Here is a 121896-nt window from a genome sequence, read left to right as displayed (position 1 = left end):
AATCTTCAGGTTATAAGCGAATTAGTAAAAAAAAAAACAAAAAAAAACAGAAGAACTAATCCGACATGAAGTGAGAGGCAGAAAAAAAATTGCAGCGAACCACTGGCCGCAGCGGCGGAAGTGGCGATAAAGCGGATACAGGAGGAGGGACGCAGGGCTAGAAGCCGACTTTTATGTATTAAACGTACGTCAATCAAATCAATCAAGAAATGGCAGTGGCTCAGTTCTTGTCGGTTGGTTGGTGGGTGGAGACGTTTGTTGTGGTCGTTTGCGGTTCTCAACCTCCCTCTTCTTGCGTGTGTCGCTACTGCAATGAACCCCATCGCTCATTTCTTGACCTGGCACCGCTGTGTCATGACGGGACGCCTGGACTTCAGACCACCGCACTGGTACTTTGCCTTTTCGGGGAGCTTCAGGATCTAGAAGCTGCGCGTGGGTCCCATCGACGGACTTCCTGCCTTTAGCGTTGTCGAACTTGCCGCAGTAGTTGGGTGCCGAGAACAGCGTGACCAGATGGAGTTTGGCGAAGAACTCGTAACTGACCTCCACAACATGGTGGGCTCTGCAGGGTAGGTCGAGGTTGTGCTTGCTGAGGAACTCGGGCACTACGTCTGTCCCAAAGGTGAATGCCACGCCACGGTCGTTCTCGCCGCAGTCTTGGTCGTTCTTGTGCAGACCCGACCGCAGGGGGATCACGCGGGAGTCCTGCGTCGGGGACTTCTGTGGGTCGCATGACGTGCTTGGTCTGCTCCATTGGCTGGGGATTGGGAGGCGGTCCCCCGTGGCAGCAGAAGATATCTTCCATGATGGCAGCAATGGGCAGGACGTGGAAGCACTCGGTAAACATCTTCCAGATCTTGATGTTCAAGCGGTGCTTGCACTCATGGTATCAGCCGTAGATGTGGTTGATGGAAGCGCACTCGGGGTTGCCGGAGGCGCAGGAAGTCCCCCTTCTGGGTACCTGATTTTGTAAGCTAGCAGGAGGCATATGGTCTCAAAGGACTGCCTGCCACCCTGCACGAAGTCCACGAGGGATATATCCTCCTGACGGCCAACCGCCGCACTCAGCCGGTGGGGGTCCGTGTACTGGCCGTGTATGTCGCCGCTGATCTTGAGCGGTTTTGGGACCCGCGGGTGGCGCGGATCTAGCGTGAAAGACAGGAGGGACCCCGACGTTCGGTTTTGGTGGCAATGGTGGAACACACAGAGCGCGTGGCAGTGAGCGCAGCTTCTTCTTCCACTATCCCCGCTATCGCCCCCTGCCGGCACCCGTCTTATTCTTTATTTGCAAAATACATTCCGACGTGTACCGCGTAGAAGAGGACCCGCGTGAGCTAGACGAATGAAATAATGAATCACACTGCACAACTAAATCTGAACTGCCTGCTCAGAAAGCTTCGCGTACTCTCTCCTTTAGTTTCCCGCTTTGGCAGCATGGTTCTTGCCACCTGGTCCATTTCAATTACGTCCTCACGAGAACTGGCAGTGTCCTCTGGAGCTTGGTCGACGGCACTCTTTTTCGGGGCTGGCGGGCACTGTAGGTCCGCAGCGGGGTCGCATGGTGCAGCAGGTGGAGGCTGTACCACCACCACCACCACCACCACCACCACCACCACCACCACCACCACCAACAACAACAACAACAACAACAACAACAACAACAACAACAACAACAACAACAACAAAAACAACAACAACAACCACAACAACAACGACAACAACAACAACTGGCTGTCAATGCGGCCAATGTCATGGCCCTTGTACAGCGGGGTTTGAACCGTCAAAGAACCGACCGACAACAGGCAACACCCAGCGCAAGCAAGCCCCCTCTGTCCTCCGTCAGAACACCAGACTCCAAAAAATGTGACAAACACTCCTAGCTAAGTGTCTATCCCAAATTTGGACCCTCTACACCAAGAGCCCCATGCGGGTCGCAAGATACACACGACATTAAATGATCTTAACGAAAGTTGATTACTTGAAATCACACGGTGTGGAAATAAATGAGGGCAATAATTTTGCTCCCATCTACGTGCTAAGCTAAAATCTGTTCAGGAAGAGACGAAACGAAAGACACGGGGAGGATGAAGGTAGCACTACTTAGAACGCACGGCTTAGCGCGTCTGCGTTAGCGTTACCGGCTACATAGCACGCAAACTTCTGCACTGCCCACACGACGCAGCCACATTTCTTTTCGAATGTACTGTAAGCCTCGTCCCTGCAAGCTCGCATCCTCTTGGCATAGTACAGCTCCCATGCCACGATCGCTCGCATCTCACTGAATAACGAACCTTTCGAAAAGTCAGGGGCCGCTAGAACCACCTCCTCGCTCAAGGCTCGTTTCAGTGTTTGAAACGCGTCCTCCTCCTTTCTGTCCTATTCCACCTTAACTGGCTCAATATTTCTGAGAACGTCAGTCAAAGGACTAGCAAGGGCGAAGTGATCTCTCCCGCGAGTCTGATAATATCCCGTCATACCTAAATAAACATCCTACCAAAAGTTGGTATGGGATTCTGCATACACTGGCTCACCCAAGTAAACAGTAGCAGCCATAATAGAGGGCCAACTTGTTTTAACTAAAATTATTCGGTATGTTATGGTAGCAATTAATTCACTTCCACGGCGTGATCATCAGTAGTTCCCCAAATGGGCAGGTTCCCAGATCATACGTGATAACCGCTCAGCAACGCCTCGGAGCCATCTCGCAGGCTGAAGTTTTAAACGCTAAATTTGAAATTGGCGTGGCAACTCATCACATTCTGGAGGCGATTGGTCACTTGGTCTATTGGCAACCATTATGTGGGTAGCGTGTGGTAGCACAATGAGAGCAAAAATTAAGCTTTGCACAATACAAATACAAATAATGGCATGAATAGAAACCCTTTCGAACTACAAAAAAAGACTACAAAATAGCAAATATGTTATGAGAAACTGCACAACTTAAAAAAATACTGTAAATGACATCACAGTTATGAATGATCACATATCGTCCCAAATATAATTCTCGGCTAACATGCATGCGCACGCAATAGTGAGGCTCCCATAAGCTTGCAAAGCGATGCTTAAAAAGAAAATTCAACTTCTGGGGTTTGATACGGTAAGGCTCGCACATAGACATGTGTTCCAATACAGCTCAAACCAACATCCTTATCCCATCCTAATGGAGTCATCAGTAGCTTTTCTTAGTGCACGAGGATTGCACGCAAGGCATGTCCTCTTGTCATATCGCAGAACAAATGACTGAGTGCGGGAAGTTTTTGTGAAAACTTTATTTCCGAGAACCTGATGCATAAAGTGTACAACGCTTTCAACAATAATAGTCAAAACAGTGAGCGGAGGAAAAAATCAATGCTTTTTTATAGTACAAGAAAAGTACAACAGTGATATGAATAACAGATATAAACTGTTTGCAAGCAACATCTTATATCAGTTCCTATTTCCCCGTTTATGATCACTGACCTACTTACGCAAAGAGCTTCGAACCTAGTAGGTCGGCATGCATTCAGTTTAGCTTGGGTAACTTGTAGCAAGTGCTTTGAATTAGTCTGTTTACATCTTTTTCCTTTTGTTGTTCCGAGATTTCCCAACTTATACATGTGCAAATGTTGAAAATTCGTTGCCTTATTTAAAAGAACGACTAATATGAAAATATTAATCTCCTATCCACACTGACATACAAAAATATTAAAAGTAGCATGCAATTGATTTCTGCTATATGACTTTTTGTAGATTGACAGCTTTTTTCAAATGGCCTTTCTCATGGTGCTTGGTGAATTTCAGTTTGCGGTTAATTGAGTACCGGCCTGTCGTATGCTCACGTCATTTGCGGTAAACTGTAATCATATTATGCATGATAACTTCATGTTAATGTTACAAATGTAACAAAAACCTGTACAGCAAGTTTCTAAGACATGCTTTCTCCTGATCACGAACGGATATTTGATAACAATCAATTTGAACATTATAATGTGGTACTTAAGTCAGGACCATATAGTAACCAACAGAATCTTATATGGCAGAATGGGCTGTACATCGTTTGGCACTAAAACGCAGGTTGCTTGCTAAACTAGCAAGCTACAACTTCACATACATACATCTCGTGAACAGTATGGAAACTCCGAAAGCCAGATATATGCGCCTTTCTCCGAATTCAATGTTAAAGGTACGGCCTATGCTGCATTTCATCACATAAAGGTTAGGAATAATGTTCCACTCCAGCGTGCGTTCAAGAAATGACCATGAAAATTGTATACACGGGCTTGTCCAACTTTGCCTACATTGACAATACCAGCAGACCAGCCATAATGTCGCTGTAGAGGGCCGGCATGTACCCTTCCATTGCAGATAAGTTATCTCTATCCCAAGCTTCATAGGCGAAGCTCACGTGGGCAGTGTTTGAACTGACGCTGTACGAATAAAACTTTTAACACGGCGGGGTAGGAAAAGGAAAAATTCCTCCAAATAAAACAAGCATTTTTTTTCTAAACCGCTAGGCGCGAAAGGTATAGAAGTGAGATATGAAGTCCGCAGCACGGGTGTTTAGTTTGCATAGGTCATGACTTCATGCTGATTAAGTACAGGAAAAAACGCAGCTAACAATATTAAACACCATTAGGGTATTTTAGCTTATAGTTGAGGTACAAAAGAAAGAAAAAAAACTTCCTTTCTTTTTAAAGTAATGCGAGCTTGGTTAAGTAGCAGAAAGAACAATGCTGAAACCACCATGACGTGCCTGTCTGATATTCTAATGCAACGTGAAAAAATTTATTATTGTTGCCGAAACGCCTGTTATCAAAACAAACCCTGCTCCATCCTAAGCTTAGCTGAATTCTTGAAGCAGACTCTACGGTTTTGCATAATCAGAACTTTTTGAAATGCAGGAGACCAACAACTGTGATTGTCATTTCTGTATGCTGTGAGCGCTTCCTTTGTCTCCGCTATAAAAGAAGTGATAGCGGAGTAGCGATTAAAAAAATAAGTAGGGCAGACACGGAGCTAAACGGGCTAGAGTCTGACTGTCTAGCCTGAGGAAGGTGCATTACAAAGAAATAATGAAGGAGTGACCCACGGTCACCTGACTGTCCTTCCAACGTGTGGACACTTCCGTTGTGCTACGTAGGTAGGGGTGTGAAACTTTTGAAAGAAAGGAATAAGCAGAAAAGGGAGAAACGGGAAATAGATAAATTGAAAAACGAGAACTGCGGTACGTCGAACCAAAGACAAAATACATCTTTTACTTGACAGGTCTCAGAGAGATGTAAAAGCTTCGCATAAGTTGAGGTATTTATTCAAAGCTTTCGCTATTCTCTCCAGTCAGTGAGAAGAATTGCAAACGATAAGTGTCGCATTTTTCTCACGGAAGGAGATGCATAGCAAACCACATGTATTAATATCTCAGTGAAGTTGACATCACACGATTAAAAAAAAAACTCATATTGACTAAACAGAACACAATGTCTATGAACACATCGAGTCAGAAACAACAACGAAAAAAATACTTCAGGCGTACAACAATCACGCTGCTGATGCATGCAGCGCAGATGCCTGAGGGCAAGGCAACGAGCAACAAGCAACGATAACGCAGGCCATGCGCGGGTTGCCAAATGTTCCATCATAATGAGCTCCACTTCCAAGTAAGCAGAATGACCAAGACTGATGCTGCAAGGGCACTGGCGGAGAAGTCGATCTTGTTGGCAAATGACGGCGAACCCATGTAGTCTTGAACTGCAGAGGAAAAGAAGAAATTATTCGCAGAATACATTATAAGAATTGCAAGAAAATATTCCGAAGTCATTTCACATTGACACTTGTCAGCTGTTGCCATAAACAGGTTCATTAGAAAAGTTTGTGGTAAATGAGGCTGTCATGGTAAATTGAAACACTACTGCTCCTGCAAATTTGCGGGAGTTGCAGTCACCACACGTTGGGCCCATTTAAGCGGCTCCCGTCGTTTTAATAAGCACTTATTTGATAGTGATTCCTAGCGTGCTAATAAGAGAGTCTTTATCAATAAATGTTTGGGCTCAATGATAACTAAACAAAAGTTTTGTTCGTTTGCAAAGCCCACCGTAGCACAATTACTGCGTCATATCGGGTGGGAATATGCCTCCATGCATAAAAAGAAAGAAGAAACAAAAAAAGACGACCGTGTTGGAAGCATTATCTGTACGAATGTGCAAATGACCAAGATGACTTGGCCTCGCGACAAATAAATTTAGGTAGAACGTCAACATGAATGCAAGGGATAAAAAGTCATAAGCCCTTCCCTCCAACAACGATGGTTGAAACTCGAAGCTTTCTTCCATGCAAAAATCAAATGGCGAGGTGCCAAAGTTAAAGTCGCTGCAATCAAAGTAAAAGGTTCAACTATCAAAGGGCAAACCACCTGAGGGCCAAATTCCAAGCGTCGACGATCAAAGTGCAAACTGCCGGCGAAAACTCAGATGACAGCAAACTAACCTTTCACAAGAAAGCTTAGCGCACCCATCATCGTAGCTAGCTTGACCATCATCATCGTCTCTAATCCGAGCTGCCAAGTCCAAAGCCAAAGTCTCCTTCAACTCAGCTAAAGTCTAAAGCAAGCGCCCGCTAAACAAAACGACCCCAGAGGAAATGCTTTACGCCCCGAATGCGATGCTAGCGCGATTGCATAGACACTGGTTTCATAACGCGATGGACCCAGGTTCGGTTCCGACAATGGGAAGCGTTTTTTTTCTTGTTTCATCATCATCATTATGTACCCCTCCATTGTGTAAAGTTGGGTTTCCTGCAGTGCATTTTCGCTACTGCACCGCAATCAGTGACACGTAATAACCTTCGCTTTAAAAGACCAGCTTGCCGCAGCAGCAACTGCAGCTGTGTGACATGGCAGTGCACATGCAGATCAGTAGCTCTACACTTGGGCATGACGTGGAGGTCCTATTTGGATAAATCGCCATATTGTACAGGTTTTTCAACGCTGACAAGATCAAGGACCTTGTTATTTGACGTGCTGGTGACTATTGTCTATACAACTGCGCAACAATCTGGTTTCCAGACTGTTGCCATAGGAAATAATCGCATAAAATGCAGGCACGGGTATGCCTGCTTTAGATTTACAAAAAAAATGGCAGCATCTCCACTCCGTGGATGATGGTGAGGGTGCGGAGTACGGGGACTCGAAATGGTATCCAAGTTGCACCCCGAGTGACATCCGATTTGCGCCCCGACCGTCATTCAATTTTAGTCGCTTTGCCTCCGCTTGCCGAGCTTTCGTATTCGGGGAAGCTCGTTGTCTTCGTAGACGTTGAGCAGCAGCGTGAAACATTTTACGTTCGTTTCCGTTCATGGCGGGAAGAGGGTGTGTGATTTCCGGAACCCGCTTATATAAGGCTCTGATACGGGGTGCACCGCGGTGCCATCTCGTGTTTAGGTGTAGCGCCATCTAGCGTAGTTCGATGCAGTCACTGTGTATTACAACTTGATCACAACCTGACTACACCGGTGTTTTTGCGAGTTTTCCGGTTGCTAGGTTATGTTTGTGCCTGTTTTCGAGTGTTTTGGAGTGTTCTTGTACCCTGTTAAGTAGTTTCCGCACATATTTTCGCTTGATGGTGGTGTGCGCACGGATGGACGCGGACGGACATTGGGAGGTCCTAATGTACTCCGCACCGTTTTAGGCGAGGGAGTAAGCCGTTTGACTCACGGGTACTAACTCACGGTCGTAGCCCAGTGGGTAAGACGAGTGACACTAACTCTGTGTGGTCTACCAGATACAGGCTCGAATCCTGCCGGGGCCTGTGTGATTTTTGGCGATTCTAAATGCTATGCGCACGGACGCGAACGGACATTGTTTGGTCCTACGCTGCTCCACCCCTACCTAATAAGCCGTGTTTTGCCCTATAGTTGTATAGTTGTGAAGTTTTCCCAGAAATGGTGGAAGGGGAGAATCGGGGAAGCACACCCTGACACTAAGAACCACGCATCCTACAACTTGGTGCTTGAAGCGAGTGGTTGGTGTTCCACAAGGAAGTCCAACAGATGATACAATAGTGGTGGCCAACCACGCGTACATTGTGAGCCCCCGCCTTCTTACCTTTAGCGTTATCCCATCCTGGCACTTCGTTTTTGTCCTTGAGGTGCTTGTCGAGCCACTGTTCCAGGGGTGCAAAGTAGTTCTTGACCGACGAGGCCGACATCTGCTTCGTGCCGGCCATGATTTCCAGCACTTCCGGCCACGGCTTGGAGCGGCCGAGTGACAACCCCTTCCTGAGCAGAAAAACGGGGTAGGAAGCAACGCAATGGCCACTGTACAAACGGTGATGCCAAAGTGAAGAAGTAAATTCGCTTCCTTTGGAATCGCAACCGGAGCTGGCGGACTTGACAGTGGCTAATAAACTAATGGGTGTAGAACTAGTAAGCAGAACAATGGTGTAAACGATGAGCGCAAAATGAGAAGGTATAAGAAAAGGGGGGAGGGACTAAAAACCGAAACAAGAAATTAAGGCAGGTGCCAGCCCCTCCAATGTTCCTTCAGCCGTTTCCTGCCTTGCTGTATTTAGCCCATTCGCTGAGTCCAATTTTTTATTTCATTCTTTCGTTGAGTTATTGGTCTTCCGCTATTTGTCACATCTCTCAGTAGCCACCCTGTTGCCCTGATTGTCGATCAGTTGTGCGTTCTCAGCATCACGTGTCTAACAAAAATTCCGTTCTTGGTCTTAAATTGCACTGATACGCCTTCACACGAGTTGTTCTCTAATACGGCATTCTCTTTCTTATGCTTAAGCGTTACTCATATCTTTCTTTCCATTGCTCGAAGTTTTCCTTCAAGGTGCATGAACACAAGCTTTTTGTAGTAGACAAATTATACTTGTATAGTTATTTTACTATAGTTGCTGCTTATTAGACAGCGGGTATATCTAGCCGCACGCAGTACTGATGGAAGAACTTTGAGATTTACCAACACACAACCCTTATAAAATCTGTCATCGGAAAGGAATATACTTCCCATTCTGGGATAAAAGGAACAGAGAAACTGAGTTATGAAGACAAGACAGGCAGAGAAGAAAAAAATAGAGTTCAAAGAATGACAGGAAGGCCGCACTAAACAGGATATTGGAAGAAATAATAAACGAGCGATGGAGCGAAGAGAGATAAAAAAATTTAGAGCCGTTCCATTCAATGTGAAAGCTGTCGGAAGTGCAGAGCAGGAAGTGCAGAGCACTGCTACCACCCCATGCAATCCACATTTCCCGCCTTCGCGGTGCTCTCTCGCAACCTGCCTGAAATTGCGCCAGCGGGAGTTCTGTTCTTTTTGCGCTTTCTTTAATTTCGTATGCTGGAGCTGTTTTGCATCATTTTGAACGTGTAATTCTTTTCTTGCGCGGCTGGAGCCTTTCTGAGTCATTTCGAACGCGCCATTTTTTTTCTTGCGCAGCCGCTTTTTTTCGCTTGCTATCGTAAAAGCCACCCCAACGAACGTTCCTAACTAAATGAACGCGAGCGCTGCCGGTTTATAACATATATTTTGCCTCAAATGTGCCTATAGTTTTCTTTGTGCTAAACAACGGGGAGATGTAGGACAAGCGCGAGCGGTTCCCGAGTTTCAAACGCTTATGACTATACAGGGTGTCCCAGCTATCATGCACCAAGACTTAAAAAAAGAGCAATTCCTTTATTTGAAGTAAACCTAGTGCATAATGTTTTTATTGCAGTGTACTAGTTGGCAGTAATTTTTTCGTTAATGAGATTTGGATAATCAATTTTAATTAATTATCTAACTCGACAAATACTGTCCTAATTTTCAAGGTGTCAATAAGGCACTTGTGGGTATGAACTAGAGGAATCTAACTGCGGTATTTTCAGCGAAGAACTAATTGCGTAGTCATTTATCCTGACTGATAAACAAACCCCACGAAATATGAAAAATACCACGTGATGGCGCTCCCACCTGCATCGTAAAGTAGCGCCCTCGAACTAGCTAATTGAAAGCAACTGCTTTGCCTGTCACATACCCGAAAAAACAGCGCATCCCCTTGATAGTGGCATGGAAGGTGTAGCAACACCAAGTTTTGTTTGTTTTTTCCTATCAATTATGCACCACTCTTCTCTTTCTTACGGCCCAGATCCTCTTGATAAAAAAAGGCCCTCGCTAAAGCAGTCGACGCGCTGCTGTAACCAAAGTGGAAACGCGAAAAGTAATGAAATAGACATACAATATTTATCCCGGCTGTGCTCCCACCACATAGAAAGAGTGCACGCGCGCTAATACTTCGTGGCAGTAGCATGCTTCAGCCCATAGCCAAATTAGAATGAGGGCCTTATTTTTCAGGTATGCGTGCTGTAACACACTTTTACCACAAAAATAAAACAAAATAAACAGACGGGGAATCCACCCACGTACACTCTAGAGAAAAGGCAGAAACATTGTGTTGAATGAATTTAATGCATACCACTTAAAAACGTGCCGATTTGGCCATAGGGAGGCCTGCACAAAACAAAGCAATACATCAGATTTTAGTGTTTCTTAATAACTGGTGCATTCGTTTGCACTGGTTGTCGTTCGCTACCTCCTAGAGGGCGTGTTCGAACAGGTCTCCTTCTGCAGCTACGCAGTACTGAGCAACGCTTAATCACATCTTCAGTGGCTTTCTTGATGATGGACGGAGGAATTGTGCTGCAGACATCCGTTATCTCGGCCTTGAGCTCATCAGATGTCTTCGTATCGGTCGTGTAAACACGATCTTTCACATAGCCCCAAAGAAAGAAATCCAGTGGAGAAAGATCGGGTGACCTAGCCGGCCAATTTACAGGCCCGTGCCGTCCAATCCATCGTGCTTGGAAAGTCGCATCAAGCCAGTTTCGTGCTCGACTGCTGCTGTGTGCTGGCGCCCTGTCTTGCTGATACCACATCAGTGTAAGACGTGACAGCGGGACTTCGCTGAGGCAGCGATCAACCGTTCCTTCCAGAATTTCGTTCACGTACCGCTTTCCAGTCAACGTCTGGTCGAAGAATATTGGGCCTATTATAGTACCGGCGTAAATTCCGCACCACACATTAAATGACCACTGGTACTGGCGCCGAGTGCGCTTTACCCAGTGTGGATTGGAGTCGCTCCAATTGTGTGCATTGTGCAGATTTACCTGGCCGTTTCTGCAAAAATGGACTTCATCTGTCCACATTACGTTGCTAAGAAAGTATGTTGACTCTTCAGATTTTGTGAGGATCCAATTTGAAAAATCCAGACGATTCTGAAAGTCCCTGTCTTCCAAGCATTGGTGCAGGCTAACGTGGTAAGGGTGAAAGTCCGAGTCCTTCAGAATCCTCCAGACTGTCGACTTGGAAATTGGTGCCTGGGCGGCCACGTCTCGCACGCTAGCTTGAGGGTTTGCAGCCATAAATGCAAGAACATCCGTGCGTAGGCTTGTACTCACAGACGGAGTCTTCTGCCGCTGTTGTTGAAAAGAGCCGGTTTGTCTCAAGATTGCATGATTTCTGATTATTTCGATGCGTTGGGTTTACCGCCAAACTTCCACGACTAATAAATCTTTGAGGCCTTTCTCTTATTGCCATTTGCCGCTCCCAAGGCAAGGATCATGTTGGCCTTCTGTTCATTAGAAAAACGCATTGCGACTGGGGCAATGCATAGCGCCCCTTTAATCTTTCGAGCTGATTTTGTCAATTCTTTTTTGTTGGGACAGGTTCTGAGGCGAAAAAATGAACCATCCGTGCACTCGACCTACGCTAAGATAACCGCTATCACACCTCATTTTGAAATAGCATTATACGCGACGCGTTGCTTCCGCTGGGGCAGATGAGGCAGATAAAGCAAACACTCGTTCGCGATTTTTTCCTTCTTTCTTTCTTTCATTTATTTCATTCTGGCTAACTAAGAGAAACGTTGTTTGAGGGCGCTACTTTACGATTCGGGTGGGAGCGCCGTCACGTGGTATTTTTCATATTTCGCGGGGTTTCTTTATCAGTCAGATTGATTTTGATTGATTGATTGTAGGGTTTAACGCGCCGACGCAACGCAGGCGATGAGGCGCGCCGTAGTGGAGGGCTCCGGATTAATTTTGACCACCTGGGATCTTTAACGTGCGCCGAAATCTCGTACACACGGGCGTTTTTGCTTTTCGCCTCCATCAGAAAAGCGGCCGCCGCGGCCGGGAGTCGAACCCGCGACCTCGTGCTCAGCAGCGCAACGCCTTAGCCACTGAGCCACCGCGGCGGGTTCTTTATCAGTCAGAATAAATGAGTACACAATTAGTTCTTCGCTGAAAATACCGCAGTTAGATTCCTCTCGTCCGTACCCACAAGTGCCTCATTGATACCTTGATGATTAGGACAGTATTTGTCGAGTTAGATAAATCTCATTAACGAAAACATTACTGCCCACTAGTACACTGCACTAGAAACATTATGCACTAGGTTTCCTTCGAGTAAGGCAATTGCTCTTTTTTAAATCTTGGTGCATGATAGCTGGGACACCCTTTCGAAGACTCACGGGTACGCCGTGATGACAGCGCTACAACGGAACGCCCTGTTGCTCTACTTGGGTACAGCGAGCGAGCTACGACGACGAGGCGAGCACCTAAAGTGCTCTGCACTTAAAAACGAGTGACAAAAGGAAGGGGTGAAATAGAAAGAAGAATGAAGACATGGGCAGGCAGGAAAGAAGCAGAAATAAGAAATAAAGAAATGCGCAAAGGAAAATAAGCGAGAAGGCAAAGAAGGTAGGGGGTAATGAAAGGGGGGAAAGGAACAAAGGAAGAATTAACGGAAGTAACAAAAAGAGCAAAAAGGAAAGGAGAAAAGGGAAAACAGAGGGATAACATTTTTTCGTGCTTTTCAGAGAAAGAATTGGCATGCCAAGTGGTGCAGTAGTTCTCACTTGAGGATTTCGCCAGCTTTTTTGTCCCCGTAGATGTCGCATTCGTGGAGAGGCTTGCCTGTGGCAAGTTTTCCAGATTCCTTGCAAAGGTGCTCGTGGAACTGGTACTGAAGAATGAAGGCCACAAAATACCTGCGACGCGGGAAAGGAGCAAATCAGCCTAACCCATTCTTCCCGAAGCTGTGGCACTATATAATCACGGAAACTTGCTTGGTAAGAAATGTTGGCTGTGCTAACATTTTACTGTTAGTACACTTATAAAAAGTTGAGTAATTCAACAATCTAGGATTCACTTAATTTTAAGAGGAAAATAGTACGGTAAATAAGAAATTCTTCACATATGACACTTTTGAAGGGACCATGGAGACTGGATGCAACTTCGCTTTATTAATCACGGAAATTTGGTTGCTATAATTAAGAAATACTGAGAAAAAACATTATCACTACACGTAGGAAAACATTTTATTGTTGCTACACATTTAAAATGTCGAGTAATCTAATAATTTATGTTCCAATTAACTTGCAGTGCAACGTTGAACGTTAAATAGAAAATTCCTCCGAGAGAGGCTTTTAAAGGGTCGCAGAGACTGGATGAAACTTTATTCAGAAGACGAGCAAGCCAGCCTGCTCACACATCACGGAAATTTTATTTGGCAGGAAGGAACGTTTCTATTACAGAGGAGTGTGTATTTAAAAGGGAATATTTCAGGTTACCCGCTCACAGGCTTTAATTTGATGCTATGTAACCTTTGCTTCATATCATGGCATTTTCTGAAAACTGAAGCGTTTGCAAAAGTGACCAAAACGTATTTGTTGAAGTCTTATTTGTGGCTGTATTGAGTAAGTTTAACCCATGTCATCCATTATTTAGCTCTGCAGCACGAGTCCACAGTTTTAGTTCAACTGTGATGACTGGCAGAACAGAAAATACTATGTGTTGCTTGCAGCCATGGCCATAAGTACAATAACGACGTCCCCTGGTTTGGAATAAGCTTTAACGCAATCGTGGCCTTCAAAATCTTGACTTTTACCAATTACATTATAAATGCTGACATTCTGCTTTTCCATGCACAAGTTATACAGGTTAAACATGCTAGAAATTTACTATTAGCCCTCCGGACTTAACCCATGTGCTGTCTTAGCCGACGTCAGGATGCGTGCAGTGAGGGTTGTGAGGAGAAACTTGTTTGGATACAGTGTTCTCGCTAAAACGCATGTAAATCACCCCCGCACCCCCCCCCCCCCGAAAAAAAAACGCTTAACGTGGTCTACGCAGTTCCCATGCTAATCTCGTAAGGTAATTATACAACAGCTACAACTCAATTCATTGCCCCTTTAAGAAATAGCCATCGTTAAAATGGCATTTCTTGCTCCTCAACACAAGAAAGTTGATAATCTGGTCAAATGTGCACTGGTATCTTTCAGTTAAAGCGACCGATTTACCCCTTTCTCATCAGTGACATTACTCCAGCAGATGCAAATTAGACAGGTGCTAACGTGCTTGGCAGTGACCCAGCACATTCCAGAGCACTGAAGGGTCCGTAATTCAAACCCAGTGACAGCTGTCACAATGTTTGAATCGCAGGTCCCCCATAATTCTTTTAAACTTCTTTTTCGACCATTGAAGCAAATTCAGCTTGAAAAAAGCGACAGGAAAGTGACAGGACACGAATTAATTTTTTTGGGTGGCTGGAATAAGGAATTATATGGTACGTTTTTCTTCACTTTGCCGTCGAAAATACCCCTTACTGTTTGTCGTCGCTTAGATACACAGTTAAACCTGGAGATAACGAAGTTGACAAGACCTCGCAAGTTTTCGTTGCATCCAGGTTTTCGTTACATGCAGGTTTCGACTTAAGGCTCACGTGAATGAAGCAAAAACGAAACCAGAATGCTAGACATCAGTGAAGGTAAACTCCTCCTTCAAGGACTTACTCCACAGTAGAGAACTGCATAATTTGCGCCTTCTGCTTTCATAAGAGCATAGGCACTACACGGCGCTCCAAATTGGCCAGGTAACTTCCAAGGTAACAAGCGTAACTTGCCTTTCGGAACATTTTGGTTCAGAACGCGTTTCAAGTACCAAACGTTTGCTGAAAAGGGGACCTTTTTCGAGCTTGATGCCCATTGCCACACTCAAAATTGTTGAGAGGGTGCTAGATGAAATACTGTGCCAGGCGGCGATGGTATTTACTTGCTTGTCTTGAAAAGAGAAAAGGTTTCGTTTTCTGGCAGCAGAACTCATCACCGACGAACCAACACCACAGATAGCAGTGGTGACACGCGACTACATGCCGACAGGCAGGCCTAGCACCTGAAAACTTATGCTGAACCGACACCGCACTCAGACGTGGGAACGCACGGTCGCTTGCGGTGCGGGCACGGGTGCTGGCGAAAAAAGTGAAGTTTAGCTACCCTTGCGACAAGTTTTGCTTTCAGCGATTCTGTAAGTTTTTAGATGCGACGCATCTCTTGCTCTGAGGCATGTCCCTCCTGCGTCGGCGGCGGCGGCGTCCGCACGCCACCTGCGCATGCGCGACTCTCCTCCGCTCTTCTCTCCGACAGCTGTGCGCAACCCTCTCATTCCGCCTCATTATCATAAACAACAGCTGCGTGCGCGCGCTTCGCTCCGCTCCCGTCGCGCAAGTGCGCGCAGGCGCGACTCTCCTCCGCTGTCTCCTCTCCTTCAGGCGCTGTGAATATAAAGCGGGTAGTGCGCAGCGGCGGTTCAGTCAGCGCTCGCTCTCGTTCGACTTCGCGTCACTTTGATTGACGACTGCGTGCTTGACTTGATTCTTGCGATGAAGACGTGATGGAAGCGACGGTTCATTCAGCGAATGCATCCGACGCGTTCACAACACGTTTCACGCGATTTAGAGAATCAACCCAATGGAAACACCAATTGAACCCCCCCGATGCGTCGCATCACATCAGGGTTCCCTTCGCGGGAAGATGGGCGTAATTTTTCAGCTGCTGGCTCCTTAATGTAGTACGAATATTCGGTAAGTTAGTGCGTTTCGCTAGCCGATTTTTCAGTAAAAGTTCAAAAAACGATGACTGATCAGCTTAGACAGTTTGTTACATCAAGATTAATTGCCGCAACGCCTTCGTTACATAGAGGCTGCAAACACATGGGCGTCAATAGGGGTGGAAATGGGGAATAGAAAAATTTGGTTAAATCCAGGAATTCATTATATAGATGTTCGTCACATCCAGGTTTAACTGTATACCAATTAATCTTCATGATTAATATTAGCTGGGATGACTGCGGGGCGGCTTTGTGCACCGTCTGACATTTCATTGTCACAGGCATCTCTATGGGACCTCCTAGCTGAGGGTATTTGCTTACGGATAACCCAGGACTGGCGAACAGAGCCAGCCCATTAGTATGCTTCCATCCGCGCTAACGCTTACCTGAGGTACGGCACATGGAGAGCTACGTGGTACTTGGCTCCTCCATCAAAGAAGGACTCATTGCGCTTGACCGGAGGGGAGAGGCCCTGGAACTTTATCCTGCACAAAATGGTCGAACAGACAAAGTTATCGTGAAGTCATCCTGTCGGTGGCCATTTCTCTCGAAAAACAAATCCTAAATGGCGAGTTAATGCAACTTTGTTACAGAAAATGCTTCCTGTCACTCTTGAAAATTGAAAATGGAGCGAGAAAAAAGCACAAAGTTTTGAAGTTTTCAAGAGGACATTCACATGCCTGCGAGCAAAAGGAAGCAAAAATTATGCAGGTCGAGGAACAAGCCATCCTGTCCAAGTGGTTTTTTTGTACATGCATCATTTTGTGCATCAGTAACATTTCCCCCTGCGAGAACATAGAGCTGCCCTAATGAGTGTTCGTGTGCAGAAAACACCGCGACTCCAGTATCCCCCTTTTATATTCATTAGAAAAGGCATGGAGTCCGAAATTTCAGTACGTAAACGCAATCAAAGCGTTCTGTATGTTAACAAACACTGCTGATCACCACTACACATTATATTTGGGGTTTGGTTAAATTTCTGCACTTTCCGTGTGTCAGGCTCTCTAATGACTCTCACAGTGCACAGAGACAACACACAAGGTTTTTTTTAAAACTAATTTCCGTCAGCGCATGTGGCTAAAAGCAGCAAGTGGAAAAATCGTTCACATAGCGGAGAGAACTTGCCTGTACTCCCAGAACTTCTCGTTCATCTTGTCAAAGGGCGTTTCCCCAGTGAAAATGGTCCAGCGCCACTTGTCCAGAAGGTAACCGAATGGCATAAAGGCAAGCTTCTCCAGTGCGGCGATGAGAAGAATATCGTTTGCGTCTGTGCAGCGAAGGAACAACAAAAACAATTAGAAAACAGTCTGCTAGCACAAACTCTCTCGTGGAAAGAGACCAATGGTTACAGAAAGTGTTGCATTTGTTGCTTTTAGCAGCAAAACTGAGCAGCACAAAAGCAGAAAAAAACCTGTCAATTTTGTTCCTCTTTCTGTAGTCCACATGGGTTTATCAAGTTCTAAAAACAAAAAATCAATCGCCTTTTAATCAAGAAACGGATAATCATCTATGAGAACTTTGACAATTTAGCATATCTTTGTGTGCCATTATTACTGATAGAATTGGGACAAATGATTACCGGTACCCTTTAGATAATTAGGATTGTGGGTTTCTAATTACTGGGTCATAAAGCTTCTAAAGAATTCAAATTGCAGTAGTCATCGTGAATGCTACATTAACTGTAAGTGATGGCAGAACTGTAGCTGAAATATTTGTTTAGCCCTTATCCAGCGTAATTAGGACAGTGCTATGGTGCACCCAGGACATGTCCTCTTCTGAGTCACTGCGTGCAAACTTTTTTTTTGCCTTACGTGGCACAAAACTAATGCTGTTGACGTGTTTTCAATGATGTTCTATATTTCCTCTAAAAAAACGGCTTATATCCCTTCCAGGTACATTTTTCACTGCTATTGCATTTACTTGATAGTTAACATCCCGCATGCATGGCCCTGTTAATTCGGGCTTCAAAAGAAAACCCTTCATCAAGGTATCTGTAATTGATCTTTTAATAATTAGTTACTGTAAGTAGCGATATGTGGCCGAATCTAGAAATATGTATTTGCTGAACATACTTGCACTCGCGCAATTCGTAACTCGTAGCTTCTCATGGTTGTCAGTACTACTTTCATAACTAAACTTAGCATCTAATATTCTTCCTATCACTGTTCATCGGTTTGCACGGTTGGAATAAATGCTCACCGTATTTCGTAGTAGCATTCATCAGTCCAAGCTTCTCAAAGTGAGTTTTCGTCATAACCGACAAGGAAATCAAATCACCAACAGCCTCGTGAAATCCTGCACGATAAACATTACCAGATTTCAAAATTGTCACTTCCGTAATGATTCAATTTAGGGGTAAGGCGGAGAGAAGTTCGTCAAAAAATTCAAAAGTAAAATTTCCAAAATAATAAAACTTCACCAGAATCTTTTTGTCTAAGAATTTTTACAATGTAATGACAACCTAAAATTGTGACAAACATAGTTAACTATTCTATAAAACTCGGTGATTAAGATTTCTAGTTGGGTGGTATATGAACCAAACTCAGGAGGCAAAAAAATAACACGCATGAATGCATGCGTGCATGAGAGAGTGAGAGAGAGCACTGGAGATACAATCAAGCTTAAGTTGTCTGTTCACATAAAAGAATGTGTTCAATACTTTAAGGGGTATGTGACATCTCGCCAATTAGGTGGTCACTTGTCACTTCTTTTAGATAGTTGCCTACGGCTCCCTTTATTTTTGTTGGTAACTAAAGAAACATTGGTAACTAAAGAAATGCATTCATAAATAAGTTGGTTTTGAAGGTGTGCTCTTTATGTTAGTTGTCATTTAAATTTCTTCGTATGGGTGTGTGATTATTCTAAACATCGAATGCTATTCGCAGCATTCTTTTTGCATTCAAAGCATTTCAAGAGTTCGAATTTTCGAAATTGACGAATAGTGGAGCAATAAATGTTGTCCCTGTCGCACTGAATGAAGTTTTTCAAGCATCACCGCATAGCATGCCCTTTTGGGTTGGCTTTTTTTGCGCGACGTCAAAGCTGTGCAAAAAGCCCAAAACATGTGAGCCCTCCACAAAATGAGTATTTTCAAATCCTGACTGTTGATGCAGTAATTGAACATGTAAATGTGAGACTGCTAGAGAAAAGAGGAGAGTGCCAGCATACAACCTTCGTTGGCTCCCTCGCGATGGAGTACGTGCAGGTTCTTATACTGCATGTAGTACTCGACGTGGCCCATCTCGTGGTGAACTGTTCGAAGGTCCTCGACACTGGGGTCGGTGCACATCTTGATCCTGGAACCACAGGTAGCGCATGTTGCCGTTACAATGCGGTAATTGAAAACTTATTCGCGCACAAACACACACACTTCTGCTCAATCTGACAGTCGCTCATGTAAAGAACTTATGACATGCCATTGTCCGTGTTGAGGAGAGGGCTCACAACCCCACTTCTCCTTTCTCTGAATCACACATCCTCGACCCCCAAAAGCATATAGCTAATGATTGCTCTCTTCAAAGAAGACAGTGGTCTGTCATTACATTCTACTTTTTACACGTTTGCCACTATCTTGAGGCAACTATACAGCTCTCCTTGCTATTTTCACTGATGTTAGAAGTGAGATGACCTTCGACCGTCTCTTATAGGGATCGGGATTGTATGCGATCTGCTTCAGTGACGATGATGACGACTGTATAGGATATGAAAAAATTAAACTACGTCGTATTTGTACATGTGGGGCAAAGGCACTGCATTACAGGGCGTGTTGACATCGGGTTTACCCTTCGTCGCCATCCTACATGGTTCTACATGAAGAAGCTCATTTGCTATCTGAGTTGCGCGCTAGTGGCCCTTTGGGCAACTTTTCACAAGTTGGTGAACATTGCAACGCAATTATAAATGCCTAACTCCATGTGGTATATAAAGCAGCAGCATAGCGCCAATGACGCTGGCAACAACTTCACGGTGAAGACAGAGAGCATTTAATGGCGTCGATAGTGGGAGGGGAACCCTAGTCCAGGATGCCTGTTTTGTCACGGGGACTAAGTACATGCCCAATAAATACCAGACTGAAATTTAAAATGTTACTTCTTTTCTGTTCCCTCGATAAAAAGAAGTCAATAGAGTGTTCAGGCCCCTACACTACTGTCCTCCTAACATCCACTAAATTGGCAGTTTCAAGGCTACTTTGTGGAAGCATCCTGCTTAATTCCCTAAGCACAAACCAACTACTCGCTTTCTTCAGAAAAAAGTGCACCCTGTGTCGGGTGCAGCAAGACATGGGGGAACACAGCATTGAATGCAAGCCACAAGCCCGAGATATTCTACAGAGTTGCTTGCGTTAGTGCAACCGATATCAATTAACTTATAGGTACGTTATACCTGAAGTCTTCACCGTCATTAAAGTCCCAAGCCGATGCATGGCACTGGATGGTTCGGTCGGTGGGCTTTGTAAGAATGGACTTTTTCCAGAAAGTCTGTGTCATCGGATCTAGTCCTAAGCTCTTAAAAAAATCCTCGGCGGCATTAAACATTTTCTGGGCATCCCATTTCTGAAAAACAGGAAAGACATCGCCATTTGAGCACTTTTGTTACTGGCCACAGCATTTGCATTGTGGGAGAAAGAAAAGAAAAGAAAATTAACAATGGCAATGACTGCGTACCTGTTCTTGGATCGCCTTCGAGATGTCGAGTGGTTCCTTTACCTCCGTGAGGTGTGTATACAGAGCGGCCCACTCTTGGGCCCACATGTTTCCTGCAACAAATGAAAAGATGGCACGAAGCCATTAGCAGGCACGCTTACGCATGATGTAGATCATACTCGTGCCCCAAACTATCATCTTCTATTTTCGTGAGATGATGAGATTAAAAAAAAGCTTAAAACGACTCGTACGTGACAATTGACTTGCAGCCAAATGTTACTCCTCTGCTACTTTTGCCGGAAGCCACCATGTTGTTTTGGCTTCCATCCAAACTGGATTGCCATGGAAGGATGCGTTCAGTAATAACCTTGCCTGATTTTCTGTTAAGAACGGGAATTATGTGCTTGACTAGGAATTCAATGCAGCATATAACCGATAACTAATTAACTAGCTTCGAAGCAGCTTTTTAATTTATAGAACCAAAAGAAGGGATGAGCAGCTGGAATCACAATTTTAAGTTTAATTTTATTTCAATTTTAATTTAACATGTTTTCATTTTGTTGAGAAAATCTAGACAGCGTACGAACTTTCCAAAACATATTACCACAACTGTGAAACGATGGTTTATAATTTCTGCATACATGAATTGGTGAGTTTAAATTAGACTACAGTTAACCCTTGCTGTGTATGATAACAAGGGTTTACTGTATTTGAATTTCTTTATAACTGAGTTATGATGGGCCTTGTTCGTATTTTTGTCCACATATCCTGGTTATAAGACTCTTGTTTATGTTCCACATAACTCTTGCTGAATAAAGAGCTCTTACAAACTAGTAAAGAGGGATTACAGATTGTAGAAGTGCAATTTTAAAACAGACTGCATCTTCTGCTGGTACATGTCGAAAACCACATTAACTAAAACACGCCATGTCATAACTAATGAGGTAGCATGTTATTAAATTTGAACAGAAGAATAAGTGTGTCTGAATGCAGCACCTGAATTTGCTGCATTCAGGTTAGCATTTTCAGCCTCCGCAACTATAAAACTCCATCCGTAAAGTGCACCACATCAGTCACCAATGACGATCATTTCAAACGCCCTATTCAAAATAGCTGAGGTTAACTTGATACCTGTATAATTTCGCTAGGTGCAGTACAGTGAGTTACTATGGCACAATACTCAAATATTATCAATTACTTTATAAAAGCTGAAGGCCTAAGTTAGAGCATTCATCGATCGCCATTCGTCGGGCCCGAAAATCTGCACCAACATTTTCCTTAGTAATTGTGTAATGATGAATTGCCGGGATAATATTGTTACTGTTTATAGATGTCTTCCCCTTGTATCTGAGTGTTTTATGTTGCTTTAAACACCGAAAAAAAACCCTGTGCGTTTGTAATAACTGTTTATTAGAAATGTGTATGACGTGTTTTATTGACTTTTGTGAGATGATTACCCAAACTTTATAATGTCTACTTGTTTGCTCTTCTTTTTCCCCACTATTTTGAATGCTCTTACAGAAATGTAACCCTCCTTCTTCAATGCTCTTCAGTGGTCTTAAAAGGTATAATAAATAACTGCGTAAAACTTCACGACTTTTGACACGAGAAGGGAGGTTCCCCAAGCCAGTACTCACCGAGTAAGTGGGCCGGAATGGTGCCGTCACCGGGGATCTTGCCGGGGTAGATCTCCCTAAGCTTCATTCGCACGTATGCATGCAGCTTCTTGTACAGAGGAGAAATCTCTTCCCACAGTTTGTCGACAATTTCCGTCATGTTTTCCGTTTCGTAGTCGTCTAGCCAGGCTTCCTTAAGGTTCTCAAAACCTGCAGAGATTGGTTACTTAAAAAGGGCAATGCCGTGCCCATCAACCACTTCAACTGTCTCTGCCTCATTTCAATATCGGCCTCCACCGCAGCCTGGAGCAATAAGTAACTGGTCTCTGCTATTTTCAAGGTATTGGTTTTGTTTCAACAAGTAATGCCCTTTATGCATGTGGAACGGCAATAACTACGTAGCATTCAATTACAACATTAAAATGATTCACAGTATATTTCCAAGCGTGTGAAGGTGTACGCAAGCAAGGGCGAGCTTGAAAGTAGGAAATTAATGAAAAAAAGAAAAACACACTAAACAACCAATCGGCTCGAAATTATAAATAAAATGCTTTAAGGTGCTTTGGGAAAGCTTTACAAGACTAAAGCGCTAAGTTGGCCGAGTTGGTTACTAAAAAATTTATCATACTAGCGAACATTAATAGAGGGACAAAGCTAAAGTGAAGGCGAAATACTCGCTCTTCTACTCTTTAACTTTGCCCTGTCTTAGTGTTCGCTAGTACGATGAATTGTTTACAAGACCTTGTATTTGTTTTTTCTTATTTGTTTTTCTTCGGGGAAATTGTAAACTGTCTCATGGGCCGGGTGCATGGCGAGAGCAGACATACAACCCGGGAAAGGTTGGTCTGTAGCTTGTAACAGCAATATAATTATCGGGATTTGTTATTTAATGACAGGCAATGCTGGTGGGTGCTTCGTATACCCAACCCTCCACCCCCTCCAAGCCTGAAGAATTACGTGACAAGATTGGGAAAGCTTGGGAAAGTCGCAGGTGAGTCACTGCTCTTCCACCTGCTCTCCTCAATCTCTAGTCTTCGTTAAAACTGGCACGTTCTTACCCTGACGTAGGATTATTTTCAAAGGAGCCAAACCGGTATTTTTATATATATATATATATATATATATATATATATATATATATGCGTATATATAAATGCGTTTCCTTGCAAACGAACACAAATAAGGTGAGTGACAGGTATAAAGGTATAAACTAGTACATTGCATTCAGGGGACCCATGTAAGGGGCTCATGGTCAATAAATGTATAGCCTGGATGTATAAATATTCATACACTAGTTGCAGAATTAACAGGAAATTTCTTTCAAAGGTATGTGTTGTTGCTTAATATGTGCAAAAAAATTCTTGAAGCATTAAAAAAACGGCCCGCGTGGAAACCTAGATAGGCACGCAGTTCTCGCCTCACACTTCAGCTTCAGCTAAGCTATACATTTGGGTTTGAACATGGTCGTGACGCTTTGCAGGTGAGCGTCGACCCCCTATGCTTGTGAAGATGCACCTGAGTTCTGCCTTTTTTACTGCAACACTTCAGTACACTTTCTCCAAACAACAGCCTTTGCGTTCTGTCACACCTTGCCTCCTTAGCTTCGATGTTGAAGGCTCGGCCTTTTTAAAAAAGCACACTTCGCGTCAACAATGTAGCAAGGTGTGGCTTCACTTACCATCCAGAGATGCTGCCTCGTTGGATAACATGACATGTGGGATGAAATTTTTCTTTATCTCTGGACCAACAGCATTGTGCCAGGCAAGCCAAATTTCCTGCAATTTATTGTAGTCGCCAACTTCCCTCATCATCCGGGTAAGATCTTAAAAACAAAACAAAAGGAAACATGCTAGAAGGCTGACAAAAAATGTTCCTGTTTTTTCGGGACCAAATCAAAACAGGCCCAAACTTGCTTTGACAAGCACACCAAAATTTTTTTTTGCGTGTACACATTTCGCAGGCACAGCTTTTTTTAATTAAACGTAAGTTGCAAATTGTGTTGAGTGTGGCCAGAGATAAAACAGTGGTTCGCCTTTCATTGTTTGCAGCGCTCTATTGAACACAAGTTTTTGGGTGCTGGCTCACAACGTGGAGTACCTACTGATTCCAACTGTTCAGATACCAGTGTGTACGTTAAATGATCACGGCTTCCTCCCTCAAAGCAGTTATAAAAATAAGTGGAACCTTGTCATCTGGTACGTGCGTTCTCATGGGAGCCTTGGAATGTGATTCTGGCACAGTTTGTAATGTAGCTGTATAGCTGTAGAAATACCGCCTCTACCTTTGAACTCCATCACAAACAGTTCACAATAGAATAACACACTGTCAACATCAATGAGTCCATCTAGAGACCGCGTTTGCTCCTTTTCAACCCTGCCGAGCACGGAAAATGTGCCGCAGTGCGAAAGTGTGTGAAAGTAGTTTTTAATTACAATTAAACCTATTTACATTAGCTTTGCTGCATCTAAGCAATCAAGTGAAGATGGGACGAATGTTAGTTTAAGGCTTTGTTAGTTGAACCCCATTGGCACATCATTAGCTAAGAAAGAGGGAAACAGTATTGTGGAATGCAAGCAGGAACCACTACCAAGCCCGTATTTTTACGTATGCCTGGCTAGTTAGCTTAGCATGCCCTAATATGCATGCACTCTGCCATATCATGCATACACTCATTGTAGCCAGCGCGGAATAATGGGGTCATAAAACGTTTCAGAAAAAGGTGGGAGGTGATAATGCTGGAGTAAGAGGGATTGAGAGAGACTAAAAATAGGGAAAGACAAAGGAAGATGAGAACATACATTTTGATAAGACATGTAGAAGTACAAGGGCCTCCCTTAAATAAGTAAGCAAGATGGCTGTTGAGCAATAAAGCCAGGGGTGGTTACAAGGGATCTGATAGAAACTCTTATGCACAGACAGAAACAGGAGATGATCAGCCGAAAGAACACGAGGTATTGGAAGGGCCCGAAAGAGATCATGGAAGAGCCCGAAAGAGATCTGTTAAATACACTGAATTTGTTAACAAAAGTTAGATGATCGGTGTGTTTGGTCGCCTGTTAGCGCAAGTGTCTGCACACGTGTGCCAGTATATGTCACGTGCTTAGATTGACGAAGTAGGCAGAGGGGATGCGATGGCTCACCTGGGTCTAAGGCAAGATTCTTCTGTCCGCCAACGGTCACTGTCGTCGAACCATAGGTGGCAGCCATCTTTGAGCTTAGACTGGTTGCCTAGGTGGATTTTGAATAAAAACGAGCATTAGGTTTGCAAGTATCTTAAATCCAACAATCGACGAATTCATTTATTGATTGTGACTTATTTGATTGATCCACCTAGTTGTAAATTGATGCTTGAATGGTTGGTTGAATAATTTATTGGTCAATTTGTTATTTGGGTGATTGTCAACTATTCAATTGTCTGATTGAACAATAAAACGATTGATCGATCGAGGGAAGTTAATTATTTGTTCTATATATTTTTTACCCAGCTGACATGCCTCGTGCAGGAACGACTGGGAGATCGAATTTGCACTTACGTTCTCAAGCTTGTCATCCGGAAGCGCAGCAATCCCAAGTGTGGCAACGTGTCTGAACATTCGTTTCAGGGTTTCGTTGCTGAAATGTTTCCAGTCGAAGCGCTTTGCTGTGTTGCCGAACTCCCGCTGAAGCTTCGACACTTCATTGGAGACGTTGTTCTAGATGCATTGGACAAGGAAGGAAAAAATGTTGGCCGCATTAACAAAACTGGCAAATTGCCTTAGCACAGTGATTTGATTGATTGTGGGGTTTAACGCGCCGACGCAACGCAGGCGATGAGGCGCGCCGTAGTGGAGGGCTCCGGATTAATTTTGACCACCTGGGGATCTTTAACGTGCGCCGAAATCTCGTACACACGGGCGTTTTTGCTTTTCGCCTCCATCAGAAAAGCGGCCGCCGCGGCCGGGAATCGAACCCGCGACCTTGTGCTCAGCAGCGCAACGCCTTAGCCACTGAGCCACCGCGGCGGGTCTGCCTTAGCACAGTCTGCCTTAGCACACGCTGACGGGGTGCAAAAGCGGTCAGCAGTGGATGCAGAGATAATAATAAAGAAGTGCAAGGATAAAACGAAAAACATATCAAACGAGGGACATGGCAGTATATGTGCATTTGAGGGGGCAATTTTTTAAAGCCAACATTCGCTCGCTTCTTCAAGCACAGATTTCGCACATACATTTGAATTAATTTAGGTTGCCTCAAGTGCTAAAACATAAGCAGAAATTTGGTGTGCACTGGTGCTTTTGTATCTCGACTCCACAATGTAGAAGAATAGCCGCTGTGGCCAGATTCCAAACTTTTGGCTTAGTGCTCAGCGGAAGAACGCCTTTGCCGCTGTCACTGAGGTGGGTACAAAGGCTTTCATTCGCGACCGCATTGTCCCGCTCTACTCGTGCAATCTTTCGTCTTACAACATAGCACCTCAGTTTACTTATAAAGCTCGAAATGAAAAATACGAACGCACCAGGCGGACTTTACTGCATCGTCAGGAGCTATTTCAATGACGTCACATGAATTTGCACTGTGGATTGGTGTTATCTGTCCCCGATTTCCAGGTTAACGTGAGCGTTTCGCCACAGATAACACCACCAAAATGTGAGAAGAGGATGGTGGTAGAGAGGCAGTGCATCTGAATTTGCTTTGCTGTTAAATAGATGTGCGGAAACCGACCCCCAAAAACTCAGAGCATGGGCTCCACGCACGGAACACCTAACCTAATTTAGGTGATTAGACACAGTTCACAACTCTATCTGTTCAGTGGCACTGCAAGGGAAAGTATAGCACCAACACTACAGAGTGTTTGAAGCATGAATAATGGTAATTGGCTGGTATGAGAAGTAAAACAATGTGCAGTTATGATGACTAGAGTGTAGGTATAGATCTATGTGCAAGAACACATGCCAAATAAGCCATGGCTACACCTTTTCCCTGCTTTTTCTTCATTTGGGGTGAAGATCACATTGTCTGACTTGTATCGCTGCAGCAACCATGCTTACTCAGATCTGTTTTGCCTGTACTTGTGATTATATTTATGCTTTAAAAGGACTTAACCATTTCTAAAACCAGTCCTGACAGGTAAAAAGCCTTAGATAATGCCTCTCACGCCGTATCAGTATTGATGTTACTGCTTTAATATCGGCTGCTTGTCTCGTATAACTTCTGATCAAATACTAACATATCTGGTACAGAGAGGGAAAAATTGTGTTTTATGTAACGAAAGTAATTCTTTTTACGTCTGTTTACTCTTTCAGCTCACCGTGTTGTTTTGATTGTAGTCGGTGATGTTTGTAGCGTAGTCCCATTGCGCCTCCGAGTCTATGCGGTTCATGGTGCTGTACGATTCATTCAGGTCTTCGATGAAGCCGACGGCCAGTGACTCGTCCTTTATCAGCGCTGAGATGTTTTGCAACGTCGCCAAGTACAGTTTCTTCAAAGAAAAAAGAAAGGCAAAATTTTGTTGCTGTGGTTATAGAGGCCTGCGTTTTGTATAGGGGTGACAGTTAAGAATCGGTGGGAATACAGAAAGTGGTGAAAGGTGTATGCATATAAACGTCCAGACACACCACACGCAACCCTGGGCAGGGCGGCCCTGAAGTTGGTAACAAGCGGGCCCCTTCTCAATGTCCCTGTTCTTCCCCAGCGGTTCAGTGGGATTCCTCAGGAGAGGAACTTTCGGAACGGGATGACCGCCGCTACCTCATCGTCATTCCGCACCTTCACCTTTCACTGACTTCACCCTTGTAAGGAGCGGGTCAGAGTGAACTAGACAGAGCGATTTAGATAGGTAGATAGAGATAACTCTAGCCAGGAGGAGGTCATGATGATGACCACGACGATGGGCCGTGTGGAACGTATGTGGTACCCGGCGTAGTAGTACACCAGTAGTACCCGGCGATGCCCGAATATGTTAATATTTATCAGCGGGTCTAAGCTATAATAAAACATCCGTAAAAAGTGTAATTTGCCCCCAAATCCAAGTTCACCTTAAAGGGACCATGAAGACAAAATACAAGTTCGTTTTATTAGAAAGACTGGGTGTTTTATGGTGCCCCCAGCGCTTGTCCGGAGACAAATGGTGCTTTATTCGCTGAGAAATTGTGCAATTTAAGCAAAAATTTTAATTCTCCCGCTAAATCTTGTGTTTCGTGACATCAGCGATGACGTATCCAGGGCAGGTATTTAAAATGAATTTAAGTATGTCGGCTGGGGTGGCAGCGGATGACAAAACGTCCTTTGTTGCTTCGTCTACCGTCCGTGCTCTAGATGGCGCCAAAATACTGCTCAGGCACACTGTTCACACTCAATTTGATTTTGGGCGGATTTGCACCTGGCATATTTTTGTTACGGTTGAAAGTAATCGTTTCGTGAAACATTGAGTATGCTCGACAAACAGGGTCACGCAAGACAATGTCGCTTATGCTAATTGGCCAGTGTCGCGTGGAACAACCCCATAGCGCCGGACGGCATATAGCGCACTCAAAACGCACTGGTGCTGCTATGTTTGTGTGCTTTCGTAACTTCCATTGTTTACGCCACGATTTTACTGCTATAAAAAGAACAATAATTAAATCTAAGCGCAAATAGCTCTTTACGCAAGCTTGTAAGCCCTGCCTAACTTGCGTTTGCTTTTGCCGACCTGAGCCAATCGTACAGCTGTGCACATGACGTCATAGGTTCTAGTGCAGGAAATAATCTAGTGGGTCGCATGGCTATTTTTTTTCCTAATTAAATATATTATTTAAAGGGACCCTGCAACACTCTTTGAGCAGTGCAAGTAAACCTGCGCGACGTTTAGATTACACTGCCAGGAATACCTGAGCCAAATATTACACGTGCACGTGAAGCGGTGAGCGCGTAAATCGATGTGAAAGACGCGAAAAAACCAACCGCTCTCTCTTCAGTTGTCCTCATTATGCAAGCCCTGGCATGCCCTAAGGGACGTAACATAGGCCATGGCTGCCCGATCGGCTGTCACTGGTCAACTTCGCGGCTAGATTCTCCCATTTCCGTTGTCGTCATCGCTTTGTACGAACCTCTTTTATGCCTGAACCTGTAGGCACAGCTTTGCCGTTTCTTTTGTGTTTTGAGTGCGCGCGGAGTTTGAGAGAGAGAGAGAACAAGACTTTATTATTACTATCCGGCATGTGAGGGAGTGGGTCATGCCGCGCAGGGCTTCGCCACCCCTCTGTCTCGCTAGACCTCTATGTTGCCTGACTCATCATTGGCTACTAGGAGGAGTCTCCGTTCGCCTCTGTCGGGCCAGCGCAGCATCGAGCCGCTGGATAGCTTGGGTTGCATCGCCTGATGGGGCGACGTGACGCACTGTGATGAGCTCAATACTTCCCTTTCAACGGGACCACTCGACTACAAACGTTTATTGCTTCAAAAACGCCCTAGCAGCCCGAGCGTGCACTTGCGAGCAGGCACCCATGCCTGCTTTTTTGTGGCACCAGACCGGAAATAGAATATGCCCCTCCGCGTTGCGGAGAAAAGGAGAAAACTACCCGGCATGTGATATATCAAAGGCCGCCGAAGAGAACGCCGCGATCCGCCCCCCTCTCCAGGAGAGAGCGCGCAGCTTTCGTCGCGTTTCCCGCGGTCGAGTTGAGAGGGAACGATTATGCGCGATTTCTCATCGCGCGTAGTTTCGTTAATTGTGAACGGATTTTCATAATTCTTGCGGGAGGAGATTTCTGGGACAATAGACTTTATCCCAAAATACATTACTAGTAGTTGATGGCAAGTGTTGCAGGGTCCCTTTAAGGGAAGACTGGGTTAAAAGTGGTGTCAGTATTATTCTAGCGAGGCAATCGTTCGAATGAACCATACTTGCACTTTGTCTTCATGGGCCATGGCCCCTCTAATGGGTGTTGTTTGGAAGTGAAATTAACAATCACGACAAACAAGCTTGATATGTGGCCAGACCAGCGAGATAATCAAGAATTTACGAAGGAAACGTTCTGGCTATTTTCTCTTCCTCAGTGGTGTAATAAAAATATTGACGGAGCTGCGCCATGGTAGAGACTTGAAACTTCTGGAGTACATCGACCCTAAGTTGGGCTGGGCGTTATATTACATTTCCACATCGTTAGAAGAGCTATGTCAAAAATCCCGCTCGCCATTTTACGTGTTTGTGAGTACAAACTCCTGAAATTTGTTTTTCGAGAATGCGTAACATTTGTGAGCAAAAACCATTGATTTTTATCAACGGGCTGAACACGTTATGAAGAATACGCAAAAACATGAATTTACCCCGAATACAGATTCGCCTTATATAAGCAAAACCAGAGATATAACCAGAGAAAGAGATAGAGACAGCAGGGTATATTCTCCTGAAATCTCAAGTGTTCAGGTCTAGCACGTAGGGCGGGGCGTTGATGTAACCTATTAGGTCTTGTCCATCCGTTAAATAGGTTTTCAGGTTTCAGGTTTTATTGAAAAATATTTGCATACAGGAGAAGAACAATGACAATTATTAATACAGAAGGAGGTCCCAGAGTTTACACTGTCGAGGGGACCTCCTGTGCTGAGTACAAAAGAAACGCGCACACAGGCAGGTAGAGCGTTACAGATCAGTGAAGCGATATTTGGTAAAGAACAAGAAAACATCAATAGAACATAATTAAACAGATATATTCAAAGAACGGGTTAGACATAATAAATCAAGGTTAATGGTCATTGATAGGACTTCTTAGGAGAAAAAATCTTAAATTTGTTTTTGTGCATTTGTATGGGTAACATTCAGTAAAAAACAAAATAAAGAACAATTGGATGCATGAAGGGGCCGGGCATATATATTCTGAAATCCCTAAAAATATGCAATTCACCTCCGAATCCCGCAGATTCCATCATTTGGTGTTGGTTAGGCCGAAAACCTGATGTTACTTTTTAGACGTTTGCACGGGTTAAGTTACACATACTAGCAAAAACCAGTTTGGTGCCCTAACGGTTCTGCCAGGTATATATATAATCAGAAATTATAGAAAGTTTGCAAAAGCGCAATTCAGCCAACTTTACTTCCTTAGGGGTGCAATTCCCAAAGATTCAGCCTTTGTGAGCCCCTACGCCATGATAGGAATGCACTCCCAAAATTTCAATACTTGCGTTGATGGTGCAGTCAGTCAGTCTGTCGGGCACAACTTTTTATCGATATCGACGTCTGAGAGTATGTCTTGACGGCGCTTGTTACTCAACTGTTGTCTGTATGCCTGCGTTGATGTGCATTCGAGTAACTCGAAATGTATTTTCCATTGGCTGGTTTCACTTACAGTTTATTCGATAATTCGATAACCTATGATAATTCATTTAGCAGTACTTTATCCTGAATTGAAATTGAAATAATTTTAATTTGAGCTCGTAGGTAAGCCCACATTTGTACCTATCAGGCCATTTTAATTATCGGAACACGAGCGAGTACACGACGACTTTGACGGGCGGCAACACAAAGCCCATTGCAATGATCGAAAATGTCAAGTTCTAGCTTCTGGGCACCGTGATTCGGAGAGCGCCACGCGAATCCGTTGTTTTCCTGGCGCCGCGCAGGGAATGAAAGCCATCAAGGTGAGGTAGTAGCGATTAGATTCCCACATCAGCGAGGTCGAAATGGATAACGCCACAATCAGCTCACAAACAGTGGCTGCAAACACAGTCCACTATCTTGAAAAGCTTCGATGTCTTGTCACTAGAGTTGAGTCAACGGCCGATAGCTAGTGTTGACCCAACTTGTAGCTGAGTGCGGGGCGAGCGAAGATCCAGAGCTGTTACAGGGCTTTCTCAATTCTAAATGCAGCATCCACCGGAGTCTCAATTATTTTTCATTCGATCGTTACCCTACGCGCGTAATTATGCAGCTGTATAAATATACGTTTTCTTTCATATCTGCTCAAATAAATCTTTCTTTTTTTCCAGCCGTGCATAGACCGAACATCAAGAACAACTCTCAATGTCGTTTTTATCAAGATAAATATTGTTATCTCATTTTCATCGCATTGAATTGAGTCTATTTGCGTCTTCAACGATTATTTAGCACATTGACTGGTGAAACTCCAAATGCTTGAAACAAGATAATTGCCTAGATTTCAATTAGTTCTGCGTTATATGATGATGACTGGTGTGGCCTACTAACGCAAGGCCAACTAAGAGCAAAGAGCGCCAAATAAAAGCTCTGCATTATAGGATGCCTCACAAAATTAACTGTGAAACCCCGGTCTTACGTGCACAAGTTTTCCAGAACAGACAGACCCAGAAAAGGACAGAGGTTCCGTGACTTACATAAACTTGAAACGAATATTGCAATTTGTCATTTAAAAGTTCTATACATTAAACACGTTACCATACATGTCGGAGTGCACAAGGTATAAGCAAGCTGAAATGTCGTTTTTAAAGGCGAAAGCCTTATATGGCCCATTCTGCGAAATTCCGGCGCCCGACGTGCCTACGATGGCGTAACGAATCGGTCATTGATCATTGCAACTGCAGTCCGAAGCCCACGGCCGATTCGCCAATGCCCATTTGGCAGCATCAGTGTACCCATTCCCGACAGAGAAGCGCGTCTCCTTCCACGGCTCAGTTAGCATTTCTGTGCGACGGGCTGTTGCGCGTCTACCTTAGCGGCACCTGGAAAACGTAGACGCCCGCGGAAGCATGACCCGAAAGAAGTGAGCGGACACAAAAATTCCGCAGAACGAGCAAAGATGCCAAAGGAACGCCACGAATGTTTTACGACGTGCACGGCGAAAAAGAGAACGCGAGGCTGAAGATAAACGTTGCACGTGTGCGTGAATAGGATGCAGAGCTAGGACAACACGATGGAGACGGGAGATAAACGTCGCGAGCGTCAACTAACTTATACGGCTTTCGCCTGTAACTCACATAATGAGGACTCTTAGGTGTCTCTCTGAATGTTTTGTCGTTAATACCGCCGGTGTGACCCTAACAAAATTAAAGATACTGAAAATAACAGTGCTTCTGAGTACAACGAATCTGCTTCAGCGGTAGTATAACTTACTGATGCCTAATCATGTCTAGTTTCTGAGCTAGACTGCCCGCACTATTTGTGACCGCTCAATTTGTATGACATGTTTACAGGCCCTAGCTGGCATGAACATTACTCGTCCAAACTACATTTCTGTCGAGGGATCTGTTTCTGTCCCTCAGCGGAAATGCCATTGAGGCGTTTAATTTTCCTGAATGGCGCCCATCATGTCCTGTTTCCAACAGCCGCTCAGTGCGTGCGTGTGTTTATGTAAAAAATAAGGGACGCATAGACTGCCTTGCTTTTACCTTGCGATGAATCCGCCTAATAACAAGTGATTTGTCATCTGTAAGAAGTTGCAGCAAAGCATGAAAGCTTTGAACTACTGGGAGATGACGGGGATTAGAAGTAAACGCCGTAGTCAGTTTAAGCGATTGTTTAAAGGCGCTTTAGCTTCCATATCGTGAATGTATACGTGCGCGCAGGAAAGTGCACATATATGGGATGATAGATTTCTTTTTAAAAAATTTGCGCTGCTTGCACTAGCGGTGCAAGTCTGGAAAAACAGCAGAGCTGGCAGCCCCTCTCCCTGCGTCAGAAGCCCGGCTGTTGCACCTCACATGGATATCCGAACTTGCCGCTGAAAGTTCTCCGTGACTGTAGGCCCGGATCGTTTTGTCCAACGCCTTTACCATATCTGCCAAAGTGGACCGCGTAAGCACGTGCTAGAACCCGCGGCAACCGTCTTGGCGAACTCGCCGTCGGCAGCGCGAACTCAGCGTCTGTGCTCCCCGCTTCAGGCGCGAACGCACGTGAACTGGTGAGGAGAACGGCCCGCGAGAGATCACGCCACGGATGCTGGGCAGAGTGTTTAGAAGGTCGAGCTGGCCGACGCCGGACGCCCCTCACGATGCGCATGCTCACATGCGCTCGGTATTTTTTCTTGGTATTTATTCTGGCAAAGCTGGATGGCGGAACAAAACTAATGATAGAAGAAAACAGGCGGAGCTTAAACAGCTCTGCTGTTAAAATTCTTTGACGTTAATAACAAAATATAGCTGCCTGCGTTTTAGCAGATTGGAGGATACACAGCACACCCTCGACTTTGGTGCACTGACAATTGTCTAAACAGATTGTGAGCGTACGTGTCAACGCTGTTCTTTGTTCGGCATTTGGGCAGATGTTCGCCGAGCGTCATCGAGTTTCGAAAGTATTTTGGAACGCTAGTCCATGGCCGCTGACCTCTCACGTTAACCTATGACTTATCGGAATGACTCCCAGCTCTTAAGAATACTTCAACGATATTGTACTCTAAAGATATTTTGTTTTCTCTAAAAGGTTCTTGCAGCTAGTATTGAAGCGAAAAAGTTTGTGTGCATAGAAATCATTGCACCGCGTTCCAAACTGATGGAACCTAGTAGGCACAACATTATGAAGAGCAGCTTTTCATGAGTCATTGCACAGAAAGTTCTTTTTTTGAGCAATTAGCGTTCGAGACAAGTGTTGCACTCATGCGAAATACCGTGTGCATGGAATTATTTGATAATTTCGCTCCGTAAAGCTCTTGTCTGAAGTTCAGGTTGTACGAAATTATTGCTTATAGTACCTTTCGTTCTAATGTCAGTAAACTAATCTTAATTTCAGGATGTGATCGGTTTCCGTCCAGCTAATATGAAGTCACACTGATCTCTCCGCCAAATCCATGGGGTAGAAATAAATTATTAGCGTTGACTAAATTCACAATTTGAAATAAACCTCGAATTAAATTAAAGGTAACATAAAGACTCACAAAAAACCGGTAACTGCGAAAGTTGTGGCTACTATGGTTGCAAACGATCCCACACGTTCCCAGAAACCCATTTCCGGTCGGTTCCTAGTACGTACAGTGTAAACAGGAAGTGACATAGGTCGTATGGAGAGAAGGTGCTTATCGCGTCCAAATAAGGCTGCGTCAGAGCTCATTAACTCGGCAGTGGTCCTTCGGTGCTCCTATGCCTAGCGATGGCGATGCGAAACTACAGTCGCACTGGGAATAGGCAGCAAGCAGGCAACCGCGTACGATGATTGTTATAAACAAGTGGGTAATAAGTGGCACCAAACCCTTATAATATCTACGAGGTTGATCCGTGGATCAGCAGCACAGCCAGTAGCGGACACATTTTCTGAAACATTCGCCTTCGGAAGAACAGTCTAAAAAGAAGCACAAGATTTTCTTGCGTACGCTCCAGAAATATTTCTTGTCTGGTAATTGACCCCGCAATGCCGTCGTGGCACGTGCGACACAAATAAATAATTTGCAGAGCATAGCAAATACTTGAGCTATTTCTAGAGCTGGGAGCAATTTAGGCCTAAAGCTCGACTTTCAGTGGCATGCAGCGGCGGCTGGATATGAACAGGCAAGTTCGAGCGACAAACAAACATTTTTGATCCCATGACCGCCGTTCCAGTTCCAACCACTGAATCATCAGCATCTGCCTACGAATTCTCCGTACATACATTGCACTTGAATCCGTAGCCTTCCACATACGGCACGCGTCATGGCCCACGTGTGGCTTCGGCGCGTTAGACTCGCGAAATTTTTGACGTTGCACTCAACGCTCGTTAACGTCGAAAGACATTCAACAACAGCTACAAAACTATAGTCGAAGCACATCAACCCAAGGCGGCATGAACGCTGGGTCCCAGCATCGTGCAGCGTTTGTCTGCTGAGCGATGACGTCACCGCGCGCGTCGGCACTGCTTATCCGCTCGCCGTAATCAGGTTTTGCTGTCGTAAAATTGCTGCATCTCCGCGCAGTATCAGCAAAGTTCACTCACGCAAGTGTAATTTCATAAATATCGACAGACATAGAGGAGGCTAGCTGGTACTTATCGCGCACGCGTATCAGGGGATGTGAACGTTACGCACAGACTTCCAAACAAAAGACAGAGACGGTAAGAAGGACGCCTTTTTCTGGACACTGCTTGCAGCACTTTGGTGCTTCTGCTGCATCTGCCTGCGCGTCTTTCTTGCGAATGAAAAGCCTGTTATGGTCCCCGTCCTCAGTCGGCTGCTAACATTAGCGAAGAGTTTACTTGCGAGTTAGGGAATCGTTCCAATTATTCAGGACTAATTGTGAGCTGGATGCTGTTGGAGATTTCAAGTTAAGATTCCAGATTCCAATCGGAGGCATGGGGCACAATATTTCTATATTGCATTTTCGCACACTCGCAGTGCTCTTTATTTTATTTCTTCATATTTCAGGAAAATGGAAACACCACTTGAGAAAACTACTTCTCGTGAGTCGCACGATCACCCATTGAGAAGGGCTCAAGACATGCACGCATTACTTCGGCCTTTGCTTTATGCTATACAGGCGAATACGTAAGGGTGGCTCAGGCTGGTACACAACTCCATACAGAGAAAAAAAAACAATAACCTTAGTTTCCAGGCTGCGCCCATTAAGGGGGGCGGGGGAGGGGGGAAGTACGGCAATTTTTAATATAATATCAGCACCACAGAGAAAAAAATATACGCTCACTTGGCGCCGATAAGGCTGTAGAGGCGTCAACTATGCTGCCTCATTATCGAATCGGTGTTGCTCTGCAACAATGCGCACCCGCTCTTACTTGCACGGATATTGGCGCTTCGATTAGGGACCCGCGGTGGTCCTGGTTATCGCGGGAATGTCTCGAGACGCCGTGGCGCGACGTGCATCATTACGCTGCGCGCTCGTTCGACGCGACTCCAGAAAAAGCAACTCCACGCGGCCGCCTTGCATGCGCCGATAAAACTAATAGGAAATAAAACTATATAAAGCCCTCACTGGTGTTTAAAGCGTTTTCGAAACTCTTCTACGAGGAAAAAAAACGAGAATTAAGGGGTCAATATACAAAAAAAGAAGAAAAGAAACCTCGGTTAGACACCCTAATTAAATTAAAAAGCCAAGATACGCGCGTAAGACCTACACAGGTCAGCTCAGCTCAGTTCAGCTATAAAGCAACAATTCACGAGGTTATTTTTCCTTCCAGAGGCGAAATGGTTTATTGGGTGATTCGAGCGCAGCAGAAAAATACACTAAACGTAAAGAGCTAGAAAATAGCTTTATGTTGTGTGACTTCTTTGTAAAAAGATTGCAACTTCCGCTACCCAGACAGCAATAAATCGACGCAGCCGCTGACATTCAGCGCCATATTAATCGGTAAGCGGCGAATGATCATGCGTGAAAGTACGAGTGCACACAAGATCGGCAATGAGGTGAACTTTCATGTGCAGCTTGCGGAGATTTAACAGCGATTATGTTTAAGCTGGTGGTTCGGCCGGCGAACATTCGCTGGAAAACCTTGCCGAACGATGACGTCAAAGCGTGCGCCGTCACCACGTAACCGTAGTTCAGCAAGATTTGTTGACGGGCTAGTTGGGCTGATACTTGAAACGCCGTGAGGATTGCGCGGAACGACGACACTAAGAGGAGACAACAGGACGAGCGCAGTTGCGCTCGTCCTGGCGTTTCAACTTAACCGTAGCTTTGCCTCGCCGCGCTCGGGCGGGACGCGTGTCGCCACCTGACGGAGGAGCGATAAAACTGGTACAAGCGGGGCTTTGGAAACGCGCCGCGGGGTGGCTGCTCGCTCTATCGCTTGTTACGACTAGTGGGGCAGAAGAAAATTAATGCCAAAATGAAAGAAGCCAAAAGGCAGAGACGCGAAACCGTTAATCCACTTGGTAATTAGCGTCCCTCTCGCCAGACCACACAAACCGAACGGTGGCCACCGAACCAGTTCAAAAATTTTGAGCAAATGCTCGTCCCGCTGCGCCCTCCACTACTCTTGGAGCTTCAACTTGGAGCTTCACATCACGCAGAAAACTTGACCGAGTCTCCAAGCATAACCAGGCATAAACTCAGCCGAACCAGAAATAAGCTACAGGTGGGGCAGCCAGCTTAGGTGCGTACCTAGTCTTCGCGCCACTAGTGCGATGCTGCCCCAATTTATTTTTTACTAGCTGAAACCGTGCACGCGATGACAGTGGCTGTCATGTGTCTGAGCTATGCCGCTGTTCCGCTGACTCGAAATAGAACAAAACATAAAACACCACATGCGCGCAAGTCAAACAGCAGTAAACCCGCTTTCGCCTACAACGGCGTGCTGAATTCTGGAGCGGTTCGCTACTTCCGACGCAAGAAAAGTGTGCGTGCGTGCGTGTGCGTGTGCGCGTGTGCGTGCGCGTGTGCGTGTGTGTGTGTGGAGAGAGAGAGAGAGAGAGAGAGAGAGAGAGAGAGAGAGAGAGAGAGAGAGAGAGAGAGAGAGAGAGAGAGAGAGAGAGAGAGAGAGAGAGAAAGTTGCCAGCTCGGCTAGATCCTTCCTGCTACGAGCTCAATAAGCGTCCGCGGAGCTGATCTTTCCCTTTGTTCTGCTTGCTCCTAAAAGGGCGTGTTGATTATCGCAGATGTTCCAAGCAGGAAGCGCGTATGGAGAGACTGGATTTCGACGCGACTTCGTCTCTGGCACATGCGAATGATTGATGATTGATTGTAGGGTTTAACGCGCCGACGCAACGCAGGCGATGAGGGGCGCCGTAGTGGAGGGCTCCGGATTAATTTTAACCACCTGGGGATCTTTAACGTGCGCCGAAATTTTGCTTTTCGCCTCCGTCAGAAAAGCGGCCACTGCGGCCGGGAACCGAACCCGCGTCCTCGTGCTCAGCAGCACAACGTCTTAGCCACTGAGCCACCGCGGAGGGTTACGCACATGCGAATAAGCCGAGGGCACTTGTTATACGGAAAGTTGCGTTGGGCGGAACTGTGCTTTTGTTTTAGGCGAATTAATTGCGGTAGGTATCTCATAAAAAAGAAGAAACGGACTTCGGAAATTACAGCGGAACATAAAAAATGTACACGCAACAACGTGGGTACTTAAAGGCAACGACAGGACTCCCTTTTTTTACTGTGTGAATTGTAGCGTATACTGTAAACAGGGTCATTTCGGTATTGCGGGCTTTTATTTTACAATGGAACCGAGAAAAGCCCCGTTCCCTGCATTTACACGCGTTCCTGCACCGCGACTACGGTGAGATAATCGATTATCGCGATGAACTAATAGACTTGCACGGGAGGGGTAGCCAGAAATAACTCCGAATTCGCTTTCTGAAGCGCGTGCCTCAAAAAAAAAAAAATCATTTATGCGACACTATAACCCATCCGAATCGAGATTTCTTCATTGCAATAGGTAATTAACAGTCACTGTTTGAAAACAAATTTACCTCCTCCACTGCGTTTGCAGCCGTTTGCGTGACTTTGTTAAATCTGAATATAAAATGGCTATAAAACGAATTTTAATTTGATTATCTGAAAGAAAATTACAGCATGTTTGTCCATTAGTATAGAACATAATCCCCCCGGGTTTCCTATTCTAATTAATTCAAGTGTACGCTAAACCTCAATTCGACAAATTATTGTTATTAGTATGCCGCTCCTTTGAAGAAAACAGCGGGCAAATGACGTATACAGAGGGGATACAGAAAAAATTAAAGCGGTTCCACTCAGTGTGAAAGCTTTCGGAAGTGCAGAGCAGTGATTCGCCATAGTGGGCTGTACCGCCGTTATCCGCTTACTGCTACCACCCCATGCAATTCAAATTTCCCGCCTTCGCAGTGCTCGCGCGTTCCCTGCCTGAAACTGCGCCAGCGGGAGTTCTGTTCTCTTTATGCTTTTCTCCCCGCACTTGCCGGCGTTGCACTGCGACATTTTGCGTTTACTATCGTAAAAAACAACTTAACGGGTGTCCTTAACTAACGGAACGAGGGCGCTGCAGGTTAATTACGTATATTTATGTACCTACAGTTTTCTTTGCGCTAAACAACGGGAAGATGTATGAAAAGCGCCAGCGTTTCAGGAGTTTCGAACGCTTATGACTATATAAACCGCTTGGCTTTCGAAGCCTCTGGGGTACACCGAGAACAACAGCGTTACCCCGGGACGCCGCCTTACTTGGGTCGAGCGAGCGAGCGAGCTAGGACGACAAGGCGAGCGCCTAAAGTGCTCCGCACTTAAAATGACACAGGCGCTTTCAACTGCGTTTACTAGATCTCAGGAAATTACTACACCTCTCCTCTATCCCCATGATGAACTGACAACAACCGCATACGAGCACCCCTCTCATGCACAGCACTACAGTGCGTCTTAGCGACGTCGTGGCATTTAATAATGACCGCGTATCAAGGACAAAGACAAAGGAACGACATGCATCAGAAGCGAAAAATGAACAGCCCGGTGAAGACGAGGCAAAAAGTAAGAGACCACACACGACGACGGCTGGACCTTATCAACTGGAATCGTTTATTGACACAAAACGAGAAGGCAATAGTGAGAGCGGAAAATTGGGGGAAAATAATCAGTGGGAAGACTAAGTTTTTATCCCATGGTATATCACGTGGTTACGTGGCACCTATAACGTGGTAAGGTATATCACGTGGTAAGTTTATATCACACTGCAATCTGTTTGTCCGACGGCGTCGTTGATGCGCTGCTGACACAGTTATCGCCTGTACGGAAGATACATCCAGCCTCAAACAATCCACGAGTGTCTTGGTCCTTAAAACAGACTACTATGCACGTATCTCGTCCAAAAGTGGAGCACACAAGCCGCGGCGATTATCAGCTATGGCCCCTCGGCAGACAGCGACTGCACAGCTGGGCGCGTGCTCTCGGGGCTTGTCACTGACGCACCATGTGGCATTTTCTGCAGGCAAGTGGCGCCTTGTACACAACGCCCACTTCGCACACACCTGACTCTGGGGCGTTCCTCATGGCGCAGTGGTTGTTTTTCCGACCGATCGCTGCTGAGAGCATCCGACGTGGGCACTATAACATCGTTACATAAAGTGTTACATCAGTCATACAGGTAGGTTCGTCTATTAAGACAATCCCTGCGAGCACCACGCAACTGTATACAAGCGCAAGTTGCGGGCGGAGGCATTTACCTAATTATCAGCGGCACCGAAGAAAGAAACAGACTGCCACGTGCTCAAGCTCAGGACAACTTTACCATGATTACCTTGTCTGAATTTCGGGCTCGCGCCCTTGCCTTCTATACTTGCGTGATTAAAAATTTCTAGCTGATGTCCAGCGCTCGACCTGTGGGGTATATATCTTTTTAAAGCGAGGCTTTATAGGGATAGGATTCCGCTACATTTGCTCAAAATTCCGTGTCACCTATGTGTCGTCTGTTAAACAGCTTCATTCGTCATCCACCTTCACAGCGTTTAACGGCTCATGATTTTTTTTTTCTTTGGCCTGCTTTTCGCCGTGCTGCTTAAACATGTCTAACTGCTAGTGACCATCCCGCCCGCCTTAGTCCATTGAAATATATGAGTGGTGACGTCCAACTGAGGTTTACTGCGAAAATAATGCAATCCAATACAGGCGGTTTCATAATCGACAAGTTGCACGAGAATCGACACAATGTGCTCCAGGAAATAAAGGAAACGTGAGTCTGCGCTCTAGCGGGTGCGTGCCTTTCCTGGAAGAACGCACTACCATCAGCAGTCGATATAATCAGCAGACGCGCGAAATCAGTGAAGCAAGCATCGGCCATAGCGAGGGAGGCTAATCACTGCGTAAGCTCGCCACCAGTTTCATTGTCCCTCAAAGAGGTATTTGTCTCAGTGAACGGATTGCAGTAATGGCACAAAAAGATTTTTTGTTACCTTTTTAAATTTTTGCTCTGATCTATTAGCAGTTTAGCAGTTCACTTTCACTTGTTTTTACATAATTTTTTTCCAGTGTGTTTTTATAATCGTAGTATTTTCACCCAGACATCAGTTGGAAGTCAGCGCTCCTGTATTTCGTACCTTGGTCTTCGTTCGTATTATTTTGCGTTGCGATTCTTCACTCATCTCAGTGTGTCCATCTCAGAATAAAAACTCGCCCCCCAAACGACGTGTGCTCGCTTTGCGAGTACATAATCGCCAGAGCGTGGTGCCCCTCAATGACTAGTGGTGAGGCGCGCAATAATTAACACAGCAGCCTGATTATTCGCCAATGTGAGCACGCTGACGCGACAAAGGTATCGAACATACGGCATACGCACTTCGTGCAGAATACGAATTGCATCGTGTGACGCCATTCGCACTCGCTTCCTTTGCTCTCGGTTAGTCGTCGAACAATAGAACAAGCGCCACTACGCGCTCGTCAGGAACGGAAGAAATGAGGTACACATGGCGCCTATATTCAATCTGTCGCATTCAGTCTGACAGCTCAAGTACAGCGGTCAGCACACTTGCGCTTAGCGGCACGTTCTATATTTCAACTCGCCGTATGCGGAACGTCCTCGAGAGAATTTTGTGAACCGTATCTCTCTCTGTCCAGTATTTCTTCACTATCCTTGCAAGTCACGGCACGGAACAGACGCCCAGATGAGCGAAGAGTTGTGTTGTGGATAAGCGCATTATCCACTGTGTACAAGGATTGGCGAAAGATAGGCACGCGACAAAGGCAAAGGGGAAACAAACATTTTGTGAGTTTCGGTTTTTATTATTCAAGTTCTATTCTCGGCCGCGGCGACCGCTTTTCTCATGGAGGCGAAAAGCAAAACCGCCCGTGTGTTTCGAGATTTCGGCGCACGTTAAAGATCCCCAAAAGGTCAAAATTAATCCGGAGCCCCCCACACGGCGCGCCTCACCGTCTGTGTAGCGTCGGCGCGTTAAAGCTCATCATAAAAAAACCTTTTTCATTATTGATATGAGAATGCACAACTCATGCTAAAAAATTCATGCTGTTGTTTATGGCGTTATTTGATCATAATATACCTTGATTCCTCTTGTAATAAAATTGGGCGGTATAGTCAGATCTTGATGGTATTTTTGCTTCCCCTTTTAGCACACATATTTTTGAACGCTGTTCGTACCAATATAAATCGTAACAACCAGCCCATCTGGAGCCATACTTCTCTACCTCACACGTGTCCTGTCGCGATAAAGAATGTGACGGCAGCTTGGTAACTTTGGCGAGAGGTTTTGTAGCACGTATATATAATAGGGGTAACTAGCGCTGTGCAGATCGTAAAGTTCGCGCGCATGATAACCCACGGAATCAACGCCGATGAATTGTACTGGCAACAATCGTACTTGAGCGCGAGACTGCGGTGGAACGATAAAAAATATCGGGATGAAGACGCCGTAACTGATCGTCTTTTGACAAGTACAGCTGCTGCAAACGCCGAATTAGAGAAGTCTTCGGCGCGGGGCACACGGGCCTACGAGTTTTTATACACTTTTGTTCAACAGAGCTTAAGACTTTGTTGGCCGCTATCATACAGTGCTCGAAGTTATCGAATTCAAAGCATGCGTTACTCTACAGAAAACAGGAATCGTATGCTTTGAATAATTTTAAGAACTGCGATCAATGAAAAGCAGTTTACTCTAACCGTTAGCAAAAATTTCCGAACAATAATCATGCGTTGTCATGTTCATTGACAACGACACGCGTTGGGTTATTACTTCAAGACGGCAAATGGCCAGACGCCTCAAATTTGTTGGCCAGTGAATCCAGACGACAAAGTGAAAAAGTCTCAAGTTAGCGCTCTTTCCTTCAGGGGAATCGGATGAAAAGCACAATGCGAAACTATGTTGTTTGAAGGCCGGAAGCCATTAGTACTAAATTACTTGCAGATTACCTTCCCCGCTCGTCATTAATGAAGGACAATGACTTGTGATTCGACATTACTGTCTTCTTTTCTGCCGCCATTCTTCACCCGGGGCGGGATGGCGATTATCATCAACTCTGAGGAGCGGGTTGTGAAGATGATGATGATGTAGATGATGGCGACGACGACGTTTACAATGCGCTATGACGTACCTACGTGCATACTAAGATATGTTAAGTTCAGCCAGATTCGCAGCCCACATTGAGGCAAAAAAAGAAAAAAATCGAGACCGCATCTGATCTTCCTCGAAGTGTAGGCTTACGAAATAAAGAGTGTAGAAGATGTTTAGGCTAGCATACAGGCTCCATTTGCCCACGCCTTGTAAAGATGCTTTATTAGCGCGGTTTGTCTAAACAGCCGCTTCTAGAAGCTGTGGCATTGTAATCTCCATGTCGATTGGGAGCCATAACCAATGTTTCAAGCTTCCCTGAGGAGCGGAGTCGGCAGTGATCACCATAGAGAAAAGCCTCCCGAAGCCGACGGCACGAAGAGAAGACGCTCGCGACGTTAACACCGCGAGCTGGCGCGTTCGCGAACAATGGTGTAGCGACGCTCTACGACATCCATCACGGCGAATTTTACACCAGCAAAGGTCGCAGGCCATGCTTGCTAATAAGCGTTCGATACAAACAAACGAAAGGGCGACCAAGCTCGCGCGCCCCTTGCCTGCACTAACAGAAGGCGCGAGCCGCATGCTGACGTCACTGCACAGCTCGCAGTACATAGCAACACGTGCACAACCTTTTGCTAGCATGCCCCGCTGTGTAGCATTCTTGAAAATAATCGTGGTATACGAGCGCAGCTTGGAGTCCCGCAAGCAGCAGGCAGGCTCGCCGCCGTGGCTGCATGCGCGGTGTGCGTTTGCCGCTAAAAAATGAGGTCGCAGCCTCGATACCTCACCGCGGATGGGTGTCCCGCGATGGGGGCCAGATATACGGGGATGCCCTTGTATACCGACTTTAGGCTGCATCCGAGCCCAAGATAGACGCGTCATTGTATAGAGAGAATATCTCGGCAGGCAATCAACGAATACGAGTGATGTGTATTGCGTTTACGAGACAAGCTAGCAGTTTAAGAAATGGTGGGAACGTTCAAAAATGAATGACGGAATTCGCAAAATTAGGCAAGCAATGGGGTTCGTGTCATTGCACCTTAGGAAGCCAACAATTACCCAGTTAATTTAATTACAATCAATTTAATCAACCCAGTTATAGCGCCGAAGGCGGTAAAGATATTTTTTTTTGCACTCTAAGTGGTTTCTGCGCTCCCGTAGGTTTTGCAAAAGTCGAAATTGCGAAATCCTGGAGCAACGTTCAGCGAACTTAGGACAACAGTTACGCGCTTCCAATGACTTAAACGGGTAATAATGTTTTAAAGTAAATTGGAATATGTCCCCACTAACGACGTACTCTTTTGTAAGTTTCTAATTCTAATTGTAAGTTTAATCTTTTATTTCATAATTTCATGTAAATATTTTTGATAATTTAAAACTTGTCGAAAGATTCCGCTCGATCATCTTCCAGAAAATTTCTTCTATTTCTTTATTCCTTAAATTACAATCACTTTATTCAGATAGGCTTAGTTGTAAAAGACTTTTCTTTTTGTTTGGCTTCAAGTTGTTTTCGAAGATTAGCTACGATCCGGAAGACAAACTAAACCTCCTCTTATTAACCAACTCAGCCTCTCAGGCTTCCTACCTTGACTGAAATTTTTTACTGCTTCCTGTAAAGGTTACGTGCATAAATGCTATACAATAAGAGTATTGAATGACTCGCAATTGTTGTCCGGTACAACACTGTGGTCTATAATTAATCGAAAACAATCTACTACGTCGATACTTCCCAGTGCACGAGTTGGGGCGTAAAAATATTCATAGTTGAGCATCTGTTCTTTACTGGTATGTCTATGCGCTGCAAAAGGAATGTTCCAACACAGCATGATCTTTGACCTTGCCGAGATTAAAGCGCACACAGCTGTGAAGTGCCCCTCCCAAAGTTAAACAAACTACCGCTGCAGGGTTAAATTGTGCTGCAAATCAAAAGTGACCTGCCTACCAAAGTCCTACAACGTAACCACCCAGGCGGGGGAATTTGCGGATGGAATTCTTTCAGCTTGGCTCAGATGGAATTCGCGCAGTTCTGCTCCAGGTAAGTTCTGGGCGCTGCAGTTGTCACAAGCCACGGACCAAACGTATTGCACGAGCCTTGCACGAGCCAACTCGAGCGAGCATGTGAAAGACGAAATGAGCGGTACTGTTCCATCCAAACTGCCAGGGATTAATCCGCCAGTTTCAAAACCAGAAATGGCTGAGTGTGTGCCGGAATCACTCTCATAATGCAGAACCATACGGCCCATACCTATGAGCCCCTCCCCCGAAGCTAACCTCTGTTTTACACTGAACTCTTACGGTTGGACGCATTCATCGGGGAAGGAGCATACCCCTCAGCGTTGCAGCCACGAACACGACTGAAACACGGAAGAAAACTTTATGGGAGCAGTCGGGTCTGCCGCCAACGTTATAGGTTACAGCTCATGCAGCAGCAGCTGTTGTTTCTCTGTGATGGAAACCCAGTGGCGCGTGGCACTTATTCCCGCAAGCCGAAACCAAGGGGATCGCAACCCGCGCTACATTGCTTTTCCGGATTCAGGCCTGTACATGCAGCACACACACAAAGATGGCACTCACGTAGTTGTCTTCGGCCGCCACTGGTCTCAGCAGCACGGCGGTAACCAGGCAGAGCACTATCATCGCCCCGGAACGAGCCGGCGTCGCCGAGTTGGGTGAGGAAGCAGGCATAGCGCCGCTCCACAGCGCTGTTCGCTCCAGGCTCGGCAGCTGTTGTGTGCTGCTCGCGCGCAGGGCGGCCGAGCTCGAGCTTCGAGGGAGGCGGTGGCGTTGGCGGAGGGAAGGCAGTAGCGTGTGCAGCTCTCGGAGGTACGTGCGCGCACTACGGTCGGGGCCGAGTGGAGTCGGTGTGCTGGCGCTATCGCGCCGCAGCTGTGGATCAATGGTCGCCCGGCGCGCGCTTGGTGAACGACCTTCGCCAGCATCCCCGGGGTGCGCTTAACGCCGCCCAGGACCCGCTGCTCGCCCCTCCCGGTGCTCCCGGTCTTCATCATCGCACATGGGCTGCGTGTGTGCGCATACCATTTCTATCTCTCTCTCTCTCTCTATCCTCGGTGCGCGAGCAAAAACTCCGTTCTGCAGCCTGACCCCAATGGGTCTGATTGAGTCAGTATAGAAAAGGAGATTGACCTCTGCTTTAAACATTTTGTTTTTGTGTTTTTAAATGTGAAGCATTTTTACGAAGGCTTTTTGGGCGGCGTAGACGTAACACATCGACATGTTGTAACATGTCAAGGGAGATCGGGATACTGCTAGGATTTCGGCATAAACAGCGACCCACCGTGGTGGCTCAGAGGCTAAGTGTAGTGCTGCTGAGGGCAAGGACGCTGCCGCCGTTTTTCTTATGAAAGCAGAAAACCGAAACGCCCGTGTATTGAGATTTTGGGGGGCGTCAAAGATCTCCAGGAAGGTCTAAATAAATTTATAGCCCTCTACTCCGGCATTTCTCACAGACCAAGTGCGGCGCAGGCACGTAAAGCAAGAGCATTTAAATATTTTGCACCAGACGACCTCACGCGGGCGTCGCTCATGTAATTAAGTAATTTACTTATTTTCGAATGCTGCAGGGCGTACCTGGGGCCATGCAGTATTGGATACATAACATAACCACACCCGAAAAAATGTCAACAAATAACAGAACCTCTGAAGGTAAAAATGCAAGCACTACTTTGTCTTTACATCGATATATTAAGTAATAAGAATCGATGTCTGTATCCAATACACAAATGTAGTGTAGTTTACATTCTACAGTTTACAGTTTATAAAAGTGCAGTTTACAGCACTGGCCGTTACTTTATTACATTAAGAAATTACCATCCCGAACAGGAAATGTTTTTATATGTTGACGCGACTAGTATGCTGAGAAATGTTTTTGTTATGGTTTATCGTCAGTGAATATTTAAATAGGTTGTCTAAGTGGAAGAGGCGGGGTACTTTAAGGTGACCATGGTAGAAAAGGTACGTAAGCATTGCTTTACAAATCATTTTTTTGTTGCGGGAGTGGCTGAAGGTTTAAACTAGTAATTATATCGGTAATACGTGAATTCTGTGAATGAATAGAGCCAATGAACAGTACACCTGATTTCTGAATTCGTTCAGTCTTCCCTAATACGTGTAGTGGCTTCGGGTTAATTTAGTGTATATCCGAAGGCCGGGCGAATGAGAGACTTGTCTGCATGTAATTTGATTTCGGTTGGAGCATTATTCTTGCAACATTTTACGCGAGTAAAAAAAGCATTGCGACCGGTCTGAACACAGTTGCATTAGTTCTGATTTTAAGTGAGAGCATCAAATAGCACTTTAATCGGATGAGCCGACGTTGGCGCTGGTGTCAGCGTCTGTAACAGCGGATCGGCTCTCCGATTTCTTTGAAGCGTTCCACAGTATGGGGCGTTCCATAGCCCGCGCTTAAAATCGGCAGTAGCGAAAGGGGGCCGTCTGCACAAATACAGTGTAGATTAAGTAGGGGAGCGTTAGAACACAGCCAAGCGAGAGAACTGACAGGAAGTGAAACCCACCATCGTGCCCCTCTTAATACATGACTGAAGGACCGCGTAGCAGCGCAACGCAATGCGCAGGAGACAGATCGAAGCCATTCGAAAGAGTAAGGCGGAAGCGGATCGCGAAGCAAGTCGTCGGGTCGAGGACGAAGCCCTTCGATAACGCGGGGTCAAAACAAAGCATCTCAGGCATTCAATTGGACATCTGTGCTTTCGTATTTACGATGATTAAGAAGTACGTAGATGTATTCGTACTTTTTATCCCCCTGTTCGGACCGAGTTATATTCCTGGAGTTTTATTCCCGCTTTCTTCGCATTAAACTTTCGGTGCCCAATCAGCGCTTGAGTAGTGTTCGCTCTCTCATTTACTCGCTTTTGCGGCGTTGCTTAACCATACAATTCTGCGGAACCGATCTGGCTGTTAGCCAGCCTCCAATGTTCGTGACAGCTGCACACTCTTCCAAGGTATTGAATGACCTAGGTTTTGGAACTGCTTGAAATTTTCGGAAGAGTAGCGTCAGCTTCTCGCGTTGTCTTTTTTGGTTTGTTTTTTGCCTCAACAACCCCAGAGCTAGGTGTTCATCTTGGCGGATCGGGGCGTGGCTCAGAAGTATTGTTCGGGCATTTCCTATCCAGCAAGCGTTTGGCGCCCTTTGCGGCAGAAGCGCAGCGCGAAATTTCTGCCGTTGGATGCCCTTTCGCGAATAACGCAAACCCAAGCAGCCGCCGCGATTCGTCAGCTCCCGCTGCGCTCGCTGCAGTTCACGGTCAGGTCTCCCTGGTCGCGGCAGACAAACTCCCTCGTTTTCTATCTTTATTTTTGCGGTTTTTGTTCGTGCCACCTGCTAGTTCCGACGAATGCAACAAAGCTACCGCTAGGTCTGTTTTTCAGGCTGGGCTGATTTGTTTCGCCGTATTCAGCGTCAGGCATGTCGGATGAGCCAGTGAAAAGAAGAAAAGAGCCTCGCTGACAATTGTTCATGGCCTCGCGCTCCGCATTGGAATGCTTCCGCGGGCTCTCAAGAGAATGGCGGTATTATGGATTGCCATTTGTGGAATTCGGAGTCTGTTTTCTCTTAGCGCTAAATCAGGCGGCGCAGTAAAAACGAAATAAATTTGAGACAGTTTGCCTGCTCCAACCGCTGAAGTAGCGTACATTCCTGTTTTTAATGCTTTGGCCAATACCCGTTTGCCGGTATGTCCTTCTCTCTGTGCGTGTAATACATTTCTGGGCTGCAGAGTACGCATACAGGATTCAGAGTACGGACACAGGTTTCTTGTGGCTGGCCTTCGTAGTGCTTGCGCTGTAAGCAACTGATTGATTGATTGATTGATTGATTGATTGATTGATTGATTGATTGATTGATTGATTGATTGATTGATTTATTTATTGATTGATTGATTGATTGATTCGCCGATCGCGAAGGCTTCGACAATCTTATGCCCGAGCTTGTTTTACTTTCTTTCGATAAACGTAAGGTCAAGTGTGCTCGCTTAGACACATGCAGTCCCGACAGTGTGCAGCAAAGTCTCCAACCCGCAGGACAAAGGATTCGGCGCACCACGTTTTTTTTTTTGTGCACTCAGCATATCTGGTGGGGCAACCCTTGTTTCAAACTTGGCTTTCTGCGTGTTTGTTCATAGGTTCATAATGAGGTGCAGAATGAGGTTCATACTGAGGTTCATAATGAGGTTCATAGCGTAGGCCTTGTTAAGCGCCGAAACACCGCAATGATGCCGTGTTCCGTCTTCACTTTTTGTGCAATGTATGGAAATACCCGCTGACGTATGGCAAGACAGCCGCACGCATTTTGTTTACCTCTCACCTCTAGAGGTGGCCTCCTTTTCCAATTTTTTCGGTCTTTTGCAGCGGCGTATCGCATACAGGCCCCAGCAAGTTCTTCGGCTAACCGGCCCTGTTCGCGAGTTTCGAGGACCAGGAGGGCCGCTTACAGAACGCTGACGCCTGCGGAGCCGCATATGCCTCTGCGTGATGTCACTTTTCGCCTTTTGTTAGAATACTTGTTAATGACAAAATGCGTAATTTATTACCAGATACTTCTGTTAGAAGCAAAATTTAAGCGTTTTATTACACTAACCGTTAATCGTAAAGTCAGTGAGTTAGAAACAGCGACAATTCATTTCGCTTTCAAATTGAAACCATTAGCTTTCTATCAAAACGAAATTCGATTATGCTCGGCATGGAACAAGATTCCATATTTCGCTATAAATACTCCAGTTTTGCGAGTTGGTACACGAGCACCTCTTAAGGGTCGCCTAAACTTTTAAGTTTTCCCGGGATTTTTTCTCCAACTTCACACTCAAACTTGGTTTCCTATACATAACGTGGTTGTCCAAAACATATGATTTCGCATATAATATTGCCGTCTTACGCAGTTCTCTCGCAAAAAGTGTGACGACCTGCTCATCTGGCAGTGGGTGTAGTTTGCCTCTCCCATCAAAGCGAACCTCTCGGGGTGTCTCAGTGGCTAACGCGTTGTGCTGCTGAGCCCAAAGGCGCGGGTTCGTTGACAGGCCACGGCGGACGTTTTTCGGATGGAAGCGAAAAACGAAAACTCGCGTCTTCCGAGACTCTGGTGCAGGTTGAAAATTACCACGTGGTAGAAATTAATGGGGATAGCCCGGACATCGGCGCGTAAAGCCCCCTAAATATGAATTTTTATTCAGTGAAGTCCATTCCATGACCCAGAGAAATGATAACATGAAGGTTCACATTGAGGCGCTAAAATAGCCTGCGAGATTAAAAAAAAATAAGGAAAAGGGAATGAAGACAAAGAGAATTTAAAAAGCCAAGCCTCACGGCACTTTTGTCACTTGCTGTTGACGTCGGTTTCACGCGTGTCGAAAAAGCGGCGACGAGTGTGACAGCTAGTGCTGCGCAACAGGTCTATGGACTCCCTTATACGACCAAAACACGCATCCGCGCCAGCGAGCCCGCTGTTAGGTCACAGTCGTTGGTCGGGTGCGGAGACAACAGCTACGTTTACGAACATATCGCGCCGCTCGTTCACGTGATCGCACAAATCGCCGGTCTAGGGCGTTTTACTGCGGTCTCGCAGTTGTACGGTATCCACAGATGCGCTAAATGGAGCAGCATGGCGTAGAAAAGGGACGCGCACACACGCACAAAAAAAAAAAAAAAAAAAAGACTAGGCCGCGGGCAGTCGTTTCCTCAACAATGTGATACGTACCGCATAAAAAAGCGGAGCCTTTGTTCCACATGGGTGAAGTGGGCGAGATAAGGATAGTAGGAACCGCGGCAGGTCGGCGCCGCATTGAAAGCGAAACGTCGCTTCCGGTTTGGCTTGTTGTAGATATAAAATATAAAGGAGAGACTGATAGGCGGGTGGGAGAGGTTAAATGCACAAACTTAGGTTAGAAGGTTTCGCGAAAAACGAGGCAATTGGACCCCATTTTTCATACAGGGCCGCCGTCTGGCTAAGTAGGAAATTACAGGAAGTGCATTCGGATTACTGGGCCCGTGAATTTGAGAACAATGGTTTCCGCCAGATAAATATACCAAGGGCCCTATTCTCGAATGCTCAAATTCCCAGGCAATTCGCCATGTTTTTTGCGTAACCCCAACGTAAGCAGTCAGTGACGGCATGTACGAATAGCTCTGACGACGTGCAGTGCAATTTGACGCTTCACTCATAAAGATCACAACCAAGGTATCAAATATTACCCATAAAAGATATAAAAACACTTTGCACGTACTTTAAAAGTTAAGACGGTAGCTGAGGCTGGCAAGAGAAACACATTTCTGCAGGTCAAAATTGGCGCCAACACCACAAGGCGATCAAGCAACGTTGATCCAAAAGCGAGCGAAAGGCGGATGTCAAGCTAAAGAACATCACATAGTTTTTAGATGCGGAGCATCTCATGCTCGGGGCTGTGTCCCTCCCTCCCTCGTTGTCGTTGTCCGCCATCCGCACTCTACTGCGCATGCGCGTCTCTTGAGCCCCGTCAGCGTTTGGGCTGACGTCAGCGCAGTCCACTATAAATAGAAATAGTTAGGCGGCGGCCGGTTTCGATCCCACGACTCTCTGGCCGCAACGGGAGATAGTGGCGCTCTTCCCACTGCGCTACAAACCGAAACGGGAGCATGTGCTACGAACGCGCCTGATGTCATTCACTCATTCAAACTTCGTCAAGAAGCTACTGATACAACGAAGGCACGCGAAGCTGAACGTCAACGGAAACGACGGACTGGAAACTAATGGGAACTTCAGTCGACCCCATGGCTGCTTCGCATACTACTCAGGGTTCCCCAACGGCAAGATGGTGTAATTTTTTTACCGTATCTATTTATTTCTTTCAATCGCTTTTAGTAACATAATTGGACTCTGCTTCAATGCAAGCATTGTTGCGTTATCACCTTCCCGGCCGCCACCACCGCCACGACGCTATCGTCTGCTGCTATGTTACTAGTTTATGGCGTGATCGCAGAAAAATACGGCCGCGACCATCGCTTGTATGACACATAAGAGCAGCGAAGCGCTACGCCTGGTAGCCGCGGAGCGCACCGATGTCGCCGATTCACTCATTCGTCAAGCTCGAATTCAATCAGTGCTGTAATGAACAAAAGAGTCTCTTTTCTTTGCTATTTTTCTCTTGAGTTCGATCATGTGACCCAACAGCTTACTAGAGGAGCATCCACAAATACCATGCATTGGGTTCTCCAAAAAGCCGAGCAGTCCTTTGGACACAGGCTTCAAAATAAAGTTTATCTCTCTCTCTCTCTCTCTTTGTCATGGAGAGGCTTGTACTGCCCTCTTATGTTGCGGTTACGCCAAACAAATAATTTTTATTTTATTGCCAAACATAAAAGCAAAATACTGCTCGTTATGTGTATGCTCCGTCATCGCTGACTTGGAAACAGTCGAAACTGTTGTTTGTTTAGGTAGAAAACATGCTTTAAAGGAGCCATGAAGAGAAAACACAAGTTTGGTTCATTCAAAAGATTGCCTCGTTAGAATCATACTTACGCGCCACCCAGAACCACCAGTTTATCCTCCAAAACGACCTCACCTTTCCAACCCGCACCGGCAACAGTGTCACCAGAGACACCACACCTGATTTATCATTCACTAAAAACATCTCAAGATCCAATGGTCCCGACTCGACGAAACACTCGGCAGTGACCATCATCTCCTCTCTCTTCGCTTCCCAACCAAAAAGAAAACGACCCGGACGGGCCCCGCACGCCTGACTAACTGGTCCGCCTTCCGTGAAGATCCAACCCCTCTCCCTGCAATAAGCCAAAATTTAAGTGACTGGACCCAGGCCCTCGAACACCGGGTTAAAAAGCACACCCAAGAAATCGCACTTAGCGACAGCACTCCGGCAGTCGACCCCCACCTTATGCACATTTGGGACGCGCGTCGTAGTCTTACTAAACACTGGAAACAGCAGAAGCATAACCGTAAACTTAAAAAGCGCATAGCCCTCCTAACCTAGCAAGCGCAAGCATATGCCGCCGATCTCCAGAGACAAAATTGGCACTCTTTCTGCAATAAGCTCCAAGGCACTCTCCACACAAAGAAAACGTGGCATCTCCTCCGTTCCCTTCTCGACAACACCAATACTAAGAGATACACAAACCATAGAATCCACCAACTAATCCGCAACAGCGCTCTCCCCTCTCAAGAACTCCTCAAGTCGATCCGTGACCATCTTTTTGGCGACCCTACTACCTACCCACCCATCCCCGACACATGCTATACGGGCCTAGCTAACGAAGCACTAGGCGCCCCCTTTACCTTCACTGAATTTCAAGCTGTCCTGGCCCGCCTCACCCGCAACACCACCCCAGGAAAGGACCATATTACCTACCGCACTCTCCGAAATCTCGACGAGGACACACTCCAAGATCTCCTCGACCTTTACAATTATCACTGGCAGGGGGAAACTCTACCTGAGCAGTGGCGACACTCGGACATCATACTGATCCCAAAACCCAACAAGCCACTGACGCCGACTACTCTTCGACCAATCTCCCTAACCTCATGCATCGGTAAACTCTTCGAACACCTAGTACATCAGCGCCTCACCGCATACCTGGAAGACCACAACCTCTACCCTTTCACAATGTTTGGTTTTCGGCAACACCTATCCACTCAAGACGTCCTCCTGGAGCTCAAGGAACAGGTGGTGGACCACCTGAGCCGCACCTCTCCCAAAACAATCTTAACGCTCGACGTCAAGGGTGCATTTGACAACGTCACCCACGAAGCCATACTGGAAAACCTGAGTACCACGAACTGCGGCGTAAATACCTTTCGCTTTGTAAAAGCCTTCCTTGAGAAAAGAACAGCTACACTCCGACTCGGCCCTCTACTCTTGCCTACTTTCCACACCCCGGCAAAGGGCACACCACAAGGATCGGTTATTTCGCCTCTTCTCTTTAAAAAAACATCCCCCTCGCGAGGGGCACGGTCAAATGCAGAGCATTTTCGGGGGGCGCACATACCCGATTTTATCTGGTTCGAAAGAAATTGACAGCGAGAGCGAACGCCGAGAACCGCCCCATCACGGCACGACCGCGCCACGACCACGTCACGACTACGTCACGATCACGCCACAACTGTTGTTGGTCCCGCGCCAAACTACGACGCATGCGCGCCCCACCTGTTGCTGAACGCGATCCGAGCACGCAGAGAACACGCGAGGAGCAGCGGAGAGCAGGCGAGGAAGAGTGGGGGAGAGGGCGCACCTGGAACGGCTGTTGCGGACGCCGAGGCACGCCAACTCCGGGTGACATTGTGAGTTAAAGAAATGCTCTGCATTTAATATAGTTCTGCTTCACCTCCCTGACAAACTGCTAGCCATTCCCGGCCTACGCCACGCATTCTACGCTGATGATCTGACTCTGGACCACCCAAGGCTCTAGCGGTGAACAACAGAACATCCTTCAGCAAGCAGTCGACACCACTACTGCTTACCTTCAGCCCAGGGGATTGACCTGCGAGCCATCTAAGTCCGCCCTACTGGTCCTCCGCGCCCGCACAAGAGGCCGCCCGGCTGCGCCCACCCCTGACCCACAGGTCACCATAAGTGGCTCTTTTATCCCCCAAGTTACCACGCTCAGGATATTAGGCGTTCCCTTCCACTGGGATGGTTCAGGCTCTGCCCTACTCCCCCAACTGCACCGAACAGTCTCCCAGCTCATCCACCTTATACGCCGAATCCGGGGATCGGCATACGGTCTAAAAGAGCCAGACACTTGCCGTCTTGTCCAAGCCCTCATGGTCAGCCGTCTCACCTACGGAACCCGTTTGTGAATCTCAGACCCCAAGAAACCACCAAGCTGGACGCCCTAATCCACAAAACTTACAAAGCTGCCTTGGGCCTCCTTACATTTACCTCTACTGACCGTTTACTCCAACTTGGGCTGCATAATACCCTCAGCGAAATTCTGGAAGCCCAACGAACCTCACAGCTACAACGGTTGGCCCTTACTCCCACTGGCAGGAACGTGCTTCGCACCATTGGCCGGTCCACCCCGTCTGCAACTCACGAAATTCAACGCATCCCTCTTCACATTCGCCAGCGGCTTAGGGTCGCCCCAATCCCGAAACATATGCATCCGACGTTCAACAGAGGAAGGCGAGAAGCTCGTGTCAGAACGCTTCTACACGCGCTACACGGATATCGCCCATACCCCCAACGGTTCACACACCACCCTCGTCACCCTGGACTCTACCGGCCATCTCGCCACTGCAGCCACCTACAAGCAGCTACCAGTTCCCACAGCAGAGGCACTCGCCGTCGCTCATGCGACCACCACCCACCAAAAACAGCCCTACCTAACCATCATCACCGATTCTCAGCAAGCATGCCGGTGGTATCAAGCTCGCCTGGCACCCCCTCAAGCTCTTCCCATCTTTCACTGTCTCCCCGAAGAAATAGAGATAACAATAGTTTGGACCCCTGGACACTCTGGTCTTGCTGGGAATGAAGCGGCCCATGCCGCAGCCCGCGCTCTCCACAACCGGGTACTTTCCTCTGCAAGGCTAGATACCACAGGACGTCCAGATTCCGCAAGCACCACCTTAACACCGCTGGACTCTACCTATAGCTCCATCCTTTCCCACTACACAAACAACAGAAGAAGGTACCCTCCTCCCCACCCATCCCTTACCCCACATGAAGCCTATGTCTATCGCCGCCTTCAGACAGAAACTTTCTATAATCACACAATTCTCTCACACATCTCCCCATCCCTCTTCCCCCATAACTGCCAAGCGTGTGGCCTTCCTCTTGCCACCTTCCACCTAGTCATCTCCTGCCCGCAGCACCCAACCCCCCTTCACTCCCCCACCCTTGAGCAGTGGGAGTCCGCTCTGACCAGCTCGGCACCGGAGCAGCAACTCGCCCTGGTGAAACGAGCTCTGGAATCGGCGCAGGCTCGCGGCCTCCTGGACATGGGAGGCGGACCACTTCCCCTTCCCTCTCCCCTAAAGCTCAAATAAATGTTTTTACCACCACCACCACCACTTTTAACGTAAACTTCGCTCAAATAAGCTACATAATTAGGATAAAAGGGAATGGCCATGCGACCCACCGGCTCGTTCCCCGCAACAGAACCTATGATGTTATAGCAGACAGCGGTGCGATTGGCGGAGGGCGGCAAAAGCAAACGCAAATTAGGCAGAGCTTATAAGCTTGCCGACCAAGGTATTTGCGCTTAAATTTAGGGCACATTCTTTTTAAAGCCTTAAAAATGGTCGGAAAAACAGTGGAAGTTACGAAAGCACACGTAAACATAGAATTACCGATGCGGATACTACTGTTGGTACTGCGCGCACTATGCTTGGTTTAGCTGCACAGGACTGCGGGGATTTAAGGTTGTTTCAGACGACACTGGCCGATTGACGCGAGCGACGATGTCTTACCTGACCGTATTTGTCGAGCAAGCACCATATTTCACGAAACGATTGTCTCCACGAAGAAAACAAGCCAGACACAAACACGTTCACAAACAAACCAAAGGCAGAAAACGGCTTGCCATGGTGTGGTGGCGCCATCTAGGTTCACTAACGGTAAACACAGCCCTGTGATGTCATTGCAGAAAACAAAAACGCACGATTTAGCGGAAAAAGCAAAATTTTAACTTAAATCAATTAATTTCTCAGTGAATAAAGCATCGTTCGCATTCGGACAAGCGCGGGGGGCACTATAAAACACTGAATCTTTCGAATAACACAAACCACTGTTTTGTCTTCATGGCTCCTTTAAACCCTTTATACCGCGCGTCATCCGAAACTGCGCCTGCTGCAAATTCACGGACATTTTGCGGCGCCGAAGGTGGGGGAAAATTTTTTGCCTTATTTCGCGGCAACAGCACCCGCCATTTTCAAGCTGTTACGTAACATTACGTCACTTTTACGCAGGCTGAAGTTGCCAATGCGTGACGTGATCGTTCCCGCCAACTGTTTAAAAAACGTCACGCCTTTTCAGCCAATCACAGAGAGAGCGTGTATTACGAGCAGTATTGTTGTTGAATAGCAAAGACAAGCCTACGTTGTCGTGTCCGATGGATTCAGTCTAGTTTTTCATTGCCGGCCAAGAGTTACGCGTTTTCAGTAAATAGAAATGAGGCCAACTTTAGAATTGGTGCTCGTAAACGTCATAAAACGTCAAAATGACGAAGGCCCATACAACCGCTTTGTCAACCCGAAGCACGTGACCAAAACTGAGAGCCAATCAGAAAAGACTTCTGGCAAATTACCAGTTTCTCTGGGAATTTGTGCAGTCGAGAATAGGGCCCCAAGGCGTTAACACGGGAGGGGGAAATCGCCTTTGGCGTTGAATTGGAGAATAATATGACCGCACAAACAATGCTGCCGAACCTGTTGAAAGAACAAAAGGACGGGTAAAATAAAGTCTAGCATATTGGTTCTTATATACGTTTCAGGTTATTCACGACGGTACGACCACAAGGGATGCCCCTGTTCGAAACCCAGCCGAGAGATACGTAAAATTTGCTGAGGCACAAGAATGTCGGGACACCGGAGATGTTGCACATACATTTATGTGCACGAGCAGGAAGTTGTGATTGCGAATATTCATGTGAAATGTGCTCTGAAACGCGAACAAGACTTCAGCAACACTGTTACATGCTGGGATGGGCATGACAGCAGACGTGTGACGCCGAACAACAATTACCGAACCCGTTAAAATCGCTGTCATTGTTTAAGCCGATTGCAGGGCCCCTTTATTCAATCCTCCCTCGCGCTTCACGCGAGAAAAATTTCTAGCGACCCGTGGCCTTGATATATTACCGGCCAAGTGCGCCGCAATCGCCTTCGTACCGCAGGCGTACCGATGCAGTATGTCACCCATCACAGGTTTTTGGGCGTTACCTTCGACCGCCATCTGACATGGACGCCGCAAATCCATAGCCTAAAAGAGAAGTTAACGTCATTCGCGCACATTTTCCGCATACTTTCTAACAGCACTGATGGATGTAGCGTCAGCTCTCTTTCAAGGCTATACGACGCCCACTGCGAAGGCTTACTTCGTTATAGGTACTGGTAAGTTGGACTGGTGGCGCCACCACTCGGTGCTCCTCTCGTTAGTGGAATGAGCCGGTGCACTGGACTACGCAGCCTCCCGTTGTTTTTGCCGTGTTTGCTTCGGTGGTTTAAATGTTTTGGTGGTGTTGTGAGAGGATATGTGCGATGAAACGAAGTCTAGACAGATGTGTTGGGTTCTTAGATGCAATAACAGATACGTAAACTTGTCAGACGCTTCTAAAGTTGCGTATGGGCTACAATGACATTAGCGCTATTTGCAGCGATCTACGCTTGGATCCACCCGTTCTGAGTAGGAGCAAAACTACTACTAGTATTAGTATTCATTTAACAAGTTTGGGAGTTGGCTACATTCACATGAGCGCTTTTTGCAGCGCTCTGCGCTTGGCTTTGTGCGATCTGAGTAGGAATACAACTATTGATATTAGTATTCTTTTCTACGACTTCAAATTATCTTCACTGGTTTCAATGAGTATGGTTTATGTATGTATGTATGTATGTATGTATGTATGTATGTATGTATGTATGTATGTATGTATGTATGTATGTATGTATGTATGTATGTATGTATGTATGTATGTATGTATGTATGTATGTATGTAATGTATGTATGTTGTGATTTATTGGCGCAAAGGTTTCTAAGCCCAAAGAGCGCCATAACTGACTATGGTTTAACGCCAGCCCTAACGTTGGGGTACCTCGATACGTATGCTTTGAAGAGCAAAGCACTTACGTACGAGATCGATTATGGTGTGGCAGTGAAAACGTCGTGGCAGTTTACACTTTCTTTCTTTAACCGTTAGCTTTGTGCCTTCGGTTTTGGTGAGCGGCACTGTGAGAGCATGGGAGCCTGAGAGCCGAAGCGGAACTTCCACATCTGTCATAGAGTTAATATTACTGACGTTTGTAGTGGTCATTTTATCAAGAGCCAAAGTTATTCAACCACCCCATAGCCCAAGCTACCAATCATCCCCCCTCCTCTTGCTATTTTACTACCTGCGTGGAATAAAGACTGACACCGATAGTTTAAAAATGTGGCGGTGTTAACGTCAGCCGGCGTTTTTTAATGCTTAAGTGTTCTTTACCGAGTATCTAAAAAATCGTGTAATTCCTTCTGAAGAAACCATAAACGCGCGACTAGTTGCCTCAAATTGGGGGGCATCACACCGAGTCTTTCAGTGCAGACGCATTTCCAACACGCTGGGGGCAGTTAGGATTTGGAGAGGGGTGCGTGGAAGTGCAAAATTAATCAGCCAAATCATCCAGCCCTCCGTTTAACGACGACGATGGTTAAGGAGAAGCTTTCTTCGTGAAAAATCGAATGGGAAACGGCCAAATTCAAAGGCGCTGCGATCAAAAGACCAAACTGCGTGCGCTGGTCAAATTCAAAGCTCAACTAGTCGAAGTTTAAATCCAGAAGGCAACCAAGGAAACCCACACGAGGAAGCTTTGTGATAAACCATCATCGTCGCTAGACGGAGGAGGATTTTTCAAGCGGTGGTGGCAGCTTGTAAAACGACCGCAGCATACAGTTATGAAACTCAGTACAGGTTTTCGGCACCCTCCTGTCTCGCGTCCTTCAGCCACGCAGGAATTAATTTTTGGAAAACCATTATCCAACTAGCCAGCAGCCATTGCAATTCTTGTAAAGCAATGCTTTTCCACGACAAGCAATAACGTTCTGCTGTCATGCGGTATTTATTCTGTAAACGATTCCCGATGGCTGTAGTAAGCGTATTTCTGGAAAATCAAACACGTTTCTACCGTAGTTAATGAAGTTACGGAAGCGTTGTCCATCACAGTTTCTCTTTTGAGGTGAATCTTAAAATGCACCCCCCAACTTTGTCTTTTTGTGCACGACGCCATTTTTTTAATAATAACAATAATTTTATTACACGGAACAGGAAAATTGTACAAAGTCACAGGCCTGCCAAAGCCACAGTAGGCTTGAAGGGCAGCGCCTGGCAAGCAGCGGAAATCCGTGCACATAGGCGAACATAAAAGTAACAGAATCAACTATACAAGATGAAACAATATAAACCTTAGTTCGAATACAAAGCATTGCGAACTGTAAAACCATTACAGGCTACATTCTTCCACAGAGTGACGGGAAAACAAGCCAACAGAAGTGGGCATCAGCTGGAGGCAGAGTTATGCAACTTCACAGCAATATGCACGAAGGCGATTTTTCAGCTTACAACGACTGCTCACTTCAGAAACACTGGGTGGCAATTTATTGAAGGACGTCGGAACATAGTAGCGCCACATTCTTTTACCATACCTCGTAAGACACCGTGGTACCCGATACAGATCTCTTGGTCTAAGGCTACGCGTAGCAATGTATTTTTCTTTGTAGTCATTCGTCCAAAAATGTTTTAACACTATTGTTTTCATTAACAGCATAGTAAAATTGGGCAATTGCAACTCTGTGAAAATATTTGCACTTCCGGGGAGGCATAGATTATACGCTACATTTTTTAGCAGAGAGCTTAGAATGGAATTCAGCCTCTGCTGCCACCGAGCTGCGCAGTGAGCGTACACTGTAATGCCGTAACGAAGAACACTGTAGCCCAGCGCATGCAAAACAATCTCTCGCACTGATAACGACATAAAGTAACGCAAGTTGTACATAATACACGAAAGCGCGCGCAGCTTTTTACAGACGTATGCTAGGTGAGATTTCGTCATCAAGTGCCAAAAGCTAGCGCCGGAACATTTCTGGATAGGGTATACACACACCGGCTTTGTAAGAGCATTTAGCTGCAATATATTCCTCGATACCACAAACTGCATACAGGCATGAAAAATTTGCACGAAGGAACGGACTTGCACTTCCAGTTCTACACAGAGCTTGGCGCATTGAACGTCGTCTGCTATTTGTAATTACTGCGTATGGGCGTAAATCACACACATGGCATGCCTCGCAAGGTCATCTCCACGCTCAAGATTTATTGATCTGAAAAAAGTCATAGTGGTTATCTACGCTTTGCAAGCCGCACCGCAGCAGAACGACAGAAAGCCATGCACAACAACGCTGTGCTGACCGCCACCGGCATTCCACTGACGAGCGGTTCGCCACGGGCGGCGCTGTTCGCTGAAGCGACGGTGGTGCCGTACAACGGCCGCCCGGTCCCTATAGCCTGCCAGCCCTGACTTCTCTCTCCAAAGGGAATTTTAAAATACTAGAGGGATTGCACGCCCGAATACTGAGGGTATGTCTTGGTGTCTCGAAGTCTACCTCCACCGTAAGAACCATGACAGAGAGCAGGCGGCTTCCGCTCACTGCTTTGCAGGCAATGGAACAACTTCGGACGCGCCTGCGCGTTGTGGCAACATGGGCATCCTCTTGCTGCCGCCTGGGTCTCTGAAGTGCAGCACGATCTGCCTTCCCATCATCAGCCACCAGTCTCTTCTCCTCACCTTCCGTGGCTCTTTCCTCCAATAAAAATTGTCACCACGATACCTGGATTTAAGCGGAAGGCGGATATACCAGCCCCGGCTCTAAAGTTCTTTGCCTTGGAGCACATTAACAACAAATACAGAGGCCACACTCACGTGTACACTGATAGCTCAGTGACGGCTACATCATCGGTAATAGGAATATCGATTCCTTCGTCGCTGACTACCATCTGCGCCCTACTTAGCCAGAAGTGCTCTATGACAGCTACTGAGCTGGCTGGCTTGCGCGCTGCTTTTCAGTATATTCTAAAGCAGCCGGCCAATCAATGGGCTGTTTTTACAGACTCCAGGTCAGCACTCGAAAGCTTAAAATTGCTTCCAAAAGAACAGCTGGTCTGGGAAATCAATCTTTTGCCCTTACAAGCTATACAAAGGAAACACAGCGTAGATCTGCAGTGGCTTCCTGCCCACTGCGGAGTCTTCGGCAACGACGCAGCTGACAAAGCCGCCTCATCTGCCCACAGTATGCATTCAAGCTCTGCCGTTCCCTTCACGAGAAAAAATGCGGCAATACTCCCCTCATCAACCGCATGGAAAGTGCAGATGTCTATCTGGACTGGCGCAAGGCAGCAATACGCACCACTTCACGCGATTGATCCTAAGTGCACCTTCAGAATGTCACCTGGGCTCAGCAAGCGCGAGGAAGCCATTCTGCATAGGCTGCGCTTGAATGCTGCCTACACGGGACATTACCTCTACAAAATCCAGCAGGCATCTTCGCCTTTTTGTTTCACACGTGGCTCACGAGAACACATTCGTCATGTTATATGCGTGTGCCCAAAGTACGCCGTGCACAGACAGAAACTAATATTATCTTTGTGCAGGCAGCTTGGTGCGGGACTTGAACTGAGGGCTGTTTTGGGACCTTGGTCGGGTCTCAGTCAGGCTGTACGTGCAATCAAAACTTTCTAGTTTCCTCGGAGCACAGAACTGGTCAGAGTTTTGTGATTGAAAATTTTGGGCGCATCAAATGACATCTTCTCATTTTTATAGTTTTTTTGTTTTTGTTTTCTTTCTTTCTTTTGTTTTTTGCTTTCTTTCTCTTTTTATTCTACCATCTAGCGTAGAAAGCCAGCGCAACGGCTCGGCTAACCTCGCTGGCCTTCATTAAAGTTTCTCTCTCTCTCTCTCTCTCTCTCTCTCTCTCTCTCTCTCTCTCTCTCTCTCTCTCTCTCTCTCTCTCTCTCACACACACATCCAGAGGTAAGACCATTACACCGGTTGCGTTTACGCAGGATATCATTTCTGGCATCATGGAGGGGAGTAAGGGTGAAAGAAGTAGGAGCCTTTGCTTTTGAACACACTGTTCCTTACGAATTGTGGGCTGCATTCATCTTGTAACATGTACTTGTTTAATAAATAAGTATTGCCAGCGACCACATGTTATGGGATAATGTGAGAATGTATGAGGATATGTGAGAATTACTTGCTTGAATCCTTGTTCCTGCAATGAAGATTTTGTCTCAGGTCGCACCCGAGGAAACAAAAAGACCCGCCAACGTAGTGTGACAAAATAAAGAAGATAAATTTATTACAAAAGGCAGCAAAACTGTCTGGCGGATCGAGGTTTGAGCCAACTTCAGGGGATCAAAATCTCGCCAGGGAATCTGCTCAATGGTTTAAAAATTAAAATCCCCCCACCCCTTGCATCACAGCAGGTTTTAGGCGCGGTTCTGGCGTGAGGCTCCGAACCTCCTAAATACGGCTTTCAATTGCGGCGTACACCAAGATAGAGCGTACAGCTTTACGCTGCGTACCGCTGGGCACTGTTGGATTTAGGGGATGCTGGCCGGTGTTGTCCCAAAGCGCCCAGCCCAAATTTGCTGCACCGGGTGACGCGCCGACAGCGGGGCCGATTCGCGCCTCTACCAAACTGCCCGCGGCAGACATGCCCGAACTTTATGCGCCGCAGTGTCGCCTCTCCATTCTCCTTCGCAACGGCTGGGCCGAATCATGCCTCGGACGAACGGCCGGCGCAGGCTCGCAGCGACATGTATGTTTGGAGAGGGTGCCGCTATGTCGCCTTCCCTTTCCCCGTTCTGGCGGCTAGGCTGACGCAACCGCTTCACCTCCATTCGTCGGATTTCGGACTTCGGCCAGCGAGAGTCCTCATTGGAGCGATCCAAACCGCTCGCGGCTGCAACGGACTCCCGGGGATATAAAACCCGCCCGGAAGCACAGCGATCGGCAGCACTTTTCGGAGGCACCGAGTGGAGACGTGCTGTCGCCTTTGTGCGAGCCATGTAACGCCTTTGTTGTACATACTGTATAAAAATGTTGCTTCAACTCTTCGTCGGCTCGAGAACTTCATCGCTCTGCTCTGCGCCACGTCGATAGCGGACGGAGCAAGGCAACGTCGCTACACCGGTGACTGCGCTCGGATGGCCAGTCGCAACAGTGGTGGCTGCGGTGAGAGGGCCCAGTCCCGAGAGTGGTGACCGCGTCGGGATGGCTGATTCCCAACAGTGGTGACAACGCTAGGAAGACCAGACCCAACACGGGTACATTGACCTTGTCTTGAATAATGTTTCTACGGTAAGCCTCGTTCTAGTCAACACGAACAGCCGATCACCAGCGACTGCGTCGCATATATGTGTACTCGTCCTGTAAGGCTATGAGATGACCCTGCGCAATAAAGTGCTTTTCGTTACTTGGGTTGAAGCTTGACCGTATGAAGTGTGAAGTTTCGTTGACTTCAATGCCTAAGCATTCTTTGGCCGTACCCAAACGCAAAATCATGACGCTTTGAGCGCCTCGCCTTATCTCAGCAAAATAAATAAATAATCGCTAAAGTTATTACACGTAATCATTGCAACACTGTGAATGTAAATGTTTGGCAACTTGAGAATCGGTAAGGATGGGTTTAAAAGGAAGTTATGAGCCATTCCAATCTGTGAACGTGGATCACCGGTGAAGCTGAGGGGACAAAAAAATTTTGAACAACAATACCAAGTCTTGACGGAAGTCGTGCTGTGACTATGGAAGTCGTGCTGTTTGTAGACGTATTCATTTGTGTTTGTAGACGTATCCATTTGTGGCAAAGAACCGGTGCACGACACCTTTAAGCAGTCCTTACACGAGGTTTGGGAACCCGGGTTAACAAATTGCCTCCCTATTACGACGACAGAACAGAAGTAAAATTCAAAATGAAGAACAACAAGTTGTCGAGTTAAATCAACTCTAGAGCCATATAAAAGCAAGCGAGCCCGCACGTACGCATGCACGCACACAAACAAAACAAAACAAAACAAAACAAAATAACACAAAACAAACAAACGCACCCACACGAACGCCTCACCCTGTAGAAAGCATTGTTGCGTAAACAAGCACGCACGCACGCACGCACGCACACGCACACGCGCGCGCACACACACACACGCGCGCGCGCACGCACGCACGCACGCACGCACGCACACGCACACGCACACACACACACACACACACACACACACACACACACACACACACACACACACACACACACACACACACACACACACACACACACACACACACACACACACACACACACACACACAGGATCGCCTCGCTGTTTTGCACCAGAGCGGAGTTTCTGCACACGCAGATTTTTTTGGCGGACACGAAAAATCTAAAACCCTAGCCATAAATACCTTCGCAGAGGAAAAAAAAATGCGCCTGCTGTACATTTCTGAATAGTAGTGAAATCGACCTTAAGCAACCTTCGTGTATTGCATGAGTTTTTTTGTGTGTGTTGGATAAAAAGTCCTAAGGCCATCCTATTTCGGCATGAGAACACTCACATACTTGAAAAAATGAAAAAATACTTGAAAAAAGTATTTTTTGGTAAGACATCCGTGCATTGTAGTGAAGCGGGCTTTAAAGAAATGATGTGGAAATGAATCTTAAAGGTATATCTAATAGAGCGCACCCACACGATTGACAAAAAAAAAACAAGAAAAAAATATAAAAATCAAGAGCAGGAAACAATGAAAACACAAAAAGAGCACATGCAGATTTTAACATGCTTGAAAATAAACTAACCAAATCTCAACGATCTAGCTGACACGATGCCTTCACGTGAATAAAGGGGCCATAAAGGCAAAATGCAAGTTTGGTTCATTCGAAAGATTTACTTGTTAGAATAGCACCGGCACCAGTTCTAACGCAAACTTCACCAAGGAAGCTATATAATTAGGAAAAAGAGAATGGTCACGCGACCCACTCACTCATTTCCCGCACTGGAACCTATGTCGTATTATGCGCTGCTGTGCGATTGTCTGAGGCTGACAAATTCCAAAACGCAGTTGCTAGGCGTGGCCACTGTGTGGGCAGGGCTTACAAGCTTGCAGAACGAGCTATGTGCGATTAAGTTTAATGCATATTCTTTTGATAGCAGTAACAATGGTGGGATAAGCAACGGAAGTTACGAACGCACGCGTAAACGTAAAAGCACCAGTGCGTACGGCTCGCATGATGCTTATTACAGCCGCACAGCAGTCCTGCGCTTTGGAGTTATCTCCCACGACACCGGCCAATTGACGCAAGCGACATTGTCTTACGTGACCCTGTTTTTCGAGCACAGCTAATGTTTCACGAAACGATTATTCTCAACCATAGCAAAAATAAGCCAGGTTCAAATCCGATAAAAAAGGGAGTGCGGGCAGCGGGCCTGGGAGGTATTGTGGCGACATCCGGAAAACGGACGGTAAACGAAGCAAGGAAAGACATCTTGTCGTCCGCTGCAGCCCTATTCAGCGTATTTAACATTCGTTTCAAATACCTACCCTCTATGCATCATCGCTGACGTCACAAAACACGATTTAGCGAGATAATAGAAAATTTGGCTTAAATTGTGTACTTTCTCAGTGAATAAAGTGTCGTTTGCTGCCGGACAAGCGCTGGGGGCACTATAAAACACTTACTCTTTCGAATAAAACAAACTTGTATTTTGTTTTCATGGCCCCTTTAACTTCAAAAGGGAAAACGGCAACAACGAGAAAAGTCTAATTGAAAGACACTATACATAGTCTCATGAAATTACAAAGGGCTATTCAATCCAGCGCCTTCGCACAATTAAATAAAAACGGCAAAAAGAACAACTAAATATAAAAAAATTTCCTCGGGGCACTAACGGGTTTTGAAGGCGAAAGCCTGGCGATACTCATTACAACTTGTTTACCGCCGCATTGTTTTCGTGTCTCTTTCTTCACTCTAGGTTCTTTGCCTTTTGGAGCGAATTACTTCGCCTGTTTTTCTGCTGCACCGTATTTCCGTATGTTTTTTCACTTTCGTTTCTTCCTCGTACGGCACGACTTGGAAACTGTACGACAAACATCCTGTCGTCTGTTACGTACAAGCCGCGGGATATCGCGACCGGCAAGCGGCGGCGGTACTTGCGATCAACTCGCATGGAGACGCAACAACATCAGGATTTATTCCTGCTCGACGTCCCGAAAGAGAGGAGGAAGCAGCCATTGCTCTCGATAGGGTATCGACATCGGGTGCCATCGTTGTGTCTGACTCAAAGACTGCTATCCTTGACAACACAACAGGACGAATTTCAAACGAAATAGCTAATATCCTCCGCGCCTTCACTGGTGAGAAGCTTCGACACGTTCACCGGTTTTGGACGCCGATCCACTCGTCTCATCTGAGAAATGAACTGGCTCACGAGGCGGTCCGGGATTTCGGCAACCGGGCTGACCTCTGTGAAGACCTTGAGCCAGTCTGTATGAAGAGGTGAGGGGGAAGGGGGGGGGGGGGGGCAGGCTGAAATAACACTTGAACGCGCGGACCAGTAGGTTAGCGTTCACGACGGTAACTTTGCGCGCTCTAAACAGGGACACAACGAAAAAAGGCACGTAGACCTGCGCGGTCTTCGCGTCTTCGTGACCGACTCGCCACATACCCAGGTATTACGCAACATTACAAACTGGGCCGCCTGCTTTATCCAGCGGTACACTAATCCTTAAATCGATGACAACCTGTTGCAGGCGGAGGCTAGAATCTAACACTTCCCCACTCCCCACCCTGCTCCACCGCAACTTTCCGGCCATGTACTCACGAGCATGTAAATGGTGTGGAACTTCCTGTTCTTCTCTAACGAACATGGTGTAGGTTTGCCATCAAAAGCCCTGCACGTCAACGACGCATATAGTCAACACTAATTTGGTGGACTGCCCAGTGCTTGCAATAGCGCGCTCAGTTTTATTTAAAGAGTTACTTAAAGACTTACTATTCCCAAAAGGACACTGGATCGCTAGGAGGGACGCGTCTCGCATTGTCCTGAACTTTTTGAAGGACGCTACCATTTGTGACTTTTGGTGATTGGCTGCGAATAGTTTTAAAAGGTGGCAGTCGGGCGGAGCAATCGCCGGCACGCATCTCCCCGTTTGCTAACAACTCACTCACTCACTCACTCACTCACTCACTCACTCACTCACTCACTCACTCACTCACTCACTCACTCACTCACTCACTCACTCACTCACTCACTCACTCACTCACTCACTCAAAGTCATCAAGCTTGCGGAGGACGCCGCCATTGGCCACGCTCTCCTGGCTGCCGTCTGACGGGAAGGGGTTGCCACCACTCTCCCAGGAATCAACCTCTTTATTCAGCAACTGAAAGTGTTTACCTGTCCTAACATGACCCGACGACAGCAAGCAGACTGGCCCACGCCGCAGCTTCCCTAGAATCAGGGTCCTGCGCCTAGTGTGCGCCTGTTCTACTCACGTGCCATCGTGGCAAGGTGTCATCCTTCACGCGCTATTTTACAGCTCAGGATACCGGGTTTAAATTTCAATGGATCTCACACGCGTTTTTCATTTATTGACTATTTTTACAGCGGCGGCCATTTTCTTGGCAGGACAACAACAACCATGCATGGGGCATTCAAAGCTTCCGCGTTAAAACGTTTTCCTTCAGTGTCACCTAGGAAATGTAAAAAAGTGCTGTACTAGAAGACAATTTTCAAGATTTATGCACATTTCTTCTTTGAATTTCGGTAATTTCTAAATTAACTTAAAAAACCCTTCTCATGAAGTTGAACTATCCTTATGTTTTACAAGCGCACCAGTGTCACACGCATATTCAACTTGCAGATGAAGGATATTTCGACTGAAGCAAAATCTGCGAAGCGTCCTTAGACAAAATACGGCTGGCATATGCGCTAGCGCACAGTTACATTCACTTCCATTGAATTTAATAAACTTATTACCTTTCACAAAATAACGAGATAGAGGCACATTCATCGCGGCATGAACCTTGATTGATTGATTGACTGTAAGGTTTAGCGCGCCGATAATACACAGGTGATGAGCCGCGCGGTAGTGGAGGGCTCCGGATTAATTTTGACTATATGGGGATCGTTAACGTGCGCCGAAATCTCGAACACACGGGCGTGCGGCACGAATCTCGTCGGACATAGTGCTCCGCGAGCGATTTCCGTCGATAAATTCTGCGGATCGGTCGTGAACGGTTCGGTCAGCGGCTTTCATCGGCGTACTAGTCATGCTATGTCGACTGTCGGTTGGCAGGCCTGTTTGGGTCGCCGTAGTATGACAAGGTGGTCCGGCAACTCAAGAGTCAGCTGACGTGTCGGTCGGGTCCTGTTCGCTTGTCGTCGGCGGCGTTGTGCCGGCCTATTCTGACCGCACCCATTGAGGAGATAACCAAATGTATCTGATCCTTCCTTGTACCCGAGATGGTCTCGCCAATAAGATCGTATTGGGTGGGGTGAGGGGGGATGACATCTTTCAGAACCGCATGCGCAAAACCGAATCAGTATGCAATTGAGGCACGTCAGCAAATCCACTTAGCTCGAATACATCGCCAAGCGTTCGGCTGCAACCTAGTCTTTCTGCCACTGTATTTTTAAACCGGACACACGGCAGCAGGGTGCTCACTGTGTTCTATTACACCATGGTTCTGTTGTTTGTCGCTAGTGGCAACCAGGGCTACCCGATCTGGACTGAACTTCGATCAACTCGTCCGCATGTTCATCTGAATGCCACAGCGGCAATCATACAGCGGCCAGTTTCGTTATTTTTTATAGAAGTCCAACTCACTGGAAAATGAATGCAGATCCAGAACACAATTCGGCTGCAACCTAGTCTTTCTGCCACTGTCTTTTTAAACCGGACACACGGCAGCAGGGTGCTCACTGTGTTCTATTACACCGCGGTTCTGTTGTTTGTCGCTAGTGGCAACCAGGGCTACCCGATCTGGACTGAACTTCGACCAACTCGTCCGCATGTTCACCTGAATGCCACAGCGGCAATCATACAGCGGCCAGTTTCGTTATTTTTTATAGAAGTCCAACTCACTGGAAAATGAATGCAGATCCAGAACACAATTCGGCTGCAACCTAGTCTTTCTGCCACTGTCTTTTTAAACCGGACACACGGCAGCAGGGTGCTCACTGTGTTCTATTACACCGCGGTTCTGTTGTTTGTCGCTAGTGGCAACCAGGGCTACCCGATCTGGACTGTACTTCGACCAACTCGTCCGCATGTTCACCTGAATGCCACAGCGGCAATCATACAGCGGCCAGTTTCGTTATTTTTTATAGAAGTCCAACTCACTGGAAAATGAATGCAGATCCAGAACACAATTCGGCTGCAACCTAGTCTTTCTGCCACTGTCTTTTTAAACCGGACACACGGCAGCAGGGTGCTCACTGTGTTCTATTACACCGCGGTTCTGTTGTTTGTCGCTAGTGGCAACCAGGGCTACCCGATCTGGACTGTACTTCGACCAACTCGTCCGCATGTTCACCTGAATGCCACAGCGGCAATCATACAGCGGCCAGTTTCGTTATTTTTTATAGAAGTCCAACTCACTGGAAAATGAATGCAGATCCAGAACACAATTCGGCTGCAACCTAGTCTTTCTGCCACTGTCTTTTTAAACCGGACACACGGCAGCAGGGTGCTCACTGTGTTCTATTACACCGCGGTTCTGTTGTTTGTCGCTAGTGGCAACCAGGGCTACCCGATCTGGACTGAACTTCGACCAACTCGTCCGCATGTTCACCTGAATGCCACAGCGGCAATCATACAGCGGCCAGTTTCGTTATTTTTTATAGAAGTCCAACTCACTGGAAAATGAATGCAGATCCAGAACACAATTTCCTGCAATCTGAGGAAATAATGGCATACGTAGACAAGAGAAAATTCAGTTCCCTGTGGGGTGGGGTGCGCTACTTCATTCCCGTTTTTCATTTTTCTCAGTGAATGTGCAGATTCGACAGTGTAGAATTCTTTTGGTGATTAAAGGTCCACGCAGTCTTAAAGCGAAGCTTTAGTGTCCTCACCGATGGTGTCTTTAACGCGAAAACAGGTGAAGTAAAAGAAAAATAGCGCTTCCGGTGGCCGGAATCAAACCTGCGTGCCTCGCGTTGTGAAGCCGACACCTATTCGATTGTTCCAATTCGGGATTTCTTTTGTTTATTTCCTTGCTTTGACAAAAAAAAAAACAAAACCAAAACCAAAAACAAACGCTACAACCATAAAACTGCTAGCCGACAGCTTGCTAGCAGAAAGACGGTTAAAATTGCTTCAGGTTTGTAAGCGTTTCCATCACCGGCAGCCAATCAGGAGGGTCGGGCTGAGCTCTCCAAACTTCACTTATTATCCTCACTGACTCGGCGAAGTATTCTTTAGCACGCTTCGCGTCAACGACACGATGGCGTATGGCCATACGTGATTTCCGCATTCCGTGCAGAGCCAGAACCATTACAAGGTCGTAAGGTACGCCGTTGTCGCTCTCGATCGGTAAAAACCTGATTCCATGAGGGTCCAGCGGGAAATCCCTTTTTAGGGTTCGGTGAAGCACATCCCAAAAAATTACGCGCCAACATTCCAAAAACACATGTTCGACCGTCTCGGGCTTTTTACACGGGTAGCACTCGAACCCCCATGGAAAGTACAACCCTTTCTCTTTGTGCCACGTTTGTGGCCAAACGTCTTGGTTGAGACGCCATGAACGATGAAAAGCTGCGCAATAGAAAAACTTCAAAACACGTAATAACGGACCTCAATGAACCAACGGGAGATGGTAATTGTGTTATAAATACCATATGCTCCATGAAAATTCGGGGAGCGGGAAGCTTTTTCCTTGAATCCAAAAGTGCCTTGTATTCAGTCTCAGTGGTTGTCCCTTGTGCGTGGGTGGATCAAACGGGGTCCGCAATGTCATTTCACGTGGTTTCGAATGCCTTACTCCCCCCCCCCCCCCCCCCTCCCACCCTTCCCTGTCAATTCTTGCCCCCGAACTTTGGCGGTAATGCAGATTTATGCCTTTTCCAGAGGGCGCATTCGCTATCTGGCTTCTCTGCATAGCGCGTGCCTTGAAGGTGGCTTTTTTGCAATACAACAAAGCTCTGCAACAGAGCCACCGATACGTAAATCACTTTCATCCTTTGTTTCTTGGCGGCATTCCTCATACTCCTTCCACTGCTGTGTCCTTTATCCCTTTTATAATTCCAGGCAAAGGACATCGGCGCGTTCATGCTTAAAAAAATGGTGGAGCTTGCACTGGTGGCGCAAGGCTGGAGAAACAGCAGAGCTGGCGGCCCCGCTCCCTTCATTCGAGACCCGGCTGTTGCGCCTCACATGGATTTCCGAACTAATCGCTGAAAGTTCTCCATGACTGCGGATCGTTTTGTCCGAAGCCTTTCACAGCTCTCCAAAAGTGAACCGCGTTAGCCCGCGCTCGAACTCGTTGTCTGTAGGGCGAACTCGGCGTCTGTGCTCCTCACTTCAGGCGCAAACACACGTGAACTGGCGATTAGAAGAGCTCGCGAGAGATCACCCCGTGAACGCTGGATAGTGTGTTCTGGAAGGTCGAGCTGGCCGACACCGGGCGCTCCTCACGAGGCGCACGCTCACATGCGCTCAGTATATTCTTGGCATTATTTTGCGCGCTCCTCGCGTGGCGCAAGCCCACGCGCCAGCCTGGCCGACGCCAGGTGCTCTTCACGAGGCCCACGCTCACGTGCGCTTGGTCTTTTCTTTGATATTTTTTCTGGCAACGCTATACGGCGGAACTACAAACTTAAACAGCTCTGATGTTAAACGTCCTATCTTCACACCAAGATTTATCCTAATAGTGCTCTAACCGATAGGCCGTTGTAACTTGATCCGCTTAGTGGAGATTTCGGTGCACTTATTTGATCTTTACGCACAAGGGTACGCCACAGCAGCCAGAGTGCATTGTTTTAGGCTTAAGTTCACTACTCTGCCGCAAGATTAGATGACGGCTGCTTAGTTTCTACACGCAGTCATTCCCTTTTGGAACCCAAACAGGTCTCGTACCACATGTCATTATGCGCACAAATTTATGTCCTGTCTCATCTGTCAGCCAATCAGTGGCGAGTTCTCCTCCCCCGCCTCTCGCCACCCGCTAACATCCTTTGCAGATTTCGCTTCTTTGAGCTTCACATTTCGCATCCACGAAACCTTCTACAGCTATGGCGAGAAAGTTTTGCGTTAAAGAGACGATTGATTGATTCTGGGGTTTAACGCGCGGACGCTACACAGGCGATAAGGCGCGCCGTAGTGGAGGGCTCCGTATTAATTTTGACCACCTGGGGATGGGTATTCAACATCCGCAAAAACTCGAACACACGGGCGTTTTTGCTTTTCACCGCAACCACAAAAGCGGCCGGCGTAACCGCGAATCGAACCCGTGTCCTTGGGCTCAGCAGCACGACGCCGTGGCCACTGAGCCACCGCAGCGGGTGCGTTAAAGAGACACCCAACTAATAAGTTCAAAAGATGTTAGAAGAAGTGTGCCGATTGCAAAACTACATTACTAGATATTTTCACAGAGTATTAATTAACACTCACTCTTCATAACACGGTCAATGCTGCTCGGGGAAACACACACAGTGACCGGAACGTCCATTAGTGACACGAGGCAACCAGCGGCATAAAGGGTAGCATCTGTAATGCGGCATGAAGCGGACCCACTGATTACCTAGCTTTTGTCTAGACGCCCTCTCACATGCCCACGTACAGCCACCGTATTAACGTACTGACGGGTGCATGGCTCACTGTAAGCGATTACCTCAGCTCAGGCACGGCCGCTCGATGTACTTTCCATCGGGCGGCCGTGGCTGAGGGATCGCAACGCCACAACTGGCGTAACATTCCATGTGCCCCTGCACGGGCAGCAAACCAAAGCCCATCGAATATTCGCGAAAGCACGGGAAGATCACCGTCCGCTGCTGGACGCGCAACTAGGAGACACGGTACACTGGGTACAAGACACATCAACCATCAACGCATGTTAGGGTAGCCCACACGCACGGAGCAAGATGCCCACACGGTTTCTGGAGCGCTTATTGAGACACTCCTCAGGTCAAAACAGAACAAAGTTGGCGCTGCACGAGTTACGGCGGAGTTACGATGGAGGGCGCTAGGCGCCCAGGCGAAGTGTTTCGGGGTCATCGGTAAAGCAAGGGGCGAGTGAGGAGGCAGGAGGGAGGATAGGGCGCGCTTGTTTACAAACTGCCCACAGCTAACCTCTATGCAGTTATTCCTTTGGATCAAAGTTTCGATTTCCGCTTCCCGGGATTTTTCAGATTGTCAGTTCCACTCAGTTCCTCATAGCCAGCTCCTGAAGAATACATATTAAGCTGGCAAGTTGGGCTAGTCGGTGCAGATTAAGATTCATAGTGAAAAACAGCGCAAGGAACACAGGGACAAAAAGGAAGAGTGGACGACGCACAGCGCTGTGCGTCGTCCACTCTGTGCGTCGTCCACTCGTCCTTTTTGTCCCTGTGTTCCTTGCGCTGTTTTTCACCATGGACATATTACGCTCTGGCCCTGCATACAAGCAAACAGCAGTGGCTTTATTCTTAACGCGAAAGCATTACTCGGCTATAAATCGACGAAGGCGCTCACCTGGCTGGCATCTACAAAAAGGCCCCTTCAGCACGCGTACGCAAAAAGCGTCCACAAAACAGCTCACCCTCAACGAGCGTTCACTTTTAATTGACTCGTACGTGTTCCATGGCACTGGCATCAGAAAAAAAAAAAAATTCCCCGCATTTCCCCGAGACCCGCCGCGGTGGCTCAGTGGCTAAGGCGTTGCGCTGCTGAGCACGAGGTCGCGGGTTCGATTCCCGGCCGCGGCGGCCACTTTTCTGATGGAGGCGAAAACAAAAACGCCCGTGTGTACGAGATTTCGGCGCACGATAAAGATCCCCAGGTGGTCAAAATTAATCCGGAGTCCTCCACTACGGCGCGCCTCATCGCCTTCGTTGCGTCGGCGCGTTAAACCCTACAATCAATCAAAATCAGCATTTCCCCGAGGGGAAGAATGTGAAAGTGCGAATGCACGAGTTGAATTTGCGCGGTTCGGTAATGTTCGCGAAAGAGAGATCACACACACACACACACAACTACAAAGAAAGAAAGATGCATTTATTCACAGACACCTATTTGTGTTGTCGTTGTACTTGATTGCTAGAGCGGATCTCAGCTTTGAAATTTCGTGTCAGTACTCCTTTAAGCAGGTGCATTAGCCCTTCTCACGCCCGATTCTTGGCCAATCCCCCACGTGGGTATGTGCCATGTCAGCGGCCAGGCAGCACGCGCCCATCTCCCCCCGTTGCCAAGGAAGACGAGGAGATTCCTGGCCAATCCCCCACGTGGGTATGTGCCATGTCAGCGGCCAGGCTGCGCGCGCCCATCTCCACGTGCGCGGACATCGCCGGTGGACGCAGGTTCAGGGTCGCTTAAGAAGTGCATTGCACTTAAAATAATTCCGGGCGGCCGTGCCACTCCACTCCGTGAAGGAGAATGACCAGCGAAGTTGGGGCAGCCCAAAGAGTTCACGGTACACGTTTGTTTGTAAGTTGCGACTGATCATACTTTCTAGCTAATTAGCTAAATGAAACTTGAAAGGACCAGAGTTTTATTCTAGCGGCCAAACATGAAGCTGTCCGTTTCCCTCCGGTGTCGTAGGGAAGCGGAAGCGCCGTGCGCACATAAAAGGCAACTGATGATGTGCGCATGCCATGGCGTGAAAGTCACTGGCCGAAATGTCGTTCTGGAAGCCCTTCACGCTATACGGGAAAAAACACGGGCCAAAATGTCATTCCAGCAGCTCTTCAAGAAACACACAACACTATATATGTTTATTACTACTCTCTCAGGTGCGAAACATTTCAGTTCTAGGCCAATTTTACTATACGCACGCCATGTGTGGAAACGGAGGAATATACACATTCGGCGTAATAAAACCCAAGGAAACACTCGGCGTGCCCTCAATTCCTATTGGCTGCCAAACTATCCGTACAGTTGCAATCGTCAACAACGACGGAGTCCAAGTGGCATCAGCAACCACACCGGCCAAAGATCCCAATCAGGGCGAGGAGATGGTCATACTCAGAGCCCTTGCTAAAAATTACATCAGCGACTCGAAGTCCACCATACTTAACTTTGCGAAAGGCAGGATCTCCCTTGCAGCTGCGTCGATGCCAGCGAAGACCCGCAACCGAAGAAAAAAAAATAGCAGTGGCTTAGCTCGGCTATGCCAGGATATACGTAGCGTGGGCTTAAGTTCAGCTGGTTATTCTTAGGTTTCCTGGTTGTCTAGAATTAGCTGGTTATCATGTATACTGCTGCAAAAACGATTTCCAATCCGATCCAACTCAATCCAATCCAATCCAATCGCCGCGGCGACGGCCTCGGCGCCCCAGCTGTGCGCCATGAGACGTCACTGCTCCTCGCGCATGCGCAACACGGCTCTCCAGGAGCCACGCGAAACTGCTAAACCTCGGCCAGTGTAGCTCACGCTACAAAATACATTTAATATATAGATTCCGACTCACTCCGATCAAGCGGTAAATGAACTGGTCCGCGCAACCGCTGGAGCTCTCGCCAACCAAGCGGGGTTATCGACGACGCCACCCCAACACACCACGTTCATATCAGAGAGCAGAGGAAGGCAAAGAAATTATACTAACACGCACAAAGACAGGCTAGTCACATACAGGGATAATATAAATTACTACAGACTATCCAGGTGCAAATATCCACCGGTCCACCACACCCTTACCAGAAAAGAGGCAGTCACGCGGCGACGGTTGCAGACGAACACATTTCCGCGTCCCGCTTCTCTCTGCCGCGATTACCCAAATCTCCACAGAAACCTCTGCACCATACTTGCATCAGCAAAGCAGAACTGCTGCACATGGTATGGTCTTACATGAGCAGCAAAAAAGGGCAACTGCCAAGGAAAGCAGCGAAGATATAAATGCACCCAGGAATGTTGTACAACATCAGGACAATGGAAGATTGGGAGGCTGTTTTATTAACAGCAGGGCTGTTTACGCCAACACAAATCCGTCCCCCGCAGACAGAAAACCCCGAGCGTACGTGAGCGCGTTGCTCGCAGCGGCCGCCCGGCATGCCCAGTACGAGTCGCCGGACACGACCTTTGCGCAGTGGCTTTAGCAAAAAAATATACAGTAATCCCTCGTTATAACGAAGTCAGTGGGACGGCGAAAAATTTTGTTATAAGCGGTATTTTGATATAAGAGACCTCCCGAGAAAAGCTAACCAGTTGAGCTTTAATTACGCCACAGCTTCGAGGAATCAAAACACAATGTATTCAGGGAAGCAAAACTTTATTCAGGTGCGAAAAAGGAAGCGAGCTTAGGCTCTTTCGAGTTCTTGCCGGGCGCGAGCAACCCCTGCTGCCATTTGTCCAAGCAATGCATGAGGCTGGGGTCGCCGTCCACAAATAATGGCAGCCGCAGCGGCCTTTTTAATAAGGGGGCGTGCGGGTGTCACGAAACCCTCAGAGAGTTTTGCGCTAGAATGCCCAGCAAATGCCGTGGCTCAAAAGTGAGGTTGTGTTTGTTGAGATAAAAAAAAAAACGATTAACCGCTCGTTATGGGTACAAAACGCAATCATGAAAACTGACAGGTTTTGCACTAGGGGATTTGCATGATGACTGGGTAATTTTCTTCCCAGGTGTGCAGCCGCGAAGTTTTCAACACTTGAGTTTTTTGGCGCCCCGTTACAGGCGACACTGCTAATTCTACGGTTCGAGTGTCGGTGTTTGCGCCGTCGCGTCCACGCCATTGATCAATGTCTAGTAACGAAATCCAATGACCTTACTACGCATTTGGACCGTTTTTGTAAAGTGGGGTGGCGCTAATGGAGCATGACCGGCTCGAGAAACTCGCAGGGGAAACACTAGCTTACATTGACCGCCATGTTGACATGCCTCCGCTAGCCATTTCGCTATAAGCGGGTCAAGCTCGTTGTGCGCTTCGAGTTATGCGGCCTAAAATGCATGCGTTTGGGTTGGGACCAGAATAAATTTCGAATAAAGCGATATTTCGAGTAAAGCGATTTTGTTACAACAGGGGATTGCTGTATATAAAGGGTGATAAAAGGTAAGTCGGCAGGTTTTCTTAAAATTAGGTGATTAGATGTACGTGAAGACCACCTATACATTGAGGTTATGCGCTCAGGGGGACATGAAATGATGTGGTAATTATTGATGTGGTAGCTTAATTAACTGAAATCGAATAATTAACTTTTTTACGACTGCAGTAGGCACGCATGTTTGTATTGAAATGTTAGTCGAAATCGTGTTTCTCCACAGTTTCATTTGGCAGAATTCTTCTAGCGCATCCGTACTCCGAGATATCAAACGGCGAAGTTTAATTCCTGTTCGTACGATTACGCATGCAAGGCAGTAAAGACCGGCGCAAAGCTCCTCCCTTTTGTTCTGTGTTTCGATAGCAGTTCCGAGTACTGCAATTTACGATAACGCAAGCAAACAGTGAAAGGGTGCCAGTTATCACCTTTGCCTATGCCTCCATCCCGTTGTCAAACTGAACACCATACACAGCAGGCACGTTACAGAGGGGAGGAGCTTTGCCCGGTCCTCACAGCATTGCATGCGTAATCATGCGAATGGCAATTAAATTTCGCAGTTCGATATCTCGGAGTACGGATGTGCTAGAAGACTTCTGCCAAACGGAACTGCGTAGAAACACGACGGTGACCAACTTTTCAATACAAACATGCCTGCCTACTGCAGCCACAAAAAAAGTTCCTTATGGAATTTTAGTTGATTAAGCAACCGACATCAATAATTATCGCATCATTCTGTGTCCCCCTGAGCGCATAACCTCACTGTATAGGCAGCCTTCACGTACATCTAATTACCTAATTTTAAAAAAAAACTGTCGACTTAATTGTGATGACCCTATATATACCGAGCGCACGCGAGCGCGTACCTTGCAGCGACCGCCCGGCTTCGCCCAGGCAGAGCATTGAAGGACTCTGGCCCAGGCTTGCGCGTGGGCTTATACCACTTGGGAATCTCTCGCCTTCGTCGTCGCCGTCGTGTGCCACGGGTCCACCACGCCGGAGACGATGACGACGAATTTGTCAAGCCATCCCTTCACAATGCACACGTGGTGACGGCCACCGGCCCAGCCGAAGAAGAAGTGGAGGTCTAACGCGGCGAGGACGCGCTACAAGAGGATGTGCCCTACGCGGCTGTGCCGTCGGAAGATGACGAAGACGAAAGGGATGACGACGATTGCTACTGAATATAACACTGTACAGCTGAAACTCGATTTGACGAAACCCGATTTTACGAATTTTCCGCTTTAACGAACAAATTCGGATTCCCCATGAAGTCGCCCATAGTCTTAATGCGTTTACGAACTCGAAATAACGAAACAAACTTCGTCGTCAAACTCGATTTAACGAAGCATTCCGGGAAAGAAGATGAATATAAAAAGAGGTTTTTCCATACTTATGGCGCCAAGAATGTCTGGCAGTGTGCTGCCAGCTCATGAGCGGTAGCACATTGGCTCCACACTTCCAAAGGATCTTCCACACTCATACTTCCCAGACGGCGTCGGGCTCCACAAGCCCGCAACACGAGCAGGAAGAGGCGTCGCCCAGTGGTTGGGAAGAGATTCGTCGGCGTGACAAGGTGGCCGCACATCAGTACTTCGACTACTTTGTGAACACCGACGCTGACGTGGACACTGACACAACAGAAGTTCTCAACGATGAGGAGATAGTGCAGCTTGTTTCCGGGCAACAAAAGGAGTCTGAAGATGCGAACAATCTGGATAATACGAAGCTCCCGTGCCCACACCAAGTCAGGTGATGGACGCCGTCGACCTTCTGAGGTGTTTTGCTGGGGCCCTGTGCAGACAAGGGTGCCGAGGACGCTTTGACTTCACTGGCCAGCAACTAGAAGGGTATGCTTCGGGGGTTCACGAAGAGCGCGCAGACGAAAATCACGAGCTTTCTCCCTTGACAATAAATTTGTCGTTCTCTCGATTTTATGAAGTTCCCGATTTATGGAAATAATTCGCGGGTCCCGGTGACTTCGTTAAATCGAGGTTGAACTGCATATACATACTTAACGGTCTCTGCTTTTCAGTGGCGTCCAAAACAGCTTTGCACTGCTGGGAGATACGGCTGGCTGCTCCCTCTTTCGTGGGATCCGCTGTCAGTGTGCGGGGAACCTAAGTAGACCCCCAGTTCTGCTGTTTCTCCAGCCTTGCACCACAAGTGCAAGCTGCGCCAATGTTTTCAGCTCGGCATTGGAGCCACAACTCACAGCAGTCCGGGTGGCCGAAGCCGCCGCTATAGGATCCAAGGAATCAGGGCCGACGGCTGTGGGAGGGAGACCTAACAAAGCGTCAACTTTTCCGAAACCATCTAGGGCATCATATAAAGCTTCCCCTCTCCCTCTCCCTCTCCCTCCCCCCCCCTCCCTCCCCCCCCCCCCCCCCCCCCCCTCTCTCTCTCTCTCTCTCTCTCTCTCTCTCTCTCTCTCTCTCTCTCTCTCTCTCTCTATCTCTCTCTCTCTCTCTCTCTCTTGTACACATCATGCTTGCGTCTCTTCTTTCGTTTCTTCGCCTCTGCACGCGAGTTATCAGGGCAGACAGCCTGGCTGCAGTTCACGTCCCAGCATCCCCGTAGTAAGAGCTCTCCTCCTCATACACCTGTTCTACGCACGTGTCGGAACGGGGCACGCATCAGGATAATTCTGGTTTCATTCTGGCATGGTGCTAGGTTACCGTTTCTATTAGCGCACTTGAATGCTCCTCTGGCGATCCGGGTTCAAATCCCACCAAAACCCAAATAAATGGGCTTTGGTCGACGAGGCGGCCGACGAAGCAGTGTGGCCGAGCCCACTTTCATTTGGGTTGCGACGGCTGGGCCATGGTAACAGCGAGCTGCCCGGAAATGGCTGCCGTTCCAGGCCGGGCGCCGAGAGTTGTTGTTGTTGTTCCTGGTAACTTGGCTCATACCCACGTTGGAGATTGGCCAGTAATCGGGCGTAGGAAGGGCTAATGCGCCCGCTTAAAACACCGGAAACTTATACACCTCGCTAATTATACGCATAAAGAAAGAAAATGGAATTGGTTGAAAGTTGTAAGTGGATTTTTGAGTAGAACAACTGAGCTTTTTGGACCGAAAAAGTACATGCAAGAATCACCGCTAACAGGGCAGGCGCCTGGTCTCGGAAACGTATGCATGAATGGCTGCAGCCACCCCTCGTTGACAATATCCCAGTGATGTGGCCCCAAAAGCTAGTAGTACGGGCATGGAAATAGGCAGGCCAATTCGTCGCAATGGCGTGGCAAGATGACGTTGCCTCATCGTTGAAAAACCGCGGCAATGCAATAGGAAGGGCTCTAAAGTCTCCTGATCACCGCAGACAGCACATCGGGAGGAGGAGGCTAGACCAGCCCGGTGCATATAAAAGTTGAGTTGGGGGACTCGACATCTAAAGGTAGTTAATGTGACCTCGAATTGTCGAGATTCACAAAAACGGGTATTCCAATTATGTTTTAAATGGACATAATCTTCAAAATTAGTGATGATCCCTTCCTGCACTCTTGCTAGGCGTTGGTAGGTACGAAACCTTGCTCCTGCTACAATGAAGGGAATAGGGCATAGGTCAACTGGAGGGCCATCTAACGACGATCGCGCCAAGGAATCAGCCTGTTCATTAAGCTGTAACTCTTTCTGACCTGGAACCCAAATGAGGCAGATGTCCCGCAAATGGGAAGGCACACTGAAGTTGAATGTACGAATAAGATCGGAATTTTCGGATGAAGACAGAGCAGAACTAACCGATAAGGAGTCAGTAATTATTGCTACGTTAAAGTTCTGCGGAGGTACGTCTTTTAAGGCCAGAACTATCGCTAGGAATTCGACTTGAAATATCGGTGTGAAATCAGGTAAACGCAGCGAGACTGACCAGTTAAGGTGTGGACTAAAAATTCCCACACCTGCTCGCTCCTCACGCTGGGATGCATCTGTTGCATAATCCGTAAAGCTTGCCAAATGGTCGTAGAGTATTCTTGTTAAAAATCGCGACGTAAGCATTTTAGCGTTACTGGGGAAAATATTATAGAAACTTAAAGGCGCAGGAGGAACGTCACAGGGCATTGTCAGTACTGTGGGAATATTGATACTCAATGGTGAGAGTAACGTCTGGGCATAAAGACACTGTGGTCGAATGTACCGAGGCCACCAAGAGATTTCTGAGCGCGAGCTGGCTCGTACTGCTGATGATGATAGCGCTGATGAAGACGATGATGATGTGGTCGCTACAGTCCCAAAATAGCCCCTGCTTTACAGCACTGGCTAATTTGATACCATTCGTGCTGCCGCCGACGACACGTACGGTCACTTTTCGCGTCTAGTGATACAGCAAAGCTTTTCACCTCAAATAAGATGGGCGCCGGTAGGGGGTGATAGCGGGGATAGTGGAAGAAGAAGACGAAGCTGCGCTCACTGCCACGCGCTCTGCGTGTTCCACCGCTGCCACGAGAACGGAACGTCGCGGTCTCTCCTGCCTTCACTGCTGGATTCGCGCCACCCGCGGGTCCCAACACCGCTCAAGAAGAGTGGCGACATCCACGGCCAGTACGTGGACCCCCTCCAGTTGTCTCAGTGCGGCAGCTTCCCGACAGGAGGATGACTACCTCTCCCTCGGGGACACCGTGGAGCGTGGCAGGCAGTCCCTCGAGACCATTTGCCTCCTGCTGGCCTACCCAGAGGAATGGCTTCTTCCTGCGTTTCCGGCAACCCCGAGTGCACGTCCATCAACCGCCTCTACCGCTTCTACCATGAGTGCAAGCCCTGCGTTAACATCAATCTCCAGAAGACCTGTACCGACTGCTTCCATGTACTGCTCTGTGTTCCTGTCATGAACGAGATCTTCGGCTGCCACGGAGGACTGCTTCCCGGCCTCCAGTCAATGGAGCAGATAAAACACACCACGCGACCAACAGTCGTCCCCGACACAGGCCCCTTGCGTGACATCGTTGCGGTCGGGTCCGGGCAAGGCCAACTACACTGTCTCGTGCGGTGACTCCATGCGTTACTTTTGTCTCCAACTTAACTGTACTGGCATCTGATACCGCCAAATTGTATACTTCCACACGCATATGCGCCGATAGCGTTTTACATCTCTTTCCCTGACTGTCCGTTTCCCTCGCTGCCAACGCAGCTATATATGGCTGTCAATAAATGACCTATCGATCAATGCTTGCTCAGCCACTTGTCGTCTCGTTTCATTGCCGTAAACTCGATGCAGTAACCTATGCTGCTCGTTGGGGTAATGGTGGTACTGGATTAAGTGTGTTTAACTCTCACTTAACTACATAAAAAGGAACAGGCGTACACAACCAGAGGTTTTGCTGCATACGTTTAGTCAAGTTTTTTTACTGCACACTGCATCGCTCAATTGCTTGCATGGGAAGCTTACAAAGCGGTGATTAAGCAAACCATCCTCAAAAATTTTAAAATCCGTCGGCGCACATGAAGCCTTCAGCGCCTCTTTGCAGAGTTGAGGCCTTTCGTAAGCCAGCTTGGTTCCCCGCACTTTCTTGTGAAGCGGCAATGCGTCCTTATTTTAATTAGGAAAGACAGCATACTAAAGAAAATGTGCATTCGTGACTTTCTAAACGAACAAAAAAGGCCCTTAATTGCAGAGGGGCTAGGTGTAACCCAATGAAGGGAAAACCGTTCACTACTTTACGTCCGAGAGGCCAAAACAAGAAGCACCACACAAAAAATATTGAAAAAAAAATAGTGTAGTTTTCCTATGTAAAGCCGCATTTCTTACGATTGTACTTTCCTTTGCGCCGTCATTGTATATCCAGTTTTTCTCACATTGTTTATACTGCTGTTTGTTTTATTATTTCTCTTATTTTTATGTCAACTTGAAGGCCTTAACATTATTCCACCTTATTATGACCTCATTCTGGTTAAGGCGTATATCCTCACGCGTAAAACTAAAAGTCGTTTCAGTAAGGTGGATACGTGTGGTAACCCCTAATTGAGGGAGCGCTGCTTCGTAATGCAGCAATATTCCGTTCCAAGATAGGTGCAAGCCCGGCACTTCCGGTATGATGTAGAACGTTAATTAAGCGTGACCTAAACTTTCTCATAAACTCCCAAACTAACCTAAAACACACCAAACCACCTGTCTTTACAAAAAAATGTGGCTGATTCCTCTGTCATAGGAATCGGTAAAACACAAAAGTGAAATGTGCAGTGAAATCTGCAGCTGAGCATGATTTGCTGGTCGGCGGCTGTCTTGAGGGTGTGCTTGGCGAGTGAGGTGGCTTATCAGGAAGCCCGCCACGGTGCGAGGCGAGAATGTAAACGGCAATGACGAGCCGAGGGCCCCGAACGGGGGCGTGCAAGTGTGCGTTTGAAAAAAAAAAGGGAGGGGGGGGGGGGGGGGGCGTATCTGCTCCAAATCTACATGAAGGGAATATCGGGCTTCCAGAAGCCCTAGGATTTAAGGGTATCGCAGAGGAAGTTAACTTCGAGGCTGTCGAGGGGACGAAAAGAAGATTAGAATGCTGGTGGACGAAAAGCAGAGAGGGGAATATTGCCTAGGACGGTTACCACCTGTAACAGGGAAAAGAATGTATTTCGGGCCTAATAAGCGTTAGTGCCTGCCGTAAGCAGCGCTAGTATTAAACCAATAGTGTAAAACATGGTTATATTAGTCCTTTTTGGTGAGATGACATGTCACCACCCCGCTTCAAAGGGGAAACCAATAGGAATCATCATCATCATCATCATCATCATCATCATCCTTTCGTTGCAAATGCCGACAAAAGACGATGGTCTTTGTCGATATTTTCCAAGTAAAGGCTTCCCTTCGCTTTCCCGCTCACCTTTCATGCTGTTCCTCTTCGGTCGCACTCTTCCAAAGGAAAACACGCTTAAGGTTTGCTCAAGTCAATTTAAATTTACCGCGTTCCGCTGCTCCAGGCCGGATGCCTCAATGACAGCACTGCCGTACGGCAGAGACGCGCGTGAATCGAGGTGCCCTATTGCAACGTTTACAGAACCACATTGCCCTACTCCACGGGCGTTCCAAGCAGAACGTGGAACCTATCTAATGGAACCTTTCGTAACTGTTGCCGCTTGATTTCTTAAAATGCCGCCTGAAGCTACAGTGGCGCGGGCGACAGCAGGCGATGGGATGAATTTTTTTTCTGCAGTGGATGTAGTCTTTCATTTCGCAAAAAAATGAAGCATCTATGAATTTTTTAATAAAGAAACACTGCAAATATCACTAATGTATTGATTTCCTGCCCTATATTTGCGTAATGTATTGCTCTTGTTCAACAGTGTTGACTAGTATGAACATTGACACTGACTGGACTTATGCGTTTAGATTTGGCTGTGAGTATATAAGCCTATTGCGAAGATTTTGTTTCCCTTTGGCCGGGTGGCTGAATCGAGTCACAGACAGACAGAGAGAAGAACATACAGACAAATCAAAATTTTTTAGTTTTAGTAGCCCAAGAAAGACTATCATCTGTAAAAAAAAGCGTAGCCAACAAAATGACTCCGCCTACCGAGTAATGGAGAACTTTTAGCGCCCGGTCCGTTGATCGCCACTGCCAGTCTACTATAGTGATCATACGGCCGTCTCAGTGGCCAAGCTTAGTAAGAAGCTGGAGGCACTTATGATCGTCGATGATTTAATGCGTTTACAGGTACGACCACCTGTTGATCCCCCCGAAGAACAAGAAGAAGACCAAGAAGAAGTAGTGCAGGCCTTACAGCGGCGAGGGAGCACCCGACGAAGACTTTGCTGCAGCAGACGATGACTGCGGCAGACGATCAGATGACTAAAGAGAGCACTATGCAAATAAAGCACTTATATACTTCGCGTTTGATTTGGTCTTGTGCTGACGAGTGTCATGCATATACACAGCGTAAATGGTTCCCAGTGACTTATATGGCGCTCGTCGAGTTTGGCTTTGTTAGACGAACACAACTCTGCTTTGACATCAGGCTTGCACCGTTGTGCAAGCTGGCTTTGATTTTTTGTGCGCAACACCTTGGCGCCGGCTACTGTAGTTCGGAGGCGGTGTTGTTCTGCTTTACCGAGGAAACGAATGGACAACCGAAGACAGAAAGAAAACGGAGGAGGAAAGGGAAGCGAAAGGGTGAGGGGAGGGCGGTATGCCAACGCGGTGCGAGACGCTCCTCGGCGGCGACTCATGGCGAAAGTGTGAGGGGGAGGGAGCGAGGCACGCTGGGCGGTGGCGACGCGCTGCGAGATGACGCCATAGCAGCGCATGCCGTCGTGCGGTCGACGATGACGAGTTCACTTCCTGAGACGCACTTCGCGGTCCCTTCACGAGACACAGATTGTGATCACTTCCTGATACGCAGTTCGCGTCGCCGACACAGAGGCTTAGCATTGCTGACATTCTCGCAGGAGTTTCAGACACGATTTACAACAAAATGCTCGGCGGCGGCGACGCGCTCCGATATAACGGCAGAGTAGCGCGCGCCACCATGCTTTCGCTCATTACGCCATCACTTCCTGAGACAAAGTAGCTATGCGCCGTGACCGACAAGTCTGCAGTTCGCACTGTTGCACTAAAATTTCGCATTAGGGAGTGTAGTAATCGTCAGGCTTTTATGTCATCTCGGTGCTTCCAAGGTTGCATCTACTTACAGATCTCTCCCGACCATACCCTATCCCACATATTGCTCCACCCCACATGCATACAAAACCCATCGTGGCACGTAATCATCGTTGGCATATTCCACATTACTCGTGGCTTCACTTCTCTTCACTCACTCACTCACTCACTCACTCACTCACTCACTCACTCACTCACTCACTCACTCACTCACTCACTCACTCACTCACTCACTCACTCACTCACTCACTCCGGCTTAACCCCGCATACATTGTCGCATTCGCTAAGTACGAGCAGGAGGAATGAACGTTTTTGAGCGAAACGGAAAATGGTGGAGCCGTTCACTCTGGCGGGGGACGTCCTCACTCCAGGATGTCCTGGGCACGTGCATCCAACTTCTGGGGAGATCTGCTGTAGCTTATCCTCCAGGTGGTTTCCGCTGACGCCTTCTGCCGTTGTGCTGGGGTCAGCCAAACTCGCCTCTTAGGATAAGTCAGACGGCGATATGGCCGGACAGTGAGCCACATGCTATATAAAATGGCCGTTATCACGTCAAGTGATTGTCGGGAGCTGTTAGTTTTACCATTTCCGTTGTAAGATTCCATTCTGTTAAAAAAACGAGCGAATTATGACGAAAACTGAAAAATCAATGAACGAAAAAGACAAAACAGGAATCACCAAGGCGACCTGACCATACAGGCCAACAAGAGTAGCATGTCATTGCGATATGAAAAGTGGAAATCACACCACACAGATATAAAGTATGGCTGCTGGATTACATCACACGTCCCCGGTTGGGCAGACAATTTTCTCTTTTTTTTAAAACAAGGCCTTGGCTGAACGACAGTGATTACCAAGCTGGCAGGCAAAAGTGACAGCTTCTTAATTGCGAGTACCGTATAGTCGACGACACGAGAGTTTAAAAAGCAGTCATAAACATGAAAACTTGGTGTCCCCGAACTTGGGTAGCGTGCCTTGGCTACCTTGCCGTTCCGCTCCTTCAAGAGGCGTTCCACGAAAATTCCTTCCTGTCTCCGTCTGACGTCATCGACGTAACCATGTCAGCCCACCGCACTTCCGACACGAATGACACGTTCGCTAATGACAGCTTATCTTGTTTCCGTCAAAGTCTTGTGTCGTCGTCATCGTTCACACCACGTTCCCTGTCCCCACGCTGATGCCTTTCGACCAATAGGCTATAGGTAAAGGCTGGCTGTTTCGACTATCGTGCAGTTTTATAACTTTGACAGCAAAAAAAAAAAAAAAAAATACAGGGAAGCTCGTACTCACCCGCAAGACTTGAATGGCGAAGCTGTTGTAGGTGGGTATTGCCGGACACGTAGTTAAGTTTCAGTATAATTCTTTATTTTCATAGTTTCGGTGCTGGTAATCGACGTCATATGCATCGAAGAGGTCGTCGTCTTCTTTGCGGTGAGTGGTGGATGCAAGGTCATCCTCAGCATTGTAGACTTCCACCAGCTCTTCGTCATCGACTCGAGGCAGCGGGGGCGGGATCTGCAGGTCGTCTCGGGAAGGGGTGGTGCACTCGTCACCATGTCTCCTATTATCCGTAGTGGCTTCTGGAGATTTAACAGACCTTGCTGCTGAGCAAGTTGGTTCATACTTGAATGAAAAGAAAACGTGGCGCCAAGAAGACTACATGCTAGACTAGAAGACTTTCGCTTGTGGCTGTCGTATCTAGCATTGGTCCACGTCTGTTTAGCATTTTGTTTTCTTGTCTTTTCATCTTTAGAATTAGCGCTGAAGTTGTTTTTTGTTCTGTTTTTTGTTTTCTGCTAGAGCCACTGTGCGAGCCCGGGACTCGGCGGGCGCCGCGAGGCACGCGCTCACGAGGCATTTTCTTGGTATTGTTTTCTTGCAAAGGTCGGCGTATGCCTAGTAACAACAGCTCGGCTGTTAAATTCGCAGTACGATCTAGCTGTGGTGGTCCTTTTAACTGTATATGATTGGGCAAATACGGAGATTTCGTGATAGCCTTGCCGTGAAGTGCTGTACTGAACAAACACGCCGTATCCAGATAGGACGAGTAATTGTTCTTTGGTAACGCATACGGCTGTCGGGAAGAACGAGTCAAACGATTTGACAATTTTCTGCCATGTTCCATCGCAAAACAAAAAACTCGGGCTTTGCCTGCTAACTGTTTTAGCACTGTGGCTGCTCTTGAAACACTATGAGCGGCGCCACAAATGACATTCGTTAAAATAACGGTGCTTTCAAAATATCTTTTAAAAGCCGTGTGTATGTATGTATGTATGTATGTATGTATGTATGTATGTATGTATGTATGTATGTATGTATGTATGTATGTGTGTATGTATGTATGTATGCATGTATGTATGTATGTATGTATGTATGTATGTATGTATGTATGTATGTATGTATGCATGCATGTATGTATGTATGTATGTATGTATGTATGTATGTATGTATGTATGTATGTATGTATTGATTGATTGTAGGGTTTGACGCGCCGACGCAACGCAGGCGATGAGGCGCGCCGTAGTGGAGGGCTCCGGATTAATTTTGACCACTTGGGGACCTTTAACGTGCGGCGAAATCTCGTACACACGGGGGTTTTTGCTTTTCGCCTCCATCAGAAAAGCGGCCGCCGCGGCCGGGAATCGAGCCCGCGACCTCGAGCGCAACGCCTTAGCCACTGAACCACCGCGGCGGGTGTATGTATGTATGTATGTATGTATGTATGTATGTATGTATGTATGTATGTATGTATGTATGTATGTATGTGTGTATGCCCGTACGTATGTATGTAAAAACGCACACGCGCACACACACGCACAAACATCGGCTGAAAGCGGAGCTTCCACGGAATATTTTCTTTTATGTTCCCCTAAGGCGCATACATTGGTCACGTGTTCTTAGAGACAAGGGGACCACAAAGCTAAACCCATATCCTTCCTGTAAGCAAAATTATTAAATAGGGAGCAATTTTGTTATGCTAAAGCAAAAACACGGTAGCAGGAAACGTACATACTGTTTCATTGGTTCAATGTGACAGAAACAAGATAGAAACACGTAATAATACGGGGCGATTGTGAAAACGGGTTTCCGCCACATGGATTTATTTAACCCCGTTACGGGGGAATTTTCGTAACATTTTAAATTCGTTTGTACTCATTTGTATGAATATATGAAACACGCAAAAACAGTGCCATAACTTTACGTGCCTAATAAAACCATCTAAGTCATGAAAGGAATTTTCTCCCTAAATCAAACCTGTGAGCCTAGGGACTGCAGTGTAGTCCCTATAGGCTCACAGGTTTGATCTCAGCGAGGATGAATCAATCGGTCAGTCAAACCTACTTATCTTTATCACTGCAGGTAGTTGCGAACATGCCAGCAAAGAGATTCACTAAATTTTGTAGTTCTTTGAAAAGAACGCTAACAAGTATATGTGATTTACTCCCATGTGTGCTTTTTTCACAGAACAGGCTATAAGTTGTTTAGCAAAAACGAGATCGTCTTCATGAGATGCTCCCGCGTAATTTTTTTACAAAATTACTTGTTTATAAATACTATTTTAGCAGTTTTACATATAAAGCACACAAGGTAAGCGTGTATACATATCGGGCAGCATCTGGAGTCCTTGTTTTCGTTCTAATGCGTGGTATTCGAGATAGCGACTTGGTATCCTTGTGAGGCCGCTGAGGGCCGGAATATCTAAGAAAAAAGAAGGAACAAGGATTAGCATCGCGTGTTTATTTCATGAGGGCAGCGGGAACATAAATAAAAAGGCAAATGTAAGTGTACCGTTGCGAATCCGAGTCGCTTGGGCTTCCGGGTGTTTCCCGCTTTTCACCATACGACGACTTTCGAAGAAACTGTTTTAAATGCTGTACAACCCACATATCCGAGGTATCGCGACCCCGCCCAAAATTGACTATATGATAAGCTTTGCGAAACGCGGAACACTCCAAAAAATCTCTATCCGAAGTGTGCGCAGTACGCGGGGGTTACATTTTACATAACCGACGCTTAACGCAATCGGCGACTTCACGTTTTGGTGTAATACCTTGACTTTCTCGTGCGCGTTGAGGGAGGCGAGTGTATTTTAGTCCTGCATCTGATATTTCAGCAGTGGCGTCATGCTGACGGAAGTAGGCCCGTCTGAAAGATGTAGCGGCACTACCGAGAAAAAAAGTTATTCCAGTGTAAGATAGTGATATACATAGTTATATTTGTACGAAGCAAGCACAGATGGGCCCGGGTCGGCATTGGAAACAAGTTTTAACGTTTTCTCGGTGTGAGAAATGCTTGACGTGTGAATTTCTGGGAGAGCTCATGCTCCACTTTCGAATCAGACGAGAGTTTAGCGATCCACGCATGAATCTTTGTGGTTCTCTACTTCACTGTAGAGTCACTGGCAGATGTCGACGTGCTCTTGATTTGAGTAGCGCGGGAAGACGGGTCGCGGAGGGGAAATATGACAGCTAAGTATCCCTCACAACTAAGCTATTTAGGAAGAACAGAAATGGTAAATTGAAGGGATTAAATATGCGTACCACCAACACAAAACGACGCATGCAGCCACACCAGCTCCTGAGTTTTTCGTTCCTCTTTTAAGACATGTAATTCTCGTTCATGTGTGATCGAGAGATTTGATTTCAGAACCTTCTAGCGAGGCACTTGAACAAGTAATGCACGCTTACTTTTATTTTTCTGTAACGAAAAAAGAATTACGCGTGCACCGCTCTTGTTTCAAACAATACTGTGCAACTGCCAGTGAGGTGAAACTGCTTGTCTGTGACGTTAGTTGTTCTCATGTTTCTTCAAGCGAACATATAGGCAATTGCTCGTTTGGCCCGATTGGGGTTATAAATTACGGCTGGAAGAGTCAAAGGCTAACTTCGTTTCAAACGAGGCTAATTGACGAACCCTCAGTGCGGACTAGCTTGGCGTGCATGGCTGAGTAAACAAATACTTCTAATTGGTTGAACAACCCTCGGAATGATTTAGATTCTTCCCCATTCCTCAGAGAGTCAGGGAGAGCTTTTGTGCGCCTTGGCCATCAGCCTATCGTTGACGCGTTGGCCAGTGCCGGCGTGTTTTCAAGGCTGCGCTCCGTAGTCCAGTGACACTAGTCCCTTGCACTGACTGCGACAAAAGCAGAGCAATGAATTATTTTCCGCGGGCGATGCTGCGTTGAACTAGAAGAATCATCGTGCATCACGCGCAATGCTATGCGGCCCAGGCATAACGATCTATGGGAAGCCGACCCTTGCCTTGCCCCGTCTCCCAACGGCGCGCCTCCCGCCCCCAGTCATATATACCCTGACGCAAGCCTAGCAAGGCCACCAAGGGTCTATGACGACAGAATGCAAGGTTGATTCATTAGACAGAGTGCCTCGTTGGAATAACACTGACACCACTTTTAACGCTAACTTCACTCAAATAAGCTCGGGAAAAAGCGTATGACTATGTGACCCACAAGCTCATTTTCGCACTAAAACATATGATGTATTATGGACAGCTGTGCAATTGGCGGAAGCTGGCTTATAAGCTTGCAGAACGAGCTATTTGCGCTGTAATATAATGCATAATCTTTTCATATCAGTAAAAAAATGGGGTAAACGAACGAATGAAGTTACCAACGAACACGTAAACTTCGTACACATTAGTGCGGCACTTTGGATGCTGACACTGCCTAACACAGCCGTCGGACGCGTTGGGCTTGTCTGAGCTGATACAACACTGACCAACTGACGTAAGTGGCAAGAATACTTACGTGACCATATCTGTCGAGTAGTAGCTTATGTTTTAGAAAACGAGTACGATCAACCGTAATAAAAAGGCGGCAGGTATAGAAGACAGGTCAGAAGCAAAGTACAAATACTGGTACTTCAGTAGTATGCAGGGTCATCTGTTGAAGCTGGAAAAAACAAGATAACCAAATGGTCGTCTGTAAGAGGGTAGCATGCCTGGTGAGAATACTATCTCTAGTTCTAAGGCCCTACCCTGGATACGTCATTAACTATATCACGAAACATGCGTTGTAGCGGGAGAATTGAAATTTTGGATTAAAATGTTTAATTTCTCAGGGGATAAAGCATCGTTTCCTGCCGGACAAGCACAGGGGGCACTATAAAACACTAAATCTTTGGAATAAGACTAACTGGGGATTCGTCTTCATGGCCCCTTTAATCCAGGCTAGCGCATATTGGGTCTCCGCCTCCTGTTCGCGCCGCTGCCAGTTCGACTGGCTCCTGAGCACCCGTGACGCCGTTGCTATGTGACCACACGACACGTCGCAGACCATCGTTACTTCATTTCGACGCATACCCGTTTTCGCAGCCAATAAGAATTTAGGTGCCACTTTGCTGGCGCTGGTGCCAGCTTAATCGCTCATTGGGCCATTTAATGCTTTCGCAATAAAACTGTGCTTTTTTTCTCAGTGCCTCTTTTTTTTTTTTTTTCAGTGGAGAAGCAGTAAAAAGGTTCCACTATTGCGACGGCTTAAAGAACTAATCAGTGACGTCCTGTTCACGCATTACTGTCTTACACAGGTGTAAATGTAGCTGTAACGAGTAAAAACAGGGTCGAACACAGCTACGCGCAAACCGAAGCGCTTGAATCTGAGCGTAGCATGAATTAAACCAACGAGGACGACCGGCGGAAGCAGGACCGCAGAGGCTCATCGCGTGTGCGCGGATTCCTGGACGAACGCGTGGCATCGGAAGGATCACCGCCGAGTTAAGACGGGGTTATGAGCTGGCGTCACTAATCGAAGTGAGCATCGCACGGGCCACAAATACAATAGCGAGGGTGTGAAGGCTCCACTACTGCAGGCGCACTGCCTGGGTAGATGAAGTGCGTGTAAAATTGAACACTGCTGCCTCGTCTTCCGTGGTGATGCACCCGCAGACGCGTCGGTGGAAAGAAAAAAATCCTCTCCCCCAAGGGAGTTCCTGCCTTGCTTGGCTTTGCGCGTGCCAGCGCGACGAGCTCTTGCCCGAAGTAGGTCGACCAGAAGCGACGCACGCCTCGGCGGACGCCGCCGGCACCTTTGTCTGGCTACCGCGTCTCCAGGAATTCGGCGCATGATTCACGCGGTGGAGGTACGCGCGCGCGGAATGGAAATGCAGCCTTCGTCGCCCACTCCGGCATCTGCATAGCGAGGACGAAACACCAAACGCAGGGCTCACCCGTTAGGCCAACTGCCCGACTCTACGCCGTGCATATGCTCTGCACATTATGTTTCCAAGGGCGGCCGGAGGTCTTGAAATGAGTGCCCGCGGTGGCAGGTGTGTGCATATGTTCTGAGATGTCGGTTTTTCTCCCGTCGTTAAGTGATGCCTCGAAAAAAACAAACGTTGTCGTAAATGATGACGTTGTTGAAGAAATGAGTCAAAGTTCATACTACAGAATAAACTGCATTTACATTTGACTGAGTTCTTCGCTACTATGTACATCACGTCCGAAGCTCCTCGTCTTCCTTTTCTATATCACCCATCGCTGCCCCCACGTCCATCTTCTTCATCGTTGTTATTCCTTAACGTCTGGCGCAACAAAATTTAACCGACGTATTTGCTATACCGTAGATCTCCCTGTTGAACGTTTACCATTTGTTGTGTGACAAAAACGAGTTGTCTAGACACAACCGTGTTTGTCAACTCCAGAGGCCAGTGGCAAATGTATACATATATAGAGGATAGACGTGTAGTAGGGTGAAGAAAAAGAGACTGGAAAGGGTACAAAAACAGGTGGACAAAAGTCTTCACCAGTTTGGACATCTCTCAAAATACAATTACTTTTCTCGACTTTGCCGCAATCTCATCCTCACCACTGAAAGTGAGGCCTGTTTCTGTGCGCTCGCACAAGAAACTCAAAATTATTGGTGCTTGTACTTAATTTCAAACGGTAACTTCATGAGTGAATATTACCAGCTTTGTTGCACGTATTTTATTGTCATTTGTCTTACTGTTATAGTGAGATTTCTAAGGCGCTATGAACATCGCGACAGCATGGAAAAGCTTGCGCCCGAAAAAGTAAGCGCGCAGATCCTCGATCCACATTTACCCTATGTTCGAAACCTTCGACCCGACTCCCCGAATTAATGACAGCGTCTAACTTACCTCAACCTCACCTCTCACATGGCTATGTTCAGTTCCCTTTGAAGTTCAAGTCAACCTCATGACGCGAAAACCTTACCAGGTTTCTACCTCTGGCGTACATACTTATGCTGCTGGCTAGATTTGATCTCAATAAATAATATTGGCGAAAAAAAGTAAGTACGTACATAAAAATCAGGTAAATATCTGCAAAACATCCCGAAATTAACTGCGAACCGCTCTCCGCCTACGTCAATTCAGTGGAGCCGCTTAAATACTGAGTAAAAGACGCACAGTGCCATTAGAGAACTCGGGATGTAACAGGTATGCGAACACTGAATGTGCAAGGAATACAGAAGGAACAACGGATATACGAGAAACGTTTGCAAGGTAAGCGTAAACGGATTCACACGGAGCACACAGGCTAGACACAATAACTGGGGGCAGTATTCACATAACGAAGGCAGGCAGGATACGAGCAAACTTGGGAAATAAGGTAAATACAATCAAATCAACATGTTCAAGATAGGTAGGGAGATCTTGACTGCGTACGCGAGGTACGGTGCATGCACAAGAAAACTGGGAACTCAGCGAATTAAAATACTAAAAAATGCGCCCTCATCAATTAATTCGTTGATTAAAGTTCCCTTATTTCTGATTGAATGCTCCTTTTATCTAAGCCGTCGAGATAAAAGAGGCTGGAGTGAAAGGCCTACGGTTATGTGGTCTGAGCGACCCAGAAACCACAGCGAACATCGGTTATCATAGAGAGCTACATAAATGATACATGCGAGCATAAACTGACGAATGATACATGGCAGGTGGAAATAACAAAAGCAGTGGTGGGGGAGAGGTTGGCGGGAAGCCCTGGGCTGCTCACGCACAACCCACGGGCAGGAAATGTGAAGGCGCGCAGCGGCATGCCGGCGCGCGCAACGCTCGCCGCCAACGGAGGCGCCTTCCGCACCAGGCCCTGCTGCGCCTCCTCAAGCGGCCGGTTCAAGGCTCCTCGTCGTTGCGAAGGCACCGCTGTGCGCGCGGTTCACTCGTGCTTTGGGGTCGCCCGGGCAGAGCGCCGACCGGGCAAGATATACGGCGTCGTGTATTCTGGACCGCGCATGAATACAATCGCCTCATTGCGGCATTATAGATTAATCGCTAGTAGCCTCTGACAGGTTCGCATTAGACGTCTTTCTCAACTAGACCTGCCTTCGTTGAAGCGCAATATGTATCCGTTCACACCTGAGGCCACGATGCAAGGTCTTACTGCCCTGCGTCTATCCGATGATATATTAAATTTAGTTGCATCGTGACGCCTTTTTTTTTTTTCTTCTCACGGGCAGGGGGAAAAGTTGCCTGGGCTCGATGCCGCTTCGAAAGCAATGCGGTTGGCGTCATCTGTACCGTTAAGGGATGTGTCTCTATGAAAAAAGAACAGTTTTTCGGGGCGAAGCCCCTTAGGGGCTGGCGCTATTGGCGTCTCCTGTCGTCGTCATAATCGTCCTCTCATGTAGTCATGGTACTAAAACTCTGGAAAACTCGCTTACGCCTCGCGCTAGAACGTAACGCGTACTAAAAAAACACCGGGACACTCGTTTACGCCTCGCGCTAAGGACTTCATGCTGCAAAGCAAGAGACTTTTACAGCAAAGCTGTATATACATCCCAACGGTTTCATCGCCGTTGGCAAAACGCCAAGACGCCAAGAATATACTTATACACCGCATGCTTCGCCCCTCTCCAGGTTTCACTAGGAGAGTTGGCCCGGGATTTTTTTTGTTTTTTTTTTTAGTGAGAGAATTAAACATGTCAGAAAATATTGCCATTGGGCTTGACATTTTTTAAGGCTTAATGACGCTCCTAAGTTTCATTACTTCTGATCTACCAAACTCCGAGGCTATAAAATGAATGCAATCACTACAGCAGCTCACAGAACCGTATGGTTACGAGAGTATACCCAGAGTATAGACGAGCGTATTTAGGCGCACCAAATAACCATACGATACTGCGACGGGGAAGCCGTTCAAAAATGCCAATAAACCCTTGGCCGCAATGTCATCAAAACACTTGGGACTACTAAATAGCGGTGAAGATCTGCCACTTAGAAAATTACATCTCACAGGCTTACATCTCAAGAGAACAAACGTAAAGGAATTTATATGCGTAGAAACGGCGCGCAACGAAAGGTCTAGTCTCACACTGCCACACACTTAAAAGGCTAAAACGCCAGCAATGAGCCACGCTGCAAGCGCTGCGTCCTTCAAGCAACAAACGTACTACTTAGTGAACAATGAAGACCGTGATCAGCGGAGAAGCCCTCCTGCGAAGGAGCCCCCATACCTTCTGGTTTCCGTCCCAGTCGAAAAAGACCACAAAAAAAAATTCTGTAGTTTTGTCGTATTTTCGCGTGAAGTACTGTCGTCTTGCCGTACTCTTAAGAGAAATCTCGTGATTCTGATCCTCTGTCATGTGTGCTATTGCTGTCCTGATTTTGATGTTCCGTAGTGCCGAATTCCTGTCTTGTCGTGATCGTGATGTGTCATCAGTAGTTGCTCATGGGTTGAATGTTATTGCCCATTGTGAAGAGTAGCGTAAATGGCAGTTCTGTTGTGACTACAGAAATGTTTGTCGTTGGGAAAATTAACTCTGTCGTTACGACAGAAATGTGTGTAGTAACAACAGATGGCTTTGTTGTAACACCAGGACTTTCTTGTCACAACACAGTTTTTTGTCCTACGACGGGAGTTCTTGCTAGGTTTTTTCGGTATTACTGTTGTGATTTTAGACTGCGTTTTGCTTTTCGTACATGCGAAAGGCGCCAAGCAATCCAATGTGTAACAACCTACATACAACACACCAATCAAGAAATATGCGCTAAACAAGCCTTCGTAACCCGGCAATAAGATTCTGACAAGTTTCGTTATTAACGTTGATGGTTTATGAGAAACGTCACAGCGCAGTCAACTGCTGCCGCGCCATCAAAACACGCGTCTTTTCGGGACCACAAATGTATACTCAAAGCTAAAATTACTATCCCTCAGAATTCTGGTGCTGCAAAACTTACTTGGTTTAGCTGGGGAACTAGCGTCACTAAAAAAGTCTTATGTAGTGGCTATATAATGCTGTGAACGTTTGACTTGCTAGGGTCGGTGAACAAAATTATCATGTGTGAATGTTTTGATCGCTACCAAATGGACTTTATTTTGTGCATGTGTGTGCGCATGCGTGCGTGGATACCTTCAGCATAGCCTTGAAACGCAGAACACACATCTCAGGACTGAGCATCGATTCCGTGTCCCTGAAGTTTTTAGACGGTTTCGCCTCAATACCCGTGAGCCACGGCGTCTATACGCATCTCCCGCTACTGATAGGAATGAACTTTCAGGATTTTATTTTATACGCGAGTGTGAAGCCGTTAATAAGTCCAAGGGGAAAAAGAACATCAGAATCTGAGGATCAAAAACAAAGTAAAAAAAAACAGTTATCCTGATTTGTATAATTTTTAAACACAGGAACCAGGAGCTGCATGAACACCGGCCGCCGCTGAGTAAATGTGTCGGTTTGCCTGATGCAAAAAAAAAAGAAGAAAAAAGAACAGCTACCCACTCCCATGCCCACTTGTGGCGCACACGCACCGATAGGAGATACCAGCGAATAAATTAGCCGAGGCGAGTCAGCTTGTAGGAAAGTTTGGATGGTCATCTTGTGAGAAAAAAAAAAAAAAAAGGATACTCCACATACTCAAATGTGCGATTAGCCACGAACAAATAAAGACTTAGCCAACTATGCTGGGTAATGCGGTTTCTTGCTTCGTGCGTGATCCCTAAGACTGCTCCCCCTAAAACTTTGTGTACTTTGCGAATTTCCTCGGGGAAAGGGCAGCTCTCATTTTACATAACTTGCAGCTCATCATTAACAAGCAATATTCTGCGTCGGAAAGCCCAGGGGAAGGGAAGAATTTCCTTTCGAAGCTGTTGGCTGTTTCGCCTTACATTATTAGTTGATGACGAAGTACATGTGTGCTTTAATTGCCGAGTGCCGAGGCGTTTTAATTGCCGAATACCCAAACTTATAGCAAGTCATACGGATTCATACGCCGAGCGGTGAGCTTTGCGTGCAGACCGTTTCATTTTATGGTGGCCTAAGCCTGCGAAGGCAGCCCCTCATGCGTATCTTCTGAAACCTGTTTCGTTCTAATCTGCCCATCTTTCGCTTCAACCAAGCTCCCTCTACTTCGTATCCTGTACGAGCCTCATCTGTGTAACGGATGATGAGACGTCCGTACACGCAGTTTAGAGCAACTGTATACAGCGGCCCGTTTAAAGACGCGGTCATTGTTGCGTGATCAACAGTAGTGAACTGGCGCGATCACGGGGCGCATAATCGATTCGGCCTCGAGAAATAGAAACGCGTGGCGTTCCTGCGCCAAGGAACCTAATGTAGCAGGTAATGGCCGAACAGGACGCGTGCGGGTGAAGGTTCAGCGGGCCGCTCTGTCTTCGCTCGCCTTGGCAGCGTTCCAAGGCACGAAGAAGAAAAAGCTCCGATGGGCGCTGGCGTCGAAACGGGCGCATAACTGCAGGAGTCCGGGCAGGCACCGCAGTCTTATATACAGCCGCACTCGATACGTGACTGCAGATGTTTGCGGGGAATCATTTTATATGCACGCGTAATGTCAGAGACCGCAGTAAGATTTTCAGGGGAACGAAGTTTTGTTGTGAGCCGAGTGTGCGGATGAATCATTTCAGCACACACTAGTCTTGTTGATAGCGTGCGTGGCCAGGCTACATCGGCGTATAGTAGAGTGAGGCTTACGCTGGACGGAGACAGTGTTAACACCAATGAAATTTAATAAATTAAAGCATTTTAAAAACTCTCGTACCTGAGATCACAGCTGAGGGGGACAACTGTTGCAATGGGCACAGAATGATGTAGCCATTACAGTTTAACACTAATAAAAATGCGCCCACGTCTCAAATTTCTGCGAAAGTCGGTGGCAGATTAAGTTACTATTTATTAAAAACATTGTTTGTAAATTTAATTATTCGAGTTGTTGGTACGTGTTTTGTAATAGATTAGAATAATCTGTTTGGCTAGCTGTTTCATCCAGCCCTAGTTAATCGGCCTCGGGGGACGGGGGGCGGATTGCGTTACCTTGTAAATGTATACTTATATTCATTATAGCTTATCTAACTGGGACATTGAACGTTTATTGCAGCAAACAGTTGTTGTTTTTGGAACGTTTATTGCCTAGGATGGGTCTAGGCCACGGAGGGAGGAGGGTGTGATGCTTGAGCTAAGGGAGATGGGTTGGCCGCAGTCCAGTGAGCCTAGGCAGCAGCCCTGGCGCGGTCGGAGCCTGGTCGGAGCTGGTTAACAGACCTACATCAAATTTATGTATGCGAACGCCGTACAGTAATTCCGTTTTTTTTTTTTTGCAGATATCACTGTAAAAAAGAAAAAAAAACAGGTTTCCGGAAACGGTGAGATGTGTAGAGTGTCGTCAAATTTACGCGACCACGCTGGAGAATCAACAGTACATACAGTACACAACGACACGCACTGAGAAAAGCGAACAATAAGTCGCTGGCATGGTGCTTCAGAACAAGGCGTAATTTCTGAAGATGGGTAAGCGGGGCGCGAGAACACGACTCAACTAAAGCACCCCGCGTGATTATTCTTTGTCTCAGTTCTTTCCCCTTGAGACAATCGTTTGTGAGCTATGCCGCCGACTCAAACCACTTTCGCCATCTTCGAGAGGCGTGCGAATCCGCAAAACTCGTTGAGGTGATGAACCTTGATGTGATGCAGGGGCTCAGGTCGTCTCCGATTGTTCTTTGTTCTGTGTGTTGAATGGCCAGCGGCGTCCGCAGATCCTTTTGTTGGCCAAGAAGCCCGCCGCGATGCTGCGCCTGCTAGTTGGCGTGGGTTGCACCAAGCAGGGATGCGATAGTCTAGTTACCGGGAGGATGTTGTTACGACAGCTGGACAAGCTGTACAGGTGGGAACCATGCGCTGTGGACAGCTCCCCCCGCGTCAGTCTGGACGCCTTGGGTGTGCTCCAAGGTGCTGCATTAGTCCCCACACCTTTTGAGCATCTGGTTGTTTTAATGGACGTAGGGCGCGTTTCGTTCGTGCCGAGGATGTTACATATCGGGCTAGTTCCGGCTGGGGTCCTGTATTGGCGCTAGTCAGAAGTACATAGTGAATTTGGAGGCCAGCCACCAGATGCATAAAAAGTTACAAACGAGCAAACTAAGGTGATGTAATTTAGAGTGACTGCTTTTGAGGCACTCCAATGTGATTATCATTCTTCAAGGACACTATGCTGCAGTCCGTCCTAAACTCGTCTCCGAATGAGGAAAAAAATTCCGAATGTGGGCATGTACCATGCATACATTTGCGGATATTGGCCTGGGAAACATGAACCTCGAGATAGACTAGCAGGGTATCGACGTTACCATTTTTTAATCACTCCCCGTGGGAAAATGCATTATGTGTCATGTAGGCGTCGGTCTGGAGCAACAAGGAAATGTATTTTCGTTGTGGTATTTTTAGCTGTCGCACCATCTACGAGTTTTCCGGCTCTTCAGCCTTAAGATATTGCACGATACTTCAATACCATACCTGAACTCAGACTTTGTCTGTGTCAGTCGTTATAATCGCCTATAAAGAGCGTTACGCACTGTTCGCGCTTGTTTAAGCCCCTGTTATGCCAGGTCGACCGCTCATGTTCTCACTACGAGTCCGACTGAGCAATTAGTGGTGGGCCAATTTTGTTGCATTATGTAATTCCCAGCAGTAGCTTCGTCGTCACAGCAATATGAGGGAAAAAGCACCTTGTCACAGTGCCTACAAAATAAAATGAGATGCCAGCGTGACCTACCAGTAACCATGAATGAGATACCCTCATCTCTATTGCCGCTAACCATGCATTTGGTTTGTTTGTTTATGGTGATTCTGTTCAACCACCGGTAGTCAACGCAGAACCTTAATGTGCCATCCTTTTTCTTCACGAGTACAACCGGCGCAGCCCAGGGGCTTTTTGAGGCTGTATAATGTCGTCACTGACCATGTCGTCGACTTGAGTCCGGATGGCTTCCCATTTGTGTGAAGACACCCGGTACTGTGACTGTCGGGTGGTCGGGCTTCATTTTCGGTTATTATCCGGTGCTTCGCTAGGGTTGTCTGACTTAATTTTGAGTTCGACGAAAGACACTCGCTGTAGCGGCGCAGCAAATCCAGTAATTTGTCCCGGTTTTCTTGTGGCAGCGCCGGGTTCACGTCGAAACGATGCGGCAACTTGAAAGCATCTGCGCGTGCGCGTTCAAAGTTGGCAGCCGTGATCACTTGGCTTCCTTCTTGCGTTTCTTCAAGGAACGCAATTGTAGTGCCCTTGTTTAGATGCTGGTACACCTCGGGGAAATTAGTGACGAAATCGTGGGATTTGCATTGCTTCAAGCGCGCAGTGCTTCTTGCGACTGAGACATCGCGGTCGAGAAGCAAATTTTGGTCACTCTCTACGAAAGCGTCGGTGTCAGTAACAGAATCTTCACAGTAGACGGTGATCATCAAGCTTGCGAGGGGTGGCAGGGGGACGTGATCGTCGGCGATCCTTACAGCAGCACGGTGTTCGGAGGTCGGACGCGGCGTCGTGGAGTGATCGAAGGAAAAAGTTATCAACTTGGTCTGCAAATCAATTATTGCGCCGTTGTCAGTCAAAAAGTTCATTCCGAGAAAAAAAAATTACATCATCTTCCCTTAAGGGAACCCTGAGTAGTATGCGAAGAAGCCATGGGGTCGATTCAAGTGCCCATTAGTTTTCAGTTCGTCGTTTCCGTTAGGTTGAGGTACGTAGCTACCGTTATATTTACCGTTTGGTTTTCATGGTAACTACCACACTTTTCACTCACCGGAACTACGAAATGGGAAATTGCGTTGACCCCATGGATGCTTCGCACACTACTCTGGGTTCCCCTACGGGAAGATGGTGTAATTTTATTGGAGGGGGGGGGGGGGAGTTAGAGTGGAGAGGCATTAAAAAGAGAGAGGGACAGACGTTGTCCGTGGTATGAGTTTGTCTTTATTTAGGCATTATCATTATCACGTTCAACGTAGGTGACGTCGAGCTGTGGTTGGCGTTCCGCTTTGATTATGACCGCCTTATGGTCTGTGAAATGTAAAGTCAAGGGCTGTTGTAGTGGATGAACCCTAAAGTTGCTGAAGATGAGGTCGATGCACGTTCCCCGGATGGTTGTGGGCTGCTTGTAATCACGGCCCGCCGAGACTCGCCGACGCACGCCGCTGCCGACGACGATGAAACGTTGAAGGCGCGTGAAGCGTGCTCGTCTCGTGCCGGCCCGGGAAGACACCGGCAACACCGTCGCTCCAGGAGCCATTGAAGGGTAAGACACCACCGGGAGTTCAGCAAGCCGAGCATGCGCAGTGGGGGTGTGGACGGCGCAACAACAACAAGGGAGGCACATAGCCCCGACCATGAGAGAGAGAGGGAGAGAGAGATGAAACGTTTATTTGAAATAAAAAGTCTTGATTGAACTAGGGTAGGTTCCCTCCTTCCAGCCCCTGTTTCCTCTGCCCCAGTCTTGGCCTTAAAGATCAGATACTTCTGAACCCCAGGGTCAGAGCTAGCCAGAGCTGCCTCCCATAGCTCATATAACTTGGTGTTGGTGTTTACTGAGGGCCATATAGTACGACAGCCCCAGGATGCATGGAATAGGGTAGATATTTCACCGCACTTATTACATGCGTTTGATAATTTCTCGGGGAACATCTTCGATAGCCTGAGGATGTTGGGATATGTGTTTGTCTGTATTTGTCTGAGAGACTGATGCTCTGCAGCTGTTAAGCTTTTATCTGGTGGAGGAAAGAGAGCTCTGGCTTTTCTTTGAATGTTGAGTCACTCACCGAAGGTATTGGAGAGAGGGCACTAAGTTCCAAAATATCATTTGGACACCGGGACATGAGGAGCTTGAGGGTAATGAGATAGCAAACCAAGCTGCGCGAGAACTTACTAACCGCTCAGCCAGTAGTCCTAGCTTACTCACCCCTCTCCCCAATACCTTCGGTGAGCGACTCAACATTCAAAGAAAAGCCAGAGCTTTCTTTCCTCCACCAGATAAAAGCTTAACAGCTGCAGAGCATCAGTCTCTCAGACATATACAGACGAACACCTATCCCAACATCCTCAGGCTATCGAAAATGTTCCCCGAGAAATTCTCAAACGCATGTAATAAGTGCGGTGAAATATCCACCCTATTCCATGCATCCTGGGGTTGTCGTACTATATGGCCCTCAGTAAACACCAACACCAAGTTATATGAGCTATGGGAGGCAGCTCTGGCCAGCTCTGACGCTGGGGTTCAGAAGTATCTGATCTTTAGGGCCAAGACTGGGGCAGAGGAAACAGGGGCCCTGGAAGGAGGGAACCTACCCTAGTTCAATCAAGACCTTTCATTTAAAATAAACGTTTCATCTCTCTCTCTCTCTCTCTCTCTCTCTCTCTCTCTCTCTCTCTCTCTCTCTCTCTCTCTCTCTCTCTCTCTCTCTCTCTCTCTCTCATGGTCGGGGCTATGTCCCTCCCTTGTTGTTGTTGCGCCGTCCACACCCCCACTGCGCATGCTCGGCTTGCTGAACTCCCGGTGGTGTCTTACCCTTCAATGGCTCCTGGAGCGACAGTGTTGCCGGTGTCTTCCTGGGCCGGCACGAGACGAGCACGCTTCACGCGCCTTCAACGTTTCATGAGATGCTTTCCATCTAAAACGTCGCGGGAGCAGTTAGGCAAAATGACGAACGCAGCAGGGTACGTGGTTGCCGTCTATGGTGGCGCGCGATGTGCACGTTCCACTTGGCGTTACGAGATGGCCTCCAGCTGTGCGTATGTGCGGACCGTCCCACCCTGTCGTAACTTTCTTCAGCTTAGAAGCGAATGACCCGCTCATTACCGGGTAGTCGGCTCCCGTGCCGATGAGGGCGACTACGGCAAAGCCGTCGATGGACAACTGAACGTCGGACGCCGCTTTTTTCGAGTTTCGGGTGCGTCGAGGTGTCGTATCTCGGCCTCTGCGGGTTCGCGGTCGGGCACTATGTGGCGTCATTGTCGTCGTCTTCTCAGCCGCAGGCTCTGTCATTTCGGGTACGCGTCGCGTCGTGTGGCTAACGTCGTGTTCGGTAGTCACGTCAGGTTTGTATCTAGTCATCTGGCTTAGGGCATGTCATGAATCACGGTCTTCGGTGAATCATTGCGTTGTTTTTCCGCCGTGTTGCAACTTCACCTCCAGAAGTTGCTGGTCTTAGTTTCCCCCGCGTGGGCTGGGAGACTTTCCACGTGCGAAGTCAGCATTGCTACGGTGGTTTTGAAACTGGTATGGGTAGGGCGACGGCGAACAGTTGAAACGGGCTGGTCCATGGCTGGTGTTCGACAGGTATTCTTCAAACCATGCATTTGGTTTGTTTGTTTATGCTTTTGCCGACCGGCTGCGCTGGGCTGTGTTATCTGTGTTATCCGTGGGCCAAGGGAAGCGCTCGTTCCATTCTTTATGCCGCACGTGTTATCTGCTTTGATAGCGAGAGCGTTTCGAACTAACGTCAACAGCTTAGAATAATCTTATTTGATCTACAGTGTTCGGGATGTAATTCGACGGTTCGAGGAACTCTCGCGCCCAAAGATAATTTCCCGCTGAGTAGACGCCGTGGTATTCGATTTTACCGGCACTCGCCTGCGCACGTCACTTTGTTGACTGCTGCTTCGCCGCCTGTGTATTTGTGAGTTGTTAGAAGAGAACAAGTTCGCCCCAATAAACTTGCTTTTCTTTTAAGCAAACTGTGTCATCTTTGGCTTCGTGACACTATAATCGGGGTCAGTAAAAGGAAAAAGTGAAAAGAAAAAAGTAAAAAGCTCTCCCCGCCGTGTTGACATTGGTTATGGCAATTTGTCTAACCTTGACTCTAAAGGCCTAGAAACGTTCCTTAACTTATACAATGCTAGTTGGACGTCCGGGCTGGTGTAGAAATCTTGAAAGGTGCAGTGGTCGTTTCTTTTCTGATGGCCCCAGAATCAGCCCATTCTGTGTCCCCTTTACGCCCTGTGAGTCGGATTAACTCCCTAAGCAAAGTAATATGGAGGATCGTTGAGGAGTTCCTTCAGTGGTGGCTTGAGGCACATGGTGGCCTCACCGTAGTACAATCGGTTCTAAACTTGACTGCGTCACTTTTGTGGAGCGCGAAAAATATGAGCAAGAGATAACTGACGTTTCGGGGGTCTGGCAAATTTCGTACAGTTTTTAAAATTTGGAAATGCTTGGAGGAACGCTTCACTGGATTTTCAATTTTCTCCGGTAAACATAACATTTTTAGAATGCCGACGAATGGCCCGGGCACACCTCACACCAGCGAGCATAGCAGAAGGTCGTGCAGAAGCTAGTTAAATGGATAAAAGGCAAAGATGTGGCAGGTTCCGCAACGCAGCCGCCAATGCAAAGAAAAAGATACCTCGTTGTGATACCGTATAAGCACCGGCTCTCTCATAACTTATAAAACGTGGCAAAAAGGTACGCTGTCGACGTGGTGTTCTCGGCCCCAAATAAATTAGGAAAATTGTGCAGTACAGTTCGCCGAAGATTAGCTTCCCGAAATACAAGGACAAGAAATGTGTGCCCGATAAATCATTCAGAGCCATTTGTGAAATGTGAAACGGATGTCGTGTATATGATGCCACTTCGGTGAGGACATATATACGTGGGACAAACCGGGAGGTGCCTGAACACCAGGTTGCGGAGCACCAGCGTTCATTAAAAAGAACCCGCACAATCACCTGGCAAAACACTGCAGCTCACCCGGCTGTGTTCCGGTTTTTGAAGAAACCACTGTGTTGTCGAAACACCGAGATAAAACAACAAGGGGAATAATCAAGGCCTCTCAAATAAGACGATCTGCCGACCGATGTATAAGTATGCCCTCAGTAGTGCTGCATGACCGGGAATACGCTTATCTCAGTGACACCCTTGCATGACCACGTAAAGCAATAGATTACACTTGTGCAGCCCGATAAGTGATTGCGTTTTTCGTTTCAGTTTATTCGTTGTAATAATTTACCGCCCCGTGGAAGACTGATGTCTGTATATTACTAGTGTTTTCTTCCAAATAAACCAGTTGTGAGTGCAGCGCTGTCCTGTCTACTTCTCGTTCCTTTTTTTTGTGCTTTATTTTTTCCGCGCTGATTTTCAATCATGAACGTTCACAAACTCGCCCAAATCACAGTCCTCTTGGACAGTATGGATATTGAGGGTGCGCGGGTGTTAGTACAATTTCCGGGGAGTTTCTGGGGAGAATGATGCACCTGTTTTAAGTTTGTTAATAAAAAACGCAGTGTCATTTCACTGTGTGGAGTTGGACGACCAGTGGTGCTACTTGTGGGTTGCCGCCGTAACAGGACTGAGGTCACCGTGAAAACACACGATCGCACAGAGCGCAAGCGACGCCACCGAATGGGTTGGCCACAAACTCCCGCTCAAACCACTCCATCGCCCCAGGGAAGCGTTCAGAGAGGTTGTAGCCAAGTCCACGTCTTGCGTTTTCTGCCTTGCGGTATTCGGTGTCCCGACGGGCATCAGGCGTTCCTGGCCCGATCATGGCCCGATCGTCGCCGGTGATCTCCTTCTGCCGCGTTAGCGCCCGTTGCCGCTTTTTTTTATGAATAAGCTGCACTGTGCAACACGTAATGTGAGAAAGCCAGCTTACACACACTAAGCTTACATCGATTTTTTTTTTAATTCGGCTTCACTTCTAAACATAATTGCATTGCTGGGAAGGCATTATTTTTTAGGGGAATATACGCTATCACATCAAAATATGAAGCGCCGGGGGTGAACACCAGGCCTAAGGGAGAGAGTGTGCGTACTGCGCGAGAGGAGAACCCGTGCGGTCAGCCACGGCAAGTTCAGAGAACACCGGCCCGATAGCTGAGAACGCACGGCTTTTCTCGTCCTACGGACGCAAAAAAAAAAAAAAAAAATAAACAAATAAAAACGGGGGGTAAGCCTAGAACAGCTGTGCTGTATAAATTTGGGAGGTTCTTGGGAATAATGGTTTGCTGGAAGCATGGTCCGTCAGCCTAGGTTGCTTTAGTCGAAGTTTCTTGTGGTGTTTGCACCTGTGTGTGGGATGTCTTAAGCTGTGGCTGTGTCATCGATCGTGTCTAAGCACTCAGCAAGGTCCGAGACCGGTGGGACTGCGGGGTTAGCGGAGGAAAGGAGAAAGTGAGCCTCGGACTCAGCTTCGGTAGCTGCCTAGTTCCCGGGTGCCGCCGCATCATGAGCAGGGGTTCAGGATATACGGGCTTACTGCGTAGGTTTGTAGGGTCATTGTGGTTTGCCTGCTGGCTTGTTTTTTGGTTGGTTTTTTTAAAAAGGTGTGTCGAACAGGGTCTTCAAAGTCTTGAAAAGCTTCAATTCAGTTATTGTAGCCGCTCAACGAGCTCAATCAATCAATCAATCAATCAATCAATCAATCAATCAATCAATCAATCAATCAATCAATCAATCAATCAATCAATCAATCAATCACTCAATCAATCAATCAATCAATCACTCACTCAATCAATCAATCAATCACTCAATCAATCAATCACTCAATCAATCAATCAATCAATCACTCAATCAATCACCACTGTATTGAAAATGAACATCAGTTGCCCTAACAGGTACGCATAAAGAAGAGCTGATTCGAGCCTGTGCATCCTATTCCTTTGTTTATTTATTTATTTGTTTATTTATTTTCAGGTCCTACAAGTTAGCCATATGTACCTACTGGCTCAACATGCTGAGCTATAAAACAATAATCGTGTAATAAATACGGATACTGGTTCTATGTCTTGTATGTCGATCCCTCTGAAAGTTGTTCCACAGAGCAGTGACGAGGTTTCGAAGCGACGTATTTCTGAATTATTTGCGTTTTACCAGATGCAAACAAGGTTTCATACCACCTAGTGGTACTGCTATCACAGTGGCAAAATTTCCAATAGTACCTCCCGGTTTCGAGTCCTTTCGATCGCAGCACGCCTTAGTTCAGCAAGTAGAGAATGTTTATCAATGTTTCGGCAATTTTTGCGCAATTTTATCCTTACAAAAGCGCACGAGATGGCCCGTATTTTATTTCTGTGCGGACGGGCTGAGGGCAACTTTACGCAGGCAGTTAGTCTGCGCGCTTCCGTGTAGTATTCGCAGGCGTGCGCCGTTACCGATGCACGCAAACCTGCCGAACCCGCCCTTACTGGTTTGCCTGCAAAACCGTGTCAAGGGTTTCACGCATACCTCCTCGGCTCCTCTGCCTACGACTGGGTTGCCGACTCGTTCGGCAGCGCACGTTTTACAGAACGTGCGTCCATTGCCAATGTTGCTACTGGTACAATGCTGGCATATTATTAGAAAGCAGAACGAAATGAACGGCAAGAGAAAGGAAGAAAGTGACACATATAAACAAAAAAATGAGAGCTTAGATGCAAATAAAACAAAATAAAAGAAAAACTTGTCCCAAGTTTCCGGCTCCGGTGCCTAAGGCCGATGTCAAGCATCTTCTGTGAACGTGCTTAGAATTAAAGACAACTTGGGACAACGCGCTCAGACAGGCTGGTCTCCCGTTGGGTAAAGTGGGCCACTATTACCTCTGGGTGCAGGAAGAAAAATATTAAAGGTCGCTACTGAAGTTGCTGCAAGCAACTGGACTGCATGGCTAACTGTAGACGCGACCACTCTTGTGCTTTCCTCACTATCTGTAATTATAACCCCCCCCCCCCTTTTTTTTTTCTCTTACCTTCCTCCTTTCTTCTCTCTCTCCCCTGATTTAAACCTCTTTGTATATGCCGCGTGAAAACACGAAAAAAAAAAGAAACGACACAGAAAGGAGTAAATCAGAAGAGCCGAAGAAAGAACGAAAACCGGAAACGGCACGAAAAAAAAAGATCGGGCGAGGGGGGGGGGGGGGGCAGAGATAGTGAAGAACACAATTAACGGGGCAGAGCCGACGATGACGGCGACGACTAAGGAGATTACGACGGAGAAAAAAAAGGAGGATGACAAACGAGAGATTAAATAAGCAACTGCAAGGAAGTCAACGAGATGAAAACAAAGAAGCATAATGCACAATCTGCAGAATAAATCACGTCCGTTCACAGGCGTCACTTCGTGTTACTCATACGAACTGAAATGATGCGTGCTGTAACATTGTAATATAGTGGACAGCATTTTCTCTGCTTGTCTCAAGTGTAGCCCGGATTCCGGCGCTGTAGTATACAAACCTGGCGCGATTACCTTGTATCTATTACCTCTAACGTCAGATCAGTTCTATTCGGTTCAAGAAGCCCGGCAAGTTATGGCCTTTGCGAATTCGCAGTATATCGACGGGCGAGGAAATTGTCTAACGCCTAACCGGTCCCTTCGTGAATTCAGTCCCCCAGAACCAAATTTCGGCGGCAAGCGGCGTTCCCGTAGGCGTCGTGGGTGGGCCGGCCCTGCGAGATCGGCTTTAGGGACACGGGCTCCTGATTGACAGTCCTGAGATTGCAGCCGGGGACACCACGTGACAGGCCGCTTGACCGTCGGCCTCACCCAACCCTCGGAGCCCGTCGCGAAGCGCCTCAAGCTTAACCGCTTCTTCGGATGCGGTCACTGCTGTCGTCGCTGTCGGAACAGCGCTGTCGAGTTCATCTCTGTCCTCCACGCGACACGACTGTCGGCACCGCCGAATATGACGTGCTGGCGGCCCTGCCTCTGCCCGGTGTTAGGCGATACTTCCTGTCCTGCGGACAGAGGGGACTAATTAGGAAGAAAAAGAAAAAAAAATAACATGCGCTGTTTTTTTTATGCGAAGTTTCTTTTTAACAACACGCACAGATTTCGTTGGATTTCTTTTGGTTTTGCTTTCTGGCGACGCTTTGTTTGGCGTCGTATTCATGAAGCCGAATTCAGCTCTTGCGTCACTGTGGTCAGTAAATCCCGTTCGCGGGCTCAAACTCCGCAACCTTCGTTCCAGAGCAAATACCCTATAAAATTAGCTTGATATTTTCAGTGTTGATGGAGGGACCTGGCTTATGTTTCGATCGACAGGGTATGCATAGATGGTAGCTGGATCCCCAGGCTCCGGTGGAAGTCCTTATTTCGATACTTGGAACGATAGTCGTAAAACTACCTTGTGTTTTCTTTCAATTGAAAATATCCACGGCGTAATCAAAACCATCATTGGTAAACCCATTTGCCCCTCAACGCGAACGGATACTCCACCTAGGCACCTAGGCGTTCCTCAATAAACGTTCTCGTGCTCACCCCAGTGTCTTTAATGAGTCTCTCGAATGTCTTCAATAACCGTGTTCGCATTTCTTACAATTCTAAATTGCATAAGGGGAGCACAAAATAAAGACTTTTTCTTTGTTTTATAACTTCGTTTCTATAAATTTTTTGTTTGTTTGATAACAAAGTTAATGCTTTTGTTTATTCAACGCTATCTTGTAGCTTCGTGAATACGTCACTTTTCTGGCACCTCACATGTTTGTTTTTGACATGTGGCGTGTTTTTACGCCACTAAATTTTGCTCTTTTTGCGTTTTGCCTTTTGTGATCGATACGAAACAGGTTTCCCTGCAGCGTCAGCATCCTACTTAAAGTTTAATAGCTACTAATCTTTTTCGTAACCCTTCACCAATGGGGCTCGGTCGCAGGTACACTTAAAGAATTTCGCTTTGATACATACTGGTGTATTATCTTCTGCTTTGAAATACTACTTGAACAAAATGCCCTAGTTTTGCGAGAGAGTTGACCTCCCAGATTACGTTAGTTGTATTCATGGTTTGTGGGCGGAAATAAACCCTTGTAAGACGGTTATACCTATCTCGCACGATAATAGACCGGGGTTGAAACGGCTCAGTTTCGACGCGACGTCTCCAGCAACTTGGTGAGAGGGCAGGCTTACACGGAGTAACTTGAAATGTGCATCTATTCCCGTCCCCTATGTCCGCTTGGCCGTTCCCGCCTCTGCGAGCAGCGGCTGTTAACCCTCTTTAACCGTGGCAGCTTTGGTTCCACCCAGCCTTATAATTTCGCCGATGTATTCCCAGTCTCCATCCCACAACCATGGCAACTCTTTTTCTTGTGACCTCTACACCACCCACTTCAAGCGTTAGGGCAAACTTCAGAATCGAAAAACGAGAAGGAAGCTCAATAAAACTCGACTTCCACCCACATAAAAAAAGCCAAGTACTCGAAATGGTCTTATCGCTTCTTTGACTAAAAATGAACGAAAGAGTCATCAATTGGGTAAGAAAAAAAGTTTTGAACATTTTCTGGCGTCACCCGTAATGCAGATATGGAGTAAATAAACATATAAAACTTCATATTTATATTCTCAATCTATCTTACAAAAGCTTGACTCCGAAGTAGAGTAATGACAAGAATGGCAGGCAAAGATCACGTACAAACAACATTTGGTTTATTGTCTTATGTACATTTCATAAAACGCACACAGTGATGCTTTATTTTAACATGAATGCAGAACGCAGGACTTCGTTTCGCTTTTCTTCGACGGATATCGGATTAGCTAATACCTTAAACACATAGACATTACATTTGGCAAGGCACACGATTCATTTATGTACACCTCAAAAAAATTACAATATATATATTTTTTTATTTAGCAGTCACGGCGCTTGTGCCGTCTTCTTGCGATCAAACCAAACATAACTTAAAATTCCACGCGCGTGTTTATGTCAACATTGGTACAGAAAGAAGAGAGAAGATTTGTATGCGTTGAGATGATAAACTCGCGCTTCAACGTGATTCCGTTTTGTTCCGCTTGCCTTTCTTCGTTTCTTTGTCCTTATACTTTGACCGCCCTAGAGAAGCGCCACCACGCGGGATATTTGAGCCTCCCGAAATGGCTCACACAATCTCTTATTATTTCTGCCGGCCTGTGGCCAAAATGCGGGCTGCTCACTTCGTTCCCATTAAGCTGCAGAAGCAGCGAAAGGCCTAGTGCTTAACTTCAACAACAAGGCACGTAACACGACCCTTAATTATGATCTAGAAACAAACTTGTTCAGAATTTAGTGACAAGTTGTATTTTTATAGATGTTTTGTTGTTTTTTGATGCCGTGAAATACGAAATTTTCGTTCGGTCTTTGTCGAATCAACGGCAGTATCGTTCGCTAAAGGCTTCCGACCCTTCAAACAGTGTTTGTCCAGTGTATAGCAAGGACAAATAATTATTACGCCGGCAGGACGGAACGTGCCTTGAGTGACGCTTATTGTATCAGAGAGACCGTCGCATGCGCCTTCCATAACTACTCTTCTACCAACAGGAATAACGCACGTCCTGAGAGACGTGCGCTATGTTGTACGTTTTGTGAAGCACGGTGCATGCCCTGGGTCGGCTCAGAACACCACCTGGTGACTCTTTACGGTATCTTGTTCAGAATCTAGTCAGCGCTTGTCATCTTTCCGTAAAACAACGGACACAGTTGTGTGCGCAAACAGTCATAAGTAGCACCGTGGTTCTATCGGTTGGTCATCGTGGTGCCAAGCAACAACCATGCCACCGAGGAGAACGTGGCACTGGATAAGTCCCACAACGTTCGTTCGCTGTGCAAGATCTCTGAACTTACATTCAACCTTCTGCGTGCCCTGCCGGAAACCTCTGACCAGCCCGCATTCTGACTTTCAGCGACTGCTCCCGTGGCGTTGCGGTGCTCATCAGGCGATGACCGAATACACGATATGGCACCGATTTTGTAGCAAGTCAAGCCTAAAACGGAGTTTGGCTCGCCTATTGGGAAATCCGCCCATGACAGACTTTAATCTCAAAGTCAGCCGACCCTGGCCAAAAGCAAGTTATGGCTGCTGCCGTAGGGTTGACATGGTGCGAGGAGAGTCTTACAAGAGCAGCTGACTTGCGCCTTAGACCAATTTGCCTCAAAACCGGTGCTGTTGTATAGGTGCTGAAGATGTCTCGGAGTGTCGTTAAGGAGGAGGTCATGGGTCATGGGAAGATGAACTGGGAATGGGGTGTGGAGGGGGGATCGGGGACGGGGGAGAAGGCGGGGGGGGGGGGGGGGGGACGGGGGTCGGGGGAGCTGGTACCGTGCATAGTGTCCAGTCTAGGTGTCGGGCGGTCTAGGCCTTAGCCTTAGTGGGCGGTTCGGTCTCGTAGGTCAGGTCGTTGAGGTAGTAGAAGTTGGGAGAGTCCGCGCAGTTGACGTTGTACTCCCAGTCGCAGACGCGGTACCGCTGGTTGAAGGCAGTGTCGTTGGCGCAGATATGCGGCACCCGGCGCCCGTAGGCGTCGCACATGTGGAAGATCTTGCAGTCGAACTCCATGTCGGCGTAGAACCCGATCGGCTTGTCGCTGCAGTCGAAGTGGAATTCGACGTCCGGGAACTCTTCCCACCGCTTCGCCTGCGCGAAATTGAAAAGGAGAGAATGCCAAGACTCTTTCACGCCGTCGGCTAAGTACATGACTATAGGATCTACAGTCATGTAAGGAAAAAAAACGCGTGATTATGAAATATTTTTAAACCGAGCAACGACCACAAAACAAAACAAAGATTGCAGAAACTCGCAAGTGGGAATTGTCGAATAAATGACTAAGGCGCTAAGATGTACAACGACCCCTTTAATCTCGGCTTGGTTGATACAACCTTGTAAGCAGTCTGACAACTAAGTAGGCAGACCCCAGGGCCTTTTAACAAATAGCTCAAGTCAGCTTTATCATTATACACGAACGCATAGCTAAGGAGACATTTTTAGGGCCGCTACCCGAGTTCACGAAAATATGGAGGGCATTTTCTTATGTGGAGAAATTGTGACAAATCAAACGTTACATATGGACAGGCGGGTTTCCTCGTCGAGACCATATAGAAATGCTCAAACTTTGAAAAGGAGCTGCGGCGCGGGGCCGCGCGTTTTGGCAATACAGACCAACCGTAAATTATACAAGAGTGAAACTCTGTTCTGGCTCTTAAACGTCTAGACAAAGAATTTCAAAAGCTACTGACGAACGTTCCAGAGTAGATTTCTGCTTTAGAAACGCTGACTCTAAGCTTGCTTTCAACAGCATTGTCTACGTGTTTTCTTTTCTACCGTCCATGGTTTTCACTTCGACGCTGAAATCTCCAGTGAATACGCTATCTCGCCTTTTCATGGCGCACCACCTCGCCTCCGCTGATGACAATCAATTTCGCGCGACCTCCTCACGCGTGCCACAGTAGATTGCAGCGCGGGGATGTGACCCCCGAGCTTACAAGAGAGTGCGTGACCCAGGGGCCCTTAGGGCGACCCGCCATTCTTCTATCCTCCGTACGCCATTCTGAGCCTGGCGGGCCGGTCGACGCGGTTGCCGTAGCTCCTTCCGCAACAATGGCACAGAGCTTCACCCGCGCTGGTGGCAGCAGCCAGCAACCTTCCGGCGGCGGCGACTCTATTGAGAGCCAAGGCTGCGCGGCGCAAAGTGGACACTGTCTGACGTCACTCGAGGCGCGTTGGCATCGCATCCCAGCGCGGATTGCGCATCAGGTACCCCGCTGAGCCACCATTAATCCCCGGGTCGTTTTGCTGCCGTCAGCCATCGCGGCACACAATGTCACTACCAAGGCGCTTTGGCACGGTGCACCTTTATGGATGACGCTGGCGCTGCTTGCTTCGGCCGCGCAATAATAATATTCCTCCGGGCCTTTGCCTCCGAGGCACCCAGTGCCCGTAGATCACAGGCGCAACGCGCCCCAGCGCCAATATTTGCCGAGTCCACCCGGCGGGACGAACACTTATTCGGTGTTTGGAAAGAAAGTCGGTGCACGCGTTTACCTTTGCTTCGCATCCAAGGGCATTATTCGCTCGTGGGCAAGGATTTTATGCGACTGGCCCGACGCCTCCCGCTGCTTTATGGCTCTGAAGCAGCGTAAGAAACTTCCGTTGCATGCTCCAGTGAGCCTAGTTATAACCTTCATTCTTATTTTTTTTTTTCCTTTTGCTGGTTCGGCCTCCGGGCCCCTGTCGACGCTCGCGACACAAATCCTTGTCCTCCCCCTCCGCTCCCCACCTTAGCAGACATTCTAAGCATACGCCGCACGTTCCCTCCCCTCCATTCCGGGCTTACCCGTCGCGAGCAAGTAGTCATTCGGCAGGCGCAAACATATACACTGCACACACCCACTCGGCTCCATCTGTTCCAACGCACGCCAGACACCCCTGTCCCACTCTGTCCCCACTGCCTTATTCCCCCTACCCAGGACCACATTCTGTGGGAGTGCCCCTACAACCCAACCCAACCACACAATTACACCGGAGAGCGGCTGGCTGTTGCGGCGAGTTTCCAACAGCAACGGGAACTGGCGGCCCACATCATCAGGGCCCTCAGCGGCTGCCTGGACCGAGGCGGCTGATTCGCCCTAACCTTCCCATGAACAATAAAGTTTCTATCTATCTATCTATCTATCTAGCAATTTTTTTTGCTCCAGTTTTAGAGCTTTGTAGAAACTGTGACGTAAATACGAGCATGCTTGTTATAGCGGGTCATAGAGCCCTTAAACGAAAAGGCGAGAGTGAGGATAAACTTATCACAGGACATCAGCCGTGTTTCGGTTGGAAGGCTAAATAACCTTTAATACGCGAACTTTACCTCCAAATCTGGATACCTATGGAATAACATATTTTTTTGCTTCTTTGGATGTTAAATTTACCTCACCATGTCGGCATTAGTTCACAAAGTTGTACACATTGACTGTGGTGCGCAGGTAGTTTTCGGTGAATGCATCGTGAGAAAACGTCTTCACGATTTGTTTCTTTGATGCGCTCTTATATTTGGTTTCTTTTGTTCAACTGATGTTCGCAACTGGAAAAAATGAAGTTGCAGAGAGGGGATCCTTTTCTTCTGTTTTCTTTTCTTTTGCTATCGCGAATAGTAAGATAGCGGTTATCATTATATTTTCGCGAGTTCAATTGCGTTCCTCGTTGCGTTTTTTATCGGTATGCTGTATTAGGTCACACGAATGAAAATGTACACTGTGTGTGAGTATGTGTCACTTTACTTTTCTGTTAAAATCTGCGCGATCATTGCTGCCAGTACTGGGCCAACAACCTCGTCAAGCTGCTTCAAACAGCAGCCTTTTGTGATTGGCTCATGCTCTGTAACAAACGAAAAATAAATAAAGGCGTGATGTGATTTGAAATAAAAAAAACATTAATGAGACTAAGGTTAAGTAAAACGATTTGCCAGGCTAAATTTCTACAAGGAGGCTTCTCGTAGACACACAACTTTTTCCTTCGCTGCAACATTTAAGCTACAAAAATGCAGTGCCGCTAACCCATGGCATGCGTTAGTGCATCCTTCAGGAACTTCAGGACGTGTTAGTGTTTCCTCGGTGAATTCGTGGTAAGGTATAGATAGCACTTACCCTGCGAAGGGACTTTCCGCAGACCAAGTAGAGGGCTGAAAAATAAAGCGAGAATTCAGAAATGTGTTTCGGCTCCAGGACTTGATAGAGACCCTGTCATAAAATTCACTCTATTCAATCATAAAATTACACTGTCACAAAAATTCCTCTGAGAAAGGAGACTACTTCGATGAGGTCACCTCACACTATTCGCTCCTACAGAATTCTCGAACGCCTGGTAATCTTTTTTTTTTTTCTTGTTCATACAATTAAAATCGATTCCAAATTCTAAGAACGAGGGAGGTGTCTCGTGGTATCGTCTTTAATTAAAGTAAATAATTTTACACGGATCCCGTACGGTGGGAGAAGGCTGGTTAGCGTTTACTTCTAGGTTTTGTGTAAGACGTGCACCAGTCGTCGACAGTCGGCCACGGTGCACGTGAAAATGCCGTGCTGGTGGATCTGACCCCGGTTGAATATGCAGGCCTATAGATTTGGCTGCAGTCGAACTGACGTCGCCACCATCAATTGGTCAAGAGAAAAAAAAAACACAATTTGGAACAGAACCAGGAATACAGAACACTAGAAGTTCACAGGACACTGCTACAGGAAAAAGAAACCAAGAAGACCTAGAACGCCCGAGTAGAGGCAAGGTCACTGGATAGTTAGCGAGTTGTATTACAGATGCGGAAGAGCGAAAAGTTTATATCTCGGCCCTAAATGGCACCTCGATGCATTTTTCAGTTTTTAGTTTTTACAAGAAGTTTCTAGTTACAGCACTTACAATGTTTCCTGCACGAGGTGCAATAAAAAAACAACATGAAATAAAAAACTAACGCAGCAAGCGAAAACATGCCTTGCATGGCCTTCAAGATTATTCTTCTTTGCCATTTGTTCAATTTGCAGTACTATACTGGGGGAAAAAATTGACACCTCTTTTTGGAAGAAAGATGGTTGAAACGCGAAGCTTTCTCCGATACAAATGTAAAGTCCACAATCCAATCCGCCAAAGTTCAAATCTACGACAACGCTGAGCTAACCGAATGTTTCTGTATCTATTAGTTTGTGATGGGTCATCTGAATGTGCTGATTTGGTTAGCTAAGCGTTGTCGTCCGTTTGGGCTGCCTATTGGTTTGGCGTGTGGCGTGATCAACGGCACATCTGTGCGCCTGTTAGCGAATGTTTTCATCATTATCATCGCTCAACCGTATGACGCTAACCTGCATTCGTCTACCACAATGGAACCCCTTGTGCATGTAAAGACATCCCATTGTTTATGCGGTGTGTAATTGATGTGCCTTTTGGAAAACCCATTGTGTAAAGTTGGCTTTCCAGCAGTGTGTTCTTCCCGACACTGCCACATGTGGGACATAGAAAGCTTCGCTTTAAAACAAGTACTCCTGAAATCCCCCTATAACAAATAAACTAAAGGGGAAAGCAGTAAATCTTTCCAGCCGAATACACATTCGAGAGAGAAAGCTTGGCCCGCCTAAACTCACTGTTCGATAGTTAAGCACCGATGCATTCGAGATTGTGGACGCCATTGTGATGCGAGAATGGTGCCAGAACAAACAGCATAGCTGAGATGCCAACCGCGAAGGCGACGCGCACTTCTTCCTAATTAGACAAGTAAGAAAAAGTAGCGACGTGCACTGCTGGTTCAGTCCTCGCGCCACTGGGAACCGGCTTCCGAGCGACGCAGGAAGAAGCGAGAACACGCGCGGCGGCCTCCGTTTCTCTTCACCACTTCTCTATGCCTTCGAGCAAAGCCGAGCAGAGCGTCAACAAGGATTCATTTCTTGCTCGCTTTCTCTCTTTTCCGGATGAACAAAAATACACTCAACAGCAGACCTGAAACACAATAACTAAATAATCGGGCAAGAAAAAACGAAGATGAACGGACTCGTGGACTGGCTGATACTTTAAGTGACACAGGGAATAAATAATGGCCGTGGCCTAACCAGGCGGTGGTTGGAACGATGTAACCAGAGCGATATCGCGATCGCAGCACAGGAGCCGGGAATAAAATATCGGCGGAGGCCGCAGGCGTGTGGAGAACAGGCCTCGTATCGTTCTATGCGCGGCCTAGTCTATAGTGTATGCTGTCGGGTCAATGCCACGCTCGGAAAAGGCAGCCCATCCATCTGCCCTAGGCCGGTCTGTAGCGCGCACACGAACGAGCAGTCTCGGGCACGCGACGCGGCGGGACGACGGTGCTGCATCTCGCGTCCTCTGCGCACGCGAAGGTCGAGCAATCTCCTACTGCGAAGGCACGGACAATATGAGGCTTCGCGAAACGCGATTCCTGCTTCCGGTGATAAAAACTTCGAAAAAGGCCTGTTCCTTCGCAAATAGTTTTCGACAGAGCAGGGAAGTGAACCCCTCCATCTTGACGTATTAACGGTGCTCATTAGGGGCAGAGTCGTGAGGGTCGGTGTCGTTTCACTCTGCTCCTCATAAATGTAAGTAGAGCAATGAGGAGGGCGATTTCGATCCTGAAATTGGACGGAGACAGACGCAGGCATCGAGTCACCGCCAGGGTTAACCCTGCTCTCCCATTGGAATTCTCATTCCTAGATTCTTTTCGTTACCTTACTGTTCCTCCTTAAACGTTTTTTCAAGGAAGCATTTTATGTAGTTGTTCTTTTCGTTTAGTGCGAGCGGTCCAGTAATAGCGCGCTACACAGTCGGTTGCGAGCGATGCTGCTATATCCTGGGTCCACCCGAGCAAAATGCCAGAAGTTCACGCGCGCTTGTAACAACGTTATCACTGAGCTTTGCTTCGTCCTACTCCTCATATCCGCAGATAGATCTTCAGCAACATTGAAGGTTCTGTTATGTATAGCTATTAGCTCCTTGCCTCAGCACATTCCCTACCTTGACGCATTCTCTGGTTTGAAGAAGGAAGGTCAAGTTAACTATTTAATATGGTAAATGCTATCCAGTTATTGTCGCGTGTTTAAAGAAAATTAAACTGTAGCAAGGTCGTCTTGTCCCGCCTCTACCACACCGAACAAAATTTGAGATGGCGGAAAGATGAAAATGTAAGAAATAAAAAATAACGCTGGATATTTAGCTACGATAAAACGATGAACAGCAAAACTGTGAGGTGACACCACCTCGATGTGTACCAGGAAAGGCTTACAATGACACATGCTTTAGTTGTAGTTATCACAATAACCTGAACACCACTCCCCCGGGGAAATTCAAACCGGTCTCTGCCCGTGGTTAACATTCCGCTCTTTGATCTCGCTTCTGTCCTGTTTTCCTTTCCTTTAAAACTGACTAAAGTCGAGTCTCAATCATTGGTTTAAAACGTGATGTGAAATTAACGTTTCATGGTACACAATACACTCCCACCACATAAAATTCCACGTAAAATTCCGATCAAGGTCTCAGCTTTTCAAAACTGTGGCTTTGATTCAACGACTCGGATTTGCCAGCGCGTTATTGCATTGCAGTGCTACAGAACGTTTCGTTGCAATTATATAACGCAAAAATCTAGTGGCATGACTACGTCATCTTACTGCCCTACCGCTTATACACTTGGCATCGCGCAAAATCAGCCATCATATGGCTTAACACTTATGATAACCTGTGGTCAGGAGACCCGGAGTGTACTTGAGGTGTTCGAAGCCGCTTTGTGATTTGTTCCTTACTGAAAAAAAGCCTTTTATTAGTACTATCAATCGGCCTTGTTACAGGCGAGAACCATCTTCTTGCTTGAGCTTTTTTTTCCAGTCTACGGGCCAGATATTAAATATGCCGATTTGAGTTACAGTAGCAGATACAGGGTAAAATGATATTCGTAGCATGCGAAAGACACGTGAGCTAGTCTGGATTAATCCAAAGCACTCGGCAACAGCTCCCCTCAAGACCCAAGTGTAATTAGGCAAGTCAAGCGGCCAATTCGACTTGTTC

The 121896-nt window shown here is 47.0% G+C and overlaps 2 protein-coding genes, 1 long non-coding RNA gene and 1 pseudogene across 3 annotated transcripts in view; 1 reads left to right on the top strand and 3 right to left on the bottom strand.

The window, feature by feature from the left end:
• Positions 1-326: 326 nt before the first annotated feature.
• On the bottom strand, positions 327-4339 carry LOC144179481 (serine/threonine-protein phosphatase PP1-beta catalytic subunit pseudogene; annotated as a pseudogene).
• On the bottom strand, positions 3246-46892 carry LOC144178316 (angiotensin-converting enzyme-like). The gene is made up of 15 exons (XM_077706068.1): positions 46534-46892; positions 27447-27617; positions 25693-25851; positions 25300-25387; positions 23838-23981; positions 22181-22369; positions 20565-20656; positions 20284-20453; positions 19072-19196; positions 18100-18195; positions 17026-17167; positions 16287-16385; positions 12873-13004; positions 8075-8247; positions 3246-5724 (listed from the first exon to the last, which is right to left on the bottom strand). The coding sequence occupies exons 1-15, from the start codon at positions 46642-46644 to the stop codon at positions 5612-5614; spliced, it is 2004 nt and encodes a 667-aa protein (XP_077562194.1). The 5' UTR covers positions 46645-46892; the 3' UTR covers positions 3246-5611.
• Positions 46778-86695, top strand: LOC144178317 (uncharacterized). Its single transcript, XR_013323994.1, has 3 exons — positions 46778-46985; positions 47541-47622; positions 86522-86695. It is a non-coding gene; the product is annotated as an uncharacterized LOC144178317 (long non-coding RNA).
• A 26325-nt stretch (positions 86696-113020) lies between these two features.
• Positions 113021-121896, bottom strand: part of LOC144178314 (U-scoloptoxin(01)-Er1a-like) — a 33570-nt gene continuing 24694 nt past the window's right edge. The window contains exons 3-4 of the mRNA XM_077706067.1: positions 117996-118030; positions 113021-115002 (exon numbers count right to left, since the gene is read on the bottom strand). Of these exons, the coding sequence (XP_077562193.1) occupies positions 114721-115002; positions 117996-118030 (317 nt within the window). The 3' untranslated portion in view covers positions 113021-114720. The remainder of the gene's footprint in view (positions 115003-117995; positions 118031-121896) is intronic.

The sequence above is a fragment of the Haemaphysalis longicornis genome, unplaced genomic scaffold (genome assembly GCF_048455015.1).
Source record: "Haemaphysalis longicornis isolate Haplotype H1 unplaced genomic scaffold, Haemaphysalis longicornis Haplotype H1 scaffold_4, whole genome shotgun sequence".
In the NCBI taxonomy this organism is placed as follows: Eukaryota; Metazoa; Arthropoda; class Arachnida; order Ixodida; family Ixodidae; genus Haemaphysalis; species Haemaphysalis longicornis.
Note: the sequence above shows the minus strand (reverse complement) of the source record. Positions and strands in the feature narration are given on the sequence as shown.

What these genes read in the sequence shown, in the direction of transcription:
- LOC144178316 (XM_077706068.1), bottom strand. Translation starts at nt 46,644, where the DNA reads ATGCCTGCTTCCTCACCCAACTCGGCGACGCCGGCTCGTTCCGGGGCG. An exon ending in CGAGGCAGCATCTCTGGATG is followed by an intron (nt 22,370 to 23,837) that starts GTAAGTGAAGCC and finishes CAATCTCTGCAG; the next exon opens with GTTTTGAGAACCTTAAGGAA. An exon ending in AGGATGGGATAACGCTAAAG is followed by an intron (nt 5,725 to 8,074) that starts GTAAGAAGGCGG and finishes TTTCCTCTGCAG; the next exon opens with TTCAAGACTACATGGGTTCG.